Raw genomic sequence first — 144,179 nt, forward strand, 5'->3', positions numbered from 1 at the left:
TTTGTTCTAAGTGTATCAGCCAAATGTAGTCAACTTATTGTATTAGTACGTGTAGCCTGTGTTATTGGACATAGTGTACAGCTAAGGGTTGAAAACATTAAAAATGACGAAGATTTATCATCACGAGTTGTATAGGTTGAAGAGCTTCTTGCAGCCAAAAATTTATCCCACAGTGTTGCTTCAGCACTGAAACTATGCGATAAATTATATTTTTCAAACATATTTTTACACGTTTTTTTTGATGTCTTAGAAAATTGTTTATATTTTTAGTGGGTTCATAAAAAGGAGATGTAGTCATTGAAGTTTGAGACCGCTGCTAAACTGCTACTATATGCATATTATTTTACCGCCCTCTAAAAACAGATTTACAGTAAACCAACAAATTTACGTACTGCAAGAAACTTGGTAGTATGCCATTTGTTAGTGCATTTAATTTGTTTGATGCAATCATTGTGCCAGCTATTTCTTATGGTAGCGATATGGGGGTACCACAATTTTGAAATCGAGAGGGTACAGACAACAGTTTGCAGATATCTATTTAGCGTTAATAGTTGTACTAACAATGTAGCGATGTTGAACGAATGTGGAAGGCTGTCATTATGCTGTGGTTATTCCAAGCGTTGTATCTTATAGTGGTTAAAATTAAATAATAGCTGGAACCCCAAAACATGTTATATCATGCTTAAACGATTAGACAAGACCGGCAGACTTACTTGGGAAACCCACATAAAAATCTTCTGTTCAAATATGGTTTCGGCATTGTCTGGTTTGAAAAACAAGTTGCAGATACTGCAAATTTCTTAGGAATATTTACTCAAAGAATAAAAGAATTGTTGTCAGCAAGAATGGCATGCCTCAATTTCACAATCATCCAGGCTGTGTACTTTCGAAAAAATCAAAGTAGTATTATAACCTGGGAGATTAACTGGCAAGCAATTATAGACTAAAATTTATACCGACGAGTTTTCGCTGTTTTGGCCATAAACTTAATGTTGAATTAGGCAGACACACAAAAATACAGTTAGATCAATACATTTTTAGTTTTTGCAGTGATACGTTTGAATTTAGCATGATAGAAAATGAAATTCACTTTTTTTTACATGTTCATTTTATAATGATCCAAGGGCTGATCTTTTGTCAATAATGTTATGCAATTATGCAAATACTGACAGTCTGGGCTTACTTCGTCGCTACACAAACTGCCACACCATATATCAACTAGCTCTGTATATTTTAAAAGTTTTCAAGCGACGAGATAAATATGAATCCAGCTTAACTTAGTACCATATCTTTACATGGATGTTGTATTGTTTTTAAAACGTGCTATGCACTTTTCTACCCATTACATTTTGTACGATGTGGTGAGGCTCTGTGCAGAAATAAAATTACATAATTGACTAATACTAAAATGAATAATTGTAGACAGATTTCGACATGAAATTGTATCACTTTTATGTGCGCCAACATCTGTGAAGAGCGAAAAAGCTCGTGAGTAGCATTCTACCTTAAAATGCTTGGACAATAATGCTAAGATACGTACAGTCTTGTCTTTTTTTGTACAACATTTTGCCGTAATGGATCAACGGTGTGGGTGTGTTTGGGTGGGGAATGGCCTAGGACCCCTTCTCTAAAATGGTAAAATAGTTCAAAAATGTTATGTGGAATAACTTACCAACGTAACACAAAGTAAACCAATTGAATTTAAAACCGGGAATATAAAAATGTATGTAACAGAGCTCAAACACACTTTTTGAATATTATAAAATTCACACGTTTCACATCAAGTATATCATTTATTGTTGTTTTCGAACCCCCTATTCAAAAGGGCTGGCTATGGGCCTGTTCATTGTGTCAGCATCTGTCAATATTAAGCAAGGGTAATTTGCAATTTTATGTCAACATCACGAGGAAGCTGACACGTATATCTGGCAGTTTCTTTGCCTGCATTTCATACATTCACAGGGGTATATAATACTGGAAGTTCTTGTACATAGGCAAAGCAACATGGCTCCAGTTATATCTCACAGGTAATGATGGAATTATCAAGTCCTTGTAGATGCTTTGTGTTGAGGCTGAAATTACTGAAGATAAAATTTCTCATTTGTCAACATTTGTATGTGCAGCTAACTGTCCAAAGTGCATTGAATTTCAGAGAATGCCGAAAGTGACAAAAATCCACCCAGTCTATTAGGTGTTACTGGACCCACTACAGAAAGGCTTTCATAAAGATGAAGAGGCTCTCTATTTATCATCATCAAAATATACAACTACATCAAAAGAGATACGTTTCCATTGTAAGTAGCTCTCCGTCGATTTAACCGTTTCAATTGTCAATTAAAGGTTGCAGCAATTTCATGAGAAAACAGCTATTTGGGTTATCATTGTACCATAAATATGGCCTCCACAAATATCAATAGTAATTGTCACATTTTAGTGGCGGCATTTCTTATGCTGGATTAAATAGCACCTAGAGGAGTAGTAATGTAATGTGCCGAGCAGTAGCCACCTGGGTTCCAACATCGAGACTGGAAAGAGATTTTTGGCTGGTCACTTGCCAGGAAACCAGCGACGAGAGAACACATTACTGTGTGCTGAGAGTGGTAGTTGCAATTTTAACCATCTGTTGCAGGCAGTCATCAAAACAAGTTATGAACTGAAGCCTGTGCAAGTCATATGAAAAGCATTGTGTTATAATTGACAAGTAATTAATCTAAATTAATCATAATTACACGTTGAAAAATCGACGGGTTCCTGCGGTGTCGATAGAGAGCTATGCAGAATAAACCAGTCGGGGGTGATTTCGCAGTTACAGGGGATTTCGCGCTAACACCTCCATTTTCGCGAATTTTTTTATTTTATTTAAACTACAAAAACAAATTAATCGCCCGACTGCGCCAGTCTATATATACGTGTACTTTGGATGGTTCTTTAATAGATTAGTTCCTTCGTGATATTTCAACCATTGTTTCTTGCTGGAGCGAGTTCTACGTGCGAATTATTGCGTTCAAAAAATCACAAACAGTAATTTTTCGAAACGCATACTAATTAGGTAACTTGTCATTAGTAAAAGTTATTGAAAACACTTTGAACCAAAGTACTAGAACGGCGCACCTTCATGAAAAGGGTTTGAAATGACCAGTTTTGATCACTTGGCGATATTGAGATGTGCGTAAAACCAGTCAGCAACTTAGCTGGCAATGTTGCCGTTTCGCTATGGAGTCGACAGTTAATACAACTTTGTTGTGTGTCCCAAATTTAGAGCATTTTTAATTTAACAAACTATAAACGAAGTTTACACTACTGTAATTTGTAATAATAGAAATGCATACAAGTTGATCTGAATGCAAAACAGTTCAATTTTAATCAAAACAGACTTGTCAACATTTTGATCAATCCTATCGTTCCAAGATTTGCTGAGCGATATCACGAGAAATGTTTTTGTCCATCACATAGTGTTCCATTCTTTCTCGCCATTGCATCCACTGTTTCAAATACCCTGATAAGTCAGGGAAAGAATGGAATACGTTTGGCTATTTAAGCCAGAGATTTAATCGAGAAAAAAAATGTGGTAGAATATCAAGGAAGCAAAACACAGTCACAACAAAAAAGCTTTATTCACAAAATTATAACCAACACGATTAACTGTTCAATGACTGGTTGTGTTTCGATGTAACACACGGAGAGGTTACCCATCGTATAATCTCTCTTCGGTTTAGTTCAAGTAATACTTTGTTTTCATTTGGCATAGTTTGCTTCTTTTTTGTGTATCGACTTCGTTGATCGTAGTAGTGGTGGCTCACCGGGTTACCCTGTGGCCCTATATGAAATGGCCAGAAGCCGTACAGATCGATCTTATCGCAGAATAATGTTGCTAAAGTGAATACGATATACCCTTCACTAGTACCTTGCGAAGTGTTCCATGCACTAAAGTGAAAATGAAAAAAAAATGTTAGATCGAATATACTCAGGAAGCAATCATTTGAGCACGTTATTTTCAAGAATACTATGTAATGTTTCGTTATTGATCACCCGAAATGATCAATTAAACGATGATGTCCCATTTCAACTTTTGATTACATGGACAGAGGCGCAATTGCGCAGACGCAGTTACTCATACATAGTACATAAATTAACAGTCACAGTGAATCCTTGCGGGGGAAAATATTAAATAGCATAAATAGAACAATGAAAGTATTAACGATGAACTTTGTTTTAATATTATTTGGTGTGTAAAAGTTCAATGTTCGTAATTGTGCGACATTATCGACGGGGTCGTTCCACTGACTAGTTAAGTGTTCATAGAGTTGGGGGGAGGGTCATCAGGAATTCGATTGACATTCCAATGAAACTAGGTCAGCGGAAAACAAGTTGGAGTAAAATCCCCTCGCAAGGTGGCAGACTTGATTACGCAGTTTAGTGGTGGCACTGTCCACACGATGAAGCTGGGTCATGACTTTATTAACACCCTTTACGCTTTTCGATGTCAAAGGCATTCGGTGCATCTCTTAAGTTTAGTTTTTTGTGCCGCGACTTATTAGCCACCCCTTTAGTTTCTGTTTTAACTATGTTTTCTAATAGAAACCTTCTTAGCGTTCAGTTCTTATTGAGGATTACCATTAGCATTGTCACAAAGTCGTTCGATATTTTCAATATCTTCACACAATGTATCTTTCACCCGCTTGTAATTGCTTGTCAGTTTCGCAGTGTATTGTGTTTATACTTCTCTGATTTTTAATTTTCCAATGTTCCACCAAGTTTGTAGACTGTCATGTTGTGATTTCACTTTCCGTCACAACCATGAATGATTTCACATTACTCTTAGTCATGCAAAAGACATTAATTATAACACCAAATGGGATTGCTGTTATTAACCTGTTTAAAAGTAAGTCACGAAAGAACAAGATGGTGATCAGACAAAGTGTGGCTGAATAGATGTGTATTTAATTCTGGGTGAAATACTTGTATTTGTAACATTCTCTGCAATACGTGATTTACTCTCGCGTCTTTTCCATGTTGTACAGAGCTTGTATTAAAGTGACGTCAGGCGTCAATGAGTTTGTTCTGATATTTCATCACGATTCAATGTTAGCAGATGAAGGGTGTGGTTCAGTGCTGTTGACCTTATCCACGTCCGGGTTTGTCGTATAGTTAAAACCCCCGTCAATGTCGGTGGGATCTGAACTAAGGTCATTCAACAAATGCTTGAAAACTGAAAAATTCCAGTTGTTCCAACCCGTTTGGTGGAGTATATCAAAATCGACGTGGACATGAAGTATGTCGACCGGGAAGAACATTGTGGACGCTCAATACTTTAATGTTTTTCTTTGGGTTTGAAAGAATTGCAACACCTGATGAGTGCGAAGTATCATGGGGAAAAGAGATGCGGCCTCTACATGATTCGACTATACATTAGTTTTTCTGCCTTGTTTTGCAGAAAAAAAACGCGTTTAATATTAACGTTTCATCTGATGGCTTTTCCTGGGAATCATATTTTTGAAATGACTTGTATCAGCATTTTTTGCTTAAATTTGCTCAGTGAGCGGGTAAGAACTACGGGAAAAGTGGTCGGAACTATTTCCACATTGTGTCAACACAGGTGGCGCTATTCGGTTGGTTTGCGGCGATCCGAGTGTCAATGCAATATTGTGCTAAATAGCGCCACCTGTGTTGACACAATGGGAAAATATACATCTACATTGGTTCAGTGGGTCATTTCCATTTCTTTCAGTTTATTTTCATCAGTTGTTCTGTTTTCGGTAATATTACCAGTTACTATGGGTTTAGTCGATTAATCAGTCTTACAGTGCATGTCATCGTTAGCTGGAGTTTTACTTCATTATCAGGTGTTTTGTTTCTGCTCAGTGCTTGTGTCGTTTCAATGTCAACAAGTGACGCTGTACTTATGTGTTGACCGTCTTGCTTGGAGAATGATTGTAAACCCTGCAGTTATGTTGAATATGTCCTTTCTTTTGTCATTTATACCAGTTAATTTCGTAAATAGATACTGTAAAACATGTTTTTTGTTTAGCTAGCATGTTAGCTAATTTAGCTAATCCACAATTTCACTAAATTAAGATGTTTCTAATTAGAATCGAGTACATTCTCACAATGAGATTATTGGCACTTTAGATAATTAAGATTCAGTTAATTCGTGCTTTGAGTCAAATTCGCTAAAATAGTAGATACATTCGGTACGCTCTCCCTGTTGGGTATAAAACAGAGGAAACCAGACAACTTTCGTAGCAGGTTTGACTAGAGGTTCACTGTAAATATAACGATCGGCAACAGTATTGAGTCTACTCATACAGACCTCCTCGGCCGAATTCACAGAATTCACAGCCTCTAAAGGCACTCAAATAAAAACAAAAAACACACCAAAAAAAAAAAAAAAACGTTAAACAGAAGAACCTCTGAACAGTTGAACTGAAAATAGAATTCACTTTGGTACAGAAAGGGTAGAAAAACGGAGCCCAGCCGAAAGACGTGCGTATTTATGTAAATTATATATATAAATACATACAATCACATACAAGTACAAGAGGCGATCGTTCTGATTGGTCAATGGTTTTCAGATTTATAAATGTTCGAATAAAATCATTGGACAGTGTTCGAGAGACGCTGACAAATTACACCATTGCACATCTTATTAAATTGAATATCGTCGTAATATATTCCATTCCATCGAAAGTGACGCACTGTGTTAAACTGCAAATCTGATGCCCGTTCCTTATTGCAGTGCGCCACTAACGAAGGAATGGGTCACAGACCCAGATTACGTCATATGAAGGATGCTTGAAACGGAACGGTAATACTATACATGTCCCAGGGGAGGAAGGAAAGTGTGGAGATGAGGTTGAGAGACACTGAACTTACCGGCTTATAATAGTTGGCCATACTGGAACAATAGAATATGCCAATTGATACTTCATCTTACTTGGGTTCATTTTCGTCGTTCTAAGAATAGTCTGCATCTTGTTATTAGCATTTCCCATTGCAGGTACTTTTGCAGACTTGTTGTATCCAAACCACAGAATCGAATCCTTCAAGTCTTTTAACTGATTAACGTATCTGTGCATTTTCTGGTTTCTTTTCTGTATATTTTCATAGAAACGATGAATAATAACGTTATTGACTGCAGTAAAATTAGTTTTTCCGCCGACGTCTTTCTCGTAACCACTCACGGGAGCCAGGTTCAATCGCATCACAAAATCGTGTTGGTCTATTTCAGAACCACATCCACTGTGTGTCAAAATACCGCCATTCCCCACAATAGCACAGCTTTTTTGTTGTTCGATGGTATAAAAATCCTTTACCATTTCCATATACGTTTCAGATTCAGTCCCAAAGTTTAATTTTTGGGGACAACAACGCCTGTCGAGCTTGTTTTGGTCTTTATATATTGCGATTGTTTTTTTCAGATCTATATACTGCGAAAAATAGTTCCTAATGAGAAAAAAAAGTGATAAATTAATAGGTGATTATCCGTACACTGCGAGATTTCGTGTGAAATGCGAGTACCAAACGTCTGACGAAAATCCAATGATATAATTTTGAATTTTGTTTTTATTGCTCAATGTCGAAACGTATATCGTTCACTGTGTACTATGGCGTTAAGATACCTTTACTTCACCAGGATTGGCCATAATTGTGTATAGCCTCTAATTAACCTTGAAAATAAAACTGCTTTTGCGTTCGTCCAATCCTACGAGATGTTTTGACGCTATTGCGACGCTGAGACCTTTCATTTCGAGCAAAACGCGGGATCTCGCAGTGAACGGAAGAATAGTCTATTGTACGGTTTTGAATGGTTCGTACATGTTAGCATTTTGGCAGTCCCATTGAGGTAAGATTACTGCGTTTATCTCAACTTCTCAATCTTTCAAAATCAAAAATTCAGAAATTATAAAATGTCGTGAAAATTTTAAAAATACAAAATAAAGAGAAAATATCTCAAAAAACCAAAAGTTGTTCTTGATTTTCTGCCCAAGACGTGTCAAGAACGCCTAGGTTAAGCCAATCAGAAACGTCGTATTTTGCATATTTAATATACATATTCTGCAATTTCACCTTCTGGGAACACTGCACTTAATATTTGTATTACGGTTTTTATTACCTTGAACCTTGTCTATGTTATAATCTTACAAACTGTCTCTGCTGTCAGCCGTTACGTACCTCAAGTCTGCTAGACTCTCACAATTCCTCAAGCCTGTTGGACATCTTGTGCACGGCGGTAAGTGTCTCTTCATTTTAAAACACGACATGTCTTGGCTGATAGACAAAATATCGTTATAATATTGAAAAATAATATCGAGACTACAATATATATATATATATATATATATATATATATATATATATATATATATATATATATATATATATACACAACATGAATATGTTCGAACTATGTCTGAATTATAATTTAACAGTATTGTTAAGATTGTAATATTGTTTTCAGCAAACATTCATAGAGCATTATTTGGGTATTGCGACTAATATAGAAATAGACTACATATTACAGATGAAAAGTTGAATATCTAGATAGTATGACAATGATTGTTTGATAATCTTAAGCAGAACATATATGATTTTTCGTAAAATAAAAAAATATATTTGGCATAGAACCATAGAATTAATCGTTGGGTGGAATAGTGTACGATTTGCATGCGTATGTGTCCTGGATCTACCTACATGTACAGCACAATGTAATTCAAAGTACAATTGCGTTTTAAATAAGGTTAATTAAATAAAAGTTGAATATCGCGAGACTGAACATAGAAATGTTTGCGTAGCTTAGGTTTCGTAAAGGGGGAAGGTATGGTACAATTATATTAATAGTGATATAAACTGCGCCATACTTCCCCACTTTATTAAACCTAATTAGCTACGCAAAACGTATTAATAGTCGAATTCACTATTAACATATAAATTAAGTTTTCCGAAGATTATGAAAAAGGTCCTCGGAAGTTTGTATATATATGTATTTTTGTCCTCGCTACATTAGTAATGCAAGTACACACACACTAACTTACAAGTAAAACATCTTTGATTTAAAAATTTTATTGTTCAAAGTTGTAACCATGTACACAATAAGCAGGTTATAAGTTGATTGAAAATTAACATTGCCACACAAATGTTCCTAGATATTAATGAAATTATAACGAGATATGCATGAAGAAGTACAACGACCATATGCATCGGCCAATGCGACCCCGTACTGCCTTTGGGCGGACTTTGCTGTATTCTGGTAATAACCTCGACTTAATATACATTACATTACATTAACAAGAAATAGTTTTGTAAAAGGAACAATGGAATTGACAGCAAACCACGATGATACAATATGGCGTTGTTATGACTTACTCGGACACAGAACATCACGTGACGATGTCACTTACCATGTCTGTGCATTAGTCATATATCTTGCTTGATAGTAATACATCATCACAACTGCGGTTGTCAACAGGAAGAAAAATATTCTCTGTGCGAGAACGTTCATACCGTCAGTCTGAAATGCAATACGTTTGAATAGTCATATTTAGTAAAACGCATTAGGCAGTGTTGATCGCTGCTGTTACAACCGCTAACGTAAATATTTCCTATCTCTATTCAATAATTGATTTTAACCAATAATTCAATGAACTGATAATGTAATAACAAATTCACCGATATTGTAATATGTCAATATAATGATCTTATCGGTATTCTGATAATTTATAATATTTGTGTTATCGTTGATGACACGATAGCTCGTTTTAAAATACACAAAAATAAAGTTGCCGCAGATTGAGTTTAAAACACATTTTTTCACTTAAAAAAATAATTCATGCTTAGAAACATAAAAAAATAATATGTATGTATCAATGGATAATTTTAGGCGTGAAAATAGCAGCCATTTCACAGGCACTTTAAGTGGCCACAAATATAAGCTATTATTTCAGCAATTAATTCTCCTGTTGTAAACATGTAACTATGGCAACGAATCGAGACTTTAACAAAATAGGATGCAACGAAATTCCATTTTTGTGTTCTCACATGTCCACTTACATTTTATAAATGATAATCACCATAATTTGTAATAATTATCACCTAGAAATTTCAAGACCAGTTTAGAAAAAGACATCATAAAATTAAAATTGATCTCACAACATGGCATTTCAAAATGTGTCAGGCAATACTTCCTAGATACAATCTAGTTGCCGTCCAGTTAGAAATAAACAGTTATAGCAAAATAAATTTACATTATTAATATATGTGTCAAATCATAACTTTCTTTTTCCATCATATAAAAATGATTTATTTATTTATTTCTGTGTAGTAACCACACAAAACAATGTCTTGGGGAAACAAAATATTGCTTGGTTTCCCACGAACATGCGATTATAAATAATTATAAATTGTGTTATAGTAATGATTTAATAAATAAGAAAGTTTGGACTATTTTTAAGTGCAGCCATAGCATTATTCCCACACAGTTATGTAATGTATAGTGTATCCTGATGAGGTCGCGTGAGTTGCGCCCTCCGCGGTGCTCCAAACCCAACACACGCCTGACAGAACGATGTAGTTTTTCACTTCCCCTGACGATTTATTGTCGGTACCAATCAAATTGCAGAAATGTCAGATAGTAACGGCCATTAAAGAGTAACCATTCACAGCAGAGTTTATTTGTTTGTTGATATGTGTGATAAGGTGCTGGCAAACAGTCTGTGATTTTTGCTGACAATGCAAACATGGCTTTGATTGACGGTCATGACCACCAAAATGAATATTCATTGAACTCATTGCAAGAAGACGTGAACTTCACGAGTTTGCAGTATTGATCTTTCCGACGAGACGTGCACTATTCTGTCAGGCGTAAGTGAGGTCTGATGCCGCTCGGCCGGCGAGGGCCTACTCACGCCTACTTTTCAGGCTAAATACAGTATCCTAGGGGACGGACATCCGGGCATTTTCTACCGCCTGGCAACCCTCGCGGTGAAAACAAAGACCAAAAACTCGCAGAAAACGGTACTTTGCGATGGTTGATGAGGGTCCCCTGAACAGTGTAACAAGATTAGCCCTACGTGTGTAACATGTGAATTTGGTTGTTCAGGATTACTTCAAAGTTGAGTTTGTGTTGTTTTCTCGAATTTTCACCGGCTCCACCGGCGTTCCACAGCAGCGCGCACAGAGCCCATAGAAATACGTGGTACAGTGGTGCGCGTCTTAGCAACGTAGAACGTCTGTGACGTAGCTCCGCCCCCGAGGATTGTCATGATAACCCGGCCTTCCTTCAGCTGATGCAAATCAGAGATGTAACGTTACTAGAAATTTATTAGTTATAACTTTAATAACAGTAAAATTATTATTAGGTTATCTGTTCAACAATGCATTTCGTTATCGGTAAAAAGTTATTATTGGTTGTTATTTTGTTATCAGATAATTATTGCATTTACAGTGAAAGTACATCGTGTGTGTTCATTTAAAAAAAAATGTATATTGACAAACAGTCGGATAAACCATTGACCCTCCAGTAGGGTATATACATAAACCACAAACCTGCTAACACGTCATTTTATTCAGAATATGTATATGCAAAAATAATGGATTCGTCGATTCGAACATTTTACTGTCTATGATTGGCATTCAGTATGGACTAATAATTTAGAAATAACATTCGAAATGATAATCACATACATCAAACTTTAAAACTAATTAACTCTTATAAAATAAAATGTAAAGGTGTTTACAAAAAAATAAATGACTTACCATAGCTTATGCCACGTGTTACTAGTACAGAACGGGATCAGTCCAACAAATTGGCAAATACTTGCTTCACAATGGTCTTGGTGTCGGCAGTGGTATTGCCGATACGGGCCTAGCAATTGGTGAATATTCCAGTGATTCTAATGGTTTGCGTTGGATTACAGGTTAAATATCATTATTTATGTCGACACACATCAGTAGTGATAACCGACATGTCGTCGTTGGGCGCATGAACGTCAGACCAACTTCAGTCGAGAACCACGTGAACGTAGTATACTCGACTGCATCGCAAAACAACCAATCAAATGAACCGACTCATAATGCCGATTCTCCATCTGCCCAATTCGTGACATAGCTCTGTAATCACTGCATTCCAGCTGTTGTATTTCAGCGAATAAAACAGCAAACACAGACAGAATTGGTATTAGCTTTCTACCGGTAGTATTTATTTTGTGAGCTAAACAGAAATATTGTTTTAAATACATATTAAAGTCAAACACTGATATGTGTAGTCATGGTAATGCTTATGATTTGCACCTAGACGTTTATTTTCTGCCCGTTATTAATATGGATAATTAGGTAATTGGTAATTACAAGTTTATAAGAGTAGAAACCACGCGAGGTCAAATTACCGACTTATACCATGAACAAAGAAACAATTTGACAATTTTGAAATCAACACTGCTTCTTGGGAAAACTACAAATCGTTAACTATATCATCTTTATTTTAAATATGACTTTCCTAATATTATTGAGAATTTCAATGACGTCACAAATTTACATATTACAGAATTTGATGGGCGGAGACATATAAACTTGCTATGCCAAGGGAAATCTACAGCCCGTAGATCTGAACCCCGTCGCCGCTAATGTAGACAGCTTTGAGACCGCATTCCATAATTTTCTGTACTTTTCATAAGAGCTACTGGTGTATAACATTTGCGAGGGTCTCATACTGTTTCGCGATATAATCAACTTCTACTCAAATAACATTTTAATTTAATATGGAGTTTCCAGCAGTGAAATGTGCATATCCGTGCCCAGTTTTTTTGTGGAGAAACGATTTGTTTAAATGTACAGTCCATGCTACTTTTGTCTCGGATGTGAATAATAACAGTCCTTCTTTTAGCCTGTGAATCTGATGTATTAAATAACTCGTTGCCAAATGGATAGTAAGCGAACTAAATGACAATGTTGTCGTAAGATATCGCTTGTTCGCATGACACTAACCTCCTACACACACTCCTACAAGTAATGAAGGGTTACCGAGTGGGGTGGAAATTATCCTTTCACGCGCAGAAAATTACGTGTAAAAAGGCTTCTTTTCTTGATTCGCATAATATTTTATTCCATTACTACATCATGTAATAATGATTAAAAAAAATGGTTCACGTATTCGTATCATTATTTTTTCAACCCTGCTTGTGTCTGACAAACAACCGGCAGCGTACTAACGAAGCGTCCTGGCAATGAACCGATGCAGTGAAGTCGTAGAAGAGGGCAGAAAGTAGTAAATGATGTCATGAAACCACGAAGCCTTGTAAATTCGGATACGCCGCGCAAAAGAACACACGGGAAATATTATATCAAGCTAAACAAAAATGTGAACAAAAATATTAGAATTATGAACAATTTTCATTTTTTGTAATGTGATAAAAGTTTACAAATTGGAATTGAACATAATAAAACAGACGCGATTTGCAAAATTGTGCATTTACTTATATTCATATGCAAATTATTAAACCAATACGGTTACATTGATATTCAAATTTCATTATTTTGATGTTTTGAACAATTCCAATGGGTTTTAAGTTCAAGAAATTGGCAGGGAAATAATGAGTTCTGTTGTTTATTTACTTATAAATAAAAAGTAGCGAAATTAAAAACCAGCAAAAAAATAATGTGTTTATAGTATTTGTAGTTAAAAAATATTTCAATTGCTATATCAGTTAAAAATGGTGGCCGTCGACAAAGTTCGGATAGGTTGTGTTATCATTGGTGACTGACTATTTAGAAAAGTAAACTTAATATATAATACCGTTTTCACGAGTAGTTGAAATTTTCCGGAACCCATATTTGTTATATCCATACAAAATTTTAGCGCCTACAGCCACCAAAATGCAATTATGTAATCATATGCACAGCAATAAGTTTGGTGTCTGGCCATACAAATGAATCTGCCGAACCACAACGAGCTCATTCTGATGCTAATGAGATAGTTGTAGGTGTTTGTTTACAAAAAAATCAACAGACAGCAATGGCATTCATATAATGTAAGTGACGTCATAGTAAGGTCTTGTAAACAAGCACACATTGTAAGCAGACGCGTATTTAATAGTATTTAAAAATAAATATAATTGTATAATAATAATATTGAAACAATAAAAAAATAATCAGTACATAAGTATTAAAGCAGCAGGGTGGTCACCTGCACACGCGCGGGAATGGAGTCCCAAGCGACATAAGAACACACACTAAAACGCAAAGACTCATGGGTAGACACTTGTTTGTAAACAATGACACGCTATGGCCATCTGACGCATGCGCAGGTGACGACTCTCCGCTTTAAATATTGTAAATCTGGTAACCATAGGTGCATATAATATGTTTTGCAGTTCTGGGTAATCAATATTAATTGCTTCAACTTGTATCGCAATGGAACAAATTGGGTGCTCTGGTTAGGTTTGCGCTGGATGAAGGGAGGGCGTGATTCACATAAGCATTGTGTCGCAGTGGCTGTTAGTGAACACATCTACACCAACTGAGTGATACTAATGACAAACACTATTCCTTCATTGTTCTCTTGCATTGTGAGAATATGACAACAAATAATGCACAAAGCATGACAAAACACCATAGTTACTACAACATATTGCTTACCTTAACTTTCCGCATTGTCCGAGCTAATTTACTTATTTTTTTCATCACAGTTCAGTGTGATGTCAATTTCATTTCCTAATCAATTTGACTGATCAACTGATTGCGTTCATCGGGAAGTAAAAAACCCAGTATATATATCTTAGTATATATCTTATTATCATGCGTACTATATTCAAATTACAAATATTCAGTAGGATTTTTATGAGGGGGTGGGGTATTTTTCAGTACTTCACGCTTGTTTTCTGAATACCACATATACAATGAGTAATGAATTAGAGTTCACGTCATATTTACCCCAACATTGGCGTATATTATCCAAATAGTATCACCCGTCATCTTGGTTAATTACTACAGAATGTGCGAACGCTTTTAGATATCCCTGGACGGAATTCAATGATGTTCTGCGCTTAGAATACAAATCTGTCAAACACACTTTTTGATTTAATACAATAACAACAATTTATACTCACATATTTATGGGAAGCACAGTATTATTTTATGCGCATGCGCAAAGGCATCATTGTTTTGTTTAAACACTGCTCAAGGGTAAATACTCGGATCTTCGAATTGTGCAGATTTGGAAATACGAAATATTCCTAAGAGTACGAGAATAAAGTATCGATGAAGTGCAAACTGGCATATTCGAATATGAATGTGGCATTGCGTCACAAGTGATGCCATGGACTGTAGTATGACGATCGCGCATGATCGGGCAATATAACAGGTATTATTCATTTTTATTCAATGTAATGTGCCCGAGTCTCAACCAATCGCAGCGTGTGTAACAACAATAAGATGTGATAAATCGCATTAGTGCTGCACTCAGACTGCCGAGAGTTGGTATTTATAGTGTTTCATGTGCATGAGCCAGTCATGCGCAATGATTGATCTGTGTATTAAAAACGAACAACAATCAAATGAGCCCGAATATCCGCACATTTGTTGTTAATAGCACTCTTACTTCCCGGAAAAGAGCAGGACATCGCTCACCTTACGACTACAGACCATGCAATATCAATAGTTACCAGTCATGTAACTAAAAACAATTAAAGGGCAGTAGTCGTCACGCCACGCATGCGTGAGATATATGGGTCTCATATAAACAAAGATGGTTACTTTGGATGTTACGCAGATCAACGCAGAGTACAAACTGAGACTTTGCCTAGCTTTAATTAGACATTTTTAGGTGATTGGAAGGTATCGAAAGAGACACCGGCGGTAATAAGTGCAAGCTGCGTCCCGGTCGAATTTCATACTTGAGATTTCTATTAGAAGAGCGTATTAGATTGTGGGAAAATCAGTGTTTACAAGAGAACTGGTGATGGTTGTTCTACTTGATTCTGATCACAAATGTTGCACAATCTATTTGCAAGGGGTATTCCGTTGTGTCTGTCAGTCTCAATTTTCAAGTTATGGTCACTGAGGCGGAATTCAGTTAAATTTTCGCGCAAAATTGTTTTTTAATTCTCGGTATGTTCTTAATTTATTTTTCTCATTTTATTTTGATCGATTGTCGTTATGTAATTCACTTTTCCAATTTGATATAAATGATGTTTGTATATTTTTATTAATTTGTCCTAATTGCCTTGCTGTTAGAATTTCATTGTTTCGACCAGGTTTGACTGGTTGATGTTATCAAAAAGGAGTCTATATTAGTGTACCATTTTCTATTAATTTTTTTGTTTTCTTGGTAAGCATGTTTGAATAATGAATTTGACGAGTTCTGTACACGATTAAAATATGTCATCATTTGTTGCCGATAAAAGTCTCCAATGGGTGACGTCTAAGTTCACTGTATAAGTCCATTGTTGTGGTGTTATTGTTATTTGTTATTGGATGTTCCCAAGAGAAAACGAAAATAATTTATATGTACATCTTCAATTGGTGATTTTAGAGCAATTTCATCTCCCCCATACATCACTACCATATGTATATTGATAAATTATCAAGGCATGGCTCGGCTAGTACAAGACGTAAAGCCAGACACTCGAAAACATGGTAATGTTATTATTTCTTCACCAGGTAACACCTCTGAAAACCAACATCGATTTAGAATTACTGTGGCCAATGACATTGAACTTTGCTCTTCCATAAAGCAGCAGTTTTCCACTTCAAATAATCAAAAATACCCTTGATACCCCGGAGAAGTATATCCATTGTTTCACAACAACGACTGTCTCAAGGAATTTTCGTCTTCTCAATTTCTCAAGATAAACGTCTCAAGGTCGTTTTGTTTGCTAGAAGGAAATGTCCTTTGACAGCATTTCTTGTATTAATTTCCATTGCACAAAAAAGCAGCAAATACTGTTACTGAAGCACAGAACTTGCATGAATCTTTTTCCCCGGCCATTCACGCAAACTGCAAATCAAGTCTTTCACCTTATTCATAGTTGTTGACAGCCGTCATGATGGATGTATTGTGACGTATTTTGAACCCCGGATTCTGACCTTGCATTCTGGCCACATTTACTGCCCTTTCATACCCGTTCAATTTTCTTTCATTTCATTTACTGCAAATAATTATGAACAATAAAAACTGAAAATAAAAACTATGAACAATTAATAAGGAAAATATATGATTTGCTATGCAGTTTCCCAGAAGTGCATACGAGTCGTCAAAACGTACAGTTTGGTGACAAAACCCAAATGAGAAGTCTGGAGTCACGGCGAATACTTCTAGCGAGTCACCCCTCTAAAAACGTCATTACTGTGCTAATGACATGGAACTTTGCTCTTCCATAAAGCAGCAGTTTCCATCTTCAAATAAACAAAATAAACTTGATACCCTGGCGAAGCATGTCTATTGTTTCACAACGACTGTCCCAGGGGATTTTCGTCTTCTCAATTTCTCAAGATAAACGTCCCAGGGTTGTTTTGTGTACGAGAAGGACATGTTTATTGGCATCATTTCTTGTATTAATTTCCATTGCACAAAAAAAAGAAGAAGCAAATAATTACCAAAGCACAGAATTTCCATGAATTTTTCTCCCCGGCCATTCACGCAAACTGCAAACAAAGTCTTTTACCTCATTCCTCGGCTCCTGAGAGCGAGGTTATGTGTTGGCGATTGCCGCTGTATCTGCGGAAATACTATGGGAGATTGCATGATGGGAGTGAAAAGTCTTTTGATCAGTAAGATAATTTTAGAAAAGTGAAAACTAGAGTGACTGTGAAATAAAGGTTGGTTTTAAATATAAAATATCATGGAATCTGGATGAAATAATGAAAGGAAATTGAACGGGTATGAAAGGGCAGTAAACGTGACAAGAATGCAAGGTCAGGATCTGGGGGTCAAAATACGTCACAATACATTCATCATCATCCATCGGCTGTCAACAACTATGGATGCGGTAAAAGTCTTGATTTGCAGTTTGCGTGAATGGCCGGGGAAAAAATTCATGCCAATTCTGTGCTTCAGTAACAGTATTTGCTGCTTTTTTTGTGCAATGAAAATTAATACAAGAAATGCTGCCAAAGGACATTTCCTTCTAGTAAACAAAACAACCCTGGGACGTTTATCTTGAGAAATTGAGAAGACGAAAATCTCTTGGGACAGTCGTTGTTTTGAAACAATTGACATACTTCCCTAGGGTATCCAGGCTAGTTTTGATTATTAGAAGAGGGAAACTGCTGCTTTATGGAAGAGCAAATTTCAATGTCATTGGCCACAGTAATTCTAAATCGATGTTGGTTTTAATTGGTGTTACCTGGTGTAGAAGTAATAACATTACGATGTTTTCGAGTTTAATAGTAAATTATTAATATTAAGAAATTAATAGTAAATGGTAGACTCCCTTTTGAACAACATCAACCAGTCTAACCTGGTTGACAACAATGAAATTCTAACAGCAAGGCAATTAGGACAATATAATAAAAATATACAAACATCATTTATATCAACTTGGAAAAGTGAATTACAAAACGACAATCAATCAAAACAAAATGAAATATAAATAAATTAAGAACATACAGAGAATTAAAAAAAAAACAATTTTGCTTTTGAAACCTACCTTGTTACCCTGTAAAAAAATGAGATGCGCGAAAATTTAAATAATTCCGCCTCAGTGACCATAACTTGAAAACTGAGACTGACAGACACAGCGGCATACCCCCTTGCTAATAGATTATGTAACCTTTGTGATCAGAATAAAATAGAAGATGAGTATCACCTAATGATGTCATGCAAAAGTTATACCCCCGATAGAAATGTCTTATTTGAAATGGCAAAAAACAAAATTTGTCACCAAAGACACAATTCATAGTCTTGCTAAACAACAGTCGTCTAACACTCCCAGTAGCAAGGTACCTAAAGAAATGTTTTGAAATAAGACAGCAATCCCAGTGTCAATTTTCTTTCCCAGTTAAGTTTTGCATTTTTTCTATCTTTATATTGTATAATAATTTAGTCTTAATATTTTCTTTCTCTGTTACAGTAATGTATTAGCTTAGTTATTTGTATGTTTTTATTTAATTTTAATTTTTTTAACCTTTTATTCTTTCTTAAACATTTGTAGCCATTGCCAATCCCTCCGGGGAATGTGTTAATAAAATTAATATTATTAATATTATGACCCCGCACATTAGTGATCGGCCTTGGATAGTTGAAGAGATTTTTAAATGGCCTACTCAATAGAAGTATTTGCCGTGACTCAAGACTTTTCATTCGGGTTTATACAACGCTTACATGTTACTGTCAGGAAGGTTTAATGTCTTGTTTGTATTTGCACAATGTGAAAGAGGGGTTTATTGTCAAAATGTACTAGTGCATGGGTAGTTGTATGCATATTGAACTATACAAAATTTGAATTATGTCACCAAACTGTACGTTTTGACGACTCGTATGCAATTGTAAGATTATATTTCTGATATACTCAAAGTGAATCTCAGCACTGTGCTTTTTATAAATGTTATGGTTCGGTTAATAATGTCCTGGAAATTGTGCAGAAAATCACAGACTTTCATTATTTTTTGTTCATAGTTTTTCTAAATTTCAGTTTCTATTGTTCATAATTATTTACAGCAATAACACTTTTTTTCTGTTATGAAACCATTTCCAGTTATTATGATTGTGTACATGTGCGAGTATGTTTCATGGGTTAATAGGCCACTTCTTTATATACCACAATGTCTGGTAATTCTAACTAACTTGCTTCTACTCCCATATTGTCCTTAATAGTGAAGGTTAATGCAGATATATTGTAAATTACACAGAGGTAACACTACAATACATTTCCCTTTACATTCCCTGGTATTACACAACAGCCTTTGTGCTGAGGCAGTTATGGTTCACAACCATCACCAGTTCTCTTGTCCATAGTTGTTGACACTTTGCAACCGCTTTGATGGATGTATTGTGAAGTTCTGGCTACATGTACTGCCCTTTCATACCAGTTCAATTTCCTTTCATTATTACATCCAAATGCCGTGATATTTAATATTTAAAACCAACCTTTATTTCACAGTAATTTTAGTTTTCACTTTTCTAAAATTATTTTACTGATCAAAAGACTTTTCACTCCCATCATGCAATCTCCCATAGTACTTCCATAGACACAGCGGCGATCGCCAACATATCTACAAATAACCTCGCTCTCAGGAGCTGAGGAATAACCTCGCTCTCAGGAGCTGAGGAATCAACACAAATGTCCCTAGAGCCCTGCGCGACGAGTGCCGCCCTAGATAACCTATGACCTATAGTTTATATTGTATATGACCTCGACCGTTCTAGTTACCATTGCATTTATCAGTACGCTCGATTCGGCTGCTGCAACTTAAGAAAAAAAAAACACGTGTTAACATAGATATTAGAATGAATCCAGAGGAATTCCACTCTTTTTCAACATACAGAAAACCCCACGTCACAGGAGCCGTCAACGAAGTGGTGACACGAATGCCAATAAACAGTACAGACTGTTTACTAGATGTAGGATGTGGGTCAGGTGACTTTATCAAGGCCTTGGTAGACGAAAAACAGTTGAGGCAAGTAATTGGTAAGACAACATTTTCACTCTTTCTATCATTTTTAATAGTCTTGAGTTCGAACCCCGTGTGTGTTGTAATTTGTCATGTGACGGATTTCCAAGGTCGCTAGGGGCGACACAGGTATGTGAAGGGGCCGAATGTCAAATATTGCACTCTGTGAATGGGTCACGATGTCACTATGCGAAAAAGAACGTTTTCCATTGGTTGATTGGTCGAAAAGTGTGAATTCCAATGGTTGGTCGATGCCCATATTACTTCTTTATTTACAAATGTAAGGGCATGCCTTATATAAAAAATCGGAGTGTCTCGTGCCACGCCCGTGGCAGGAGACAATATGGCTACTGCCACGGGCGTGGCAGGAGACAATGTGGCTATTGCCACGTCCCGGAAGTAAACGTACCGAAGTTCTATGTGTAGTTTCGGCCGTCATATACAGATTTTTCACTTGTTTTACCATCGGTGTTTGAATAAAATACTTTCACAGTGGTGTCGTTGTCAGAAATAATTTCAATTCGCGCGTTTTATACGAAAATGTGAAGTCCAACCATTGACGGAACCTTTGTACGCCCTCCGGTGTTGGGGACTTGGAACACTACGTTTACCCAAAGCCAACTCCGGCGTTTATCAATCTAATAAAACTCGCGAATCACCGTCGGCGTTTTGATAAAATACTGTTACAATGGTTTCATTGTCGTGTACGGTAGAAATAATTTTAATTTGCGCATTTTTTACCAGCCATTGCCGGAACCTTTGTACGCCCTCCGGTGTTGGGAACTTGGAACACTACGTTTACCTGAAGCCAACCTTGGAGTTTATCAATCTAATAAAACTCGCAAATCACGGCGTCGTTATATAACGAAAATACACTATTAAAATAATTTTCTTCAGGAGATACGTTACTTGGTTTCTCTGGAAACTAGTAAATCAAATTACTTCAGAATGACTAGGTAGTGCCTGCATGAACATGTATTAAGAAATCATTACATAGCCTTATAATTTAACATGCACTGGTTTAATTTTCCCATTTAGGCGGGGACATTGAATTGTGTAATTGCGTCGATTAACGACTTGTATAACAGCGAAATAGTGTGAACGTACCTCACAGTCAGTTGTAAAAGTAAATGTGGAAATACTGTGGAAATTTACTATGCTAAGTTGCAAGGTTTTTTCTCTAAAAAAAAAAACAGGTCGCAATGACAATGAATATACTATTGATATTAGTCGTGCTACAAGTGTGTTCATGCTCTCTCTTATAAGCTCACTTTCAATTATAAAACCTGTTTTATTATTCGGATAAAATAACTTTTCATTCGTACAGTCGATGGTCTCGTCGTCATAATTCAAAGTATCACCTGTTGCATATTATTGAATATTGGTAATTCCCAGTTACATATAACATTAACCATATCTCTGACTGTAAAAAAGAGGAAATAATATATTATTGGTACTATATTGATTTTATTTAAAACTTTAAAAATACGGTAACGACGCCGTAATTTGCGAGTTTTATTAGATTGATAAACGCCGAGGTTGGCTTTAGGTAAACGTAGTGTTCCAAGTTCCCAACACCGGAGGGCGTACAAAGTTTCCGTCAATGGTTGGACCTCGCATTTTCGTATAAAATGCGCGAATTGAAATTATTTCTGACAACGACACCACTGTGAAAGTATTTTATTCAAACACCAATGGTAAAACAAGTGAAAAATCTGTATATGACGACCAAAACTACACATAGAACGTTGGTACGTTTACTTCCGGGACGTGGCAATAGCCACATTGTCTCCTGCCACGCCCGTGGCAGTAGCCATATTGTCTCCTGCCACGGGCGTGGCACGAGACTCGGCCATAAAAAATAAGTTGTTTCGCCGACTGCACGCGAACTACAGTAAACAAGCCGCAACATTACGTGGGAAATTGGCTTCAACTGCTCACTCGATCGCCGATGTTGTCCGTCGGCACACAAGGTCGTTCGCTTTCTGATCTTTCTTCCGAGACTTTGACTCGAATATTCGGGTTTTGTTGCTTTTTTAATGACAGTGATGACTATATATCACAGTTCGATAAAGTTAAAACGATGTGCTCACTTCGAATGGTTTGTAGGCGATTTTATGCTATCGCGTCGAATGATTTGTTCGTTATGGGAATGACGGCAAGCTTTATTGCCAGCCGTGCTTTTCACAGATTTAAGCTGATGAAGGCGAGATCGCTCGTTGCTAATGAAATAGGGCAACTTTCCGATTTGATCATTCAAAAAGGGCCATCTCAAGTAAGACAAGTGGTGAGAAATTTGCTGGAAAATTTAAAGGGTCACGAATGGGATGATTCAAAGAAATATTTGGAAGTCTCTCTTGCAGTTCTATTTAGCACGAAAAGATCAGCAATTTCTAAGAAAGCCACTGGGAGTCGAGCCTACATCAGTAAAATCTTAAATCAGCTCCAGGCAGTAGGTGAAAAGTTGTCTGGATTTGATGAGAGTGCCCTTTGGCAATTACGATTAAATAAAGATAGAACATTTGCCAAATCAGTATTATCTGTATCATTTTTCAAGGAAGCCATTACTTCAGATATTCTGCCTCCTTCTGTTAAATTGGCTTTATTAGCAGCACCATCTTCCCAGAAATTAGATCAGACTACAAATGACACTAAATTATGGAATGATTCTGAAGCAGAACACATATTTATCCATCTAGGGGGAGGTCTATCTGAATCTGACAATGATGGTTTAGAGAAATCTCTGAGAACACAAGAAAATGTTTCAAGAATTCTCAAATTAACCACTTTGTGAAATAATTTGAAATGGTGTCAGAAACTGCCTCTCAAAATAAAAAGGGCTGGTTTGTTCATGATATTGAAGGCCTGGTTTGGAGAAGTGTCCTCAACATATTGACTGAAAAGAAATTGGATTATGACCTTGATGATGAAAATGAGAGACAGAAGTTAGAAATAGTTGTAGGTGAGGGTGGCCACACTTTCCAAGATTTCAAGGGAGTGTCCCAACATTTCAAAGTATTTGCCATCAGTGGTGCTATACGTCTGATAATATATAATGGTAATGAAGTATGGAGAAATCCAAATCCAGTCTTCTGATGCAAGCCGCATTCCATTTGCCATTATAAATGCCCCAGAGAGTGATGCACTGATAGAAGTTGATATTCTTCCTGTTCTGGCATGCACTGAAAAATTTGCCAAACATGGTATAAAGGGGATGAAATACTGTAGAAAACTGGAACGAGATGAAAAGTATAAAAGTTTGGTCTTGCAGAGAAAGAATACCAGTTTTTTCTGCAATTTATGTTTGGCTACAGTTCATAAATGTCACAATCCAAATCATGAATGGGATATGTCTATCACTCTTGCGGATATGAATTCATGGGCAGAAGAAAAAAGTAATGGTCAGAGTAATCATCCTCTTATAAAGTATGACCCCATAAATGAATACACTATGGATCACCTTCATGCTAAATTGAGAAACGTGGGTAAACTAATTGACAAGCTCTTCAACGAGGCTCAAAAGATCGACCAACAACTGGAATTTATACAAAAGTTTGCAAAGTTATCTGAAGATCAAAAACATGATGTGAAGCAATATGAAACAAAACTGGTCGACCAATTTGATACCAAGGTTGAAATTAATGAAGCAAATCATTCAGCAAAGTTACTTCAAGTTACTAATCAAAGAAAGCTTAGAAAGAACTCCCATGTGCTGAGAGTATTGGAGACACATGAAATATAATTCGAAATTACTTAGCTGAAAACTAATTATGCAAATCAGAAAATTAATATGACCAGATTTGAGTGTAAAACTAATGAGGTCTGCGCAATGTAACAGAAAATCTATGTCTCCAAGTTTAATTGAAATGTGATTAGAATCAAAAAATTATGAATTATTATGCTTATTAGGGAATTAATATGAACAGATTTTTACCCCAAACTAATTAGGTTTGTACATTGTCCTAGAGCATCTTTGTACTAAGTTTCATTGAAATGAGATAATTAGTACCGTGAAAACTCCAAAATTTCGACCCCTCTAAAAATTCGGTCGCCAATTTATTTGCCGGGTTTCGGTGTTTTATTTACCTCCAAATTTTCGACTCCACTAAAAATTGCCGACTCATTCTTATTCGAAAATTGCGACCAGTTTTAGTTTTCCCCCAAACGAAAAAAAAAAACGATGTGAGCGTTCAAACGGGACCTTCCTCGAAGGCATGAATCCGGGTTTCTGATTGACTGAGAGATTTTTATTTTATTGGTAACGAAAATATATTCTAAATAAACGAAGTTTCAAATAAAAACGAACACAAAAATCTCGGCATGCTGCGTTTCTGAATTGTTGATTATTACTGTACTCAGTAGTGATTATAATAATGTACACAAAATAAATTTGTTGAATGGTTATGAAATACAAATAAAAGTCAACTTATTTTCATCGTAAGCGAATGATTCCGGTCTCGTATAAACGTTTGATGCTGTAGGATATCCGCCATGTTCTCTTAGGTCAAATAGGTCAAATCGCTAATTAACCAATCAAAAAGCTGGATGATGCCAACATGTTCAAATTACCATAGCTTATTTAAATATGTTAATGTTATTGAACGCAATGCGGAAGAGATTGATGTTGTAGTACGATATTTTGGCTTGGATTTTGATGCGAAAACGGCATGATTTTTTTTAAATAAAAAAATTAGTTGTTTTTAAAAAATAAACTGGTCATCTGAAGAATAATTTAACATTGTTCACAGTGATAACAGCTCATTCTCGAAAGGAAGCTTACCCGCTCACGCTAGTCACGATAAAAATCATACACGTGTACTCTTGAATAGACAGACGTCAATGACTACGGTAAAACTTACTCTATTTTAGCCGGCAGGATTGATTGAAATGTCCGAAAAATGACGCCAAAATACACCTTAAAAGTCCCATTTTATTTTCTTAAATCCCATTTTATTTTTTAATCCAAGGGCGAATTTACGGCAGAATTTGGTCCCTCAAATAAGGGACACGTGAGCTTTGATTCTAACCGGATACATTGCACTGGGTCGGGGAGATAGTTTGCTAAACTTCCATGTATCTTTTGTCCAATGGGTACCTGTACTTCGAACATTCGCAAGTTTTCCTAGGTAGTGCGAGACAGCTTTGTCTTTTGACCTATTAGTTTTGTGCTGACCTCTTCTCCGCGACTTGATGTTTTGTTTTGCTTGTCATAATACTCACTGATTGATGACTTTGTTTAGATTTTGAGTTACAACTCGGCCACGACCTTTGCTTTTACCGTGAAACATGAGGAAGTTTACGTCAATTGACGGACATTGCATTGTTTAAAAACTAATGAAGCACACTGTCTATCATCCCCATTTTTTCATTTGCTGATTTCTATTCTGAAAAATTCGACCGTCCGAAAATGCACCTTAATTTTGACTCTAAAAACACGTCACATTTCTAACACCAATTATTTAAAACCGGTCGAAAATTTGGAGTTTTTACGGTCCTTTATATATCAGTGTGAAAGCTTAAAATTGGTTAATTATGCAAATTAGGTAATTAATATGTACAGATTGTAACCCACAATTATTCAGGTCTGTCTATTGTCCTACAGGATCCATGTACATTCATTGATATGTGATGTATAGTACCTGAGATATCAGTGTGAAAGTTGGTTAATTATGCAAATTAGGTGATTAATATGCACAAATATTTACCGGAAACTAATTGGGTCTGCATAATTCTAGATTCATTGAAATGTGATTAGTACTTTAGATATCAGTAGAAAAGCTGAAAATTAATTATGCAAATTAGGTAATTAATATGCACAATTATTTACCCTAAAACTAATCAGGTCTCTGCATAGTCCTAAAGGATCTATGTACCAAGGTTCATTGAAATGCGATGATTAGTACTTGAGATACCCATGGAAAAGCTGGAAATTAACTAATTATGCAAATTAGGTGATTAATATGCACAAATATTTATCGAAAACAATCAATCTCTGCATAGTCCTTGAGTATGTAAGTACCAAGTTTCATTGAAATGTAATGCTAACTACTTATATCAAATGCTGAAAATTAATTAATTATGCAAATTAGGTAATTAATATGTACTGATATTACCATAAAAACTATCAGGTCTGTGCAGTGTCGTATGACATCTATGTACCAAGTTTCATTGAAATGTGATGATTAGTACTTGAGATATCAGTGGAAAAACCGAAAATTGACTAATCATTATGCAAATTAGGTAATTAGTATCCACGGATTATTACCAAAAACTAATCAAAACCTAGCATTAGTTTAGAGCATCTATGTACCAAGTTTCATCAAAATCCAATGAGTGGTTGTTTAGATATCAGTGGAACAGTCATGGAACCACTAAAAAATAGCTAATTATCATGCAAATTAGGTAATTAATATGCACGGATTTTTACCAAAAATTAATCAAATTTGCGCATATGTTCAGAGCATCTATGTACCAAGTTTCATCAAAATCCAATGAGTGGTTCTTTAGATATCAGTGGAACAGTCATAGAACAGCTAAAAATTAGCTAATTATCATGCAAATTAGGTAATTAACGAGCATGGATTTTTACCAAAACCTAATCAAATCTGCGCATTGGCCCAGAGCATCTATGCACCAAGTTTCATCAAAAACCGATGTATGGTTCTTGAGATAGCAGTGGAACAGTCGGACACACATACACACACACATACACACATACACACATACAGACACACTAACTGCAAAGACTCCCATTTTGTGCTTCGCACATCTTAACAAACTTGATAAGAAACTTGAAGCAGCTTCACTAGCATTTGAAATTAAATACACTGAACACATTGAAGTGAATTTGTTGGATTCTGCTGAATCACATTTTGAAATTTTATTTGGCACACACAAGGAATACAAAACACTATGTGCATCACATCTCCATGTTGTATATAAAATCAAGCCATGTATCACTCGTCACATGCAAACTGTCCATGGTAAGTTCAGCACAAAAGATCTGAAACAAAACACAAGATGCATTACTAATCTCAATATTTAATATCAAAAATCTGTCATAATAATAAATTATTATTTACACTTGGTAAAACTATTCCAAAGTCAGCCTAAATTGTCAAATTAATTTGTAATGACACTATTTTCTATGAAGTCTTTGACTGTAAAAAATGGGGCATGTGGAGGGGGCCTGGCACATTTTCTTTGAAAATCATTTGTTATTAAACTAATCTCAATATTTAATATAAAAAATCTGTCATAATAATAAATTATTATTTACACTTGGTAAAACTATTCTAAAGTCAGCCTAAATTGTCAAATTTGTAATGACACTATTTTCTAGGTATTAATTTTTTAACTTCAAACACATCAATGTGTGTCACGTTTACTGGAGAAATGGGGCAAGTGGAGGGGGCGTGGCACATTTTTTTTGAAAATCATTTGTTATTAACTATATTTAGTATATTCTCACTTTAATATTACATAATTTATTATGAATAATATGTCAGAAAATAATATTGAGAGAAACGAATGAAATGCATTGGTATCAAAAACAGATACATGGAAAATGTTCATTTTATCCCTATACCCATAGTATCTCAATAGTGTATATATTATCTCAATAGTGAATATATGGTATGCAAATTAATGACAAAATACATTATGACACTTTATTCACTACTCCTATGAGGGACATAACGTGTATATGGTCGATCTACATATCGTTGTAAAGCTCTCAAAATCCCCAACAAAATTACGTTTTTCATTTTCACGACCAGCATTATTGCAACAAAAAAGGCGCCAACAATTGAAGAAATCGAACGTTATTTTCTAAAAATTGCTTTTTTTGTGTGTAAAACGTAAAAAAAAAGGACTTACCGAACGTAACTTTGTGAGCCGCCATGTTGACAATCCATAGGAGGCACTCTCGCGGTAATTCTAACATAACAGTGAGAGGAGTAGGCCAAAAACCACCAAAAATGCAGTAATTTCGCATAATCAATTATAGTCTATAGTCTATAACTATTTATTGAAATGGTTAAAACGATCCGGGTAAAAAACTTTAAATACATCAAAAAATGAGAATTCCAGTATCAAGTTGGGAATGAGGCTGGTGGGTCAATTGAGGTCATAGAATGGTAATAGCGTGTATGCTAGTTTTTCTTTCAATTTGAAATTGCGCCCTCGTGCGGAGATAAAGTGTATATTGGATGGTACAAAACGCATTGAACTCTGGGATATCACATTTGCCGTGTGCTCGGTAAGCACGTGGAAGGCAAGTGATGGGACCAAACAAATGTCACATGGTTTTCGGTGATTAGACGCATCAAACCGCTACGTAGAAAAGTGAAATTATATAACATGCACGTTGGTGTTGACTGCTTATTTACGGCGTAACTTTAACGAGTTGTTAAATTGTTCGAGTTACGAAAACATCGAGTTACAGAAATGACCACGCCCATATTTTGGGAAACAGCAACCACATTTCTGAAAGCACGCCCAAATTGTAACTCGATGTTTAATTAACAGTTAACAGAACTTCAAGCTACGGGCAACATACATTTGGGTTTTCGTTGAACGTCCACATTTAATAACTCGAACTTTAAAGAACAGTTAACCAAACTTCGAGTTACGGGCAACATATATTTTTTGTTTTGTTTAACTTTCAAATTTTGTAATTGGAAATTTAATTTAATTTATGTACATCATATAATTTGTTGTTGTTTAATGTTCCACATTCTGTAATGCAAATTTTAATTAACAGTTAACATAACGAATTCCCTGGTTAATGTCGACCAAGTGAATTTCTAATAATTTCTGGAATCTAACATTTTGGTTTTTGGCATAGTTTCAACTGATGAATTGGCGGTGAGAAATCAATGAAGAAATATATAAATTTAATTAATTTATTATTAATTTAAATCAAGAAATTTAAAGTTTAGCTGTAGTTTTCAAAGTTATGCTTTTGGTGGCAACATCGCCCTTTCGAAAACACTGAGATTGGCGTATTGTTCCCGGGGATATTGTTTGGGCCTTTTTTATAGATGGGCGTTACCTTTGCCATTATACTAATGCATTTGGAAAATGTCCCTGTAAAAACGATAAATTAAACATAAAACAAGTAACCTGTAGAATGCTGTGTGGGTAATATTTTTAGGCTTTCAAGTCCCTTCAGGCTTGAAAGCCTATTGTTTTTGTTATGTTTATTATTAGGCTTTCAAGTCCCTTCAGGCTTGAAAGCCTATTGTTTTTGTTATGTTTATTATTATTATTATTATTATTATTATTATTAGGGTTTCGAGCCCATTTGGTCGAAACCCTTTTGTAATTGTTCCGTTTATTATTATTATTAGGGTTTCGAGCCCATTTGGTCGAAACCCTATTGTAATTGTTCCGTTTATTATTATTATTAGGGTTTCGAGCCCATTTGGTCGAAACCCTTTTGTAATTGTTCCGTTTATTATTATTAGGGTTTCGAGCCCATTTGGTCGAAACCCTTTTGTAATTGTTCCGTTTATTATTATTAGGGTTTCGAGCCCATTTGGTCGAAACCCTATTGAAATTGTTCCGTTTATTATTATTATTATTATGATTCCGCCTAAATTTTTGGTCACGCTTTATGTGAACACCGTTGGACCGATCAGTTCCATACTTGCCACAATAGTAAAGCTGTATGAGATCTGGTGCATATCCTAAGTTCAGACACATAGGTCACACGACCAGGCCGCCATCTTGGATTAAAGGCGAAATTTTCAATGCCGAATTGCGCACCTTTCTGAGGGTCTGAGTGCTCCAATTTTTTTATGATAGTAGCAGTGCGACAAGGGCTACAAATTTCATCAAAAAAAACTTTAGCGGTCACGTGACTTTTTTTTTTAGAATTTTTTTAAATTTTGTTTTGCATCTCATTTGCATAATTTTCGACAAATCAACTAACCCTGAATAACTTTGAAAGATCATATGACATAGTATTTAATTCCAAAATATTGAGTCCAGGCGATAAGCCGTTTTTTATAAGAAGATTTTAGAATGTTTTTCCATATTTTTTTGTTCTTTTACATGGTCACGTGACCTCATTTTTTAGACATAATTGCAATATCTCAAGCACTGTTACAGATAGGAACATGCAACCAGTGCAATATTGAAGTGATGGTACATGAAATTCTACTAACAAACAAGATGACCATATATGGTCATGTGATCTCATTAAATATGCATAAATGTAATATATCAAGCACTGTTACAGATAGGGACATGCAACCTGTGCAATATCGAAGCTATAAGACACGAGATGTGACTAACTAATGTGATGACCATATATGGTCATGTGACTTCATCAAATATGCATAAATGTAATAACTCAAGCACAGTTACAGACGGGAACATGCAACCAGTGCAATATTGAAGTGATGGTACATGAAATTTTACTAACAAACAAGATGACCATATATGGTCATGTGACCTCATTGAATATGCATAAATGTAATATATCAAGCACTGCAAGAGTTAGGGACATGCAACCTGTGCAATATCGAAGGTATGGGTCAAGAGATGTGGCTAACTAATGTGATGACCATATATGGTCATGTGACTTCATTAAATATGCATAATTGAATTATCTCAAGCACTGTTACATACATGAACATGCAACCTGTGCAAAATCGAAGCTGTGGGACATGAGATGTGAGTAACTAATGTGATGACAGTATATGGTCATGTGACGTCATTAAATATGCATAATAGTAATATATCAAGCAGAATCACAGATAGAGACATGCAACCTATGCAATATCGAAGCTATGAGACAAGAGATGTGGCTAACTAATGTGATGACCATATATGGTCATATAATTTCATCAAATATGCATAAATGTAATAACTCAAGCACTGTTACAGATAGGAACATGCAACCAGTGCAATATTGAAGCTATTGCACAACAGAATTGACTAACACATCCGATGACCATATATGGTCATGTGACCTCATCAAATATGCATAAATGTTATATCTCAAGCACTGTTACAGATAGGAACATGCAACCAGTGCAATATTGAAGCTATTGCACAACAGAAGTGACTAACACATCCGATGACCATATATGGTCATGTGACCTCAATTAAATATGCATAAATGTTATTACTCAAGCACTGTTACAGATAGGAACATGCAACCAGTGCAATATTGAAGCTATTGCACAACAGAAGTGACTAACATATCCGTTGACCATATATGGTCATGTGACCTCATCAAATAAGCATAAATGTAATAACTCAAGCACTATTACAGACGGGAATATGCAACCTGTGCAATATCGAATCTATGGAACAAGAGATGTGACTAACTAATGTGATGACCATATATGGTCAGGTGACCTCATCAAATATGCACAAATGTTATATCTCAAGCACTGTTACAGATAGGACCATGCAACCAATGCAATATTGAAGTTATTGCACAACAGAGCTGAAAAAAACATCCGATGACCGTATATGATCATGGGACATTATTAAATATGCAAGATTGTAATACCTTAAGCACTGTTACAGACAGGAACATGTAACATGTTTAGTATGAAGGCCATGCAATTTCCTTTAATATATTATTGTCAATGATGCTGATTTTGGAACGATGCTAATATGTCAGTGGGCTCGAAACCCGACATTGCTGCAACGCAGCTATATTTATTATTATTATTATTATTATTATTCTTCCGCCTAAATTTTTGGTCACACTTTATGTCAACGCCGTTGGACCGATCAATTCAATACTTGCCACAATGGTAAAGCTATATGAGATCTGGTGCATATCCTAAGTTCAGACACATAGGTCACATGACCAGGCCGCCATCTTGGATTAAAGGCGAAATTTTCAATGCCGAATTGCGCACCTTTCTGAGGGTCTGAGTGCTCCAATTTTTTTATGATAGTAGCAGTGCGACAAGGGCTACAAATCTCATCAAAAAAAACTTTAGCGGTCACGTGACTTTTTTTTTTAGAATTTTTTTAAATTTTGTTTTACATCTCATTTGCATAATTTTCGACAAATTAACTAACCCTGAATAACTTTGAAAGAGCATATGACATAGTATTTAATTCCAAAATATTGAGTCCAGGCGATAAGCCGTTTTTTATAAGAAGATTTTAGAATGTATTTTCATATTTTTTTGTTCTTTTATATGGTCACGTGACCTCATTTTATAGACATAATTGCAATATATCAAGCACTGTTACAGATAGGGACATGCAACCTGTGCAATATCGAAGCTATAAGACACGAGATGTGACTAACTAATGTGATGACCATATATGGTCATGTGACTTCATCAAATACGCATAAATGTTGTATCTCTAGCACTGTTACATATAGGAACATGCAACCAGTCCAATATTGAAGTTGTTGCACAACAGAGGTGACGAACATATCCGATGACCATATATGGTCATGTGACCTCATCAAATATGCATAAATGTAATAACTCAAGCACTGTTGCAGACAGGAACATGCAACTAGTGCAGTATTGAAGGTATTGCACCAGAAAGGTGACTAACATATCCGATGACCATGTATGATCATGTGACATCATTAAATATGCATTAATGTAATAACACAAGCACTGTTACAGATAGGGACATGCAACCTGTGCAATATCGAAGCTATGAGACACGAGATGTGACTAACTAATGTGATGAAAATATATCTGGTCATGTGACTTCATCAAATATGCATAAATGTAATAACTCAAGCACTGTTACAGACGGGAACATGCAGCCAATGCAATACTGAAGTGATGGTACAAGAAATTTTACTAACAAACAAGATGACCATATATGGTCATGTGACGTCATTAAATATGCATAAATGTAATATATCAAGCACTGTTACAGACGGGAACATGCAACCTGTGCAATATCGAAGCTATGAGACAAGAGATGTGACTAACTAATGTGATGACCATATATGGTCATGTGACCTTATCAAATATGCATAAAATGCAATAACTCAAGCACTGTTACAGATAGGAACACGCAACCAGTGCAATATTGAAGTTATTGCACAACAGAGGTGACTAAAATATCCGATGACCATATATGGTCATGTGACCTCATCACATATACATAAATGCAATAACTCAAGCACTGTTACAGACAGAAACATGCAACCAGTGCAATATTGAAAGTATAGGACAAGAGAGGTGACTCACACATCGGATGACCATATATGGTCATGTGACCTAATCAAATATGCATAAATGTAATAACTCAAGCTCTGTTACAGATAGGAACATGCAACCAGTGCAATATCGAAGCTATGGGATAAGACATGTGACTAACGTATCCGATGACTATATATGGTTATGTGACCTCATCAAATATGCATAATTGTGATATCTCAAACACTGCTACGGATAGGGACATGCAACCTGTGCAATATCAAAGCTATGTGATAAGATTTGTGACTAACGTATCCGATGACCATATATGGTCATGTGACATCATTAAATATGCAAGATTGTAATACCTTAAGCACTGTTACAGACAGGAACATGTAACATGTTTAGTATGAAGGTCATGCAAATCCTTTAATATATTCTTGTCAATGATGCTGATTTTGGAACGCTGCTAATAAGTCAGTGGGCTCGAAACCCGACATTGCTGCAACGCAGCTATATTTATTATTATTATTATTATTATTATTCTTCCGCCTAAATTTTTGGTCACGCTTTATGTCAACACCGTTGGACCGATTAGTTCCATACTTGCCACAATGGTAAAGCTGTATGAGATCTGGTGCATATCCTAAGTTCAGACACATAGGTCACATGACCAGGCCGCCATCTTGGATTAAAGGCGAAATTTTCAATGCCGAATTGCGCACCTTTCTGAGGGTCTGAGTGCTCCAATTTTTTTATGATAGTAGCAGTGCGACAAGGGCTACAAATTTCATCAAAAAAAACTTTAGCGGTCACGTGACTTTTTTTTTTAGAATTTTTTTAAATTTTGTTTTGCATCTCATTTGCATAATTTTCGACAAATCAACTAACCCTGAATAACTTTGAAAGATCATATGACATAGTATTTAATTCCAAAATAAGGAAGTCCAGGCGAAAAGCCGTTTTTTATAAGAAGATTTTAGAATGTTTTTTCATATTTTTTTGTTCTTTTATATGGTCACGTGACCACATTTTATAGACATAATTGCAATATCTCAAGCACTGTTACAGATAGGAACATGCAACCAGTGCAATATTGAAGTGATGGTACATGACATTCTACTAACAAACAAGATGACCATGTATGGTCATGTGATCTCATTAAATATGCATAAATGTAATATATCAAGCACTGTTACAGATAGGGACATGCAACCTATGCATTATCGAAGTTATAAGACACGAGATGTGACTAACTAATGTGATGACCATATATGGTCATGTGACTTCATCAAATATGCATAAATGTAATAACTCAAGCACAGTTACAGACGGGAACATGCAACCAGTGCAATATTGAAGTGATGGTACATAAAATTTGACTAACAAACAAGATGACCATATATGGTCATGTGACCTCATTAAATATGCATAAATGTAATATATCAAGCACTGCAAGAGTTAGGGACATGCAAACTGTGCAATATCGAAGGTATGGGTCAAGAGATGTGACTAACTAATGTGATGACCATATATGGTCATGTGACTTCATTAAATATGCATAATTGAATTATCTCAAGCACTGTTACAGACATGAACATGCAACCTGTGGAAAATCGAAGCTGTGGGACATGAGATGTGAGTAACTAATGTGATGACCGTATATGGTCATGTGACGTCATTAAATATGCATAATTGTAATATCTCAAGCAGAATCACAGATAGAGACATGCAACCTATGCAATATCGAAGCTATGAGACAAGAGATGTGGCTAACTAATGTGATGACCATATATGGTCATGTAATTTCATCAAATATGCATAAATGTAATAACTCAAGCACTGTTACAGATAGGAACATGCAACCAGTGCAATATTGAAGCTATTGCACAACAGAAGTCACTAACATATCCGATGACCATATATGGTCATGTGACCTCATCAAATAAGCATAAATGTAATAACTCAAGTACTATTACAGACGGGAACATGCAACCTGTGCAATATCGAATCTATGGAACAAGAGATGTGACTAACTAATGTGATGACCATATATGGTCATGTGACCTCATCAAATATGCATAAATGTTATATTTGAAACACAGTAACAGATAGAAACACACAACCTGTGCAATATCGAAGCTATGAGACAAGATATGTGACTAACACATCTGATGCCCATACACGGTCATGTGACATCATTAAATATGCATAAATGTAATAACTCAAGCACTTTTGCAGACGGGAACATGCAACCTGTGCAATATCGAATCTATGGAACAAGAGATGTGACTAACTAATGTGATGACCACATATGGTCATGTGACCTCATCAAATATGCATAAATGTTATATCTCAAGCACTGTTACAGATAGGAAAATGCAACCAATGCAATATTGAAGTTATTGCACAACAGAGCTGACAAAAACATCCAATGACCATATATGGTCATGGGACATCATTATATATATACAAGATTGTAATACCTTAAGCACTGTTACAGACAGGAATATGCAGCATGTTTAGTATGAAGGCCATGCAATTTCCTTTAATATATTATTGTCAATGATGCTGATTTTGGAACGCTGCTAATAAGTCAGTGGGCTCGAAACCCGACATTGCTGCAACGCAGCTATATTTATTATTATTATTATTATTATTCTTCCGCCTAAATTTTTGGTCACGCTTTATGTCAACACCGTTGGACCGATCAGTTTCATACTTGCCACAATGGTAAAGCTGTATGAGATCTGGTGCATATCCTAAGTTCAGACACATAGGTCACATGACCAGGCCGCCATCTTGGATTAAAGGCGAAATTTTCAATGCCGAATTGCGCACCTTTCTGAGGGTCTGAGTGCTCCAATTTTTTTATGATAGTAGCAGTGCGACAAGGGCTACAAATTTCATCAAAAAAAACTTTAGCGGTCACGTGACTTTTTTTTTAGAATTTTTTGAAATTTTGTTTTGCATCTCATTTGCATAATTTTCGACAAATCAACTAACCCTGAATAACTTTGAAAGATCATATGACATAGTATTTAATTCCAAAATATTGAGTCCAGGCGATAAGCCGTTTTTTATAAGAAGATTTTAGAATGTTTTTCCATATTTTTTTGTTCTTTTACATGGTCACGTGACCTCATTTTTTAGACATAATTGCAATATCTCAAGCACTGTTACAAATAGGAACATGCAACCAGTGCAATATTGAAGTGATGGTACATGAAATTCTACTAACAAACAAGATGACCATATATGGTCATGTGATCTCATTAAATATGCATAAATGTAATATATCAAGCACTGTTACAGATAGCGACATGCAACCTGTGCAATATCGAAGCTATAAGACACGAGATGTGACTAACTAATGTGATGACCATATATGGTCATGTGACTTCATCAAATATGCATAAATGTAATAACTCAAGCACAGTTACAGACGGGAACATGCAACCAGTGCAATATTGAAGTGATGGTACATGAAATTTTACTAACAAACAAGATGACTATATATGGTCATGTGACCTCATTGAATATGCATAAATGTAATATATCAAGCACTGCAAGAGTTAGTTACATGCAACCTGTGCAATATCGGAGGTATGGTCAAGAGATGTGACAAACTAATGTGATGACCATATATGGTCATGTGACTTCATTAAATATGCATAATTGAATTATCTCAAGCACTGCTGGCCATATAAGGTCATGTGACCTCATCAAATATGCATAAATGTTATATCTCAAGCACTGTTACAGATAGGAACATGCAACCAATGCAATATTGAAGTTATTGCACAACAGAGCTGAAAAAAACATCCGATGACCGTATATGGTCATGGGACCTCATTAAATATGCAAGATTGTAATACCTTAAGCACTGTTACAGACAGGAACATGTAACATGTTTAGTATGAAGGCCATGCAATTATCTTTAATATATTATTGTCAATGATGCTGATTTTGGAACGCTGCTAATATGTCAGTGGGCTCGAAACCCGACATTGCTGCAACGCAGCTATATTTAGGGTTTCGAGCCCATTTGGTCGAAACCCTATTGTAATTGTTCCGTTTATTATTATTATTATTATTATTATTATTATTATTCTTCCGCCTAAATTTTTGGTCACGCTTTATGTCAACACCGTTGGACCGATCAGTTCCATACTTGCCACAATGGTAAAGCTGTATGAGATCTGGTGCATATCCTAAGTTCAGACACATAGGTCACATGACCAGGGTGCCATCTTGGATTAAAGGCGAAATTTTCAATGCCGAATTGCGCACCTTTCTGAGGGTCTGAGTGCTCCAATTTTTTTATGATAGTAGCAGTGCGACAAGGGCAACAAATTTCATCAAAAAAAACTTTAGCGGTCACGTGACTTTTTTTTTTAGAATTTTTTGAAATTTTGTTTTGCATCTCATTTGCATAATTTTCGACAAATCAACTAACCCTGAATAACTTTGAAAGATCATATGACATAGTATTTAATTACAAAATATGGAAGTCCAGGCGAAAAGCCGTTTTTTATAAGAAGATTTTAGAATGTTTTTTCATATTTTTTTGTTCTTTTATATGGTCACGTGACCTCATTTTATAGACATAATTGCAATATCTCAAGCACTGTTACAGATAGGAACATGCAACCAGTGCAATATTGAAGTGATGGTACATGAAATTCTACTAACAAACAAGATGACCATATATGGTCATGTGATCTCATTAAATATGCATATATGTAATATATCAAGCACTGTTACAGATAGGGACATGCAACCTGTGCAATATCGAAGCTATAAGACATGAGATGTGACTAACTAATGTGATGACCATATATGGTCATGTGACTTCATCAAATGTGCATAAATGTCATAACTCAAGCACAGTTACAGACGGGAACATGCAACCAGTGCAATATTGAAGGGAGGGTACATGAAATTTTACTAACAAACAAGATGACCATATATGGTCATGTGACCTCATTGAATATGCATAAATGTAATATATCAAGCACTGCAAGAGTTAAGGACATGCAACCTGTGCAATATCGAAGGTATGGGTCAAGAGATGTGACTAACTAATGTGATGACCATATATGGTCATGTGACTTCATTAAATATGCATAATTGAATTATCTCAAGCACTGTTACAGACATGAACATGCAACCTGTGCAAAATCGAAGCTGTGGGACATGAGATGTGAGTAACTAATGTGATAACCATATATGGTCATGTGACGTCATTCAATATGCATAATTGTAATATCTCAAGCAGAATCACAGATAGAGACATGCAACCTATGCAATATCGAAGCTATGAGACAAGAGATGTGGCTAACTAATGTGATGACCATATATGGTCACGTAATTTCATCAAATATGCATAAATGTAATAACTCAAGCACTGTTACAGATAGGAACATGCAACCAGTGCAATATTGAAGCTATTGCACGACAGAAGTGACTAACATATCCGATGACCATCTATGGTCATGTGACCTCATCAAATAAGCATAAATGTAATAAATCAAGCACTATTACAGATGGGAACATGCAATCTGTGCAATATCGAATCTATGGAACAAGAGATGTGACTAACTAATGTGATGACCATATATGGTCATGTGACCTCATCAAATATGCATAAATGTTATATCTCAAGCACTGTTGCAGATAGGAACATGCAATCAATGCAATATTGAAGTTATTGCACAACAGAGCTGACAAAAACATCAGATGACCATATATGGTCATTGGACATCATTAAATATGTGAGATTGTAATACCTTAAGCGCTGTTACAGACAGGAACATGTAACATGTTTAGTATGAAGGCCATGCAATTTCCTTTAATATATTATTGTCAATGATGCTGATTTTGGAACGCTGCTAATAAGTCAGTGGGCTCGAAACCCGACATTGCTGCAACGCAGCTATATTTATTATTATTATTATTATTATTCTTCCGCCTAAATTTTTGGTCACGCTTTATGTCAACACCGTTGGACCGATCAGTTCCATACTTGCCACAATGGTAAAGCTTTATGAGATCTGGTGCATATCCTAAGTTCAGACACATAGGTCACATGACCAGGCCGCCATCTTGGATTAAAGGCGAAATTTTCAATGCCGAATTGCGCACCTTTCTGAGGGTCTGAGTGCTCCAATTTTTTTATGATAGTAGCAGTGCGACAAGGGCTACAAATCTCATCAAAAAAAACTTTAGCGGTCACGTGACTTTTTTTTTTAGAATTTTTTTAAATTTTGTTTTGCATCTCATTTGCATAATTTTCGACAAATCAACTAACCCTGAATAACTTTGAAAGATCATATGACATAGTATTTAATTCCAAAATATGGAAGTCCAGGCGAAAAGCCGTTTTTTATAAGAAGATTTTAGAATGTTTTTTCATATTTTTTTGTTCTTTTATATGGTCACGTGACCTCATTTTATAGACATAATTGCAATATCTCAAGCACTGTTACAGATAGGAACATGCAACCAGTGCAATATTGAAGTGATGATACATGAAATTCTACTAACAAACAAGATGACCATATATGGTCATGTGATCTCATTAAATATGCATAAATGTAATATATCAAGCACTGTTACAGATAGGGACATGCAACCTGTGCATTATCGAAGCTATAAGACACGAGATGTGACTAACTAATGTGATGACCATATATGGTCATGTGACTTCATCAAATATGCATAAATGTAATATCTCAAACACTGTTACAGATAGAAACATGCAACCAGTGCAATATTGAAATTATGGTACATGAAATTTTACTAACAAACAAGATGACCATATATGGTCATGTGACCTCATTGAGTATGCATAAATGTAATAAATCAAGCACTGCAAGAGTTAGGGACATGCAACCTGTACAATATCGAAGCTGTGGGACATGAGATGTGAGTAACTAATGTGATGACCGTATATGGTCATGTGACGTCATTAAATATGCATAATTGTAATATCTAAAGCAGAATCACAGATAGAGACATGCAACCTATGCAATATCGAAGCTATGAGACAAGAGATGTGGCTAACTAATGCGATGACCATATATGGTCATGTAATTTCATCAAATATGCATAAATGTAATAACTCAAGCACTGTTACAGATAGGAACATGCAACCAGTGCAATATTGAAGCTATTGCACAACAGAAGTGACTAACACATCCGATGACCATATATGGTCATGTGACTTCATCAAATATGCATATATGTTATATCTCAAGCACTGTTACAGATAGGAACATGCAACCAGTGCAATATTGAAGCTATTGCACAACAGAAGTCACTAACATATCCGATGACCATATATGGTCATGTGACCTCATCAAATAAGCATAAATGTAATAACTCAAGCACTATTACAGACGGGAACATGCAACCTGTGCAATATCGAATCTATGGAACAAGAGATGTGACTAACTAATGTGATGACCATATATCGTCATGTGACCTCATCAAATATGCATAAATGTTATATTTGAAACACAGTAACAGAAAGAAACACACAACCTGTGCAATATCGAAGCTATGAGACAAGATATGTGACTAACACATCTGATGCCCATACACGGTCATGTGACATCATTAAATATGCATAAATGTAATAACTGAAGCATTGTTACAGACGGGAACATGCAACCTGTGCAATATCGAATCTATGGAACAAGAGATGTGACTAACTAATGTGATGACCATATATGGTCAGGTGACCTCATCAAATATGCATAAATGTTATATCTCAAGCACTGTTACAGATAGGAAAATGCAACCAATGCAATATTGAAGTTATTGCACAACAGAGCTGACAAAAACATCCGATGACCATATATAGTCATGGGACATCATTAAATATGCAAGATTGTAATACCTTAAGCACTGTTACAGACAGGAACATGCAACATGTTTAGTATGAAGGCCATGCAATTTCCTATAATATATTATTGTCAATGATGCTGATTTTGGAACGCTGCTAATAAGTCAGTGGGCTCGAAACCCGACATTGCTGCAACGCAGCTATATTTATTATTATTAGGGTTTCGAGCCCATTTGGTCGAAACCCTTTTGTAATTGTTCCGTTTATTATTATTATTATTATTATTAGGGTTTCGAGCCCATTTGGTCGAAACCCTTTTGTAATTGTTCCGTTTATTATTATTATTATTATTATTATTATTATTATTCTTCCGCCTAAATTTTTGGTCACGCTTTATGTCAACGCCGTTGGACCGATCAATTCAATACTTGCCACAATGGTAAAGCTATATGAGATCTGGTGCATATCCTAAGTTCAGACACGTAGGTCACATGACCAGGCCGCCATCTTGGATTAAAGGCGAAATTTTCAATGACGAATTGCGCACCTTTCTGAGGGTCTGAGTGCTCCAATTTTTTTATGATAGTAGCAGTGCGACAAGGGCTACAAATCTCATCAAAAAAAACTTTAGCGGTCACGTGACTTTTTTTTTTAGAATTTTTTTAAATTTTGTTTTGCATCTCATTTGCATAATTTTCGACAAATCAACTAACCCTGAATAACTTTGAAAGATCATATGACATAGTATTTAATTCCAAAATATCGAGTCCAGGCGATAAGCCGTTTTTTATAAGAAGATTTTAGAATGTTTTTTCATATTTTTTTGTTCTTTTATATGGTCATGTGACCTCATTTTATAGACATAATTGCAATATCTCAAGCACTGTTACAGATAGGAACATGCAACCAGTGCAATATTGAAGTGATGGTACATGAAATTCTACTAACAAACAAGATGACCATATATGGTCATGTGATCTCATTAAATATGCATAAATGTAATATATCAAGCACTGTTACAGATAGGGACATGCAACCTGTGCAATATCGAAGCTATAAGACACGAGATGTGACTAACTAATGTGATGACCATATATGGTCATGTGACTTCATCAAATATGCATAAATGTAATAACTCAAGCACAGTTACAGACGGGAACATGCAACCAGTGCAATATTGAAGTGATGGTACATGAAATTTTACTAACAAACAAGATGACCATATATGGTCATGCGACCTCATTGAATATGCATAAATATAATATATCAAGCACTGCAAGAGTTAGGGACATGCAACCTGTGCAATATCGAAGGTATGGGTCAACAGATGTGGCTAACTAATGTGATGACCATATATGGTCATGTGACTTCATTAAATATGCATAATTGAATTCTCTCAAGAACTGTTACAGACATAAACATGCAACCTGTGCAAAATCGAAGCTGTGGGACATGAGATGTGAGTAACTAATGTGATGACCGTATATGGTCATGTGACGTCATTAAATATGCATAATTGTAATATCTCAAGCAGAATCACAGATAGAGTCATGCAACCTATGCAATATCGAAGCTATGAGACAAGAGATGTGGCTAACTAATGTGATGACCATATATGGTCATGTAATTTCATCAAATATGCATAAATGTAATAACTCAAGTACTGTTACAGATAGGAACATGCAACCAGTGCAATATTGAAGCTATTGCACAACAGATGTGACTAACACATCCGATGACCATATATGGTCATGTGACCTCATCAAATATGCATAAATGTTATATCTGAAGCACTGTTACAGATAGGAACATGCAACCAGTGCAATATTGAAGCTATTGCACAACAGAAGTCACTAACATATCCGATGACCATATATGGTCATGTGACCTCGTCAAATAAGCATAAATGTAATAACTCAAGCACTATTACAGACGGGAACATGCAACCTGTACAATATCGAATCTATGGAACAAGAGATGTGACTAACTAATGTGATGACCATATATGGTCATGTGACCTCATCAAATATGCATAAATGTTATATTTGAAACACAGTAACAGATAGAAACACACAACCTGTGCAATATCGAAGCTATGAGACAAGATATGTAACTAACACATCTGATGCCCAAACACGGTCATGTGACATCATTAAATATGCATAAATGTAATAACTCAAGCACTGTTACAGACGGGAACATGCAACCTGTGCAATATCGAATCTATGGAACAAGAGATGTGACTAACTAATGTGATGACCACATATGGTCATGTGACCTCATCAAATATGCATAAATGTTATATCTCAAGCACTGTTACAGATAGGAAAATGCAACCAATGCAATATTGAAGTTATTGCACAACAGAGCTGACAAAAACATCCGATGACCATATATGGTCATGGGACATCATTAAATATGCAAGATTGTAATACCTTAAGCACTGTAACAGACAGGAACATGCAACATGTTTAGTATGAAGGCCATGCAATTTCCTTTAATATATTATTGTCGATGATGCTGATTTTGGAACGCTGCTAATAAGTCAGTGGGCTCGAAACCCGACATTGCTGCAACGCAGCTATATTTATTATTATTATTCTTCCGCCTAAATTTTTGGTCACGCTTTATGTCAACGCCGTTGGACCGATCAATTCAATACTTGCCACAATGGTAAAGCTATATGAGATCTGGTGCATATCCTAAGTTCAGACACGTAGGTCACATGACCAGGCCGCCATCTTGGATTAAAGGCGAAATTTTCAATGCCGAATTGCGCACCTTTCTGAGGGTCTGAGTGCTCCAATTTTTTTATGATAGTAGCAGTGCGACAAGGGCTACAAATATCATCAAAAACAACTTTAGCGGTCACGTGACTTTTTTTTTTAGAATTTTTTTAAATTTTGTTTTGCATCTCATTTGCATAATTTTCGACAAATCAACTAACCCTGAATAACTTTGAAAGATCATATGACATAGTATTTAATTCCAAAATATCGAGTCCAGGCGATAAGCCGTTTTTTATAAGAAGATTTTAGAATGTTTTTTCATATTTTTTTTTCTTTTATATGGTCACGTGACCTCATTTTATAGACATAATTGCAATATCTCAAGCACTGTTACAGATAGGAACATGCAACCAGTGCAATATTGAAGTGATGATACATGAAATTCTACTAACAAACAAGATGACCATATATGGTCATGTGATCTCATTAAATATGCATAAATGTAATATATCAAGCACTGTTACAGATAGGGACATGCAACCTGTGCAATATCGAAGCTATAAGACACGAGATGTGACTAACTAATGTGATGACCATATATGGTCATGTGACTTCATCAAATATGCATAAATGTAATAACTCAAGCACAGTTACAGACGGGAACATGCAACCAGTGCAATATTGAAGGGATGGTACATGAAATTTTACTAACAAACAAGATGACTATATATGGTCATGTGACCTCATTGAATATGCATAAATGTAATATATCAAGCACTGCAAGAGTTAGTTACATGAAACCTGTGCAATATCGGAGGTATGGGTCAAGAGATGTGACTAACTAATGTGATGAACATATATGGTCATGTGACATCATTAAATATGCATAATTGAATTATCTCAAGCACTGTTACAGATAGAAACATGCAACCTGTGCAAAATTGAAGCTATGGGACATGAGATGTGAGTAACTAATGTGATGACTGTATATGGTCATGTGCCGTCATTAAATATGCATAATTGTAATATCTCAAGCAGAATCACAGATAGAGACATGCAACCTATGCAATATCGGAGCCATGTGACAAGAGATATGACTAACTAATGTGATGACCATATATGGTCATGTAACTTCATCAAATATGCATAAATGTAATAACTCAAGCACTGTTACAGATAGGAACATGCAACCAGTGCAATATTGAAGCTATTGCACAACAGAAGTGACTAACATATCCGTTGACCATATATGGTCATGTGACCTCATCAAATAAGCATAAATGTAATAACTCAAGCACTATTACAGACGGGAATATGCAACCTGTGCAATATCGAATCTATGGAACAAGAGATGTGACTAACTAATGTGATAACCATATATGGTCAGGTGACCTCATCAAATATGCACAAATGTTATATCTCAAGCACTGTTACAGATAGGAACATGCAACCAATGCAATATTGAAGTTATTGCACAACAGAGCTGAAACAAACATCTGATGACCGTATATGGTCATGGGACATTATTAAATATGCAAGATTGTAATACCTTAAGCACTGTTACAGACAGGAACATGTAACATGTTTAGTATGAAGGCCATGCAATTTCCATTAATATATTATTGTCAATGATGCTGATTTTGGAACGCTGCTAATATGGCAGTGGGCTCGAAACCCGACATTGCTGCAACGCAGCTATATTTATTATTATTATTATTATTCCGCCAAATTCAAACGACTTCTTCTCTGAAACGGCTGGACCGTTTTGCCTGAAAATTTGTATATACCTTCTACATGTCATGCCATTAAAAGTGACTGAAACAGATTTTCGATTAGTCACGTGGTTCGGCCGCCATCTTGAAACTCATTAAATATGCATGTCTCTTGTATCTCTTAAACTATTGCATGTACAAACATGGAACTAACGGTATATTGAAGGCAACGGACAAGAGAATTGGCCAAAATATTCGTTGACCATATATGGTCATAGAACTCATTAAATATGCATGTCTCTTATATCTCAAGTACTATTGCATGTACAAACGTGAAACTGACGCTATATTGAAGGAAATGGTCAAGAGAATGAGCCAACATATTCGTTGACCATATAAGGTCATATACCTCATTAAATATGCATACCTATAATATCTCAGGCACTATTGCACATACAGACATGGAACCATTGCTATATTGAAGGCTTTGGACAAGAGAAATTGTCAACGTGTTTCATGACCAAATATGGTCATATAACTCATTAAATATGCATGTCTCCAATATCTCAAGCACTATTGCATGTACAAACATGGAACTAACAGTATACCGAAGGCAATGGACAAAAAAATTGACCAACATATTCGTTGACCATATATGGTCACAGAACTCATTAAATATGCATGTCTCCAGTGTCTCAAGCACCATTGCAAGTATAAACATGGTACCAATGATATATTGAAGGCAATGGACAAGAAAATTGGCCAACATATCCGTTGACCATATATGGTCATAGAACTCATTAAATATGCATATATATAATATCGCGAGCACTATTGAAGTTAGAGACATAGAAATAGCGCTATAATGAAGGCATTGGGCCAGAACGTCATGTAACCTACACATATATACATTGCACAAATCAAATCTTCAAACTTTTTTTTCAAATTTAATAGTGTTATGGTCCTTTTTCTTGAAAGCCGTTAATAGCTGCTCTGCAGCTATATTTAGGCTTTCAAGTCCCTTCAGGCTTGAAAGCCTATTGTTTTTGTTAAGTTTATTAGGCTTTCAAGTCCCTTCAGGCTTGAAAGCCTATTGTTTTTGTTATGTTTATTATTATTATTATTATTATTATTATTATTATTATTATTATTATTATTATTATTATTCTTCCGCCAAGTTCAAACGACTTCTTCTCTGAAACGGCTGGACCGTTTTGCCTGAAAATTTGTATATACCTTCTACATGTCATGCCATTAAAAGTGACTGAAACAGATTTTCGATTAGTCACGTGGTTCGGCCGCCATCTTGGAACTCATTAAATATGCATGTCTCTTGTATCTCAAAAACTATTGCATGTACAAACATGGAACTAATGGTATATTGAAGGCAACGGACAAGAGAATTGGCCAAAATATTCGTTGACCATATATGGTCATAGAACTCATTTAATATGCATGTCTCTAATATCTCAAGCGCTATTCCATGTACAAACATGGAACAAACACTATATTGAAGACAATTGAAAAGAGAATTGGCCAACATATCCGTTGACCATATAAGGTCATATACCTCATTAAATATGCATACCTATAATATCTCAGGCACTATTTCACATACAGACATGGAACCATTGCTATATTGAAGGCTTTGGACAAGAGAAATTGTCAACATCTTCAATGACCATATATGGTCATATAACTCATTAAATATGCATGTCTCCAATATCTCAACCACTAATGCATATATAAACATGGTACCAATGCTATTTTGAAGGCACTGGGAAAGGAAATTGGCCAACATATCCGTTGACCATATATGGTCATAGAACTCATTTAATATGCATGTCTCTAATATTGCAAGCAGTATTGAAGTTAGAGACATGGAAATAGCGCTATAATGAAGGCATTGGGCCAGAACGTCATGTAAGCTACACTTATATACATTGCACAAATCAAATCTTCAAACTTTTTTTTCCAAATTTAATGGTGTTATGGCCCTTTTTTCTTGAAAGCCGTTAATAGCTGCTCTGCAGCTATATTTATTATTATTATTATTATTATTATTATTATTATTATTATTATTATTATTATTATTATTATTATTCTTCCGCCAACTTCAAACGACTTCTTCTCTGAAACGGCTGGACCGTTTTGCCTGAAAATTTGTATATACCTTCTACATGTCATGCCATTAAAAGTGACTGAAACAGATTTTCGATTAGTCACGTGGTTCGGCCGCCATCTTGAAACTCATTAAATATGCATGTCTCTTGTATTTCAAAAACTATTGCATGTACCAACATGGAACTAACGGTATATTAAAGGCAACGGACAAGAGAATTGGCCAAAATATTCGTTGACCATATATGGTCATAGAACTCATTAAATATGCATGTCTCTTATATCTCAAGCACTATTGCATGTACAAACGTGAAACTAAGGCTATATTGAAGGTAATGGTCAAGAGAATGAGCCAACATATTCGTTGACCATATAAGGTCATATACCTCATTAAATATGCATATCTATAATATCTCAGGCACTATTGCACATGCAGACATGGAACAATAGCTATATTGAAGGCTTTGGACAAGAGAAATTGTCAACATGTTCCATGACCATATATGGTCATATAACTCATTAAATATGCATGTCTCCAATATCTCAAGCACTATTGCATGTATAAACATGGTACCAATGCTATATTGAAGGAACTGAGAAAGAAAATTGGCCAACATATCCGTTGACCATATATGGTCATAGAACTCATTTAATATGCATGTCTCTAATATCTCAAGCGCTATTTCATGTACAAACATGGAACTAACACTATATTGAAGGCAATAGCAAAGAGAATTGGCCAACATATTCGTTGACCATATATGGTCATATAACTCATTAAATATGCATGTCTCCAATATCTCAAGCACTGTTGCATGTATAAACATGGTACCAATGCTATATTGAAGGAACTGGGAAAGAAAATTGGCCAACATATCCGTTGACCATATATGGTCATAGAACTCATTTAATATGCATGTCTCTAATATCTGAAGCACTATTCCATGTACAAACATGGAACAAACACTATATTGAAGGAAATAGAAAAGAGAATTGGCCAACATATCCGTTGACCATATATGGTCATAGAACTCATTAAATATGCATGTCTCCAATATCTCGAGCGCTATTCCATGTACAAACATGGAACAAACACTATATTGAAGGAAATAGAAAAGAAAATTGGCCAACATATCTGTTGACCATATATGGTCATAGATCTCATTAAATATGCATGTCTCTAATATTTCAAGCAGTATTGCATGTACAGACAGGGTATCAACGCTATATTGAAGGCAATGGAAAAGAGAATTGGCCAACATATCCGTTGACCATATATGGCCATAGAACTCATTAGTTATGCATATATATAATATATCGAGCACTTTTGAGGTTAGAGACATGGAAATAGCGCTATAATGAAGGCATTGAGTCAGAACGTCGTGTAACCTACACGTATATACATTGCACAAATCAAATCTTCAAACTTTTTTTTCCAAATTTAATGGTGTTATGGCCCTTTTTTCTTGAAAGCCGTTAATAGCTGCTCTGCAGCTATATTTAGGCTTTCAAGTCCCTTCAGGCTTGAAAGCCTATTGTTTTTGTTATGTTTATTATTATTATTATTATTCTTCCGCCAACTTCAAACGACTTCTTCTCTGAAACGGCTGGACCATTTTGCCTGAAAATTTGTATATACCTTCTACATGTCATGCCATTAAAAGTGACTGAAACAGATTTTCGATTAGTCACGTGGTTCGGCCGCCATCTTGGAACTCATTAAATATGCATGTCTCTTGTATCTCAAAAACTATTGCATGTACAAACATGGAACTAACGGTATATTGAAGGCAACGCACAAGAGAATAAATTGACTAAAATATTCCTTGACCATATATGGTCATAGAACTCATTAAATATGCATATCTATAATATCTCAGGCACTATTGCACATACAGACATGGAACCAATGCTATATTGAAGGCTTTGGACAAGAGAAATTGTCAACATCTTCAATAACCATATATGGTCATATAACTCATTAAATATGCATGTCTCCAATATCTCAAGCATCATTGCAAGTATAAACATGTTACCAATGCTATATTGAAGGCACTGGGAAAGAAAATTGGCCAAAATATTTGTTGACCATATATGGTTATAGAACTCATTAAATATGCATGTCTCTTATATCTCAAGCACTATTGCATGTACAAACGTGAAACTAACGCTATATTGAAGGTAATGGTCAAGAGAATGAGCCAACATATTCGTTGACCATATAAGGTCATATACCTCATTAAATATGCATATCTATAATATCTCAAGCACTATTGCACATACAGACATGGAACCATGTCTGTACATGGAACCATTGCTATATTGAAGGCTTTGGACAAAAGAAATTGTCAACATCTTCAATGACCATATATGGTCATATAACTCATTAAATATGCATGTCTCCAATATCTCAAGCACCATTGCAAGTATAAACATGGTACCAATGATATATTGAAGGCAATGGACAAGCAAATTGGCCAACATATCTGTTGACCATATATGGTCATAGAACTCATTTAATATGCATGTCTCTAATATCTCAAGCGCTATTCCATGTACAAACATGGAACAAACACTATATTGAAGGCAATAGAAAAGAGAATTGGCCAACATATCCGTTGACCATATATGGTCATAGAACTCATTAAATATGCATGTCTCTAATATTTCAAGCAGTATTGCATGTACAGACAGGGTACCAACGCTATAATGAAGGCAATGGAAAAGAGAATTGGCCAACATATCCGTTGACCATATATGGTCATAGAACTCATTAAATATGCATATATATATAATATCTCGAGCACTATTGAAGTTAGAGACATGGAAATAGCGCTATAATGAAGACATTGGGCCAGAACGTCGTGTAACCTACACGTATATACATTGCACAAATCAAATCTTCAAACTTTTTTTTCCAAATTTAATGGTGTTATGGCCATTCAGGCTTGAAAGCCGTTAATAGCTGCTCTGCAGCTATATTTATTATTATTATTCTTCCGCCAACTTCAAACGACTTCTTCTCTGAAACGGCTGCACCATTTTGCCTGAAAATTTGTATATACCTTGTACATGTCATGCCAAAAAAAGTGACTGAAACAGATTTTCGATTAGTCACGTGGTTCGTCCGCCATCTTGGAACTCATTAAATATGCATGTCTCTTGTATCTCAAAAACTATTGCATGTACAAACATGGAACTAACGGTATATTGAAGGCAACGCACAAGAGAATTGGCCAAAATATTCGTTGACCATATATGGTCATAGAACTCATTAAATATGCATGTCTCTTATATCTCAAGCACTATTGCATGTACAAACGTGAAACTAACGGTATATTAAAGGCAATGGACAAGAGAATTGGCCAAAATATTCGTTGACCATATATGGTCATAGAACTCATTAAATATGCATGTCTCTTATATCTCAAGCACTATTGCATGTACAAACGTGAAACTTACGCTATATTGAAGGTAATGGTCAAGAGAATGAGGCACCATATTCGTTGACCATATAAGGTCATATACCTCATTAAATATGCATATCTATAATATCTCAGACTCTATTGCACATACAGGCATGGAACCATTGCTATATTGAAGGCTTTGGACAAGAGAAATTGTCAACATGTTCAATGACTATATATGGTCATATAACTCATTAAATATGCATGTCTCCAATATCTCATGTACCATTGCATGTACAAACATGGAACTAACGGTATACTGAAGGCTTTGGACAAGAGAAATTGTCAACATATTCGTTGACCATATATGGTTATAGAACACATTAAATATGCATGTCTCCAATATTTCAAGCACCATTGCAAGTGTAAACATGGTACCAATGCTATATTGAAGGCACTGGGAAAGAAAATTGGCCAACATATCCGTTGACCATATATGGTCATAGAACTCATTTAATATGCATGTCTCTAATATCTCAAGCGCTATTCCATGTACAAACATGGAACAAACACTATATTGAAGGCAATAGAAAAGAGAATTGGCCAACATATCCGTTGACTATATATGGTCATAGAGCTCATTAAATATGCATATAATATCTCGAGCACTATTGAAGTTAGAGACATGGAAATAGCGCTACAATGAAGGCATTGGGCCAGAACTTCGTGTAACCTACACGTATATACATTGCACAAATCAAATCTTCAATCTTTTTTTCCCCAAATTTAATGGTGTTATGGCTCCTTTTTCTTGAAAGCCGTTAATAGCTGCTCTGCAGCTATATTTTTATATTGATTTTTGTTGCATTTGCAGCAAATAGTTACCAAACAATGAGAAATCTATAGGATTGAATATACCCCACAGCTGGCTTCACATGCATAGTTCAAGCCTGTCTAACCGGTGCTTACACCAGGATTTAGTTACAGCACCTAGGCGGTATGTGGTTACAGCTTAATGTTCGAGTAATCGCAAGAAATTGACATGACAATAGAAATTCATTAAAGACTGGCACTCCCATGCAATTAACAGCTAGTGAAATTCCTGGGATTGAAACATATATTTTGAAGTCACTGATGTAGGCAACGAATAACAGCAAGTTGACATAAAGACGAGGTAGTTTATTTAATCAGTGCTCAACTAGAGGCTGAAATTATAATTAATTTGTTTATTTCAATTTCTCCTGACGTCAAATAGAATACACTGGTGAAACACGGTAGTAACTGTGGGTGAAAGGATGTTTTGGGGTGTAGTTTACATTGTATATGGAGTGGTAGGGTCGGGGGTAATTTGTTCATTTCCAACTATTATGAAGACACGTAGAAATTCACTTAATTTATTTTTGCTGACATGTTTTCAAGCATTACATGTGAATCTAATTTTCACTGCGCTGTGTCTCAATAGAGTATGAGGGGAAATGGCATTTTCACTGGAATTTATTTATCAGGGGAAAAATGTTTTCAGTGATAATGAAGTATTATGACAGATACCCTCCCCGTGGCTTTCATTGCGTATGGAAGTTATTTTCACGAGTGATGCGGTGTATCCTGCTGCCGTACTTTCACGAGCGAAGCCACGGGGAGGGTGTGGGGTTCTGTTATTATACATAGGTCCCATATTTGATTATTCCATATTAAAAAAAAGAACGTGCAACAAACCGGGATAGAAATTTAGGTCGGGGAACCCAATTGCCCATTAATATGCTCCAAGACAGTGCTGCGACCTAGCAACGCTTGTCAGTGTAGAACGCGTGTCGCTGTACGTGTGAAAATAAAATAATCAGACGTCTAATTTGAGTCATTGTCCGAATAAATAACTCGTGGATGTTTAAGCGCGGTGGTCTTAGCGCAGCGCGTGTTCGAATTTCATGTAAATAAACAATGTATTTTACACGCGTTACATACGTCGCTATGAGTCCCATATCGAACAGGGCGCGACACGACGACTGTCGCCCTTTAGTTGGGACCACCACAGAACCAGAACTTAAACTGGGCGACTACGATACACGGTTTATGTTGAAGTTAAAAGTTCCTCCACAGATCTGTGCATTGGCAAACATGCCGTGCAACTGCGGCACTCCACTGACGGAATGACTTTCGTTGACATCGGTCGTCGCTGACTCGTGAGCTGCACACTACAACTTCGTTTGTGATGTTGCTTGCTGGTCGTGGATAGACTGAGTCTTGGTTACCGGTTAAATGTTGCTCATTTGGCGTTGGTAATCTATATTTGGAACTGAGTAACGCCGCAAAGTCGCCAGCAGAAACCTCATGGTATATCGATGTTGATGGTTGCGGCTGCATATTAACCGGAGATTTTACTGCGGGTCCAGGCTGCGGGTGGATCTTCCGAGAGCCCTTCAAGATTTATAAAACCCAGTTTCCAGGTGGTCAACAAACATTAAGTTCTCCCAATCCTAGTATTCTATGTGATGTACATCTAACATGCCAAAAATGCTGGTGAACGATTTGAACCCGACAAAAATAGCAGACGGAAATGTGTTTACAAAATAAAAATAGTGATTACTTGAAATAGATACCAGGAAGGGGAGGGGGTAAAAGAAAAGTTATATAACATTTTATTATTCAATAATTTATTAAAATACATAAGTTTGTCCAACTCCCTGTGATACAACACCTCAGACATAACTCATTGTACTCGGCTTGAGTGTGGGCAAAAAGTTACTATTTGGACTTTTGATATCTTTTTTCATTAATGAGAAAGTTGACCCCGAAGTTAGAGTAACTGTTCAGCAGGAATGGCTTTTTAACTCTTCTGTGATTTTTTTTGGCTTGGCTGATTTTGTTCATACTTGACAGGCAGGTCGTACAATCACTAATTGGAAAAACAATTCTGACCTACCGCTACCATAGCAACAGCCAAAATCTGTTTTTTGAATACTTTCGCCCCAAATTTATTACCTCCTACCAGTCTTGTAATAGCAGTGTCTAAATGAGCATGTCTTTTATTTTGGCTACGTTGCGCACTGGTAAGAGATCACCGGCGCCGACATTGTTACCACTGTCAACGTAATCCCAACGCAGCTTTGAACTTTGAATAAAATGTAAATGCTGCCACCAATCTAGAAAATACTATCACAAAACGGTTGGAAATAATACATTTAACGGCTGAATACGTCCTAACAATAAAATAAAGTGACTTCTAAAGACTGAATGTTATTTTGCGAACCTCGTATAAGGTGCCCGGTTTTAGTTATAAACAGACGTTAGGTTCACATTCATGTCCTACCATGATAACAGCCGAAAACATATTGCTTTTTTTTTTACCGGTTTGTTTTCATTGGCAATCGAAGTATTTTTATTTTGTAAACAAATTTTTGTCTAGTATTTTTATCCAGTTCAAATCGTTCAGCAACATTTTTGGCATATTAGGTGTACATCACATGGAGTACTACGATTGAGAGAACATGATGTATGTTGACTGATTTTTATCATAGTACGAAGTACCAGGAGGTTACTCAGTTCCAAATAAAGATTACCAACGTCAAATGAGCAACATTTGACTGGTAATCAAGATTCATTTAATCCACGGCTAACAAGCAACATCACAAGCGAAGTTGTAGCATGCAGTACTAGTAAGTCATCCCGTCAGTGGAGTACCGCAGTAGCACGGCATGTTTGCCATCAGCATTGTATTCAAACGAATCACGTGGTGTGCCGTTCTCGTTCAAACCCGGGATTCGATCAATAGGGGAGTTCCAGTAAAAAAACACACATTGCAAATCATGCAAGTTCAACATTTTCAAACCAATATACTAAAACAGAAATGCTCAGAGATGCAAAAGAAGGATAGATGTTACTTTTCACTATACACATCTCTGTTGATACTATCCCTCACATATTCTACTCCCAATTACTCCTGCGTAAAATGGACTAGCCTCTTTTCATGTTGACATTCAGAGTAAAATCATGTGACAGGCTGTTAAAATTGGCTGTTGCATACTCTTTCGCCGGTATGGAAAATGTGTTTAATTAGCTCTCATTCAAGCAACAATGCAGATTTCCCAGTGGGAGTGAAACTATTCGACTCTGCCACTAAAAAATAGGGGTGTTTTCAGCAAAAAACGAATAACCCTGGAATGCACACAACATACTGAATTTCGGAACAAATCGTGCATTACTTACAGCAGCAGAATACCACAGAAATATCAGACGAAACATGAAAACACTATATATTGTATTTCAGCCTGAACCCTCTATATTGCAATTCAAGGAATTAACCCCATATGTGCATCCATTTCCCACCTTGGTATTACCCACTCCTGAAAACAAACTCTTAATACCACGCTGAAGCGTTTGGTAACAAAGTGGTCTACAAATGATATCAGCTCCATCTACAAGAAGTCGTACCGGTAAAAAGTCATAGCCTGATGATTTTTTCTGATCAAGATGGCTTAATGACAAAACTACCTCCTGTTCTGTGGTTGGTACAGGGAAGAAGGAATTCATACTAGGGTCATTAAGATAGTGATCAATTTTTTTTGGTGGGGGGTGGTAGTATTTGAGGCAAGGTTGGGTCTAATATTAACAAAGTAGTTATTGAAGGCTTCTGCAATGTCTGTGGGATTGGATAGTATTTTATCGGCGTTATCAACATGAATTTTTAGTTCTTTGGGTAAAGTTTGATTTGTTAATTATCGATTTGACCTATCAGGTAACATTTGCTACTAAGCAATGCTGTTGTGTTGTTTTTCATTAAAACTTTACCTTGTTACCCAATAATATTTTTCGACAATCCGCGAAAAAGCTTGGATAGGTCAAAACCGCGAAAATTAAACACACGCGAAATTAAATAAATTCAGAAAAGAGATGGTTTTCAAAATTTTGAGAATTTTTATCAACACGAAACACTACACGAATATCGCATTTCCGTGTGATTACACTGTGACAAATGGTCTTCAAAAAATCAAAGTATGGCCAGTGTGACACTGCTACCCTTTCACAGACTGCAATAGTCGAAATTCGGCGAGTTACACAATCGCTACGCAGAGTCATATAATTATTATTGACAAGAATCATTATATGAATAAATGGGATATTTCTGGGATTATAGAAACCAGTCAAAACAGTATAGTAATATCACACAGTAAGGTCATCCACGGCAAGCATATAACGTCCCCATCAGACAATGTGCAGAGGTTTAGCGTGACACTTAGAGTCGAGTTTGTGAATTGTATCACAATAACGATAGAGAAATCCTCACTACTCGTAAACATTGCATAGATATGACGTTAGAAGTGCAGATATAGTTATATACACGATAGAATTGTTGTGAGTGCTTTATTTCCCTGAGTATTGCAACTTGGAATTATGAAATTTGACTATTAAAGGGCGGTGGTCGTCGAGCCACGCACGCGCAAGATATGGGTCTCGTATAAACTTAGATGGCGATTTCCAGCTGGGATTATGAGTGTTCACACTTACAATAGCCGGCGGGCATAGAGTTTGTAGTTGTTACATTTTCAACGGGACTAGCTCGAGGAATGAGACACATGTTACGGGTTTCTTCTAGCAACATTTGGTAAATCTAAATTCCCTTGCACATAGGCACTGTAACACGCTTAGTATTACAAAATTCGTATTCGGTTCGGAGTGTCTTAACCCCTATGTTTGTTGCCAAGTATATGTAAAAGTACATATGGCTTACATGATTAGGTTAATTTAATGTTTACAGAGCTCATCCAAGTAAAATCATTTTTCAGCACTGGACATTAACCAGGGAATGATTGACACTGCTAAAGAGATGAACAGCGACCCGAAGATTCAATATATTGTAGCTGATGCTGGAAATGCAGACGGTTTTAAAGAAAGCTGGAATAATAACTTTCATAAAGTGGTGTGTTACTATGTTCTGCCGTACATCAAGAATTGGAAATCAGTTACACTGAGAGGGATTTGTGACTGCTTGAAACCAGGTGGACGTGCTTTTATCAATGTTGTACTCAAGTCATCACATGGGATTCAAGCGATAATTAGTGGTATGGATATTCCAAAATGGAAACACTACTTTCATGTAAGTTAATCAAGTTGTGTTAACACAAAGACACTAGAATCGTTGGTTATCGTTGGCTCATATCTTCAATAGTGTACTAAGAGATAGCACGTTAACTATAAATAAAGCAATATTTCTCGCAGTTTCTCGGGGAGTAGTATGATAAGATACCACCAGTCGAGGTTGTTATGGGTTTTATTGTCCGACTAATTGTATTACGTACGCCTTGCGATTATTATCTTGTTCACACAGGTTACAATTACTTCGCTGCAGGATGTGTTTTGACAGAACTAAAAACGCCTGTGTAATTTAATTTAGGTCTAGGTAGCACGCCATCTGTAGTTCGGTTTTGATATACACAAACTATTGTTGATTTCTTCATGGATTCAAAATGGCGTCGACGATATAAACGTGACATTCATTCACATGGCAGGAAATACTTGTAACTGAGGGAATTTTATTTTCAATATTTTATACAGTAAAAATAACAGTTACTACTGTCGACAAAGTCGGGCAGAGCTATATGTATTACTGATTTTCTATTTCGTATCACTGAGTTTAGTGAAAAATCTTGAGGTAGATTGATCTGATATATAATTTTGTTTTCATTATTCATTTGAAATAGTGTAGCCATATCAGCCGACAGGCTGCTTGTTATTTAAAAGGAGATTCCGACAAAGGGATATATCGTCTTATTTCACCCAGTGCGAACAAGGTTTATGGTAGAGAATGGAACACTATTTAAGAAAAGCGTTCAAGTCGCTTAGTTCTATAAGGCCATCTATGATTGAATATGGAAATATTGCTTGGCTTGTCGCCCAGCTGCTAACGTGGATTCCCACAACTGTATAACCATTCATAGTGATTTAGACATTGCTTGAAACTTAAATTTAAACTATGACATTTTTCTACGACATGTAAAAAGCCAGTTATTCCTTCATGAAACAAATTCTTGTCTAATGAGTTGTACCGGGTGAAAAAGTTGTCTTTTTTCTGTTGTATTTTCAGGATTATACGTATCCACTTTATATAGAAGGTGTTAATAAAGATGATTTTGCTAACATACTGAAAAATATTGGATTCAAGGTTATTTTCTGTGAGTCAGAAGGTCGGGATTTAATTGCTAACAATGAAGTGCACGCAAGAGGTAACTATATAGCTTATGTATTTGTGTATAGATTCAACTCCCTTTCCGGTTGCGACTTTTTACTTTTTCGACTTCTTCTTGAAAACCACGTACAAGTCTGATCGCTTTGATAATCAGTGCATATGTATCTTGAGTAGACCTCACTTAGATTTTTTCATTTCATTCATTAAAATGAATAGTTTTGTAATTTTTGATAAAATATTATATTTTCGACTTCTTATCAAAAAAAACAAGTACGATTGCTTAGTTGTTATACATGTAGATACCGCCCGTAGAACTCTCTCTGATTTGTTTATTTCGTGATAATTATTTTAATTTTCCAATTTTGATGAATATTTTAGTATTTTTGGCAATAGATGATATTTTTGACTTCTTGTTAAAGTTCTGCAATATTGTTTTGATATCATACATAAATGTGCTACAGGTGGACTTCTTCATTTTGTGACACCTTCAATATCCAAATTAAAATGTGCATTGCTACAGCAGAGCTATCTCAGCCATCGTGGTTCCTTCACCCATCACTTGTTCAGCTCAGTTGGTAGAGTGGCTACTTTACAGATTGTTTTATCTGCAGGAACGTTGTTCAAGTTTGAAGGCTTGCCACTAGAAAACAGTTCAATTCAAATATTAGTGATTATTTTGCACACTCACGTACATTCATTATAAATAAATAAGTAACGAGTAAACACAGACAGTTTGCAACCAACAAACTAGACGATTTATGGGTAAAGCCGGACAGTTGCCTATGAAAACACTGACCAGTTCTTTAGAAGTGTTGGTTACAGGACAAAGCAAGACATGGTTAAAATATTACTGATAACACTCAGCCTATGAAACATTTTTGAAACTCCAGGATGCATGTCTATGTATGGTACACGTAAATTTGAGCTACCGATGCGGCAGTGGCTGTTGCTGTGTGATGATAATGTTTTGAACTGTTGTGTCTTCAATTTTTGGTCCTAATTGTCTTTGACATCAAACATGGTAAATTAACTCAGGGAGTGCAATACATTCCTACATATCTAAGCACAACATTGCTACTAAAACTTCAGACGTAATTTGACAAAGTTCTTTGCTGCCAAGTTTCTACCAGTAACCTCGACCATGCTACAGCCTTCCCCATTGACCAGAACTATATCTTATATCTGCGGATTGACTATCAACTTTATTTTTGTAATAGTGAGTGACACCCCATCTACTCGGCCCTGAAATTAACTACCCTTGGTCATGTCACATTGACATTGAGTGCTAGTTACTGGGTGTTACCCGCATAGTCTGTACCCAACATCACAAAGTTGAATGCTGGATCAGCTCAGAGGTATTATAATAGCAATGACAATCATGGGCCTCCTAAAGTAGTGTTGGGCTCATGTCATGGTGTAGCCTATGGTGAAACCTAGATGACACCACCGTGGTAATCAGCCTTATTCAGTGTAGTCAAGACATATGCCTCCCAGTATGTTCCTGCATATAACTGAACCAGCTTATATCACACTTGGCTGGCCCCTCTTTAGGTCAACCCTTTGATTTCCTGGATAGCACCACCCAAACTCATTCATCAAAGTAGACTGCCAGTTCTGTTACTGTTATTGTAACGTGATCCAAACTAGCATCATTTGGCAGTTTTTGAAAACAATTTTAATTCACTCTACTATCAATATTTATGTCTATCAGGAGGTGGGGTCATGCCAGGACAGAGAATCACATCCTCGTCTTACACACCGTGGTCTGATTTACGTGCTATGTTCACATTTAATTGTGTTGACAAATTGTTAGTATTGTGGTCATTGCCTCTATTCTTGTTCTAGCTTGCATTGTACACACTATGTTCCAATTTGATTATGGTGTCTGACCAATATAACATCTCATTTCAGCAGTCGTGCCCTTGTGTAAGCTTGGACAGCTGTACTATAGACCCCACCCCATAATAATAGGCCCTGCATGATTCATTTCCTTACCCAGTATGTACAGTTAGGTAAACCAAATATATAGTATATTATGGCTGAATGTTATAAATTATGTTAGATTTCCAATGTTATATTTCTTTTAGGCAGAAGGCACTTGCTTCCACTTCCGGTATTAGTAGTATACACAATCCATACTTCGAAATGGATTTGATTCTAGATGATAAAGTCATAATTGCTGGAGTAAGGCGAAGCTCTCACAGACATATTATTAAGATTGAATTAATACAAATTTAAGTTTTTCGCAAGTATTGATATGCATTTATTATGATATAAAGGTTTGTCAATTGTCTTCACACAACAAAACACTGTATATGTGTACTATATTCTTCTAAGAGGACTCGCTAAATTATTAATTACGTACATTTGTTTTAGCTATCTGTCGGCAGATGACACATCACATGGAGTGCATACCAGCAGAGAAACGTGAAGATTATTTTGAAGATTTATTTCAACACTGTAAAAATGAAGCAAAGAAAACTGAAGATGGCCGTATAAAGTGGCTCTTAGATATGATTACAGTTGTTGTAGAAAAATAGCCGGCAAAAGAAAATATTTGTCAATATGTTCAAAAATATAAAGATGCAAAAACTTACGTTCACCATTTTGTGTGGGTTCTGGTTACCAGGCAAACAGCATATCTTCAATAGATTCATGGGAGGCTAACAATGTACAAAATGAATGTTATGAAAGATTATCATAGAGACCAGTTCATATACAGGTGTGGAGGTCATGTTCAAATAACTTATATAAGAAGTTGTATAATGATGCAAAAAATACGCAAAATAATATAGAGAAATTTATAACTATGCTGGCTAAAAATAGATGGTCTATTTAATTATAGAAAGTAATACAAATTTGTTAAAATAACTAACTACTGAATACCCGTTGATATAGGTGCCATATCACGTTCACTAGGTGTTCACCAGACTTTCTACTATTCATCTTTCATGATCCACGTCTCATTCAATCAGTGGCCTTCACCAATGAATATTCTGATTTAATAATTTGATGATAATTTTTATTAGTAATAGTAATATTACATATCACTTTGTATTCTTGTTGGGTTTTTTGAGCTTTGCAAAGCTATCCATTTTCTGAAAGTTTATGAATTACAGATAAAAAAAATCAATAAACATTTTTTTGTAAACTGCCTAGATACAGGATTTCTATCTACAAATTTATATTCTTAAGACTGAAACTTTGAATGAAAACACTCTATATATTTAATTACTGTAAGCCCAACCACTCGACAAATGACAAAAATACAAAATTAGCATGTTTCTTCTAACACGCAGTTATATGTATGACTGTATGTCACCATGTATGTAATATTGTATACAATTATGAGATTATTCTGTATTACTGATATTTGTGGCGGACATATATATGGTACAACGGTTACCCAAATGACGTAGTTGTATATATTGATGATGATAATACACAGAGCCTCTTTATCTTTATAAAAGCCTTTCTGTAGTGGGTCCAGGAAAATATGATGTACAATGCTGGCTTGGCCCAATGGATATACGCTCATTGAATGTGTTGTGTCAGTGCAACACACTGTGGGTGGAAGTTTGTCACTTTCAGCCATATGTTTGCAGAAGAAATACCTCACTGCACTGAATATGAATGCGCTTTGGATGATAAGCGATACATACAAATTTAGCCAAACGAGAAATTTTATAACAGTCATTTCAGTCTCATCACAAAGCATCTGCAAAGATGATAACGCCATCGTTAGTTGGGAGGTATTACGGAAGCCATGTATTGCATGATATATCATCAATTTGTCAGCTTCCTCGTGGTTGCAAATTATCATTTCTTAGTATTACCAGATGCTGATACAATCAGCTTAGATTTGTGTTAGTTGTATTCAAGAGTTTTGGTTGCTAGATACTCTGCTTGTCAAATCTGCCTGTTTGATCATGAGAAAGGAATCGACTATTGTAAATGTGCATAATGATTATATCATCCCTGATTTGATATTGGACCACAGTTTTGCCATGAGGTATTTTTCCCTGGTTGAAATCCTCAGAGAACCCACTGTGTATGTGTCAAGCACAAGAGTAATCTCATCACAAACTGTCATTAAAAGATATGCTCATATCTTCAGCTGTTTCTACTGTCACTGCTTTTTGGCTAGTTTCTTAACAATGACCGCTCCATCCACTCTTGCGATTTTTGGTTTGATTGTCAACATCTGATATCATTAGATTCGTTGGGATTAGGAACCATCTCTGTATCATCTGCATGTGATTCTTTTCTTCCCAATTGCTGAAGGGCATAGATCATCTTAGATTTATCCATGTATGGGATCCCTGATTCACTTGTTTCAAACAGTGCTCTTAGTATTAGGATGAACACATAAATACTGATTGCTTGTTTTTTTATTAATATCTGTGCTTGACCTGGCAAGATCCACAAAGATCATTCCCTTTGATCTGCTCTGATACATACATTTCATGTAACTTTTGTCAAATGTCGTCAATATTCAGGATCTGAGGTATAAACTCTTGTGGAACACATGCATGGGTTATGAAGTTACATAGTTTTTCACCTTTAATTGCATATTGCATATTACTATGACTCATTTTAGCTTTCTTGATCCTATCAATTGCACTACGCTCTCGGTTGACACTTCTAGATGAAAGATTATGATACTCTCTATTGGCCACCAGGGGGATTCTTGAACTCACTAGATAAATCGATATAAAAATGTCTGACATTAGCATTATTTGAGATACCAATCAGACCAGTGTGAACTTTCATTAGTCTATCCAGTTGTTCACACACATGATCGAATCCAATGGACACAAATGAAATGTGATTCTTTGGGACTGATATGTTTACATTTTCAAGCTTCTCTCAATTCCCAGGTTTGTCTTGATATCACACGCAACGTAATATTACCATAATTGGTATAGTACAGGTGTGATGGTTCAAATACCAAAATGGCAACAGTAACAGAAAGACTTCCCTGGCGGCGATGATAAAATACGAACACGGAGCCAACAGATGAGGTTTCAACTGGTACTGGTATTATTATACTCTGCAAACATCAAGTACAATAACGCGGTAAAACTCCATTACTCCAATGACTAGATACTTAAACTCCAATACAATTCAACGAGATCTCTGATCTGATCTCAGTGCTGAACAACTCCCCTATATATACCCACACTGTCTATAAATAGACCATTACATCAGCATACATAATGAGTCTGGAACTTACTACAAATTTCTAGAATGTTCCATTACCTTCTATTGCCTCCTACAGTGTTCTATTACCTATTCAATCAGTTTCTAAAAATTCCACCCAGTACGGTTCTAGAATATTCTCAGTCACACGGAAGTGGTAAACAAGTCGTATGCGACACTTGAGTTATGTATGAGGTATGTATCTTGGCCAACGTCACATGTATTTGATTCAGACCAACAGTTTACTCAGTGCTTCTCCAGCTTTGAAGTGAAGTGTCTGCATTGGCAGTTGTTGTGATGAATCATCTTTATGAACTTGACCAACGTTTACAGTACTTACTTTGAACTATTGGTCATCGCTACTACATAGGTCTTTGTGTAAATGAGATGTTGATGATCGCATAAATGGCGATGGAGTGTCGAAAGATGTTTCTTTCACCTCACATTTCTTTCTTTTCCGCCCACACTCTTTAATCGAGGTATTAGTGCAAGTTACTTTCGGTCTCTGGCATGTTGTATCTTATTTTTGCCATACTGCCTGTTGTGACTTCAATGTGCTTCCTTTATATAACGGCGGTACTAACAACATATTTATCGAAGCCGCCGCGTGTATGGCACAGGTGGCCATAGTGTGTCATTTTTTTTTTACAAAGAAGCGTTTACCCATGAGCCTTTGCATTCTTAGCGTGTGTTTTTATCATCACTTGGGATTCAATTCCCGCGCGTGCGCAGATGACGACACCCCCGCTTTAATAATAACAGAAAAGAAGACGTGATAGGGAGGATATACGTGACTAGGTTAGTTTCTGGGAATATATTTTCAATACATCAATTCCACTCTAATTTGAATAATTATGCTTTCGACAAGTCAGAAATAGATGTATTTCAAACACAGATTTAATTGATGAATTATATTACCAAGTCTCAATTGATCTTAAAATCATATTTTAAATACATTCATTTGGTTGTTAAAGCGTTCCCTATTTTACTTTTTGAAGTTGCATGGTGGATGTTCGGTGAAGCATTATTTAAGATAACTGCAGTTTTTATATATATTTGGTTTGAAAGTTGGAACAAGAAGTTTCGGTGGAATGGTGTGTTTCTGTTTTCAGTGCAATTTGAACGAACAAATGATTGTAATGTGATAAAATTTTGCAAATTGAAACATAGTAGGCGTGATTTGCACGAAACAATTGATGTTAGTTTTAACATATCAGTGATGCTTCCATTCTGTATTTGTTCTAAATAAATATATTTAAAAAAACATTAGTTTTGATATGTTTTAAGTATATTTTATAAATGTTTGAAATTATTTTTGGCCTTTTAATTGTGCAAGAATTTAAAATCCTCTGTAGTATCTGTGGAAGGGTTTCTTTACATATTGGATGAGTGCTACACTGCCCGGAGTCGGTTTTTATAATGCTCCGCGTACATGAGCCAATCCTTTCTGCTTGATTTCCCATGATTCAATCCGCACTGACCGTTCACCCAGGCATGCACAATGTATGATTGAACAACAATCGAGTCCAACTACCCGTACATTGGCTATTAATAACACTTTCACTCCACGACTACAGAAATGGATAACCTGTAACTCGTTGTCTATACTGTATGTGACTCCCAGCGGGAATTCTAGTTAACATTGCATTTATCAGTACGCATAACTCGATTCTACTGCTGCTACTTGAGCAAACAAACACTTGCATAGGTATTAAGATGAATCCAGAGGAATTCCGCTCTTTTTCTACATACAGGAAACCGTACGTCACAGAAGCCGTCAACGAAGTGGTGACGAGAATGCCAATAAACAGTACAGACTGTTTACTAGATGTAGGATGTGGGTCAGGCGACTTTATAAAGGCCTTGGTAGGCGAACAACAGTTGAGGCAAGTAATTGGTAAGACAACATTCTCACTCAACATTCTATCATTTTTGAACTGTCCGAAACGCTTATTGTGATCGCCAGTAGTAATTCGTTATGTGACGTATTTCCAAGGTTGTCAGATGCGGCATTGCATACATAATTAATGTATGAACTATTCGTACTTCGCTTTGAATTTACAGCTTGGAAATAATATATAATAAAGAAGAGACTTCTATTCGAATATATAAAATTTCTGACTTGAACTACAAGGGTGTTTTTAGTTACCGAAATCACAGAGGCCTATCTTACAATAATTATAATAAAGGTTAGATAAATGGTACTTTGTGGTTCCATTACTGTGAGTCAATGGCTACCTTCAAATTTTGTTTAATCAACAATATTATTATATTATAACCTGCTTGAATTGATTGTAAATCATTTGCTGAAACTTGTAATAAATTAAATTGTGGTCAACATGTGATGGCAACATTGGCATTTTTAAAGTGGATTTTATGGCGACATCAGTAGACAAGTTAACTGTAAAACGAAAAATAATAAAAAAAAAATCAGGATGAATGAGTAGAAATCAGATACACTTACCGGTCACTACGGTCCTACAGTTAAACAGCTTGCAGAAAAAAACAGTAAAAATTCTAAAAAAATCTTCAAAACAATCTTCCAAGTAAAATTAATGGAAAGTCCAAGAATGTAACCCTATTGTTTTTTAAAAAACGTACACCTTGACTGGAAACTGGAATTGTAAACAACTGCTTTGAACGTAGGGTTCTGTCATGAATTTGTTTTTGCGTATCTGTTGACCGACTTAATTAGCTGATTATTAGCGAATTGCTGTGTTATGTCTGTCATCGTTTAGGCCTATTTGAAGTTTTGGACGGAACTTGGCTCAGTGATTTGGAACTAATTACAAGATAACCGTCGCGATTCTGACAGTTGGTATCCATAGTTATTAATGTAGTGAACGATTAATCAAAAGATATGACGTATTCAGTACTTAGTGTGATTGGCTTTATGATTGAAGGTTACGCCTTAGAGTCTTTTTACTGCTTTGTGATTGGTTAGAGTTTTGAAAATGAATAAAGAGAGTTTGAGTTGGTCTTGGGGAACACAGCACGATAGACGCAGTCCTGGGCAGTCGAGTCCAGTCCCGGAGAGTCGAGAGAGAGCAGTCCTGGAGAGCCTTGGGGCGAGTGTTGACGCAGTCTAAAAGAGTCTTGGGTCAGCCTTGCTATAGTCTTGGGGATTATTTCCCCAGGGCGCTGTGTCTTATAGAGTGCTCGATTGACCGACTAAGACGAGAGCTGAAACGTATTTCGTTGTGTGTGTCTTATTTGACTGTAAAGCTTAACTGGCTTTCCCGATCCCGCACATCAAGGGGACGCGATAGAGAGACGAGACGAGATTTTCCCCCTGATAGTTCTATGCTAATGATGCCCCCCACCAAACCCGTCTAAAGTTCATTTTTCTATCCCATATTCTTTTGCAAAATTCAATATAGAGTTAAAACGTCTCTTCCCAATAAACAGAGATTGCAGTTTCAAGATGGGTTCAAGAGATTAGCTTTAATTTAATGTTTACAGAGCTCATCCAAGTGAAATTATCTTTCAGCACTGGACATTAACCAGGGAATGATTGACACTGCTAAAGAGATGAACAGCGACCCGAAGATTCAATATATTGTAGCTGATGCTGGAAATGCAGACGGTTTTAAAGAAAGCTGGAATAATACCTTTGACAAAGTGGTGTGTTACTATGTTCTGCCGTACATCAAGAATTGGAAATCAGTTACACTGAGAGGGATTTATGACTGCTTGAAACCAGGTGGACGTGCTTTTATCAATGCTGTACTCAAGTCATCACACGGGATTCAAGCAGTAATTAGTGGTATGGATATCCCAAAATGGAAACACTACTTTTGTGTAAGTTAATCAAGTTGTGTTGACACGCTCATATATTCAAACCGATGTTGTAATAGGTGACCAGTTTACTTAGCCTACGGTTAGCAACTGCAAATAAAGGAAAATTAAACACGGTTCATCTTGGAATATTATGATAAAAAACTACCATCGATGTTGTTATTTGTTTTATCGCCCAACTAATTGCATTATAATGTATGCATTCACGAATATGTCTTGCGCTTAATACCTTGTTCGTATAGTGTACAATCACGTCGCGGCAGGCTTTAACAGAAATAAAACGCCGGCGTAATTTAATTCAGGCCTGTGTAGCACGCCCTCTGTAGGTCAGTTTTGAATATACGCAAACTATTGCTGATATCTTTGTGAATTCAAAATGGCGTAGACGATATATTGACATTTATTCACATGGCAGAACATACTTTTAAAATAGAGATTATTTTTAATATTCTATTCAGTAAGAACAACACATTATAGTAACTTAATTAATTTGAAACAGAATACTATTCACAATGTGTTTCCACGTTGGTGTATAAGTGTAAAGATTATTTGCCAATCAACACCTGGTCCTGAAATTGACATAAATCAGCTGTTACAGGTTGAGATTACAAATGTACTATAAACATTGGTATCAAATCTACTCTTCCATGCGCAGAATAGCTCAAACCTAGTTAACTTCATTTTCGACAAAGTCGGACAGAGCTATTCGTATTACTGATTGCCCGCCGTTTGTCAGTTGTCGTTGTGTGGTTTTACCAGTGTTCCCTCTAAGCCTTATTTTCGCTCAATGTTCTCAGATGCAATAGTAGTTTCTCAGTGAAATTTTGTCTTTTGATTCATAAAAAAATAAGGGAACAGTGCTCATTACAAATGTATCGCGCATGATTCTTACTCAGATATGTTCATATTGTGACAATATTTAAATTCTCTAATGAAAGTCTGTAAAATATAAGTTTGACTTTTGGATTGATATTATATATGTGGTTATCATTGGTGGACTTCAGTAAGATTTGTTGGTTTTGTGATGAGAACTTCAATTCTCCAATTTATTTTATTTTCTGTAATTTTATTTTATTTTCAACTTATTTTAAGAAAAGCTTTTAAGTCGCGTGGCTTTCTCCCTATCAAGTTATATAAGGCCATACATTTTGTTATTCCCACGACTGTATATATACATTCTTAGTAATTTATATTCATTTCAGACGTTGAGTGAAACCAAAAACTATTTATTTATTTTTCTAATTATGATGAGTTATTACTACACGTAAACAGCCATTCATGCTTCCATCAAAAAAGGTCTTGTGTAAAGAGTTGTATCGGGTGAAAAGGTTGTCTTTCTTCTGTTGTATTTTCAGAATTATACGTATCCATTCTATATAGAAGGTGTTAATAAAGATGATTTTGCTAACATACTGAAAAATATTGGATTCAAGGTTGTTTTTTGTGAGTCAGAAGATCGGGATATAATTGCCAACGATGAAGTGCACGCAAGAGGTATGTATATAACTTTGTAGATTATTTATCAAATTAAACTACTATCATACATTTGTGTATATAATTGCCTAATTTGTATAATAATTCATTTGGGTCATTGAGGTAATCCACAGACATGATTAGTTTAATGTTGATAAACATACATATTCATTATATATTATAAGTCCATTTCTGATATCTAAAAAATAGATTTAAATTGAATTCATTGCAGATGTGCTCTGGAACTAATTAGAATATAAAACATGGAAGAAAAATCAAATGTATTTCCTGTATGTATTATAAATGATATGATAATGTAAATCACATTTTTTTCATGTTATACATCTCAAATAGCAGACAAAAATTAGTGCCAAGCTTCTTGTTTGAAAAGCATATCTTAAATGTTGAATTAATTTTAATGTGTCCCCGATACTCTCAGCACACGAAAGTTCTTTCTAAGCTTTCTTTGATTGTTGATTATTATACGAAGTTCATCATGGTTTCTTCATCGATTGCTTGTTCAGCTCAGTTGGTGGATACTTTACAGCTTGGTTGATCAGAAGGAACGTTGTTCAAGTCCAAAGGCTTATCACTGGAAAACAAACAAGCTGACCGATTTATGGGTAAACCCGTAAAAACTGACTAATCTTGTAGAAGTGTCGTTGCAGGACAAAGAAGCAAAATAGTGATATAATTTTCGTTTTGTCTAGCTGTGTTTTGTTGGTGAACATTTTATACAACATACTTGCGTAGAGGTAGTTTCATAATGCAGACTAGACTGTCAAATGAAGTGGGTGCCCATCAGATCCTTAGATCGAGGGTGTCTTTGTGTTGTTTGTGAAGGTTGGTGGGTGATTGTTCCATGTTCTAACCACGTGCACATTTGACTATAATCCCAAACTTTCGATATGTTGCAGAGTTTGCCCACTCAATCGACCGCATTCCAAAAATACAATAGTTATTCTTTTCCCATTATTGGATGATCTGTTGGTTGGAAATATCTATGACCAAAACTAACTAGACCTGCTTAAGAGGCACATCAATGATGCTTCCTATCCCTACAGTGGGAAGCATTTTTCCAGTTCAAGCATTTGAACACCTTGCCTGATTACACTTTTCAAAACACCTGACACTGGTTTTCGTAGACCGTGGTTACCATTCTCTTAATGATTTGAATACGTATTGTAGTGTATATTTCAGTTGTGTGGTATTGTACTTGTGGATTGTTATGTCATCTGTTGTGAGGCATTTATGTTCTTAGACTTTGTCAATATGAATTATATTCAAGGATCTATATTTCCGCGTTTCTTGTCACTATGACAAATACACTTCTTTAACATTGCCTTGTACCAAATACGTATAGCAGAGAGTGGTGCCCCTACTACTCAGCCCTGGATTTGACCCTCCTTTGCCATGTCTCTAGAAGCATGCACATGTCATTAAGTGCTATTTTCTGCAACTAGTGGCAACCCGCATATTCTGTTCAGTCACAGTTGAGCACTTTTCATCTCGTTCCCGTACCTCCTTGGACCACAAGTCAGTAATATAAAACAATTTTACAACTTTAACAATGCTACATGACAGAGCTATGGGACTTTGCCCAACGTAAGGTTCCCTGCCATGACAAAGTTGAATGCTGGCTAATTGTATCCGCCCAGAGGTAATACCCTCGCAACCACAATCATGGGCCTCCTAAAGTAGTGTTATGCTCTTCTAAGGAACACCCATATCAACTCTGTCTATCAACTCTGTAAACTCACCAATAAAGCCTGGTCATAAGATGTTACCACATTGACAGTCTTTATTCGACAGCTTAGAACTGAACTAGCTTGCATCACAAGTATTATGATTGAATTAATATAATGTAAAAGACTATTATTGTTTTTTGCAAGTGTTGGTATGTCATTTATTATGTTATAAAGCTACAAAACACTGTATGTGTACTACATTATGCACAATATACAAAAAGACATGCTGAATTATTATTTGTTTTCTATTTGTTTCAGCTATCTGTCGGCAGATGACACATCACATGAAGTGCATACCAGTTGAGAAACGTGAAGATTATTTTGAAGATTTCTTTCAACACTGTAAAAATGAATCAAAGCAAACTGGAGATGGCCGTATAAAGTGGCACTTAGATGTGCTTACAGTTGTTGTAGAAAAATAGCAAAAACAATTATTGGCAAGAGGTTCCATATATATAAAGACGCCAAAACCTGCATTCCCCTCTTGTCTGGGTTCTGGTTACCAAATGATCAAGCAGGCAGCAGAACTTCAATTTATTCGTGGGTTGCTCACATATGTACAAATGAGTTTTACGGGGGTCATGTTTAAATAAACTTCATAAGCAGTTATTATGCTCAAACATAATGTATATTATTATACATCTGTCACCGTAACACCATAAGTATTTTGCAGGTTATTTTCATCCTATCATATTAGGAAATGCGAATTCCAAATATGGAATGATTACGCGCGTAAGCTCCTCTAATAATAAAAACGAACATGGATGTCACGAAAGTAGTTTAAGATAGACTATAGGTACCACCATAAGGGCGCTGTTCACATTTGGATGGGAAGACGTAATACGTGGAGGGATCCGTTCATAAATTAGCATAAATGATCGTACATGGCCGTGAAAGGGGTAATTTGAATGATGATGGATACTGTGAATACATTTGCATACATAAAATATATTTCAATACTAATTCGTAACGAGGTCATCGTGAATAAATTTGCATAAGTTACCATATTTTTTTTTAATTAGTATTTTTTTTAATTATTTTTTAATCGGACGAGCATGAACGTCACGAAAGATTTTTTCAGAATGTATCGTATCGGTTAGCCTCGCTCAACTGGTTCGTAACCAGTCATGTGATTGGTTGTTGACAAATTCTGAACAAGCCACACCTCCAACTGTGCCGTGCGTTCGGGCAAACCGTTAAGTATTCATAAATGGAGTCAATTTGTGTAGTTTTCTTGATTTATTCTGCAGATATCGGTAACATATAGGTAAGGCTTTGGCGAAATTTGAAAGAGCAACCAATATTCTTCAAGCCGGTAGAGCCTTCATCCCTTGTCTATTTCTTACACTAGATACCAGCCGATACCCCCCCCCCCCCCGCTCATAGAGACTGCGTACGGTTGATTATAGTTCCTAGGCTCCCTATGATGTTATCATGTTGTGGACGCCAACATTATTGAGTAAAACAACCATCGTTTCTCCGAGAGCGCAAGTTTCGGGATCTAAGTTTATCTAAGAAAGTGTGTATGGTTTCCGCGGTCTCAGTTGATATGTTAATTAGCTTGTCTTCTGTTTGGTTGAAACATATTAGACATGTCAATCATTACAAGCCCGAATCTGGCCAGTAATGTTAGGGCACTTACACTGATGGCAAGTCTGTTGGGATTTCGCGGTCACATGACTTTCGCGTTCACCCCTAGTTTACGCAATTTTTCATCGGAATCGCAACAGACTTCAAGCAAGTCTATGTAAGCGTTTAAAACACTAATTTGAGCAGCGTCTTTCAGAAATTTTGATCTTTTGAAAAACTGGTATGATTATCGAGGTCTGAAGTAACCGTTTTATCAATTTTTGAAAAATCTAAAAAAAAAATTCCCTTCTCGCTGCCATAACAATTCAGTGTTATAAATAAACACATCATTTATTGTCGAGCTAGAATAGAGATTACTGAAATAATCAACCCATTGATTTGGTTGAATATTAGATAAAATGGTGCTATTTTTATTACCTATAAACTGTTTACTTCTCTTTGTAAAAGACATTATGTTTGCTTTCTGTCTATCAATGTAAGATTGCTTTCTTTCACGGCAAGTGTATTTATATGTGTTGCACGCACTCTGATAGACTCTCAAATGGTCAGGGTGGTTTGTACGCCGAAATCTCCGTAACAATTAATATTTTCCCTCTTTGAGCATTTTACATGTGGTGTCAAACCATATCGGTTGATTACGCTTACACCCAAAATGACTTTCTCCAGCTGTCTTCAGCACCCCTGTGAAAATATTTATACATAAATATTTATATTTAAACGTGTTTTTTTTTTCATTGGAAAAGTCTGCTGCTCCCATTTCGGTAAGATCGTACTTTTTACCAAACTAATTATACACCATTATATGACTATTTTACGGTAGAAAACTACACAGACGTAAAAGTATTGCCATTTTCTGTAATTTTTACATATTTGATATTTCGTGTTACGAGAATGACGAAAATGAAATAAAATTATAGAGGTCACCGTTCTCGGTTCGGAGAAAATCGATGTGGAAAACTAAGTGAAAATGTTTTAGGGCATTTTAGTTACCATGGTTTCCTGTAGAACAAATTCATCTCAATATCTCAAAGTTTTACTCGGCAACCTATGGTGAAAAAAGATATAGTGTCTCTCACATGATGTCTAGACGTATAAAAACATTTACAATATTTTTAGTGGATTTTATCGAGGAAATGTGTTTTTACTGTAGCCTATGGAAACCGCAATCTGATTAAAATAAGATCATAGTTTTGGTTATGGGGAAAGCCTACAAAGGCATGTGGCGATAGTTAAAAAAATACCGATTCACTAGTACATAAAACATAAATATATTTGTACCGCCCCTTTTTTTAGGCCGAGGCTTATAAATTACTTTGTTTTTATAAGTTTCATTAGTTCTAATCTATTGTAGCTTTCGTTTCTCAATCGCTACTTAGTATCCTCGCAATAGTCTTGAAAACTAAAACCTTTGTAATGCAGTGTACATTCCTCAATGTGTAGACCTCCCTCAATAGTCATATAAGCTAATTACTTTGTTTTTATAAGTTTCATTAGTTCTAATCTATCGATGATTACGTTTTCACAATCAACGTGAAAGGCGCCCTCGATAGTCCCATAAGCTATTTTCTTTCGTTTTTGCATGTTTTATTGATACTATTAGTAATCCATAAGAGTTTACGTTTATAAATTGATTGGTATGGCCTCTTCAGTAGTCTATAAATTAATCACTTTCTTTTTTTAAAGTTTGATTCTAGTCCATCTCTCAATTAATTTATTCAAGATGAACAAACATTTTCAAACATCTGTTTAAAATGAGAATTGTTGTTATTCGTAATTTACTTCATTAACCTCTATATAGATATATAAAAAGGACAATTTCTTTATAGCACCATTGGTGGTCGCTTTATACACGCGTGACTTTCCTAAATAATATAATGCATTGGTCCCTGGATGCCTATCAAATATACAGTACAGCAGGTCAAGTGACTTGAAAGAAACAAATACAAATGCTGTCTCTCTTTTAATCAGAAACAGGTTTAATCTTAAATTCAACATGTATCCATGAACCATATGTGTAGAATTTATTACAAATGCTGACCTCAGAATTAGTCTAATCGAGTTTAGAATCTTATCACATGCATTGCTAAAATCCCAAAATAATAACAGAGGATGAAAGTAATGATAGGTTAAAGCGGTAGCAAAAAAGATTCGTATGAAATGTTAGCAAACTCCGTAGCAAATTCCTATGAATATTGCATTATAGCGAGGGACTTTCTCATTGCCGCTATCTAATGATCTAATGTTATGAAAAACGTTTCACTACATTTCGTGACTCCCTTCCTCTGGTGCCACTTGATTTTGGACTAAATGATGGCTGAGTTGTTTTTATAATGCAACATTGTATACTGAGAAAGTTATCAATTCTCCGCACGAATGTCATTTGCGGTCACTTAACTGTTGGGGGGAAATTGATGGAGTTATTGGAACGTTTTCAGGGAAGTCGAATGTTAATGGTGCAGATCTTGTACTTGAGTCAAGTACATTATATGCAAGATCAGAGGTGATGACACCAACAATTTTGCGTGGGGGGGGGTCTTCATAAACTACTCTCTTTAAAAATTTTGAAATCTAGACCCTCTAAAATAATATATCCTGCACAAATGGTTTCAGCTTGATTTGGGGGGGGGGGGGCGAATCCCCATATGTGGGTGGATTCCTTGTCCATAGCAGTTACGTCTAGGTGGTGGTCTCAAAAACCTTTTTAAACCCTTTTTGCGCTAAGTAAAGAAACTCATCAAAAATAAATAAATATATCAAGTAATTTGTAGAATTTTTAACAAGTATACACACATAAAAAATAGGATTATATTCATCATCAAAAGTACAAACCAAATATCAAAAATATTTCGCAAGTGGTTTTCAAGACTAGCTTAACTACCTAGCTACAAAATGGACACTTTACAGTCACCAATATGATGAGCTCTACATAGACATATTTCATTTAGAAAAAAAAGCTGATATTTATTCCAATTCCAGTACAATAAGACTGTAACATCACACTTCACAACAAAAACATGATTTATTACAATTTATTAGCTTCCAAATTATGAAGCCACTCATATTTATTTTGAATACTTTTCATGAAAACACAATACAAATATTTACATAAAATTATCTTACAAAGCATTAATTGAAAATAATCGCTGGAAAAATATAGCCTGGCAGTTATAGAGGTCAGCTTTTGTTTATTGGTGAAATCGTATGATTTAACAGTTATTTGACATTTTTTAAAAATCTACATTTTCTTCACTAATTATTACATGGTGTTGACAGTGACTCAATTCCATAAAAGAAGCTGCTTGTCTTTAACACCTCAGAACAAATTTTCCCTGCTATGAAATGATTTGAATTTCCCAAACTCCCAAATATTGTCTGTCCTGAAATTTAAGCAATGCACAAAAATACAAGGTTACTGTGGATATCAAAAGGTACAATGGATGTACAAATATATGACTACATCAACAAAGTCGTAGCAAAGTTGTCTGAGTGAATATCTTGGTAATTCATGTAATAACTTCCTCACTGAATATCTTTAAACTGATACAAATGACATTTGAGGATTGAATTTTTTTTTCTTTTACCCTGAATATGTTGACCTAATATCTTATACAAGGAAACATCCTATGGCATTGACAAAACAGTAGAACACATTAAAGGGCGGCAGTCGTCGTGCCGTGTCCTGTTCGATATGGGACTCATAGCGACGTACACAACGCGTGTAAAGTACATTGTTTATTTACATGAAATTCGAACACTGCGCAACGACCACCGCGCTTTAAAATAGCTGCATGACATTTTAGTGAATTTGACATAATGTATGAATTAACAGAATCTTAATTTAGCTAAAATTGCCAGCAATCTTATTGTGACAATACATTTTAATTTAATTTAAATTAGTCATCTTGGATTTACGAAATTACAGATTGGCTAAAATTAGTGAAAATAACATGCTAGCTACAATGACGCATATTACAATACCCACACTTATAACTATACACAGCACTATATTAATAAATATTGACTGTTTAATTAAACTTTCTTATATTTGAGGCAGATTGCAGTGAGTAATATTGTATGGACATAAACATGCCTCTTGTAAGTATTTTAACAGCTGCAAAGAACACTGAGGTGGATATTTGATACAAATACTTCATAACTACAAATATGCACTGTCAAGTTTGGTATGGTAATGAGATATTACTAGCATTGTATCTAGGCACTAGTGGAGTGATGTATAGTGGCTGGAACATTGTATAGATTCAAATATGTTTTAGAAAGAACCTTGTGTCTATTATGTAAACTGTGACACAATTTTACATGAACACATCAGTTTGCATTAATCTGATATAGTAATGAGACATGAAACATGAGATATTACTAGCATTGTACCTAGGCACTAGTGGAGTGAGGCTTTAGAAAAATTAGAAAAAACAGTGTATATACCTTAAAAACATTTTTCTCTATAACAACATCATCCACATATAACAATGGGTTTTAAGTTTAAAATTTTTTCCTCAAAGTGAAAATTTACAACCAGAAAAGGTTCAATAACTTTATGAATGCCAAGGTCAAATTTTGTCATCTTATACAAAATAAACTAGTAAAAATTTGGAGAAATTTTGATCAGAACTGTTGGAAAATATACCCATTTTTGTCCAAAATTGACAAATAATTTAAAGAAATATTGCACCAATATTTAGGCATAGGAAAATGATTGTGTTCAAAAGGTTGAGTGGAAATAACATACAATCATACATACAATAATTTAATTCGTAATATTGAATAATATATAGTTAACATCAAATTTGACAGTATACAACACTGTTTGAATTGAGCAGCTGGATGTATTTCATGGAAACTGTCAGTGCTGTGGGAGTCAGCATAATAATGCTTTATTTTTTTTCAACTTTTGTCAAAAATTTTGAACCAGATTTTGTATCCAATGGAAAATTATGCCCATTTGGTCTAAAATTCACGAAAAAATATAATAGATAATTTTCTGATCACTTGATGATTTTGTGTTATAAAATTGAACATAAACAAACAAAGGTCAAAGTTGCATGGGATTCAACAAACGAGAGTGACAATAGATTAGAATTAATGAAACTTATAAAAACAAAGTATTTTAGAGATATTTCCACACTAAGGTTTAGTAATATGCTATACACACATTTGATGATGATCAATTTCGATGAAGTAAGGGTATCTCAACATCATTTTTGCTTCTGAAGAATCAGAATTTTGACATTGAACCATAAAAAAAAAACCAAATCATTCAAGTTGTGTGCCACATATTTGGTCTGTGATTTTCACGTATTACAAAACATCTTGCAGTGGATGGAAAATCACCTATTAACGTTTTCACCAGCATATTTTGCCCAAATTTTTCAGCACTTTTTTTTAGAATTCTTCAATATTTTTGGAAATGAATCCTAATTTTGGAGCCAACAGACTGAATTCGAGTAAATTTCCAGTTTTCACCCCAAAAAATTGGCTATTTTTGAATCAATCTTCTGAAAGAAAATGTAGGCTATACACTATTTTGTGAATTTGTAATGAAAAGGGGTAACTGGTGGCGAAAAAATTAAAATGTGCAAGATCAACTTTGTTGGTAGAAATGATGGCACTATAGAATTAAACTTTAATTTTATGAGACAAATTTTGGGGAATTTTATGAATCAGTCAGTGAAATTAGTTAAATTTTCAGGGATTCTACGACGAGGATAGAAGTACAAAAAAAATTTGTCTTTACAAATTAAATTATAAAAAAGTGCTTTATAGTATTCACAAAATCATGGATCTTTTCAATTGAGTTTCAATTATGGCATATAAACATTATTAACATTACATTATTATGTTCTCTTATATGGATGTCGCATACATGATGTGGCCTGAGTCTTGAAAAGTCTGCGTCTGTGTCTCCATCTTAGCAAGTAGAAAATCGTAACATACATAGAACTGTGTAAGAGAACAGCCGTGGCATCCACTCTCCAGGAATGGTGCCATCAAGTCATACATCATATGGATCTGTGGCAGAAGTAATGTAACGTCTTTTGGGTCGCAGTGAATGAGAAGTACCAGTAACATTGTTGGCATGTCGTCTCCTGTTAAAGCTTTTATTTCACAACGACCTGTAATGTGAAAATAAATTCCTGATTATTAGATATCATATTTGATATTTTCATGGAGTCTTATTTCTTTTGCATATTGTTTTTTTTATCTGTATTTTTTTCTTTTACAATAATTTTATTTTTTTATTTATTTACTGTTACTTTATTTTCGCTTGGAATTAATTTTCGCTATTTTCGCTGTAAGAATGATTCAGTGAAAATAAAATCCAGCGAATATACTGTTCTTCCTATATTTTACATTCAAATCTTCAAAAATCAGTGAAAATAAAATCCACACAAAACACCCAAAAAGTTTTTTCAGCGAAAATTAATTCCAGCCAAAATAAAGTATTTCACAGTATGAGAAATTAAAACTACTAATCCTTTAGTTCATATCTACATCAATCAAACATATTTACCCGCAGATTGTTGAGAAAGCAGCTCCGTCACCAGCGAGTTCATCTGCTGAAGGCATTTTGTGAGACTCTGTAGTTTTCTCATTAATGAGGAATGGTGCAAAATACCTGTGATGCAGTCAACACATGACCTGACATTTTCAAGAAAAGTCACATTTTGCCGGCGAAGTTCGTTCGCTGGCATCACCTGCATAGCTTTTTCTTCTATGCTGCCACAGCTCATGTACTTCCAGTGCTCATGCCCAGAAGTCTGGGGAATGGGCATGGCGCAACAGTGCTCCGATGTCATGCTTTCATCATCATCATCATCATCATCATCATCTTCGTCGTCGTCGTCATGGCAACTAACATCCGATTCATGAGAATACAAAGAACTTGTGTCACACTGAGAAATCTCTTCGTCAGTTTTACTCTCACTATCTTTTGTGTCGTGAAACACTTCAGCAGTGCCCCAATCTGTACAATGTTCATTCCCACTATCGACAGTATTTTTAACAGTTACAGTTTCTAGCATCTTTTTATTGAAACACACTGAATCAGTTTGTGGTTCTGACAACACCAAAGATAATTGTTTTTGACCGTTCTTCTGTCTATCCAAGGTGTCCTCCTTTCTTTGAACTATCGTGGCCGGCAGACTAGAATCTGACACAGGTACGGCAGTTCGCGATCTTAACTGGTGCGAAGACGAAGCACTATCTGACGAAGTACCACTAATATTGTCAAAACATGCTAATGCAAACTGCACATGCTCACTGTTTTCATTTATATTGGTTGAAACTTGCACATGCTCAGTGAGTGTATCCACATGATTGGTTGGTGTCTGCATTCTCTGCACCTGTTCAGTAGGGTTACTTGATCCCAGTGAGCCATCTATAAATCCAGGATCTTCAAGCACCAAGGGATGACACAACAAATCCAGAATCCAGTCTTCTTGTATCTCCAATTTTTTCATAGTTATTGTTGGTAAGTTGTGCTGCAGCTGATTTTGCTCATTTATGTAGGCTCTCTGAAAACATAAAAAAATAATTCAACTATTAAATAAACTTAATTTGAATTCATAATATATTAATAATATATATATATATTAAATTTCAGACAAAAATCAAATTATCAAATTTTCTCATTATCATTCATATTTTTTTAAACAATGCCAATTTTTTCCAAGTAATTTTTAATTGTGAAAAAGATTCCTTGAATGCTCAGAAAGGTGTTTTGAATTCTGAGAATATTTTGAATTCTGCAAAAGAAGTTTTGAACTCTGAGAATATTTTGAATTCTGAGAAAGATGTTTTAAATCATGAAAGGATGTTTTGAATTTGAGCACGAAGCCTTGAATTCTGAGAAAGATTTTTGAATACTGAGAAAGAAGTCTTGAATTCTAAGATGGATGTTTTGAAATCTGAGAAAGATGTTTTGAATTCTAAACTATCATTAAATTGCATGAATAATCCAAACATGAGCTCTGTACAAACCTCATATAGATGTGCTAAGTTTTGCATAGTTCGTTCATAAAAACATTGCTCATAGCACCGCCACAACTTTCGAAAAAACATTGGATCTTGGTTGTCTTCAGCCTGCTGTAATAGTCCTATAACCTGTAAGCAAATAATTACATGCATTAAAATCATTGTTCATGCTAACACAACAACACAGCAATAATTGTCCACAATCATGTAGCACCCTGGGAAAATCTCATAATAGTTTTTTTTTATTTGAGTCACTTTCTGTCCATTACAAAACATGTAGTACCGGTATCTATATTTCTTGTATATGGGAGAAAACAGATGAAAACATTTTTAACTTTGTTTGCATAATGGAAACTATTTGTAACTAGCGGGAACAGGTGACATTTTCTTGCAGTTACGCTCTATGTTCTATTTTAATATCAGTGAGAATTGTTATACTCCCACAATTCAATAGTGAGAATCCAATTTTTTAGCAATTTATTGGCAAGACTTTGAATACACACAAATACATTGATGAAAATTTTGATTCTCACTATTAAATGAAACAAATTTGTGAAAAATATTCAAGAAGTGATAACAATTTGAATTATCATTAAACAGTGTGAATGAATGTTTATCAATAGATATATTTGTGAGAATATTTTTAAGTCTCGCTGAACTTCAAGGAAGTGTTCATTTCTTGCTATTTCTCTCCCTTTTTAGCAATACATGTAGTTGTAATATGCAAAAAATCAATGGTGAAACACAAATTATTCCACTGTCTTTCTGTTTTGTAAGATTGACTGCAACTTAGGCATCTCATCACTACACTTTCTGCTCATGACTTCACTCACATCAACCTGCGCTTATAAACATGTGATATTGAGTGATAACTTCATTACAAGGTCTATCACATACATACAGGATGAACTCACATCCACTGTTATATCTACCTTAGTAAAGTGTTTCTTGATTTCTGCCGTGATTTGGTTCACTTTGTCCTTATATGGGTTCATGAGAGGAAAGTCTAATTCTACAAAATCGTCATCTGTCAGGGTCGTTTTCCTTCCATTTACATTCTCTGTATGGTTTGATGATGTGCTCCAGTTGTTAGACTGCTGTAACTGTCACAAAAAGAAATGACTGTCAATTTGTGTTTTTGCCAACACCTCCCTTTTTTTTTCAAAATTCCAAATGAACCAAATTACCCAACCCCATGAACACTTTAATCTCTTTCATTGTTCATATTTGAAAAAAAAATGATCAACAATTTTTAAAAAAAAGAAAAAAAATTCAACTGTACACAAATTTTCCACCAAAATTTTGACAAAAGAACTCCAAAAATCAAATTTGTCAATAATTGAATCGTCATAATTTTTGACAAAAATGATTTCATGGCAATGACTGTAATCAATAAAGAATTCTGATTGACTGACTGATGAAAATAAGTCAAACTTGATAAATGAGGGATGGCATGAAATGATTGTGAATCTACAAATGTAAACTTGCCGGGTAAACCAGAACATTGCTGAAACACCTGTTTCATCATAAAGCTTTACTAAATCAGCTTCCAAGCCTCATTACAATATTTATTGTCACATGGTAAAAGGTAATACAGTAAACTAACCTGTAATACTGTGGAGATATCTAGTGAGGAATTATTTGAGATGAGATCTTCTTCCATTGCATTTCTACAGTATTTATTAACATGATTACAGAAATCATGGTGCATCCTTCCAATAGGGTGGCTCTTTGAGTTCACTAACTACAAATGAAAATAATAAATTTTGAAAATATAATAAAATACTCTTTTTGAAATCAAAGAAGAATGTAGCTGTGTTAATTACTGTATACTTAAAGTTGTTGAAAACTGGAGGTATTGGTATTCTAAGACCCCAAAAATGATGGAGTTTATTTAAATTTTGACCTGAAGATGTACCAGTAAAAGTAATAGCTGATAGCTGGCAAATGAGACATCGATGCTATTTCCACATTCTGTATATTGTGGGCCAGTGTTAGAAAAACAAACTTCAAGAATAAGTATTTCCAAGCTAAAAATACTTAATTTACAAGGCAATTGACGTTTTTGTTATTCAGATTTTTTCACTAAAATGTCATTACTTTTCAAATATGTATGTTAATTGCTCTGAGCAATGCCTTCAACCTTCATGTTTCTGACCAATTTTATATTGTATGATTTACCTGTATATTATATACCAGTACTACAGGCCGTAGTCTAGTACTGAAATGAACGATACTGAACACAGCTCAAAAGCTCTCACTGTGCTGAAAAATAAAACAAATATACTCACCATTGTTATCCTCTCAGACAGGGACTGCCACATAGTCGGCCAACTGCCCCTTTTGAGAACTAGCGAAAAAATGTAAAGTTATCTAGGTGAGAGGTATACCTATTTCACACATGTTAATGTCACTTTCTGGGACTGCACAAAGGGAGATCAATAGCGTACTTTGACTGATGGATGTGGTCAATTAGCTTTGATTCCATATACAATGGTATCCACTCAATATAAACTTCTAGTGTTCAACTAAAACAATTATATAACAATTAGGTTAACTTTCTTTAGAGTTGCAAGGTCTTCCCTCGTGTTGAAGGCTGGATAAAGTCAGGTCAAAGTCCTTTGCTTTGTTTAATTTTGAAATGGGTGTGTTTTTAGTACACTATAGAGAACCTCAAAATTCTGTTTCATTTACTATCTGGATTATGCACCTATGAAATAATGGAGGTGTGTCTATCGTTATGGTCGAAATAAGTCATTATTTTATGATTCAAGATATAATAAATGAAATTTTTAGTGAAAACCTGGTAGGGTCAAATTAAATATTGTAAAATATCAAAATAACTCATCCTGTCTGATGTCTAATTTATACCGCATAATATGCAAATGATATTTAAAGCGAGTGAGTCGTTACCTGCGCATGCGTCAGATGGCCATAGCGTGTCGTTGTTTACAAACAAGCATCTACCCATGAGCATTTGCGTTTTTAGCGTGTGTTGTTATCGTCGCTTGAGACTCAATTCCCGCGCGTGCGCAGGTGACGACCCTTCCACTTTAATATACTGAAATAATTGTTTGAATTTAGCGTTAATTATGAAAATGTTAACATTTCTTTTCAAAAATATATACATTTGCTACATGCATGAAATGTTAAATAATTATACGTTCTTTGCATTTTTAGCTACTCACCATCGGTAGCACTTTCTCCACTCAGTAGGCTTATATCAACCCCAGTTGTCTCCTTGCCAAGCTTCAAATCCTGGATGGCATGGTTTAGCGCCTCCCTAACACTAATGGCTCGTTTCTTTTTGTCCATAATGTGCATAGCCTCAGTTTTTAACTCTTCTATCCAGTCAGTATTATGGATGAATTCTTCTTCGGAACTCTTGAGCTGTGAAGAAATAAAGTGATTGGTTCAGCTGCATAAACCCTAAGGGTCACAGGTCAAACATCCTGGTTCTTTTGGGATGTGGTGCTATACTGACAAAATTTGACTGTTTTACATTACAGAACATATTTTTCAAGCCGAAGAATTGATTTTCTACGCAATGCGATCAAGTTTCAGGTCTTCTAGTTGCTAGGTTACCATGCATGCAAATGGCAGTTGCTATACTTCCAGTTAACACATTGCCTGGTGACTCCATTTTTTCTCATTCATATTGCCTAACCGCGGAGGCAATGTGTAGAATATGGAGTTTTATGCAGATGTGTTCTGGCTCCAGATTTTAACCCAAAATGTTGTATTGCTTTGTACAGGTTGATTTTTAAAAGTTTACTAAATGTTCAAAACTAAGAGAAATATAATTTTAGTCATATAAACTGATGAAACAAAATAAAATGTAATCTTGATATCTATATCAACATTCAAAGCCTGATCTGAGGTTATCTAACATTTGTAAAAAAAAAAAATTGCAGCAAATGATCTTATGAACAGTGGTTAAAGGAATCAATTCGTCTTTTTATCACTGAATCAACACTGCACATGCTCAGTAACTTGCAACCGAAAAACTAGCTAAGAATCAGGACATTCATGAACTCGAAAACAATTAAAAAACAAGGGTCTTACCTCATACCACTCGTCAATATCAAACAGTATCAAATTATTAATGTTTTCCCGTAATGACAGAATTTCTTCCAAATGATGATGAGACATGTCTCTATCGTGCCGAGCACTGAACAAAATACAAATTAAAACACATTAAATAAAATTTCCACAAAAAATATGTCCTGCCAATTCAACTGTTGCAGTACATACATATTTATTTTATGTGATTTTAAACTCACATGGTTGTGACACATGTTTTATAGTACTGTGGAATACTTTATTTTCGCTAGAATTAATTTTCGCTGAAAAGGCTTTTTGGGCGTTTTGTATGGAATTTATTTTCACTGATTTTTGATGAGTTTAATGTGAAATATAGGAAAAAAAGTATATTCGCTGGATTTTATTTTCACGGAATCATCCCTTCAGCGAAAATAGCGAAAATAAATTCCAAGCGAAAATAAAGTATTCTACAGTAACTTTTTTAAGTGTTGCATGTAAATAGGCACATGTGTTTTCAAAGGCCACTGTAGACTGCTTTAATAATTTCATGAATTTCATTAAAATTCTGAATATTTAACTGGGTTCCTTTCAAAATTTTGTCATCATGAACATCAATAAATCATCAAATCATGAACTTTTGAAATGTTTACAGAAAACATTATAGAAAAGAAGACGAAAAATGTGAGACAAGAAATACATAGCTACCATTACCAGTATTCAACATGTTGCATGAGACCCATACTGAACATTTTTATTTACATATTACACACATGTACTAAAATATCGTATATATTTTTGATCAGCGAAGATAAAGATGTCCTTCTGGTTAACCTTTTCACCACCAGACTTCTTTGCTCAAATTTGTCTGCACTTTTTTCTTATATTCTTCAATATTTTAGGAAACCTTATTTTAGAGCCAACAGACAAAATTTTTATTAATTTTCAGTTTTTCCTCCAAAAATTTGGCTATATTTGTCCCAATCTTCTGAAGGAAATTGCAAACTATTATCAGGACTATTTTGCAAATTTGTGACGAAACTATGGAACTGGTAGTGAAAAGGTTAAAGATCTTCATTAACAATTTGTTAAAAAAAAACTAAGGCAAGTTTTTGTGGAAAAGTTGATTCAGTACGTTGTGAGGATATACGTCATAATTAATGTTTTCTTCTCACCAATCTAATTGCACTGTGGCCTCCTCACTACAGTTGGATACTTCCAGCTTAGCATTCTGTACTCTTTCTTGGCAACTATTCAACTATGGATAAAGTAGAAAAAAACAAATTTGTTGTTATAGGTTTGTTTTTTTATTGTAACCAGATACAGGTGTAAGGTATGCAGACAACTACTATAAAATTGTTTCAAAGCTTTGCACTGTCAACCAATCAGTATGCAAAGTTGTGAGAAAAATATCATGCAAATTTTGACCCTTTCACCACCAGACTTTCCCGCCTAAATTTGTCTGCACTTTTTTCTTATATTCTTCAATATTTCTGGAAATGAATCCTAATTTTGGAGCCAACAGACAAAATTAGTCACTTTTAGTTCTTACTCAACAAATTTTGCTATTTTAGTCCCAATCTTCTGAAGAAAAGTGCAGACTATAAAAGGAACTATTTTATGAATTTGTGATGAAAAGAAGGAACTGGTGGTGAAAAGGTTAAAGAAAATTAAATATAATTTGCATATTCACCAAATCAACCAATCAAGGTGTAGCATCTTGGATTTAGCATGCACATTTAAACAAAAATAATAATATAATTTGCATATTCATCAAATCTTAACTAATCAATATGTATTAAGTTGGGTTCAGTATTCAAATTTCATATATAACAGATTTTGTTAAACACTAACCTCACTCCGTTTTTCTTCTTCAATTGTTGGTAAAAAACTCAATAATGCTTTTAAAAACTCTCGATTGCTTTTATGTACTATTTCATCCCTCTGTTGGAAAAAAAAATAGAAATTGGAATACTATCATATCTGAAATTTACACTGTGGGTCTTCATGTGGGGTCTACAACAGGAGCTTATCCATAAGTTGGTGAAGATAAACATGCACCATAAAAACTAGTAATGCATTGTTCTGTATTATGATGAGTTGATATAAACATGCCATATAGTTTGATAGTAAGTCTAAAAGTTGATCAACAATTTTATCTGTATTTTCCTCTTCTCCAGTAGGGTAATTCATTACATTAAAGCTAAGACATAGAGGGTAGGGCAGCTATGGACACTGTTAAAACATGTACACAGCAAATCCATGTATTTATTTAGGGAAGACAGGAGGTGGGAGTTGAAAATGATTTCAATTACTATTAGCAAAAATCACACTTTTTTGTTTTTATTTATAGTTTGTTACATTGATATCATGCATGCAAGGGGAAAGGCAAATGTTGAACGAAGAGATTGCGTTTTGAATGCCTGTTTGTGATAACCGAATACATCTACAATAAAGTTGGTTGACAAGAAAGACAAGACACATTACACAGTGGTACAGTTTAAGCAGGCATCCGGTACACACAGGATAAAGTTTTGGTAGGTGTATATAAATACATATATTTAACAGAATTCCACCAACATGACTCATAATATTTCAAACTGATTACTTAGGGTGGTAATTCTCATTTGTTTGCCTACACTTTTATGGCCCATTACTCTTACATGTAGGTATGGTACTGTTATTCACATGATAGTAAAAAGCTATGACTGATACACGGTAATGAATAGTTTAAAAAGAAATTAAAGTGGCTGGGAGCCAACTATCTGGTTTTCTGTAATGAGATTGACTTGTTATAAAGAAGGAGCTTTCTTTTAACTAAGTAAAAGAAACTCAGCAGACAAACTTATCTATTGGAAATGTACACACTACCTGGTAAATGTTATGTATACAGACAGTTTACCTGTTGCCTGGATACACAATGTGGTGGGCTTGTTTATAACTCCCTAGTTTATGTTTTACTTTCTAGTTTGTAAGTTTTATATATGAAATCCCTAGTTAAAATTTTGATATATATACTCCCTAGTTTTATGTATATTAACTGCCTAGTTTATCAGTTTTATGTATATTAACTCCCTAGCTTATCAGTTTTATGTATATATACTCCCTAGTTTATTAGTTTTACATATATTAACTCCCTAGTTTATCAGTTTTATGTATATTAACTCCCTAGCTTATCAGTTTTATGTATATTATCTCCCTAGCTTATCAGTTTTATGTATATTATCTCCCTAGCTTATCAGTTTTATGTATATAAACTCTCTAGTTTATTAGTTTTATGTATACAACTCTTAAGTGTAAATTTTAACTCATTGAATGCTAGTTTTTCAAGCCAAAACTTTGATGTAATATTTTCTGAATTTTTCAGTAATTTTCTGTAATTTATTTTGTTAATTTTGTATCAAATGGACATTACTACCTATTTACTACAAGTCTTTATCAGATTTTGTGAAAAAATATATAAAAAATAAAATTATAGAGGTTTTTATGCAAAAGGTTATCTTTGCATTATAATCATACAGAAAAATTAGATTATGGTTTGAGGCAATGAATAAATAGATTTATACAATATTAGTCTGAAAACAGTATCTTTGAAGGTTTTTAATATTTTCTTCAATCTGCCGAATGCACAAGTGAAAGAACATGTACAAAGACAGTACATCAGCTGACAGGTAGCAGAGGTCTTTGCAACCCCATACTACCTGAGCACAATCTTTGCAGTATTCTCATCATAAAAATGTAATGAAAGGTAACAGCCTGAAATGGCAACGAAGAACAATTTGTGGTGTGTAAACGCTTAGTAACAAGATTCTATTTCCATCACACGCTGATAACGCTTCTGCGTTTGATGTAAACAAAGGAAAATATTCATCAATAATCCTAAACGAGTCAATCTTGGTGACGTAGTTTATCTCGAATAAAGAATAGTATCAACATTCGACCAAGCGCAGATACGTTTTGCAATGAATGCAGATACAGCTTTTTGTTTTCGATGTTTCATGTTCAGTAACATAATTTTAAGTTTCTTGTTTTCACTCATGGGACTGCATGACTTTGTCAACGAATGACCAGCATAAATATTGTCAGTTACAGTCAGTTGCACACGTCAGAGCTACTGTTTATATAAGAAACACGAAAAACACCACATAGAAGAAAACAGCAAAATGACAATGGAAAAACAAAGTCAGAAATCGAATGTCACTGGATAACAGTATATTAACAAAGTAATTGTCACCTGTTAACAAAACATCCATTGAAAGCAGCTGTAGAGAGTCAAGAAAAAAAAGAGAAAAATATAATATCTTATATGCATGAACGAACAAACATTTTAAGAGATGTCACGTATTGTACGCTGTAGTCTAACAGAAGTAAACAGGGTGATCCTTCCAACAATGACTGAAGATGGTAAACAAGTACCTAGGCAGGGGGCATACTTGTGGGAATGAGGTTATAATGAGATGGGTCAGTGACTTCCATCGGGTGCACTACATAGTATATCAGGGTTGAACTTAAAGCGGGAGTGTCGTCACCTGCGCACGCACAGGAATTTAGTCCTAAATGAGGATAACAACACATGCTAATAACGCAAATGCTCATGGGTAGATGCTTGTTTGTAAACGATGACATGCTATGGCCATCTGACGCATGGCAGGTGACGACTCCCCCTTATTAACATTGGTGACCAAAATTTTAAACCAATGCCAATGGAAAGTTATTATTGAAAGTTTTTAAAAAAATTCATAAAAAAAATAACTCATAAATGTGCATTAAAAATATGAGAGTAGATTATCCTACCAAAAACCAAAATTCTCAACCATTTTTGCTAAATGGACAGGTTTCTCGTGATTTAAGTTCCAGAAATGATTTGTTAACACTGTTCATGTACAAGACTGCCTACAGTTTTAAATTACACTGTAACCTCAATATAATGAACACCTTTATAATGAATTTCCTGATATAATGTCTCCCGCTTACAACAAACCCAATGTATTATGTGCTTCAATATAGTGAACATTTCACTATAACAAACTAATTGTATGTCCCCCAAAGAGTTCGTTATAACCAGGCTACAGTGTACAAGTTTAATTATTTTCATGGGACTATTCCACAAACACTGCCAAAGCACAAACACGATCACACAGAATATTTTTATTAAAATTAACGCTTTTTGTTTCCCCCAATATTAACACACATATCCTTAGACACAATATATACTAAACAATTTCCCCCCACACTAATACTCAAATTGTTCGACACCATCTTATTTCCTATTATATCCTTCCTTAGAACGAGTGACAATACCTCACATATATTTGTTATTGATTGTCATGAGTGTCAACATGACAACATGACAACAAAGGCGATAAACAAACAACAGATTCTAGAAACCATTATGCTATGATAAACTCTCTATAAATTACTGTAAAATACTTTATTTTCACTTGGAACTTATTTTCGCTGAAGATGATTCAGTGAAAATACAATCCAGAGAATATTTCAAATTTCAATCAGTGAAAATAAATTTAATACCAAACATTCTTTTCAGCGAAAATTAATTCTGGCTAAAAATAAAAGTATTTTACTGTACCTATCAACATGGAGTTTGTCTCACACAACTGATATCCCCCAAAATCATGTGAATTCAATCCTTTAATTCAAGTGGTAGACAGACTGTTTATTTTCATGCTATTACCAGCACCCCTACATCCTCTAGCCTTCAACTCTTTAGATGCATAGTAATTACCTGTCAAAGCTGGTGGGTGATTTTAATTAAAAAGGACCTTGCACCATTGTTTCTTTTTATGTAATCGCATGGAAGCTGGGAAATGTTCAGTAGCATAAATGTGAAAATTGAACTTGTCTGTACACTGTAAAATACTTTATTTTAGCTGGAATTAATTTTTGCTGAAAAGGTCTTTCGGGTGTTTTATACGGAATTTATTTTCGCTGATTTTTGATGAGTTGCATGTGAAATATAGGAAAAACAGTATATTCACTGGATGTTTTTTTCACTGAAGCAGCGAAAATAAATTCCAACCAAAAATAAAGTATTCCACAGTACGTCACAAAAAGTATAAACATTTATTGTACTTCTTTATTGCTGTAACAGCAACAAAACTCTTTCGAATAAAGCTTTGAGTTGTTTTCAAGCTTTGTCCTTCATTTTACACCTGTTACTGACATATTGAAATTGTGTAATGTTCCCACTCAGAACATTTTTGATGTGGTTAATTGTGGACGGTTTGCCAATTTAAATTGTATCAATGATCAAATTTTAACTGCTATTAAATTTTCTTGGTATTTCCTAAAGTCACAAAATTGAAGCAGTTCAAATTCAAATTAAATTGAATACTGAAATAATAACAATTTTTTTCATTTGTTCTACTTATCATAATGCTTCCTGTCAAAATGTTTGTGCCACATTTTTATGACTATTTTTATAATTTCTTGTTAATTTTGAATCAGACATTCAGGATTTTATTTTAGCTACATAGGTTTAGATCAAAACTCCTCAAACAAATTCAAAAAAAAAAATGTTCAGTTTTTTTTATTTGTGAAATGTGTAAAACTGTTTCTAATGGCTGGATTTTAATGTGATTATAGTGTATATTTCAAATAAAAAAAAAAAGTTGAATATAAAATAAATAAATATATAAAATATCTGCCCTACCTGTAGTGAAATCAATATACATGTACCGGTACATTAAATTGACAGGTATAATGAAAATGCACAGTAATATACCTAATATGGTAATTACAAAGACTTTTACTGTACTCCTAGAGGGTCTAGATTACTTCATAGGTATACACGGAATGACATTTTTCTATGCACCTAAAGGGTCTAAATTTTAGCAGACGTGGGAAGATGGAGATGAGTTAACAAGCAGAATCGAAATTATTATAGAATGACAATGTAATTTGTAACAATGGGGGTAGGGTCTACGCCTAGTATTACGCACACATACAAATATAATCATGACATACCCACCCTCCAATAAAACATAATGGCTTAACCCTAAATTCATGACAGTGGTCTCAGACATACAGTAAGTATATTTGCATAACAAAGGAGTTGTTTGTTCTGTGAAAGTGGAGTAGAGTAGACATTCCGTATGCGGAGTAGCACATGTTACAGCCAGCATAGGCTTAGACAAAGGCAAATCCCTTTCAGAGATCACATACCACGAACACTCATTCATTGAGTGAGAAAAATCCCAAAGACTTCTGTAAGGTTAAAATTGGGTTACCAATACTTTTAAAATTGAAATACCTGATACACGGAAGAAGAATTCTCCATTTCTCCCATAATACAATTGACAAATTCTTAGAATAGTAAAAAGGCAGCAAGAAAACAGAAATTGACAAAAAACAAATCTGTCTTTACACCTTGTGATTTTTACTGTTCCACTTCAATTGTCAGCAATATATTCCAAAAAAAATCACAAAATATTGGTTATATATTTAAACCCAGAGGGTTTTCAAGAAAAACAATGAGATCTATTTTTCATTTTGACAAGAAAATATTCCATAACTATGACAATAATCATAATATAATAGTTTTGTTGTAATTTAATAATTAAGGAAGTCATGGGGTGTCTATTTCAAACCAAGCGAAAAGTGATGTGAAAAAAACAAAAAGAGTCTGGACCAAGTTGTTTTGAAAGCTGTGCGTTTGGTCCAGTGGTGAGCTTGTCTGGTTTCCTAGTCATATTTTAATTATGCGATTGCTTTCCTTTCATGTGCTAAATTTTTAAATTTCTGTTGAGTTTTCAGTCAGCTTGTCATCTTCTGAAAATTAATTGAATTTTGTATGAACAGTCACTAATTTATTTAGCAGAAAAAAATTACCATATTTTTTAACCACATTTGGTGCCACATTTTGAAAATTTAAAAAAATATTTCCATAATTTCTTGTTATTTTTGAATCAGATAGTCATGATTTCTTCTTTAGCTATAGTCGAAACCAAAACTTTTGAGAAAATATTAAAACAATTATGCAGTTTCAGTTTGTTAAAGGTGACGAAAGTTGAGCTCAAAGAATTTAAAAAAAAGAATTTAAAAAAAAAAATAAAAATTACCACTGACCCAAAATATATATTTTTTAATGTTCACCAATTGTAATTATGACTATCGGTAGAAAGAAAGAAATTGGATGCTATTATAAACAAATAAATAAAATGCATCATATTTATTTTTAATTTCCAGTAGAAGAAAAACTGTTGAGTTGAGTCACACTTGCACTCACAACAATTAGTAACCAAATCTGGACACCAGTCAGTAAAAAGTCTAGTTTAGGAATTAATTCCAAATACAGATAATTCAAATAAAAATTCAATAAAAATACAGAGTTATATGTGAACAAGTTTAACAAGAGAGTGAAAATTTAAACTTTAACCGCGAAAATTTAAACTTTAACTGTTGCTGACTTTGAAAGCTGAGATGAAACGTTTGACTTACCCCTTGCAGAAAAGCTGCTAATTCCCTTGCTTTTTGGAGCAGAAATTCTTTGATTTTCGTCATCTCGCCAGTTTTCTTGTTGAGCTCATGATCCAGTTGATGAATTGAGTGTATCTGTTAAAATAGTCAACAATCACAGTTACTTTATATATATATATATGTACCGGCTAGAAATTGCATCATAGGATGGGATGTCCCACTAATTGAAGGGGTGATGGGTCTTACCTGTGAGGGTCATGTTTACTAAGAAACATAAGTGCGGTTATTAACAATTACATAAAAATTTGTCATGCATTACTAGATTTAATAAGCAGAATTTTTCAATAAATGTCACTGTATAACATAATTAAGCTGAAAATAATTTTTTTTTTAAAATTACGTTCAACAATTAAAATGGAATGATCTGACTTGGGATTGTTGTTCACAATGATTGTAACCAGATACCAAGGAATGCCCCATGCTTACCATGTTACCAAAGTACAGTGGGAAAATATGCACAGGTGTAGCATGGCAAAGTTCCGTTTTTTTTTTTCTTTTAAATAAACAACCCTCATAGGTTGTGGTTAATTAAACAAATACTTTCCCTCCCAGGCTCTATATTCTTCACAGAAATTGTTCAATTACGACGGATGGCGTCACCTTTATACCATTAAGGGAAGGGCACTTTTTTTTTCGAAAACAGAATTGACTATTTTTGGTATGAATGCATTCTAGGTGCAATACCCATTATGTAAAACAAACAAAGGGATGAACCAATTATTTTTCGGGGTTGGTGGCCAAGAATGAATTGAAAGATGTGGCTCAGAGGTCATGGCTATAATTTGCCAATTGGCATAAGGTGAATAGGAATAGAAACATGTTGACTTCGAAACAGAACAGATAGACAAGTTGTTTACTTGTAGAGGGGCATTTCTGAAAATATTTGAGCGAGAAGAAACCACTTGGGAAATGATGTACATAAGATGGAATGAAAATAAAATATTTAAAATTATCAGATATTAAATCAAAAGAAAACATTGTTTTGTTTTTATCTTAGTTGGCATGACGACATCAATTTGTTGATGGTTTATTCAGGCTTTACTGAGTTGCGGTTCATTTTGCTGAGTGGTCTTCCATGGCAACAACAGTAACAGTCACAATTGTAGTCTCATGACATTTTTTTGAACGTCAACACATTATATTTATGTTCAGAAATAACAAGAATCAAATTAAAACAAAGAAAGCGAAATACAATTAGAACTACAAAAACAGTTTAATTGAAATAAAGTCAATAATTTATGGTCCTAGGAAACTTTAAAAACAAAATAATGTTAAACAAAAACATACACGCTACAATACCTCTGGTGACGACAGACAACATACCATGATAACATGTTGTTACTGCCCTCTTATGTCAAAAATAGCTGTGTGTAAAAACAATTAGAGATTGATGAATGAATGAATGAATGAATGAATGAATGAATGAATGAATGAATGAATGAATGAATGAATGAATGAATGAATGAATGAATGAATGAAAAAAAGAATGAATGAACAAACGAACGAACGAACGAACAAATGAATGAATGAAGGAAGGAAGGAAGGAAGGAAGGAAGGAAGGAAGGAAGGAACAAATAATTAAATGAAAAAGAAAAGATGAATGAACAGATTAATGAATAAATAATTTGACATTACAAATACACATCATAGTAAGCTGTGGTAACGGCAGTATGAGGAATAGAAAAGTTATTTTGAAGCAAACAAAGTAGACGTGACGTAAACAAAGTACTTAAAATTGAACCTCTTAGCTGGCCAAACAGTTTGTTATCACAAATGATATACCAAAACATGTGTATCCTTAACAAGAATATTGTAAGTCTCCTTGAAAAAAACCATGGAAACCACTCAACATAGATCACTAAGCTCACAACAAAAACACATTCTTAGATCACTCAACTTTTATCGACTGCCCTCACCTTGACCAAATGAAGAGTTGCAAATAATCCCTCCACAAAATTGATTAAATTTAATGCATTTCAAGAGATGTGTTGTTTCAGTTAGGAATAGAAGTGTTTTCGTAGCAATCGAAAAAAAAAATGACCCTGAAAATTGTACCCCACCCCCGCCCACCTCTGTGATAACAAATAAAAACACAAGTGAGAAAAGTACAAAAATAAGAATTTTGAAGAGCCACTTTTTACAATACTGTAAATGTATTAATTATTCACTGGGTTTTAATTTTGCTGATAAGTAAAAGCCGCTAAATTAAATCTATGTGAAAATGTAAAATAAAAATAAAACTCATTGTTTCCTTGGCAAATTCGTTAATTAAAACAAACTGAATATGATCAAAAAATCAAAATCCTGTGATCAAATGTCAGTGAAAATAAATGGTTTTACAATAATAAACCCAAAGTAAAACTTGTTTATGTTTTTTAATGCACAATTTTTTGATGATTAAACTGATTTATACCTATACAAAGATGCATTTTAATGAATACTGAAAAGGATGCTGTATTGGTTTTTGGTATTAATTGTCTAAACCAATTTTTTCATATAAAATATTCACTGAACCATACAAAGCTATATATTGATGGGAAGCATATTTCACACTGGATGTGAAATCAACAAGATATTGCGAGTAAATAATGCTGGGAATCATGAAACGATGATAGATAAAAACAACGTGTATGAACAGCAGCAGCTATCTTCACTTCAAACCTATTATCAGTGGAGTAAAGTACTATAAGGTTATTACGAGAATACCTCAAAGTATGCACAAAGACAGTACAGCTGGAGTATTGACCGACACGCAGCGAAGGTCGATGCATGGCGTACTGTCTGAGTGCATACTTTGAGGTATTCTCGTAATAACCTTACTATTATACATTTTTTCCTTCCAAGGATACATCATGGGAATGCCAAAATCCAAAAAGTTCAGAACAGAATCAGCGAACTTCTTTGTGTGGAGTTTGGTCAAACCCTAATGGCAGCCATGTTTGTTTTTATTATTAGAGAACGCTTACACACGTAATCATTCCATATTTGGAATTCACATTTCCTTATATGGTAGGATGAAAATACCCCGTAAAATATCGCAAAATGACACGTTGTAACTTAAGGCGTTACAGTGACAGATGTATAATAATACAAGGTAATACACACTGTGTAAGTGAATAATTTACCGTGAATCCAAACCACATAAGAATTTTAATACATTCAATTTAAATATAATTTTAGTTATATTTTGCATCATTATTTTAATGAAAACAAACCATTTACTCTACATAAACTAAATTAAAAATGTATTGATTGTAATTTTCTATTCACACATGTACTGTATTTGTGTTAGGGGTATGTTCATTCCAATTTGCTGACATCAAGATTGAAATAGATGGAATATGATTTTTAAAGGCAAAAATGTCAAATACTGATGATATATATGTAGCAGGATGTGCTCATACACTATATTCAAATCACCTGACATCACTTATCCCATACCAAGGGTTCTCTTACTGATTTGACTATGTAGAGTTGTGTACTTGTCAGTTGTTTTGTTCTTGTGGCTTATTTTGTAGATAGATAGTTTCCCTATATGATTTTTGTTCAATGATTTATGGTTGGGTAGATTATTTTGATTTTTCTGCCTGCATACTACATGTACCTGTATATGTATTTATGCAACAGAGCATACAGTCAACTTTTAACTTGGAGGATGTGGGGAATAATAATAGACCTCATTGTTTCCTTGCCAAGTTCGTGAACTTAAATAAAACCAAGTGAAATTTCTCAAAACAATGAAATTAATTGCTAGTGAAAATGATTTTATAGTACAACAGACTAATGTGAAATAATTATAATGGTTTTATTTATTTGTTTTAAAACAGGGTACTGAGACAACTAGAAGACGTTCAAAGTATGGCCATATATCGCAGTGGGTAAACAGTTCATAGTTCCAGGATCAGGATTTCCATTAATCAAAATAATCAATAATAAATAAACATTAAGAATTTTTTTTAAACGATTCATCATGATGTTATTATGGTGCACATGTAGAGATACAAGTGATATATTAAAGCGAGGGAGTCGTCACCTGCGCATGCGTCAGGCGGCCATAGTGTGTCATTGTTTACAAACAAGTGTCTACCCATGAGCCTTTGCGTTTTTAGCGTGTGTTGTTATCGTCGCTTGAGACTCAATTCACGCGCGTGCGCAGGTGACGACCCTCTCGCTTGAAGTAACTTTAATAGCATAGCATCGCATCAGACGCTGTAACTAAGTTGTAACTAAGTTGTAACTAAGCCTTGGTAACCAGTGAGTTTTGGTAATATTATAATGGGAAAACAGTGACAAGGTCCAGTACATATCTACAAACATTTCTCTAGATGGCAACACATGTAGAGTTTCCAAACATCAATCAGCAAAAGAGATGTGTTTCCTGATTACCTCGTGTTCATGTCAGGTGATAGGGTTTAATGCAACCAATGAGCATAAGTTTTGATGTAATTGCACACATGTGCACACTAAATAACAGCTGTGTTTTTCCCAGATAGATTACACAATTGTGTTCAGGCTACATTCTTGTGAAGGCTAAAATTAAAGTTAATGCGATATGTTTGTATATCGACTAGATCAAGTAGCGTTCACGCATAAAAGGAACCTACATTTAGTACAGTCTAAGGGACAACCAAACTCAAGCCGTTTTAACATTCAGTGTATACCAGTGTACAGAGTCCTTTCGTCAGTACTTTTGTGCCCTGAGAAGAGTGTCTTTGGATAACGTCAACATTGTTTATCATGGCAGAAATGAAATACTGTAAGATACAGGTACATTATTTTCGCTTGGGATGTTTTTTTGTTATTTTCACTGAAGGAATGATTCAGTTAAAATAAAACACAGCGAATATACCTTTTTTCCTATATTTTACATTCAACTCGTCAAAAATCAGTAATAGTAAATTCCATACAAAACATCCAAAAAGTATTTTCGGCGAAAATTAATTCAAGCTAAAATAAAGTATTTTACAGTAGTAAAATAAATAATTATGAATATAACAGAAGTATGCAATTGTTAGTATAATGCCTTTCATTCTCTGAATAACAAAATAGTGTTTTTTTTATTAAAGGATATCATTAGCTATGTCGTGTTTGATCGCTATTATTGAAAACACTGATTATTGTATTATCAAAGTTTCTTAAATACTGTACTTTATATATTTGATTACATGTACCATTTTTGCTTTAAACCACGTCTATAAATAGACATGTTTGTGACACAAATGCGAACATGATAGAAAACATATAATGTTAATTTTCGACCAATCAGGGACATTCCCGCCTAGGGTTCAGAATCCCACCGAGCCTAAACGTTCGCTTACATATTTCTTTATGGTAAATTCTCCGGTGTATCAGTGGATATACTGTACTGACGTAATAAACTACTCTTACGCGTTTATTACTTACATATTCGTTTCCTGTGATTGATTTGTTTGCATAGCCTGGCATTTCTTACTTATTTAGATATAACTCAGTCACGAATCATAACCCCACAAGATATTACATCAGGTGATTATAAGTATTTAAAAAGACATTCATTTGTGAATGAAAATATGACCTTAACAGAGACTGGGAACAAATAAAATATTCTTTTTTTATTACTAAACACAGATTTGACAAATTTGTCCCCTAGGCAGCTGACAAACTGGATTCAGGGTAGTAGGCACTAAAGGAAGCAGGATACCAGTACAGGATTTCTTTGGAAGGAGGGATATCCTTACAGTGGTACGATTACATTTGATGAGATTCACAGAACAAGTAGATCAGGACAGCACATGTGTTGAATTATAACAGGCATTGTGTTTATTCTAATGCTTAACAGTTCATGTACATTAACCTTTAAAACTCTGTCATTTTTTTTCACTAATGTATTTCCATGGGAGTTATTTTTTTAATTTTTAACCAAAACTACAGTTTTTTAAGAACATTTCAGTGAAATAGTTTCTTTTTCAACACATAATCCTAACTCTAACTCTAATAATCACCCCAGTCCCCAATTGTATATGCCCCTTCTAGAGAAATATACAGGAGAGGGGAGTGCTGTAGGGTGGGGTTCAAATCAAGGTCACTAATTTGGTGCAAAACAAACTTTTTCGCATTTTAGTAAAAATGTGGAAGGAAAAAGGAAATAACATTTAAATAAATTAGTTTTGAAAATTATGTTGAAATCTCGACTAGTTGAGTCAAAATCAGTGATTACAAAAATGTTTTTTGATGACATACATGATTTATGGATGGTGAACTCTTGTCGAAATAAACATAGCGGATCTCAGCTTTGTACAAAATCAATCAAATAGTGTAAAAACATTTGCTTATAATATCAAGCAGCCTATTGGCTGAATAATTCAAAATAGCATTTTTTTGAAAAAATAACGAAAATATTCACTGAAATTAGAAGTACTAATCAAGGCATCTACATATAATAAAGAAGCTGGAAATTTTACTACAAATGACAAAATTATTCCCAAAAAATAAAAAATTTGAAATATTGTTAGGGAATGAACAAATCTGATTCAAAGTCAACTTAAGGTATACACCTATACAATATTGGAGCAATTGGGCTTTGATGAGTGCAAAAAGCATTTTTTACTCCAAATGACAAAAATAAGTTTTGGAGAATTAAAGGTAATGTATCATAACGATATGAACAAATCTGACAGGTCCACCCAAGGTAACTACATGTACATACCAAGTATCAAAGCAAATGATCTGGTAGTTTTTAAGAAGAAGTTGAAAATGTGAAGTTAACAGTGATGGATAATCAGTACAGTAACATGAACCACTCCGCTCTGTCAAAATGAATTATTGAAAAATCATGATTACATTATACACTGAGTAATAATAAAATTTATAAATCACCTAAAAACAAATATTTTTAGCACATCATCAATTTTCCTCATGTCAAGAGAATTATTATGGGAAAAGCGCCCTCGTTACATTTTAAATTCAATATGGCTACCTAGGACTAAACAGCGCAATTTCTGGCAAAATCTTACCTGTTGCTGAAGGGCTTCTTTGCTTACATTCAAATCTTCTACATTGAGAGTTATCATTGGTAGTATATAGCAATGCAATAATCGTAATAACGACATCATATCTGGCATATCATTCAACAAACACGTAGCCAAATCAAAGATATCATCTAAGTCAGCGTCATAGTCGTAACATTCCCCAGATGTGTGGTAAACTGGTTTTATGAAAAATAAAAAATAAGTACATGTAGAAACAAATTTCCAAACAGAGAAATCACAGGAAATCTTAATAAAAATATTTTTGTGGTGTCATTTTCTAATATTTTTGTCAACCAGCATGCGAAATTGATTACAAACGTCGCTTACTGATCACCACTGGTTCATGATCCGCAGTGATGACGATGTTGGCCATGAAATCTTTTATTAACAAGGACACATACATCTAGATTTAATAATAATAACAGCAGCGAACAATGCCACTTTTATATTTTTGAGTTCCAACTACATTCACTCACACAGACATGCTTGCAAAATTTAAACAAGTGTGACAGCTTAGATATCACAAAATAAAATGATTACAAATGAAGCAGTTGTACTGTTTTTTTGAGTTTCATTACCATTTATAAAAAAAATTTTTCTTTTTTTTTCTTAATTTTGATCAAGACCTGTCAATCAATTAAAATTAAGAGATTATAGAGAAAATGAAAAAAATTGTGAAAAATGTAAAAAAAATATATATAACATTCAACATTTAAATTAACTGCTCGTTAATTATCCTTTTATTTTGTGGAAGTATTTTTGATGGTTGGAAAATTTCATCACCAAAAACTGATAAGTGACAGTGCCCTCTATAGTTTAAATAAATCATTCACTTCGTTTTTACTTACGTTCTTTGACATGAGCACAATAGACAAAACCCCATCCTCTGTCCTGTCCTGTTAGACGACACTGTGAACATGTTGTCCATAATACTTTTCTTTTGGCACAGTCAATGCTGACAGAATCCAAGATAAGAACCTTATGTAACAATGGGAGAAAAAATCAAATAAATGAGGGAATAGGGTAAAAAAACAATAGTTTAGGGGGTTTAGAGCTCACAATAGTATTTGTTTTTCAGGAGGTACTGAATCAGCTTCCTCTCCCAAGAGAAGCATGTTCAATAGTCTGACAAGGTCGCGTGAGTTGCGACCTCTGCAGTACTCCAAACCCAACACACGCCTGGTGAAACGATGTAGTTTTTTGCACTTCCCACAACGATTTTTGTCGGTAACAATCAAATTGCAGGAACGACAGATAGTGACAGGGATCAAAGAGTGACCATTCACGGCAGAGTTTATTTGTTTGTTGACATAGTGTGTGATAAGATGCTGGCAAATTTCTGCTCAATGTTAATCATCTTATTGAAAACAGTCTGTGATATTTGGTGTTACCATGACCACCAAAATGAATATTCATTGAAACTAATGGCAAGAAGGCATGAACTTTGCGAATTCGCAGTATTGATCTTGCCGACGAGACATACACTATTCGGTCAGGCGTTAGAGTGAGATCTTATGCCGTTCGGCCGTCGCGGGCCTTCTCACTTCTACATGAGAGGCTTTCATGCAAATTTGCTGTATGTCATTCTAGCTTAACAATTACCCAAATAAAAAGAATACACTAACTACATTTCCCATATTAAAGTACCAATACACGCATATATCAATTATATATACAATATCAATCAAAATTATAGCATCCAGTATACAGTATTTGCTCTATTAGAATCGCATCAACAATAGAAGAACATGTGAATTAAAAATAACATGTGTTGTATACAATTAATAAAATATTATCTATTTGGAAATATCTGTAATATATGACATATCTGCAATTGGTTAATTAAGCATATATTAAAAAATTATATAATATTATAAAACAGTGCTCTGTTGTACACCAAAATGGTGCATTCTAATTGTTTTGAACAGGTCAATGCATTCTGCCAGGTAATCGAATCAAAACAACAGTTTGAACAAAAATTGGTTAATAACAATATCTCATATTGTTTTCCCACATTTAGATGGTTGTCTAAACAATAAACTCACCATGACTCATGCCATTTTCATCAAAAAATAAACAAATTTTCTCATGCTATTTACTCGTAAAAAGTTTTCGCAAAACTGACATACAGTAGAACACCTCCAAGGTTAAAAAAGGCCATCTTTGCATTTATATTCAATTTTTCAAAAATTTGGGGTATAAAAGTACTGCACATTATTGCCTGATAACAGATGAAAGTGTTTACTACGTATTGTCTATGTTTGATCCAATATGACACAATGGGCATTATATTGCCCTTTATTCTCTGAATAACACAATAATGTTTTTTTTCCAAAGAATATCATTAAGCATTACATCAGGTGATTAAGATGTTTAATTTGGAAAATCAAATGAGGAAGCAAAAATGAAAATAGCAACAGACATACCGGTACATTTATTTATAACTGTTACAGTAGTGTTTAAATAATTATTCAAGGGCTTTGTTCCAGTTATATACTGCCTTGTGATTCACAATCAATCACAGAAAAGTCACAGCAAAGTGACACATTCCGGGTTGAAAATGTCCTAATTATCAAGTTGTTTCTCGTGACTGTGACAAAAACTATACTCTGGAACCATGAGTGCACATGTAACTCACTTGACAACTTTGAACGTCACATGATATTTAAACAAAAAGGTTGTGACCCCTGACAATCCACATCATAATAGAACTCTCCTGACATAAAATTAGCAGAAAAAAATTATTAATGACAAGTCACTGTGCTTTGTGCTCGTCATATTAAAGCGGAGGGGTTGTCGCGAGCGTGTCCTTGAAACTTGAGTTCCAAGTGGCGTATACAACAGATTGTTTATTTACATCAAAACATGTGTTCCGTGTAGTAGTAATATGGCCAAAAATAAAAACCGCTGTTATTCGGCCATCTTTGATCTGATTATGAAACACACTGATATGTATGATGTATGTGCCAAATACGAATGAAAATGGTACATAAATTGTGAAAATATAGTAGTAAGGCCAAAAAGTCAGATGGCTGTCAATCGACCATCCTTGACCAGATTTTGAAACAAATTGTCATGGACATGCATCTTAACATGTATAAAGTACATGTATGTGCCAAATTTGAATTAAAACTGACAGAGCACGTCCAAGATACCGCATAAAAAAGAAACAAGATGCCTGCCAGTCGTCCATCTTTGATCCAATTGCGAAATAAATCATCATGGACATGTATCCTAACATGTATAATCTATGTACCAAGTTTGACTGACAACTGACAAAGCATGTCCAAAATACAACATTTTCAAAAAACAAGATGGCTGCCAGTCGGCCATTTTGAATCAAATCGCTAAACCACTGCATGTGCATATGTCCCACATAAAGTACTAGGCACATGCAAAGAAAGAACAGAATCGGTCCAAGGGATTCTGAGATATGACTTTGAATGGTCGTACAGACGCACAGACGCACAGAGACCGAATTATAAGTCCCCGTTTTCGGACTTCGTCCGAACGGAGACTAAAAAACCCCATTAGTATGACCGAGTAAGTTTTATCATTCTTCTTATCAAAATCTTCAGGAAAGTGGTCAGTAATTTATTTGAAATGGTTGGCACCTACCGGTACATGTATTTAATCACATACAAAAATAAAGCGACATTATCAATACCTACATTTGTACCATCTAGTCACATGCTTGGTTTAACACAATGAGAGGCACAATGATTTGACTCCATATGTTTTGAGTTGCATTCAGCTGTAATGATGCAATTGTGTTATTGACAAAACACTTCATTTAAATGTGCGGTAATATTTCCACGACAACTACAACAAGGGTGACCTCAAGCACTTTGAAATTTCTTGAAAGCTGCTAAATTTTCAGGTTTTATTCAAAAAATTTGGCTATTTTTGTCTCAATCTTCTGAAGGAAAGGGCAGACTATAAACAGGACTATTTGGTGAATTTGTGACGAAAAGTAGGATCTGGTAGTGAAAAGGTTTAGGTTGAATAGCCAGTCAGGCACAATATTGTATTGAAGTAGCTTTCCATTGAATCACATACACTTATGTGTAAATGATAACACGCATGTCTAAGTGATTACAATATGAGGTTATTACGAGGATACCTCAAAGTATGCACAAAGACAGTACAGTGGGAGTATCGACCAACGTGCAGCGGAAGTCAATGCAATGGCGTACTGTCTGAGTGCGTACTTTGAGGTATCCTCGTAATAACCTCATAATGACCTTGTAATGACCTTGTAATGACCTTATTATTATATATCTTTTCCTTCTAAGGATACATCATGGGAATGCCGAAATTAGAAAAGTTTAGAACAGAATCAGCAAACTTCTTTGTGTGCAGTCTGGTCAAACCCTGGTGGCAGCAGCCATGTTTGTTTTTATTATTAGAGGACACTTATGCACATAATCAGTCCATATTTGGAATTTACATATTCTTATTTTTCTTATACAGTAGGGTGAAAATTCCCTGTAAAATACTGTAAACTTACAACACGTTGTAACTTATGGCATTACGGTGACAGATGTATAATAATAAGTTGTATTTTAATAACTCGGTATGCAATACATTTAAATGCAATTTTAATATGGTATGGTATACATGTAGCAAATCTCTCTAAATTGGTATTTTCAATGATAGATGACTCAACATGATAAGATTGATGTAAAAAATTGAATTTTAAAATATGAAACATGATTTTTTTTTTTGAAATATGAATGCTTTACATAACAACTTGCCTATAGACATAGTTTTATAGCAGGCTTGTACTGGCATTTTCAATCTATTATTTCACTGTTAAATTACATACTGATACAAACACAGTGTGCGTCCCTAGTGTACATACCAGTTTTCATTAAATCAAAAATAGAATAAACAAAATATTTTATGGAAGGGGCAGTTGCCGGTTGTATTCTATTTGGCCTTAGTGAGATACATACAGTAAAATACTTTATTTTAGCTGAATTTATTTTCACTGATTTTTGACAAGTTGAATGTAAAATATAGGAAAAAAGGTATATTCGCTGGATTTTATTTTCACTGAATCATTTCTTCAGCAAAAATAGCAAAAATTTATTCCAAGCGAAAATAAAGTATTCTACAGTATATGTACATTATGTGTACACAAATTACTGAAAACGTTTGATCTCATTCTCATATGCATAATAATTCGAATAAAAATGTAATATCATGACTACAGATGTAACAAAATCTATGCCTGAAAGCTCCTAATAGATAATAACAAACTTGGATAAATTTCAATAAATTAAAATCTACGTCATAAGTTACAAACTTAAAGCAAAAGCAGCCGAAGATTGTTTATGGGTATTTGTACTATTGAGAGCAGGATGTGATCTTTAGACTCAATAATTTCGCAACGACATGGTCCGATAAATTGAGAACCAGTCCAATAAATTCACATTCATTCCAAACAATGTCTCAAGAGACAATAAATTATGTCATTTGATTGTACTGTCAACTGCAAAAGGCTCAGATCATGTTTTTTTTTTTATTTAAGTTTTCATAACAAACAATACTCATATTAGCCTGGAATCCATGCAGCCATTTAATATATTCTTCCCAGTGCTTGACTATTGGCTATGTAAATACGTAGACGACACAGAATTCTGTGTCATCACTGATTGGCTCTCTTCATGACTACAGTACATTACCATGAGAACTCACATGTGCAGACTGACCCTTAAGTAAGGTATGTCCACCAGACTGATTCACTATTCTATTATTTGTAGATTTCACGATAATAAAGAGCATCTAATCTAACTTTTAAATAAATAGAAGCAACAGTCACATCTAAATGACAGTGTGACTATAATTCCTGATGTATATACAGTAATAAAAAGTTATGATGTAAGAATCAAAATTCATGACTTATTGTAAAAGATATGCAAATGAGCCCAAAATTATTTATTGTTATGTAAATTACATATTAGCTATTATTTGAAATTTGTTGTTTCATTGATAATCCTTCTATGTAGGAAATCTAAAGGAAGGAAGGAAGAAATCTATGTTGGAAGTATAACGGAAATCCACATGAAATGTATTCTGGAAATAAACTTAATGTCACCCCCCCTCCTCCAGTTGTCACATCTATAGTTAAACCGTGATAATATTCTAGTAATAACCTTAGAATTATGCTTATTGGGAAAAATAAAATATAAAAAAATACACATAAAAAAACATCCTGTTACAAAAACACCACATTTGTTTTTCATTGGCCATAGGTATAAGTCAGAATCTTAAAAAAATATACCAATATACACAAGACCAATATACACAAATTTCATGAAATTTTTGTTGTAGTGAAATCTACTTTGTAGTATTTTATGACACAGAGTCAGTGACTTTTGTTGCAAAATTCTCACAAAACCCACAAAAAGCCTAAATTAAAAAACAAAAATTCCGCAGTGAAAATTAAACAGTTTACCGGTAATACTATATTGCAGATTACCGGTATATTTACTTATTTTCCTTGGAAAATCATCGAAAAATATAGTTTATGCATTGCGCAACATTTCCTGCTGACTTCTGTGATATGTTATTTGTTGATGCTACTTAAGGTAGTTCACTAACTACCATTAAAAAAACATACTTATCGGTAGAAATTTTTGAAATCTAGCAAGAGGTGTTGGATTACTGTAATATTCAAAATTCTAATTAAAAATAGATGATCATTGAACAAATTTTCCACAAAATGACCTTGAAAATTGATCAAAAATGTGTGTTTTAGTTTACAATTGGTTTCTATGGCAGAAAAATTTAAACATATCTCAAAATTGTGTTCTGTTACCTACATGTACATGTGTATGCAAAAAAATGATATGGCTGTCATAAAAAAATTGAGAATATTGAATACTAGTTATCCATGGAATTAATAATGTGTTTACATGGATTCCTATAGAAAATGTTCCAAAATTGCTGCTTTTGAAGTGGATGTTGCCAAAGAAACAATATTTCAAATTAGGGACAGCATTGTGTGACTATCTTCCTATCATAACGACATCATCTTAGCATCAACCAGGATATGTCAACGTAGATATTAATCATGAGAATAATGCAACAACATCTCTTGTATCAAAAAATTGATAATGTATGGGAGCAAAAAAAATAAAAACTAGCAAATTACTGTTACATTTGTCATTCAAAATATAACAATTTGATAATTCGCTAAAAAAAAAATTAACCAGCCTTGCTGTAATTTCGTAACTATGAGGAAAAATACAATCTTCGTATCCAAGTAAATGAAGTCTAACTAGTAGGCTATTTACAAAACTGAAACTTTATTTGTATGCATATCCATTCACCGCTGCATTAAGAGCCTTACAACATATTTGAAAGAAGATAACCTGGACAATAGCTGTATAACATGAGAACATTTTGAATTTAAAGAAATATGAAAGTCCTGGAACAAATTCGCTTTCTGCTCAACTGCATTTGAGAGTGAGCACTCAAGATATTTACACTGTGGAGACGAACATTCCACAACCTCGAAGAAAACATGTCTGATCATGTTTATATATTGTGTATAACATAAAAAAGTTAAAATTTGCACAGCGTATAACAATCAGGTACTCTAAATGCATTTACTAAATGTAACTGGGTTTTAACTTTGCTGATGAGTAAAATCTGCTAAATTAAATCCATGTGAATGTGTACATTATTTAATTATTTGAAAAGACCAACGGGCACAGGTCCCATTTACAAGCTCCTCACTCACACATACATCAAAATACAATAAATAACATACAAAAATATACGATAAAAAACATTTGAACAAATTACTAAAAACGTTTGCTCTCATTCTCATATGCATAATAATTCGAATAAAAATGTAATCTTATCATGATTACAGATGTAACAAAATCAATGCCTGAAAACTCCTAATTTGAAATATCTGAATTTAACTTTCAAGAATTATTTGATGTACCTAAATTATTTGATTTAAAATGGCTGAAATTACTAAAAACCATTCCACAATAAATTATTGAAATTGTTCATGCATCTCACAAGTGAAGAATATTTAAAAATATCAATATGACAGTGCGGTGGACAAAACAGAGGGGTAAAACGTAAACTACAATTTTGAACATAAAAATTAAAAATAGAACACATTAACAATAGAACACATTGCTTCACATGTACAGTAAATTCAGAAATTTAAAACTCAGTAAATATGTTATGAGAATAGGCTTAAAACTTCAAAATAGTGAAATAAATGGCTAGGGAAAATAAATAGTTTTACAGTAAACAAACACCATATTATGTCATGTGGGAATCATAGTAGGCTATGCTGTACCCATGTCGCATACGTGGAACCTATATTTTGTTGTGTGGGACCCAAACGGAACATGATATGGTACAAAGACGACAAAGCTTTAAAGTGCCTGTGCAATGCCCACCCTCACGTTTCCCATTTTAGATCTGTGTCCCACTGAAATGGGCAGTTATTGATTTTTTGCTGAAAATGATTACTCGTATCCAAGTAAATTTCGGATATTTCTTGTGTTGTAGCCACGCCCACCTATCCTGAAACGATCGACTGTTTCCGGATTTCCGACTCTCGCCGAAAGTGCGCCACCAAATGCCAAAATGTGAGAGGAAGTCATACCCCTGAGCCGTAATAACACCGGTCATTCAGTATACTTTTAAACGATATACGTTTTTCAGTCGGAGTTTTTTTTCTTTTTTTTGTCTATTTTCTTTTTTTTTTGAGAGAGAGAGAGAGTATTTAGATGTTGTGTTGTGGGCAGTTGCAGTGAAACGTATAGTCATAGTGTAAGTATTCACACGTTTCTAATCGATCCGAAGGTGCGACATCAGTGGACGAAAGCCACTTAACCTCAAATTCCTTTTTTTTGGAAAAACTGTCCTCGTCCATGAAAAAACGACTAGGTTTAAAGAGAAACGCTGACAACATAAACCTGGCGCAACACTTTTGAAAGGAAAAATATATTCCGGACTATGATCACCGAGGCGGCTTTCAGAAGAGAGAGAGACGTCCGGCAAGTGTTTCAAATGAGTTGACTTTTTTTGCGATCGTGATTATCGTTTTATAGAGACCATTTAGTCCCTGTTAAGTAAAAGGTAGCAATAATTTTGACAGTGACACGAAAACGAAGCGTCGGACAAACAGGAAATTACACAGCCCTTACACACTGCTAATTGTTTTCATTTTCGAAGGCCAAAAATTTTCTGAATTGTTTGATGATTGGTGTTGAATGTCAAATTCACACCTCTGTTCTTTTAACCTCCATGCTTGCAGCTTGATCTACGTAATAATTTATGAAATAAGAATCCGGGCTTGGTCAATGTGTTTCCACCAAATAAAGTTTCAATATGATGTTATAATTATGACAATCACGTCATGGATCACGCTAACTCGAATCCACTCTGAATTTGTCTGTATGTGTGTCGATCTCGATTATTTTTGTTATCCAATTAAACGCCGCTTTTAACGCACTTGCCTTTGTCGGGACCCGACGCGTTCACCTATTTCAACAAAATTTCAATTTATTTCCACCCGGCTGTCATTTATTTAGTAACTGTGATTTGTCGTTTGTTTTAATTATTTTATAGTGATCACTATAGTCTAATGTTTAGAATGTCAAAATATGTTCTCTTTTATTTTAATTTTGAAAGTTTTACTCAGACGATCGATGAAATAAAACAGTGTAGTGACGTGCCTAGTAACCTGCTAAATAACGAGATAATTCCGACATCAAATTCTATTTTGTCCAGCGACTGTGTACAAACGTGCGCCGCTGACGATCACGGTGACCAGCTACACCAGAACGGACATATTTTGCATCTAACTCAAGCCCATGCAACAAAAATTGAAACTATGTGTTCATTATGGTCCATTCCTCCTCGACGAACAAGTACATAAGTGAAAATTTAGTCAAAGACTAGAAAACTGCAGAAGAAATTTGCCTTATTGACATGTATCGGCAATGCAAGCTGCCATGCGACTTCCCCTTCTGACGTCACAAGGGGAATTTCTGTATGTAAATAAGAAGCTAATGAGGAGCCTCGTTTTAAAATACACAAAAATAAGGTTGCCGTAGATTGAGTTTAAAACACGATTTTTCACTTTTAAAAAATAATTCATGCTTAGAAACATAAAAATTAATAATATATATGTATCAATGGATAATTAATGGCGTGAAAATAGCAGCCATTTCACAGGCACTTTAAATAACAGACCATTCCACACTACTGTGGAATACTTTATTTTCACTTTGAATTAATTTTCGCCAATTTACTGAAGGCATGAAAATAAAATCCAGCGAATATACCTTTTTCCCTGTATTTTACATACTCATTAAAAATCACTGAAAAATAAAATACCTCCAAAACACCTGAAACGACTGTTCAGCGAAAATTAATTCCAGCGAAAATAAAGTATTTAACAGTATGTGAGAAATCAAACTTAAATACATGTACAGGACAAAGCAAGATCATAAGGGTCATCATAATATTATGTGGGATTCAACATGCAAGTATTTTTGTGTAAGTCCACAATTAATAATGTACTACCATTTGATGTACATTGAATGATGGTCAATTTTGATGAAGTAAGGGTATCTCACCGCATATTCCCCTCTAAAAGATCAGCATTGCAATATTGAAATATAAAAACAGAAATTGAAGTTCAAAAACAAACTTTTGTTCGCGTCTTGTATGCAGTATGCAAGATAATATTATTATCATCTGCATACCATTGTCACAATGTATCGTCCTTCTTTGTTGAATCAAATATAATGCTATTGAGGAGTCATTATTGTGAATCACCACCATCAGAATTAAACAAATTTAAAGGCTTTTTGTTGAAATGTATTTACTTTCGAATAGAAGTTTTCATGTAATATTGAATAAAATATCATAAAAAGATATCATAAAAAAATTCTGAAAAAAACTGAAAATTTATAATATGCAATAATGTCAAGTGATTGTTTTCATTTGTTTATATATATATTTATACAAATCGATAACCATTCATCAACACGTTAACTTTGTTAATAAATATAAATATACTTTATTAACCGGCCAGATCCTGCAATGCACCAAATGAGGTAATCGTAAAAATCACACAAAACTTCCGCTTTCTTGTGAATTATAAGTTACTAAAAAGAACAAATCTGTACTAGACTCACCTTAAACCAGATAGCAGGCTCCACCAACATCTCAATTCCTTCTAAGTCTTTCGTTATTTCTTTCTCGAGCTTTCTGACACCGAATTCCGGTACACAGCCATCTCGCAGCGTCACATCGGGGAAGCATTGGATTCTGTTACAATAATCTTTGATGTACACAAACATTGCGATTCCGATCGTCGGCCGACAATGTCTTCAGTCAACTGGGCTGTCCTAGTCCAAACATCATACACTAGAAAGCGGAAACTTTCCGCAAAACCCAAGAAAGTGGTATCTGTTTACACCGGTTTCCCATTTCCGAAAATAGAAACGTCTCTTTTTGTCACCTCTTGGGGGCAGGTCAAAGGAAGCATGGGCTGTACCATTTATTATACGGGTTGATTTACGCTTGCGCGTAAATCCTTGAGAGGTATCGCAAGAAGAATAGAATAGAATAGAATAGAATAGAATAGAATAGAATAGAATAGAATAGAATAGAAGTGTGTGTTTGTGTCCATTTTTGTTTAACTAGTTGTAGCTGTAAAATGTCGTCTACAGTGTAGGCATCCCCATTAATAATATTATCGCCGTAGGGAAGCCGTTAGTGAAACTGATCAAACTGAGGGATTGTTAACTGTCTTGTAAACATCAAATAGAGAAACAATTACACCCGTCATAACCAGCGAATGAGAGTAATACAGTAATATCAACATATACATACATTTATTTCAAATTAAGTGAAGAAAAAAACTGAAAAACTAATTGTCAAGAATTCTACATGTTGCTTTATAATTTCCTGAAACCCAAGCGTATGATGTAAGTGAATTGTTTGGATTTTCTTGACTTCTTTATTTTACAAATTTATCAAGATATATCAATGATACGATTCAATAACAATTGTTATTATCAATAACCAGGGGCATAAGCGTATGTGGTCGAAGCCAAGAGTTGGCGATACAATCTTGCAATATATATTATATAGGTGTACATATAGTAAAAGCATGACAGTCTGAGGAAGATGGACATTTTGTGTCTCGGGTTTTGTAATCAGGGGTACCGCACAAAAGTGTCCATGTCCAATGCCCCCTTCTCAAATCCCCTTATTTTTAAAATGGAGTCTCAAATTGGTCTTTTGCCCGAAATACTAGGACAATCCGAAACCCAGAGGGGCAGCAAGCTGAATCAATGAGTGCCATTCAATCTCTTTTCAAAATGTGGCCATGAACTACAATTCGGTAACTAAAGTAGAGTGTTTAGGCACACCCACAGGCTCCCAGCAGGAGGTCAAACGTATAACATAACTTGACATATGTTTAGAGTTTTTATCCTTTGAAATTGAAGAAAATCGATGCAAAGGTGGTACAAGGACGTCGTGATGAGTGAATGCCGCGGTATTCAGGTGAAGTTGGTGCACTCCTCGCCAATGCGTAGCTGTGCTTAGTGTTAGAGGGCTTCCCTGTGATCTTTACCGCCAACACTGTTCTAACAAGTGCGCGAGGACAGCAGGGAAGCCCCAATCCTGAACTGGGTGGGGTGGAAGTGGATGGTGAATGGTGAGCACATGCTGGTAAGTAAAATTGACCTTAAAATTAATCGAACAGAACCTGAAAATCCAGGCTGAAAATTCTATTTTAGAGAAACGTGCCCAATAAAAGTCGCAACAATACATGGTATATACATGTCAGTAGTGTGTCGAGGAGAATGGGGTAATATTGACAAAAAAGGATTTGAACTTATTGCAATTACGGTATCGTAAATTATATCCATACCAAACTTGTTTTAGTTGCGGCCCTATCGAAATTAGAGAAAATAACATGAAAAAGCCCCAATTCCCATCCAAATAAACCACAATATTAATATCGAGGCATATCTGCAAGTATTTTTTTTCTGTTATCATCATCATGTTTACGTTATTATTTTTCATCCTCACTTTATTGTAATTTAACTCAAGATCCTATGAAAGATACGATACCAATAAACTGTATTATTACTATACCGTGACGCTGAATAACTCATGAAATCATAAAAACGAATACGACTCTATTCCGAGTTTAATAAAGATAGAGGGCAACGTGATGAGAGTGAACAAATTGTAAATGGCGAGAAATTATTCCCACATTCTGACTTTGGGTTGCGAGAATAGACCCGTTTATACTACAACCCGTGGGGAAACAAAAGAGTAAATCATAAAAATTTCAAACTATCTTAGATGTGACGTAATATGTATAATATGTAATATGTATAATAACGGACACGCGGGTGGGTGAACAAAATCAATTAGCGCACTCGAATTTAGTGTAAGTTTTAAACTATGTGTTTGAATAAAAAAGTACTTGAAATGTTTTAACAATTGTCATAGCGACATTACGATGTCCTTTTTATTGTTGCCGTTAGAACAAATACTTCATGGTTCAGCAACCAATAATGCTTTAAAAATACTACTAAAGATTAACTACGCTGCCTCGATTTCCCTTTCTTTAATCCACATACATGATTTCTTCTAGAGTCTATGTTTAAACCTAAGAACTGTTTTAATTGTTGACAGCCCACTAACCGTGGACAGCACTATAAGTTGTAGTAATTGATAATGTATAATGATTTGTCACTGTGCGTTTGTTGTTGTTATGACCACATCATAAATTCCGAGTGGAACGCGAACTTGTTTTTAATCAATTTAGAAAAGACAACACCAACTACTAGTATTCATACATTATTACTATTGATGAGGATATTTAAAAATTCGACACGACTTTTAGGCGTACTTATTAAAAATACTACCAGATGACAATCGATCGACTGAACGGGTATTCCACTGAAACACTCGTGCGATTTTCGCGCCACCTTTTTTTCGACGCGTTGCATGACGGGAACTACACGTGTGTTCAAGATGGCGGACAGTGGAGATGAAGAACCTACGATCTCTTCGGATATTGTGGTGACAAAATACAAAATGGTTGGCGAAATCGTCAACAGTACGTATGCTTGTTTTAATTATACACCCACATGCTCATACACGTAGATTGGAGAATTTTACACGCGGAAACGTCAGAAGTTCACTCGGACTGTTTCTAACCGCATGTTTGTGTACGTCGCGTCATTTGAAGTCATTGTGCAACTGATTGGCAACGAACCATTAATTTCGAGACCGGTTTGTGGTATATTCCTACACATTCACACCAGATGTTTGAAATATACCGACCGCCATCTTTTACGTTTCCCGTCCAATCAAGAAATCTGTTGACAAAAAACGAAAGGCGTCATTCAGTTTTAACACAACACGTGTGTCCGTGAAGGAATACTTACTTGACAATCAGCCATATGGTCAGGTACATTACTGAGTTTAATATCAGGGATTTTTATTTATTGCCTACAATCAGAAAAATTTAAATTTACTAACCAAGTGTCTTCTCTCATATTTGTTCCATCATAGTTTTTTAAAAATCTGCTAAAATTATAATTAATATAATTAAAAACAATGGCGTCTGCACCCTGCAAATTGAAAAACTGGGGGGCTAGAAAAATGTAATTTTTAAGGAAGCAATGGAATCCAGTTGAAATTGTGTTTACAGTTTGATATGAGGTCATTGTAGGACACTAAGTAATTGCCCAATGGTAAGCAATAGGTTGATGCATGTGTGTGCTGCTGGATTGGTTAACTTCCTATTATTTCATGGGGACCGCTGAATTCGGGCAGATTTGGGCATTTTTCCCCCGGCCAAGTTAGAATCTGGCTAAGTTCGGTTGTATTATATTTCATGATGCATCTGTGGGTCCTCTTACAATAGTTTGGAAATGTTGCCTTTATTTTGCTCATTAACCATTTACCTTTTTTCTCAATGATATGAAAAATGAGGCAGTCACACTTTTCGATATTATGTAAATATGCACACTCCAGTATTTGTGGAATACTGTAGTGGGGATGGTGGTGGCTGGAAGCGTGACCAAGGATTTTTTGCTGTGTCGTATTTGTGAATTTTTATTTTTCATAATTGCACCAATAGTGAAACATCTTGCTATTGTTTTTCCTACGTCTATCTTGCAAATATTCCACTCCTGTAGTTTCAAATGGTTAATCCCTAACACCATCTATTATCAAATTCGCATCAGATTCATGAACAGTAGACCCAAGTTCAAATCCTACATTAAGGGTCAACCCCTACCCTTGGTGAATGTGTCACAGACTCAATAATAGGAAGGCAAATTCCACTGGCTGAGATTCATTCTTTAACAAATGTGACTTTGGGAAACCTTGGTTAAGGTCCGCAGGTGCTAATGTTTGACTGAGCCTGGTTGACACCAGGATAGTGCATTAAATTGCCATTGGATAGAGAAATAGCTACAAAGCCCTTGTCATGTAGTCAAAAACATAATTATGGCTTCTGTGGCAAAAATGCTCTGTGTCAGCACTAACACTTGCAATTGGCACAAAAAAAAAATGTTATGAATATGAAACTTCAGCAATAATACAGTATTTAAAAGAGAATAATTTACTTTCATATTTAATTCTACTATACCAACATTTCTCTCACAGTGAGTGTCAATCATGAGTGACAAGTTGTTACTGCTCTCATGTAATGTGAGCATTTAATAAACTATACTTTATTTTTTTTCTATTTTAGGAATTGTTCGCAAGCTTGTTGAGAAAGCGAAAGATGGAGAATCAAGTCTTGGCTTGTGCGAATTTGGAGACACCATGATCTTGGAGGAAACTACTAAAGTATATAAAAAAGAAAAAGAAATGAAAAAAGGTATGAACTACACTCTCATGTGATATGGCTTCCTGTTTGTGTTTAATCAAGGAGATCAAATTCAATAAATGGATAAGTTCACACAGTAATGGTGTCATCTTTGATGTGTAGATTAATATGTCACTAAAGGGACAATCAATGAAAACACTGCGTGTGAATGAATAACTAATCTCCTAGAATATAAAACTTGAAAAATTAAAAAATGTGCAATAAATTTTCCAACAGAGTAATTTGGAACAATATCAATTCTTGGTATAATAAGAGATAGCTTTATCTACACCATGGGAGTGACCAAATTTTTGTAGGGCTTCATTTAATAAAATAGGGTTAGCTTCAGATGCACCATGGGAGTGACCAATTTTTTGTAGGGCTTCATTTAATAAAATAGGGTTAGCTTCAGATACACCCTGGGAATGATGACATTTTTGTAGGACTTTAATTAGTAAAATAGGGATAGCTTCAGATGCACCCTGGGAATGATGACATTTTTGTAGGACTTCATTTAGTAAAATAGGGATAGCTTCAGATGCACCATGGGAGTGATGACATTTTTGTAGGGCTTCATTTAATAAAATAGAGATAGCTTCAGATGCACCCTGGGAATGATGACATTTTTGTAGGACTTCATTTAGTAAAATAGGGATAGCTTCAGATGCACCATGGGAGTGATGACATTTTTGTAGGGCTTCATTTAATAAAATAGAGATAGCTTCAGATGCACCCTGGGAATGATGACATTTTTGTAGGACTTCATTTAGTAAAATAGGGTTAGCTTCAGGTGCACCATGGAAGTGGTGAAATTTTTGTACGACTTCATTTAATAAAATAGGGTTAGCTTCAGATGCACCATGGGAGTGGTGAAATTTTTGTACGACTTCAATTAATAAAATGGGGATAGCTTCAGATGCACCCTGGGAATGATGGCATTTTTGTACGACTTCAATTATTAAAATAGGCATAGCTTCAGATGCACCATGGGAGTGATGGCATTTTTGTACGACTTCAATTATTAAAGTAGGCATAGCTTCAGATGCACCATGGGAGTGATGGCATTTTTGTACGACTTCAATTATTAAAATAGGCATAGCTTCAGATGCACCATGGGAGTGATGGCATTTTTGTACGACTTCAATTATTAAAATAGGCATAGCTTCAGATGCACCATGGGAGTGATGGCATTTTTGTACGACTTCAATTATTAAAATAGGGATAGCTTCAGATGCACCATGGGAGTGATGGCATTTTTGTACGACTTCAATTATTAAAATAGGGATAGATTTAGATGCACCATGGGAGTGATGGCATTTTTGTACGACTTCAATTATTAAAATAAGGATAGCTTCAGATGCACCCTGGGAGTGATGACATTTTTGTACGACTTCAATTATTAAAATAAGGATAGCTTCAGATGCACCCTGGGAGTGATGACATTTTTGTACGACTTCAATTAATAAAATGGGGATAGCTTCAGATGCACCCCGGGAGTGATGGCATTTTTGTAGGACTTCAATTATTAAAATAGGCATAGCTTCAGATGCACCATGGGAGTGATGACATTTATGTAGGGCTTCAATTAATAAAATAGAGATAGCTTCAGATGCACCATGGGAGTGATGACATTTGTGTAGGGCTTCAATTATTAAAATAGGCATAGCTTCAGATGCACCATGGGAGTGATGACATTTATGTAGGGCTTCAATTAATAAAATAGAGATAGCTTCAGATGCACCATGGGAGTGATGACATTTGTGTAGGGCTTCAATTAATAAAATAGAGATAGCTTCAGATGCACCATGGGAGTGAAGACATTTTTGTACGACTTCATTTAATAAAATGGGGATAGCTTCAGATGCACCCTGGGAGTGATGGCATTTTTGTAGGACTTCAATTATTAAAATAGGCATAGCTTCAGATGCACCATGGGAGTGATGACATTTATGTAGGGCTTCAATTAATAAAATAGAGATAGCTTCAGATGCACCATGGGAGTGATGACATTTGTGTAGGGCTTCAATTAATAAAATAGAGATAGCTTCAGATGCACCATGGGAGTGATGACATTTTTGTAGGGCTTCATCTAATAAAATAGAGATAGCTTCAGATGCACCATGGGAGTGGTGACATTTGTGTAGGGCTTCATTTAATAAAATAGAGATAGCTTCAGATGCACCATGGGAGTGATGACATTTTTGTAGGGCTTCATTTAATAAAATAGGGGTTGTTTCAGATGCACCATGGGAGTGGTGAAATTTTTGTAGGGCTTCATTTAATAAAATAGGGATAGCTTCAGATGTACCCTGGGAGTGATGACATTTTTGTACGACTTCAATTAATAAAATAGGGATAGCTTCAGATTCACCCTGGGAGTTATGACATTTTTGTAGGACTTCATTTAATAAAATAGAGATAGCTTCAGATGCACCCTGGGAGTGGTGACATTTTTGTAGGACTTCAATTAATGAAATAGGGATAGCTTCAGATGCACCCTGGGAGTTATGACATTTTTGTAGGACTTCAATTAATAAAATAGGGATAACTTCAGATGCACCATGGGAGTCATGAAATTTATGTAGGACTTCATTTAATAAAATAGGGATAGCTTCAGATGCACCATGGGAATACCCACATTTGTGTAGGGCTTCATTTAATAGAAATAGCTTGAGATGCACCATGGGAGTAATCAACTTTTTGTAGGACTTCATTTAATAAAATAGGGATAGCTTCAGATGCACCCTGGGAGTGATGACATTTTTGTATAAATGAATTCTCAACTTCTTCTTCCCTATAAATTATACACAAGATAATGTAGATTTTCATGAGTCAGTGAAAAATGACGAAACTTTGTAGCAGTGTAAACTTACACTATATTTATCAGCAACTTTGGCAAAAATATATTTATAAGAATTAAATAATAATAAAATAATAATTTATGGCAGTAAAAGTTAAACAACTTTTGCTGCAATGTTTCTTTAAAGTGATTTCACTTTATAAACATTCAGAATTGTATAATTCAGTGCTACTGTCACAATGACAGAACTAGGCACTAAGTTATTGTTTTGGTGAAAACAGCTGAACTGTGTGTTTCTTTCTTCTTTGCAGGCATTGCATTTCCAACGTGTGTTTCCATTAATAACGGTGTATGTCATTTCTCACCACTTAAAAGTGATCCAGATGTGCTATTAAAAGATGGTGATGTGGTCAAAATGTAAGTAAATTGAACAAGACAACTTGCCTTAATTAAATCCATGTAGTGATTGCAATGGACACGTGTGATATAATTATATTCACATTGAGCATGCACAATATTCAATGCATTTCACTACCACCCATGCTTACCTTGCATCCAATCAATAGTGATATTCAGGGTTCTCCCCAGAAAAAATGCATAGCGCCGGGGCTAATTTGCATAATAATTTGCATATCATTTACATATCTTTCCTTCATTGATTAACAGAACTTATTTACAATTATGAATATTAGTGAGCTCAGTCACAGGGCAAATATTTTTTTTAATGGAATCAACACATTATGTTTCACAATTTAGAAGAGTTTGAAACATTCTCGAAATACAAATGCTACAGACTAAAAACAAACACAAATACATTATTGTTGCAATTTAATTGGTTTGTAAAACGTTGAAGGAAACGCATTCAAAACGTTAAGCCAGATTTATGTTCACGAATCTCATAATTTTATTCACTCCAAAAACATTCTCCTTCAAAAAATCGATCACGTAATTAATTGACGTATTGTTGTAATTTATTATTCGTACCATCAACTTCTAAAACGTTTACAATTACAGTAATGAGCGAACAAATAAGGCTTCAAAACGATCATCAAAGTTACTACGTGACATAACTTACTTGGCCATGTTATACACCAGTTATAGCAATAATTCCTCAACAAATTTTACTTCTTTTTTTTTTTGATATGAAATGTAAGTAAAATCCGACTTATTTTTATCGGGAGCGATTATTTTTGATCACTTGATCGCTTCGGTAAAAAAAAACAGACCCGCCATGTTGTTTATGAAACATTAGCATGTGTCCTTTGACCCGATGGGTCAAGAATTTCTATTAACCAATCAAAATGCCGCATGGTAATGCCGGTAGAACCCGAAGTTTTCCGAATGGTAGTGATCATAAAAATTACATTGCGGAAGTAAAGCGATGTCGTAGCACGATGTGTCGGCATTGATTTCAATTGAAAACTGCATGACAGCTTTCGAAAGAGGTGATTTGCAATTTTTAAAAGGTAAATTAGGCCTTGAAAGAAGAGTTTTTACATGATTCGTAATGATAACAGTTCAAATGTATTTTACCAAATCACGCAATAAACATGTTTTTTCTTGAGTAGCGTGAACTGATCGTGAACTCCGATTTGACCATGTTATATCGAGGTGGAATTGAATTGATTTCAATCTAAAGACTGTGTCTATCGCAGAAAGTATTTACTTACAAACAAAGAGGTGCTAATTCCACAAATTTGACTAGCCGCTACGTATCGTGCGACTAGGTCTATATTGTTTATAAATTATAATCCACGACTGGCAGGATGCATGTCGGTCGGTACGTAATTATACCAACAATCAGACAATAGTCCTCGTCGGAAGCATTTCCGTGATGGTCACTAATTTTGAGTGACGGTCGGGGCCGACCGGCGTGGCGAACAAAGCTTTTCCACATCTGATATTGGCATGTCAAATATGAAATCAAGCGCCGAGGTGGGAACACATAGCGCCAAGGTCCCTAGTGAAAAAAGCCAAAAAGCCCTGGGGAGAACCCTGATATTAATTGCAATTCTTTGGCATCACTTAATCTCTCTCTCAATCTATATGTTCCTTTCTTTGAGGTACATTATACTGTAGCCAAATCCACACACACTGAACTCTAAAAATTTTAAATTATTATACATCTGTCACCGTAACATCATAAGTTACAGCATGCCGTAATTTTGCTATATTTTATGGGTTATTTTCTTCCTACCATATAAGGAAATGCGAATTACAAATATAAGCGTCATCTAATAGTAAAAACAAATATGGCTGCCACCAGGGTTTGACCAGACTCCATATAAAGAAGTTCGCTGATTCTGTTCTAAACATTTTGAATTTCGGCATTCCCATGATGTATCCTTGGAAGGAAAAGATGTATAATAATAAGGTTATTACTAGAATACCTCAAAGTATGCACTCGACAGTACGCCGTCGCATTGACCTCCTGTGCGCATCCGTTGATACTCCCACCTGTACTGTCTTTGTGCATGCTTTGAGGTATCTTTGTAATAATCTCATAGTATTCATTAGTACACTTTTACAGCCTGTACACAGGTTATAGAGACAAAGAAAAAATGACTTTCACAGAGAAATTAGTTAGACAGTGTCACCACAGTATGAATTTCATTAGGAGGAAATTATCATTTAAAATATATTATGAATCTCCAAATGGACATCAGGAGAGGAAGCTTCAATTGTCTTATTCTGGTCTCAGGCTTTATTTAGCCTTAAATGCGTGTGCCCTCAGAATACTGAAGTTTAAGCACTGCATTTTGTTTCCTAAGTGACAGTAACTATCAATATTTCGCTGAAAAACAAATCAGATAAAGTTTGTGAATTACATGTCCTACGGTTGTTTTCTTTACAGTGATCTTGGTGCCCATATTGATGGTTTTATAGCGGTCGTGGCCCATACCTTTGTAGTAGGAGCGTCAAAAGATAATAAAGTTAGCGGACGTAAAGCGGATGTTATTGTGGCTGCCCATCAAGCAGCAGAAGCTGCGCTTAGGTTGGTTAAACCAGGCAATGAGGTGGGTGTGTCTCAAGTTAGTTTTGTATTCTGATGTGACATGAGATGGGTGTGTCTCAAGTTAGTTTCATATTCTGATGTGACATGAGATGGGTGTGTCTCAAGTTAATTTTGTATTCTGATGTGACATGAGATAGGTGTGTCTCAAGTTAGTTTCGTATTCTGATATGACATGAGATGGGTGCGTCTCAAGTTTTTGTATTTTGATGTGACATGAGATGGATGTGTCTCAAGTTTGTTTTGTATTCTGATGTGACATGAGATGGGTGTGTCCAAAGTTAGTTTCATGTTGTGATTTAAATAGTAATAAAATTAATTTCCTATCATCTCTAATTGGCTTGCGTTGTGAATTGATGCCATTGCTGCTGACATATTTTGCATAAATTTTATGGAATTTATTTTTGCTATTATTGCTTGGAGGGCTGAATTAGTGAAAATAAAATCCAGTATACGTTTTCCCTATATATTACATTCAACTTTTGTACAAAACAACTGAAATATCTCAACAAAAATTTATTTCAGCAAAAATAATTAAGTGTTTTTTAGTACGTCATGTTATTTATGTTTGAAAAGCTTTTTTTGCAACTACATTATGGTTGTAGGATTTACTCGCAAATAATCTTTCATGAAAACAATAATGATTTACAATATTGGTAACCTGTAACCATTGTAACACATGACTATCTTATTTCTGGTTTTAAGCTTGCAGTCATTATGTATGTTATAATTTCTCTTTCTGTGTTATGGTAGTTGGGCTTTATTTATTTACAATTGGTATTCCAGGAACCGTTACTAAAATACTGAGTCAGAATTCAACTGAAGCGCAGACAACAAGCAGATTGATATTCAAAACTAATTTTGTGTATCATCTGATACCACCATGTGAATCTAATATTGAATCTGATTCTAAAACCAACTGTATTCTACTTGATTATGATTGACTGAGATATTAAATTCATTGAAATTTTTTCCCAGAACTCTTTAGTTACTGATACTATTCAAAAAGTTGCTGAAGCTTACAACTGCCAGCCGGTCGAAGGAATGTTGTCACATCAACTGAAAAGAAATGTTATAGACGGTGAAAAATCTATTATTCAACATCCTAATGAAGCGCAAAGGTGAGTGTGAATATCAATGTCACACAGTGCCCTCTAGAAGTGGAGATTGAACAATCTTTTGTTTTTGTTTGCTCAACAACTTACTCACAAAGCCGACATATTACTGGTGCTATGGCTGTAGGCACCATTAAAACATCACCATAATTCCTTGACTTTATTTTATGTCGTTTGCTGACAAAATCCAGATAAAGTAATGGCGCCGAACAACATTTGCACATAAATAAGTGAAACACAGTATGATAAAACAGATTAGTTGACAAGTTTGGAGAAAAGTTTGTTCAACCTAGAGGGGTTCCTGAATCTGAATAACTATGAAAATCAACACCTAACAGTCTGACCAATCACATAACAGCTTGTTTTTCCAACATATCAAATTTTGTCTTGTATATACTGTAAAACATTTTGAAAAAGCAACATACAATTTTAGCGAATGGTTGTAAAATGATGTAATAGATAAATGTTAATTTAGCGAATCTCTTGTCTTTATTTCCTGTTTTCACAATACTTGTCTGTCACCTGCCAAAACAAATGCGCAGTTATCACCTCCTTAAAAACAAAGAAAAACTGTCAAATGTAATAAGGAAGCGCTCCAGATTATTACGTTTTCTGTGTTTACAAAGTGTGTGTGTGGAGAAAAAGACGTTGTTTGGCCGCCATTTTGAATTTATAATGAAGTCATTAGCGACAACTTAATTTAGCGAATTAGTTCTCACGCTGAATTCGTTAAAAAGACATGCTCGAGAAAAAGACACGTTTTATAGTATGCTTTGCCACAACTTATTTTTTTAAACTATTTATATGTTGTGAATTTCAGAAAAGAGCATGACAAATGTGATTTTGATGTTCATGAGGTGTATGCCATTGACATGCTTGTTAGCACTGGTGAAGGTAAAGCAAGGGAAAAAGACGCTCGTACTACAGTTTTCAAACGAAAAGACGCGATATACCAGTTGAAGATGAAAGCATCTAGAATGTTCTTTAGTGAAATGGAACGTAGATTTAATCTTATGCCTTTCACTCTCAGGTAAGTTGCAAATGGTATCTGTCTGTTGCAATTCTGTAGTGTTCCATGTGTGTTATTTTAACACCATCAGATCAATAGCATAGCTGTAGTAGCTGCATTTTTCTAATCAATAACTGGTAATAAAAATGTCCTTCCAGTACTTCAATAGGTGTACTTTAGACTAAATGCACTTGTGAGAATTAGCTCAGTAATCTTTTTGTATTGTTTGGTGGCAATGCAAAAGAAAGTTACGCAAAATGTATTTGAAGATTGATAGACTTACCGTTCCTTGTTCGATATGGGAATCATAGCGATGTATACAACGCATGTGAAATGCATTGTTTTTTACATGAAATTCGAACACGTTCTGCGTGATAACCGCCACCATTTAAAAAAGAAAACTGTGTATATCAGCGCACATGTGCACATTATTATAAACAATGGAAAGACTAACAGAAAAACCTAAGATCCAGTCATCTAAGTGTAATATAGTGAATAATTTACCAATGTTTACTATTACGGGCTGCTATTTTGAGAAAAGCACAATTGTCTTTACAAAACAATGACAAAATTAGGATCCATTAGATTGGGAAACCTTAATCAAAAAATGCTGAAACATGTGCATTTTCAAGAAAAATCATCTATACGTCATGCCGATTGGCATAGAATGCCAGATAATTTTTTAATTTTCACACACTTGCAAAATCAGCAAATATTTATCTAGTGACTGTAAATCGGCATATACTAAAATATTAATGATTCGCTAATTTTTTTTTCTCCCAACCATTTAGGGCTTTTGAAGATGAGAAGAAAGCACGCATGGGAGTGGTGGAATGTGTAAAGCATGGTTTAGTTGATCCATTTCCTGTATTATATGAAAAAGATGGTGAGTTCTGCATTAATTTGCCTATCACAATAGGAAAAGGCACTTGATTGTTTGTTTTTGATATTAGTGATGGTTCTAAGGGATTGAAAATAGCTGATAATCTATAACACAATTACCATAGCAAAACGGATGTGGTCATGGATGGTTTATAGTGTTTACTAATGATTGATATTAGGTAATATTAGTTGATAGGTGATATCAATACTGTAAAATTTGTTTTCATTGGCATTTAATTTCACTATTTTGGTGTTTTGAGGCCGAAAATTCATGAACATTTCTTTGTAGTGAAATTAAAGCAGTCTACAGTACATGCGTATATATTCAAATTCGGTTCTTGCAAATATACCAGAAATTATGTACAAAGGCAGTACTCAACTGGTGGTAGCAGTGGTCAATCTTATACTCCCATAGTGAATATACTTTGTGATATTCTCTTCAAAATTCTTATTATATTGTTATGCACCTAATCCTGCTTGTATTCATGTAGTGACGTATAACCACAAAAATTATTTGTGCCAGCATGGTTGTTAACATTCAGTCTTGCACTACATGGTTGTGTTTGAATATTGCATACATTTTGACACGGATTTTCCAAATAAGCAAGTCATTTAAACACTTTTGAACATGTGTGAACGTGATTTACGGTCGTATGAATTTTCTTGGTTACCCTGCCAGATGTATACTAATGAATAAAACTACCAGCTCAGAAAAACTGATCTTTGATTTCAAATTTCAGGTGAATTTGTAGCTCAGTTCAAGTTCACTGTTCTCTTGATGCCTAATGGCCCACAAAAGATTACCGATGGTCCATTTGATCCAGAAATATATGACACAGAGTATAAAATAGAAGATAGCCAACTTAAGGTAAGTGCTTATTAGCTATTCTTGGAGCTACGTCACAGAACACACTACATTGCTAAGACGTGCACCACTGTACCATGTGTTTCTATGGGCTCTGCGCGAGCTGCTGTGGAACGCCAGTCGAAGAACCGATGAAAACAGCTAAAATCAAGTTAACAGCGCAAGCTCAACTATGAGCCAATCCTGAACAACCAAATTTATATATGTTGCACATGTGGGGGTAATCTTGTTACACTGTTCAGGGGAGTCTCGACAACCACCCAAAAGTACAGTTTCTCAGAATTGTTGGCCTTTGTTTTCATCGTGATGGTTGCCTGGCGGTGAAATTGCCTGAATGTCCACCCGAGGATGAGTGTATTATTCAAATTATTCAATTCTGTAAGAATTTATATATACATGCTCAGACATCAGTATTTTGATATTAATTTTTATATTTTGAAAGCTGTGGAATGAACACTGTGGATATTATAACAGGTTATTAAATTGACAACCATCCACAAAATGATAATTACCTTGCTCATTCATTTATGACGCAGACGCAATAGATTTATAGTCTTAGAAATATTTATTGCCAATAAGGGGGAAGCACCTGAATAGAAATTCAAATGAGGGATTAGTAAATTAAAAAAGAAAACATAAAGTTATAACGTCATCAGAATAACTTGAGGTAAATGAGCCATGCCCAATAGTGAAGCTCCCCCCCCCTCCCCCCTCCCCCACCATACTGGAGAATGGGGAAGGTAGAGGACAAAGTCTCTTTAAGAATTTGAAGACTAGACAGTAAGACAACGATTCCAAATAACTTCATTCACACAAACCACTGTATGCATAATGAAGGCACTCTATAATCCTGCGTACCAGGGATAATGCGAGATATTAGAACCATGCGAGATGATATATATCTACGTCATAAATACTAGCATTAATGTGATGTATTAAAATCAATTGTGGGATATCCTTTATCTCGTCTCAATTCACCTCAATACACCCCCTGCTCAAAATTTACCCCTCACAACATACTTGTTCATCTATTTTGCAGACTCTTCTTACTGCTTCAGCGAATCCAAAAACAGCAAAGAAAAAGAAAAAGAAGGTAAATTATATCATTGAAAGTTGTGTGCAGTAAATTAAAGACTTGAAAGAGCAATCATTGTACTCTTTAACACTACTATGAAGTAATTTATTGTCACTAGAATTAATTTTCGCTAAAAAGACTTTTTGGGTATTTTGTATGGAATTTATTTTGTCTGATTTTTGGTAGGTTGAATGTAAAATATAGGAAAAAAGGTATATTCACTGGATTTTATTTTCACTGAATCACTCCTTCAGCGAAAATAGCGAAAATAAATTTCAAGTGAAAATAAAGTATTTTACAGTATTTCAACAGACATTGCTATTGTTTATGATCAACATAAGTTGCATTTCTTCTTCGCAAATCTGTGTGTTGCCATCCCATGAGGTACCATCCCAATGATAATAATATGTAAAATGTTGAGTTGCGGCGTAAAACAAAATAAGAGACTTTAGTTTTATGCCGCATTCAAGATGGCGGCCCCCATAAAGTAAATATAGTTATTTTATTATCACGTGTGCACCAGCTGACTGTGGTAACTCGTCGTCCACACATATTCCATGTATGTAAATGTGTCAAAATGGGCGTAGTGCGAGTGGTTAGTGCTAGTAGCACTAATCCGAAAAAGTACTAGATCTAGTGCTAAAATGGCACTAGATCTAGCGCTAAAATGGCACTAGATCTAGTGCTAAAATGTGCACAGTGCGAGTGGCATTGTTATCGCATTGTCATCACATTGTCAACGACGTCGAATAATAGACATCAACAAACACTTTCATATGCAAACTACAAACAGTATAAAACATCGGCAATATATGCGCGAGATGTCCATAATAATACTTTCTTTATATAATACCGGATTCTGCCGTAAATTGATGGGTTTCAAAATTTAAAAAAATATTTATCAAATATTTTGGGGGACATTTTCATTGTATCCAACTACACAGACTTTCTACGCCGTCAGTTGGGCCACCCAAGACGAAAGAAACTATTGCAGAATTAACAATAATTAATAATTCTTGCTGAATTAAAAAGTAGACCACCTGAAATGTCAATACAGTGTCACCCAGTGTAATTTTTCAAATACATTTGTTTTTATTTTATTTGTAACAAAAGTATATTTTGTTACAACGTTTCTAATTAAAACGAACACAACTGCATTGCGTAGCAGCATGGATCATGGCAGCAAGCGATCCCGGCAAGCGATCACAGATGCTCAATCCGGACATGCTACGTTTCACAAACGTTGATTATTACTCAGTAGTGATTATAATAATGGACACAAAATAAATTCGTTGATTGCCATGAAATTTAAATAAAATTCAATTTAGTTTCATTGTAAGCAAATGATTCCGATCGCATAAAAACGCTTGATGCGGTAGGGTATCCGCCATGTTTCTCTTGCATGAGTTGAGCTAATAGGTCAAATCTCTAATTAACCAATCAAAATGCTGGATGATGCCGACGAGTTCAAATCACCATATCCATTTAAATATGTTAATGTTATTGAAGGCAACGCGGAAGAGATTTGCCGATGTTGTACGCTCCTTTGGCTTGGATTTTGATGGGAAAATAAAAAAATAGTTGTTTTCAAAGATGAACTTAACATTGTTTACAGTCTTTGTCCAAACGGAGCTTACGCTAGTCACAATAAACACGCTCTTGAATAAAAACTTAAATAGACTGATTTAGGCGTCAGGAACAATTGAAATGTCGGATAAATTACGACAACATATTTTAAAAAATAAATTTAAAAACTGCTGAAAATTTTTTTAACGCGACCAAACACTGGGTTTGTTTAGCCGTGAAGGGTTAAAATACGTATTTCACAACCGGAAATTCAACAGACTAACTTTAATTATTAGCAACTGTAACAAGAACAAGATTTCGAGAGTCTACAACAAAAAATCCTAAGGGCTCCTAAAAATATTATTGCAGAGAAAGTGTCTAGACATATATAATATGGTCGCGTTAAAAAATCAAAAAATCGACGAGGTTACTTCATATTCCGTTAGTTCCTCTATGATACAATGTAACAACAGGATTGCATGAATATGTATATGCCCATTCACAGGTCGCAGTACACACAAAATCCACTGAGCTTTACAGGGACCCGGGACTTAGACTAAGAGTATACAATTTTTTTATTTAGTTCACATATGGCATCATAATTTCATTTTCGAAGATCTATTTTCATTAAGTGTGGCGCCGACCAGAAATAAAACTGCACATCAGCGATTTAAAAAAATTCAACGCTGAATTCCACCATTTACATGAAGTTTCCATTCGCCAAAGTTGAAAACACAAACTTCCCCCACAATACCATTTCATACAGTATATCTATTCACAATTTGTAAAAATTGCGAAGTTCGACCTGCAGTTCACTGTTTTCAGCTAGTTTCCCGGCCGATTGCGTTGTTCCAAAGGTCTATTACCACAAACGTAGACAATGACATTCTCAATTTTCCCACTGTAGCACATTTCCAATGAATGAAAGATACAACAATTTTACGTAAATATTAATTTATTTTCAGAGAATTACGGGATATCTTGACGTCGTTGACAACGTGATATCAACGTCACTCGCACTATGTGCATTTCAGCACTAGATCTAGTGCCGTTTTAGCACTAGATCTAGTGCCATTTTAGCACTAGATCTAGTAGTTTTTCGGATTAGTGCTACTAGCACTAACCACTCGCACTATGTCCATTTCGACACATTTACATACCTCCATATTCACATCCTTTACGGTTACATTTAGCACTAATGGTATAAACAAAAAACATCATCACTCGTGTCTCTTTATTTTATTACGCTCCAAACCAAACACATGCCTGACAGAGCGAGAGGGCAGAATATCTACTTTTAATATACGGCTGCCGGTGTACTTCCCAGCTTACTGTTCTGCTAATTGGTTGAGGGCACCTGTCATATAAGAAGATTTGTCAACCAATTAGAAAATGTTTTAAAACTATATTGTACTAGAAACAGTTTATAACACATATTCTGATTGGTTGCTAATTTGGTACTTGCTCATGTCTACTATGGTGGCACTTATAATAAAAGTAACTAAAGCTTCTATCTACATCTGACACTACTGTGGAATACTTTATTTTCGCTTGGAATTTATTTTCGCTATTTTCGTTAAAGGGATGATTCCGTGAAAATAAAATCCAGCGAATATACTTTTTTTCCTATATTTCACATTAAACTCATCAAAAATCAGTGAAAATAAATTCCATACAAAACGCCCAAAATACCGAAAATTAATTCCAGCGAAAATAAAGTATTCCACAGTATTTCCAGAACTGTGTGCTCGCATTTATTGATTCTATTATTCTGCTTCTGTTCTATAGTTGATCTTGACCTATATTGCACATACTACTCGCTATGCGCAAGGGTTCACAACCATAACAGTACTTCATCCTTTTCTTCACCAGACCTTCTCACCCAAATTTTTTCCCACTTTTTTGCTCCACTGTCATCGCAGATGACCCAGCGGAGCTGTTGGTATGGGGGTCTCTTCAGGGTCGTCCGTCCTGCGTGAATTTTCCTTTAAAGGACTTTTTCTTCAAAAGTACTTGACCACTTACATTCATGGTTGTACCAAAGGTACTTGGGGTGGTCCTCTGTCAGATTTGTTAAATTTGTGTCAAAATATGCAAATTTGGATTTTTAGTGAATATTTTTGTCATTTTTGGTAAATTCTTTTATTTTCGACAACTAGTCCGAAACCGTAAGTCCAAATGCTTTGATATTTGCAGCAATGTTACTTGAGGTGGTTCTCTGTCAGATGTGTCAAAATATTCCAATTTGGATTTTTAGTGAATATTTTTGTCATTTTTGGTAAAAAATGTTATTTTCGACAACTAGTCCGAAACCGCAAGTCCAAATGCTTTGATATTTGCAGCAATGGTACTTGGGGTGGTACTCTGTCAGATGTGTGCCAAAATATGCCAATTTGGATTTTTAGTGAATATTTTTGTCATTTTCAAAACCGTCAGCCACAATGCCACTTTATTGATTATTGTTCGTAATAATGAAGACTGCGAAGCTATTTCGACCGCCAGGTCGCTTGTTTCTTGTATTCTTAAATTTTTCTGGAAATGAACACTAATTTTGAAGCCAACTGACAAAATTTGAGTCGATCAATTTAAGTTTCAGTTTTTGGCTATTTTTGACCTAGTTCTGAAAGGAAGTGCAGACTATAAACGGGACTATTTTGTGAATTTGTGATGAAAAGAGGAAACTAGTGGTGAAAAGGTTATTTACACAAAAGCCACTAACTATGATAAAGCACAATGCACAATATGGACAGTTTTCTGAATTTACTAGTTTAGCTTGCCTGTAAATGCTTAAAACTGAATATCAATATAAAACTTTCATTATGAAACTCATCTAAGCATATGTGCACTTCTGGCATCAGTGCCGCTTTATTAATCAGTTTGGGTATAAATTTTGATAATCTTGAAAAAATCAACATTTCTGATTGATTTAGTTTTTTTAGAAAATTTAACTTAACCTTTTCACTAGACTGGCGCAGTCGGGGCGATTAATTTGTTTTTGTAGTTCAAATAAAATACAAAAAATCGAGAAATGGAGGTGTTAGCGCGAAATCCCCTGTAACTGTGAAATCACCCTGACTGGTCTATTCTGCATGACCCTCTATCGACACTGCAGTAACCCGTCGATTTTTCAACCGGTTATTATGTTAATGATGTTCTAATTGACAATCATCTAAGCCAATCACAACGTCTCTTCAACTGATCTCTGACCGAGAAGACGTCGGCTTGTTGTAGCAGCCGATTTTTTTTTATTCTACGACTAGTACGGTTACCTTTTTACAAATTGTGATGAATTAGGAACGACGACTACGATAAACTCAAATTTCAACGTGCCGCCATGTTATGTCTGCAGTGTGACCTTTACCATGTTCACCTCATTTTGCAGGTGTTTCCGCGCTCACCTGTGGGCATTCATGAATATTTAATAGCAATGAATTTCCTGCAGAATAAACCAATCGGGGTGATTTCGCAATTTGTTTTATTTTATTTAAACTACAAAAAACAAATTTATCGCCCGACTGCGCCAGTCTACCTTTTCACCACCAGTTCCTGGTAAATCGTGAGCACTAGACAGCCCACTGTATCCCTGTATATATATATTACATGAGATGATTGGGCTGTGTATGTCTTAATAATGCCCAGTAAAAAACACAAACCTCAAATTCTGCCTTTTTCTGTCAGGAAGCTGGGGGACAACAGGAACAATCAATAGCGAAATAGTGGTGAAAAAAGATGTGTTCAGGTTTATGTATATGGTTTGTACTGATTTATCAAATATTATCTGTTTTTGACAGGCTGCTACTAAGGCAAAAGAGGCAGCTTCAGATGCAGCTACAGAACCAGCAGGAGGTGCAGAAGGTGGACGCAAATAAGACTGGATTAATGTTCTATCCTGGCTAGAAGAGAAATTGTAATGACCATTTGTAGCTCTTATGTTTGTTTTTTTTCGGTAAAATTTTATTTGGGCAGGGAGGGGTTTATTCACACATGCATTGCAATTATTTTCATAGACCACAATTCACAATGCAGTGGTTGTTTTGTTACCCAGGATGCATTACCTTATTCTTCATCACCATGTTATGTTCTGTCATGGTCAAATGCTGCCACTAGAGGGAGCTGGTTTAGATACTGATTGGAGGGCCATGATTATTATACATCAAACTGTATTTGACATCACAAGAAAATAAATTGTACGTGACTCGCAGGCTGTTGCCCTTTCTGATAAATCAAAGTTTGTGTCATTTTCACATCAAATATTAATCTTCTGAATGACATCACTCAAATGTTCCTCTGAAATCACCAAAATTTATAATATTTTATTTTTCTTCTGTGTGTACAAATAAAAACCATAAATTCGATCGTTATGGTTTATGTGTGGGTTTGTACATCAGTGATGTCTCTCAGAGTTTTCTTCATTTGTTGAAATTTTTAATATTTAGAAAAACTAAAAATGCACAAATTGAATTATCCTGTCACTGAATTATGCTTGAATACCAAAATAAATTTAATACTTGAATGTAATATTTTTCATAAATTTTATTACTCTATAAAATTAATAATACACTTATTATCCGGGTCGCAAGACCAATCACAAATCAGCGTATAGCTAATCTAGTAATGTTGTTATTTTATTTTTAATTCTGAGTTCTGAATCAACTGTCAAAAACTAAAAATTTTCGGAAATTTTGAGCAGGAGAATGAACACATAAATATGCTAAGTGTTTCACCAAAATTTATAATGCTCAAAGAATTAGATAGCAGTATGCGTCTCTTGATAGAAATTATCACTTTTTATGTTAAAAGTTTCCACTGAGTTTCAAGGACATGTCTATTTTATATAGAACATAATTAATGTGATTGGAATGTTGATGCACAAAGCATCTTTTCTTTGTTGGGTGAAAATAGTCCATTTAAGCTAGCAATTAAAGCAATCACACCTGTTTCAATTCGTACATTTTAATTATTCCCAGCTCAAGACAGAATCATGAATAATTTTGGTAATATTGCAATTTGTTGTGTCTGTACGAAAACGAATATTGTGAGTAACAAATTGTTAGTTGTCTAAAGATCAATTACAGGGTATTTAACATTTAGCAGCATAGGGCCAACTTCTCTGCCAATATTTACTGCAAAACCCTGAAAACTAATCTATCAATGTTCAAAATATACTATACTCTTCATACCTCTGTTGTATTTACTGGGACCAGATTCAAAAATTGTTTAAACTAATCCTTTGATGGTGAACACTTACTTTTTGGGAGAAACTTTTCATTTCTAAATTAATGAGCAAGATTCAGATTGTCAAAGGAAAATTTGCAGGTTTTGATTCTCCATTCATGTCATTAATGATTTTGGTTGTTTATTCTGTACGTGTCTTGATTTTATTTTGCAGCTTGTCTGTCAGTATCATGTAAGACATTAATACCGTTTTCGTTCATGCCTAAGCATGCAGGTTGGTTATTGTTGTTTGCCTATTGTAACTACTCGTTAATTTGAACTAAACTTGTTGTTTTCGTTAATCTCCCATTTTGCTAATTTGTGGAACATTACTCCCAGAACAAGATGGAACATAAAATGTGTGAAAATCATTTTGGTATTGCTAAGAGAAATATGATATATGTAAGTAAATATCCAGACAATTCATTTTGAAATTACTGGGGGTTTGTTTCTGTTATACAATCATACAACTCTTCAAGAACCGAAAAGAAACCTGTTCATGTTCTGCAGTTAATTTCACATTTACCCATCCACATTTTTTTTATCTTGGTCGGAAGATGGCATCTCTCAGATTTGTAAAGTGGGAACGCAACTCTAATGCTTAGGCAATTTCTGGGCATAATAAATCGGATGACAGGTGCAACTCTCTTAAAGGTGGGTTTATACATAACTTGTGCGAATCTACTGAATACAAACCTCTCAGTTTTCATATTACTGAACTTGCTACTCATTGTACACTGTCCAGACATGATACTTTCTGTCAATTTCAGATTAGTGAAAGTCCACTATTTGTTACAAAAAATAAAACCTTTCCATATCACTGGAAGTGTCCAGTAACCTATTATGTGTCTTTTGCTGTCCTTTTGCAGTCCCCAAAACAGACTTGTTTACTATGTGTGTTTACTGACCATTTATAATTTTCTAGGATACCCCCTTGGTTGATTTTCTACAAAGTAAGCATTGGCATTTATTTTTTGGAGTATATTTTTAGTTTAGTTAGAGAATCAGACCCAACGTTTTCTGGGAAGACTACTCTTAGAAGGCAGAATGTTGTGGAAGGCACATGAAAAAAAGTTTGAATGCCAGGCATGTTTGGAATGACTTCAAGTTTTCCATGAACATACAGTTGAATGGCATTATATCCTGTACGGTGAAGTTGACCTGAGAGCCGAACAATTTACTTACAGGCCAAGCATGTATATTGAAAAGGGCAAAGGAGTTTAAAGTTGTCCAAAATAAGGCAGGAATCTTTTTTATATGGTAAAATTAGGTGGAGCACAGGGTAGAAGGTTGTCTAAAACGTTTTTTTGAGATAAGACAATTGACAAGACAAGTAATTTGCAGATTGACATCTTTGCATGAACACACCAGTTTCCATAAATAGGTGATTTCCCGTTCAACTGCGAGATCTCGCGAGTTGCATGAAGACGTGCGTCGAACGTCTGCTGCAAAAATCGAACAATTTGATTTTGAACTCTAATTTTTTTATTTCGTAGCTCACATTGACCGGCCGATCTTCGACAGAAGATTGCTTTCGAATACCCTTAGGGACAACATCAAAAGTTCAATGTAGGATAAATAACTTAATTCCTTTAGTTTTTTCCCAAACCCCCCACTGAAACTTAATTGATAAATATTGATCATGGTGTCTTACTAACTCGCGCCCAGAAAAAACCCAGCCACCAAACCTTCAGCCGTTCAAGATGAAATAATGAAGGGAATATACGCGTGCGCAAACTACTTTTCTGGGTTCTGTGCATGTTCTAGGTCCATGCCTAGAAATTGACCTCATTTGATGCTCATATTTACACTCGGACCAAACTACAAATACTCCAAGATTTTGTTGACTTCATTAAAAAATAAAATCGTTTTTGTAGGATGGAAACTTTTTGAGGTCAAAACCCCCCCACCCCTAAACTAAAGCAAATAAGTATTTTTATTAGACATCAATCTTTGGGCTAATCTGCACTGGCTCGGAAGGTTGTAAATGATTAGCTAGTTTGAATTTGCATAACAATACTGACAATGAACGTGCATTCAACGCCACAAGTTTTTTTGTTTTTTTAGCCAATCAGAATTCATCTTCCGAGCCAGTGCAGATCAGCCGCAATCTTTTGACGTCGTCCCTTACTTCATCGAAATTACCTATCATCAATTGTGTACAGCACATTATTAAGCATGGAAATATCCCAAAAATACTTTCACGTTTGTGGAATCCCACGCGATGTTATGACCTTTGTTTGTCCTGTTTCTACATCCATTACACGCATAACGCGTGATTCTCGCAGTGAATGGAAAATGGTCAATTTATCCACGGTAGGGATATTATCCAGTATATTAAGGACACACTTCACATTCAATCCATGCTCTGCTATCCTACAATGAGTGAAATATTTTCAGGTTTGATCTGGATTGTTCCATTTAACAGGGTGCAAAAGTATCTGCTCATAAAATGTATACATTGAATTGTTTGCATCTAACATCGATGTATTTTGTAGAATGTCTCTTGCACTATTAGGGCCAGGCACGTGTGTTCTGTCATGTGATGCTGAAATGTCAATGATCAGTCATAGTTTCTTAAAATACTTTCCCCCAACCAAGCCAGTGGGTTAATGCAGAAAGTTGGTATTGGAGGTGAATCGTAAGGTCCAATTAAATCTCTTATCTCGCCCAGGTCTGCAACAAACTGGTCGTTCTTGTGAATATTTTCTGGCAGATAAATTGTTCTGGCATTCAAAGGCGACTGCGGGTACATTGTCTTGAACCTATGTTGGTAAAATATTTCTTCAACTTTAACACTCGTGCTCAGTGTAGACGTCGGGCATTTTGCTGTAACAGTATTATGAGTGTTGGATTTAGAAGCTCAAGCTGCATTTAGGTGATCGAGGAAAGCTGTATGTTAGATGCCTTGATTGCACAAATTAACCTTTTCAACGCCAGAATTTTTCTGCATTTTATTTTATTCTTCAATATTTCTGGAAATGAACCATAATTTTGGAGCCAACACAAAATTTGAGTAAATTTTCAGATTTTACTCAACAAATCTGGGTATATTTGTCCAAATCTTCTGAAGGAAAGTGCTGACCTATAAACGGGACTATTTTGTGCATTTGTGATGAAAAGAGGGAACTGGTGGTGAAAAGGTTAAAGGACAAGGATATACTATTTGCATTATAACACAATAGTTTACTTTTAGGGTTTGGGGCGTCCTCAAATGAAATTAGTAAAATTACCCCATTGTTGTTGGTTAGCCGTATTGTTTACGTGGACAAAAGTTACTCTGTATAATGTAAACTAGTCATTAATTAACACTTTATTAAGTCGAGATTTGGGAATACCATTCCGTTTTTTTAAACCCTCTTGTAGATGGTGCAAAATCCAAGGCATGATGGGGTCCATACTTTAGTCCGTTAACTGGCCCACCATTGATACGATCACATTTAGCTTTGGTTCATAGCTCTTTCCGTGTTTGTCGCCATTTTCGCTTTCACGAAACTGTAATAAACTTATCGATTGGCGTCAGTTTCCATACTGCGACGAACCATACCTCTCCTGTGCTGATAAATGAATAATACTTAACAAATAATTTAAAGACCAACACAAGAAGAGCCATGGTTGTAAATATTACCGGACGATTCTCAGGAAAAATTATGCAAATTAAAAACAATTGTTCGCTTTGGAATATATTATTATCTATTTTTTTTAGAAGGGCATGTACCAGTATTGCCACACAAATTGGGTTTTTCCATTGTCAATGCTATAATTTTTCCAGGCTATATACAACACCAAATTCAGGACAATGGGAAGTTTTACGAGAAGCCTTTTTGATGAAGGAAGCTGAAGTGTCTAAATAAGTCGTTTGGAAGTAGGCATGAATGCCGGACACGTTCTTGGAAATGATGAAGGTGTGTTGGGGAAACATGAGAGGAGGATATAAAAATAGTTGGATTATTCTGTTTAATTTCGATTATATGTCTACTTTATATAGTCAGTATCTCATACCTCGATATGCATTCTATACAGGTTCCAGCTTGGATCAGGCATCATTTGTTAACATTATATATTCTATAGAGGTTATGCGGATACACAAAATAAACTCGTATTTCAGATTTTACATATATTTATTGACTATACCTACATTCTCATAATGACAATTTACATAGATCTCAACAATTAGCGACATACAACATTTGCCCCGTCTCAGAAAATGTATAGTAAATCACACACGAAAAATGTTAAAAACACACTGATTGAATAATATTAATATAATAATTTTAAGGATTCCATCATTGTTAACCAGGTTAGAAACAAGATATTAGGGTCCTCAACTTTCTCTTACCGATCCAAATCCGGACTGGTTAACATGTGCACATATCGTGGGAATACAACAAGTCGATTAACTTCCGATTATCCCCACGCTCCTATATCAGTCATAATCAAATGAAAATTTTCATAAAATTGGCAGCCCAGGACGTAACAATATGGCGTAACCCAATCATGACAATACACTGCTGAATATTACACATAAATAAATGAATTTATAACTCAATCTAAACTATAATCATATATAATCATAATCATATCATGTGTAATTTTGTTTAAAACGTATACTGATTAGTAATCAATAATAAACAAGGAATTCAAACAATAGAACAAATCAAAATCATTGCCGATCGTAACAATATCAGGTAATTATTAAATAATTGGTCCTAATCAAATATTACAATCCATATCATCATTTTCAGTGTCAGCGTGTTGAAATCTGTTTGCCTAGAACAAATGAAAATATAAATAAATGAATAAGTTAATACGCATATCAAACAGTATCACTTGATGCTAATCAACGCGCGTACATAATTTTCCGATTCTAAATTGTCAGTTTACACTATAGAATTGCATTTTTTCACTTCATTAGCAATGTGAAGGCTACAATCAATTGTTGTCACAATTTACAATATATACTTATATTGTTTTATTTTTCAGAAATAGTTTTAAAATGCTGATGAACACACATAGCCATTGTGAAATTGTGATCATTAGGGGTGAAATGAAAGAAGTACTACTTAATTGATGAACATTGATATATTGCGTGATGTTGATAATTACATGTATAATGTTTTGAAGATCATGGTTTACAATGATGTAATCCTCGTAGCAAGTATTCATCAATAAAGTAACTATATATAATATATAATAAAGTGACTCATAACAATCTAGACACTATATTGTGGTATAGGTCAAACGATATAATCTTATTTATTTTACAGCAGAATAAATGCAATTTGTATAGTTTATGTAGTAATTTATTCCGAGCTCTCCTTGGAAATGTCATTACTGAATTGTATATAGGTCACTCTAGACTAAACACCACGTCGACTTAAACAAAGATGGGACTTCACGTTTCTAGTTTGACCTATTACTAGTACTACTAGGACAGTAATAGCATTAATGTGGATTCACTAATGTACAACTTATGCTTATAAAATTGCACACGACCGCGCCAATTCGTCATGTATCCATGCAAGCCATTTCAGTATATACCATAAACTCGTTCGTTAGACCGCCAAGTAATTCGTCAGTTACGAGTAACTTGTATTCTAGACATTCTGTTTTGTTTAAGTACGAATGACGGATGTGGCGACTAATTAATTTTTAATCCTGACATTGTATATTTATATGCCTAATTTATATACCTACATAGTTGTGAATAACTATGTGTTTCTAAATTTACACAGGTATTGTGAATATTAGTATTAATCGCGTTTACTCACATGTGTGAAGAGATCGACCACTCTATTGGATCGTTGTCTAGCTGCAAATAGTCTTTTTGTTTCAGCTTCCTGCTTTAAACGCAACAACTTCCTTGTACGTTGATTGTTTTCTTTACGAACAGCCAATCGCGATGCTTCTTTTCTCTGAAACTCTTGCCAAGCGAACTTATAATCAGCATCACCCATGAACCATTTGATGTTAATACCTTTCAATAACTGGAGATTGATAAAGACAATAAACTCTAACATATTGTTATTAAGAAAAACTATATATATATATATATATATATATATCGTTTCACATGGAACGTTTGTAAGTATCAGTATCTATTTGTAGAACAAACCTCGTTATTTATGGCAATGAAGCACAAAAACACCACTGATCCCTGCAAAATAATTACATAAAAATGTTTATAATATAAGAACAACAACACTCCACAACTCAACATTGTATTAACGAAGAGTTTTAATCAAACGTTTGCCACTCATTACACTCGTCGAAAAGAGTCATTATGTTTACCTCGACAAATATAGCTCCGGCAAACACATACTTAATTGCCAAGGTAGAAGATCCATTTCCCACGATGAAACCGGCCACGCGACAAACTGTGAAAGAAGCTGTTAGCAAAATAGTGGATCGGATTTCCTGCCTGGGAGAGATATTTCAAAAGAAAGTTTACTTCGACAAACATGTAATCAACAGATATCGAGCTATATATGGTAATTTTGTTTTGTGAATCTGAACTAATAATTTATAAACCTCACCATAACTTCTGTTCCTCAATTCCCCACTTATTCCCTGCAAACTCACTGAAGTTATAGTATACCAATGATAGTATTATTGATGCAATCTGCAAACAAAAATGTTCAAAACGTTACAGGTAACATATCATTTGGATTGCAGTATTACTTACTATCACGTTGAAATCTATGTTGTGCCAATTATTGCTTTATTGAGAGAATATTGATTGTGACTAACCAGCAAATGAATGAATTCCAAAATAAACTGTTAATATTTCCAGTTGTGTTTGTGTGTTAGTACCGACGTGTGTTTTGATTACAACACCTATTTCAGTATAGTTACATTGTATATATAATATGTTGATAACCTACAAACATCACTAAACTTGAATAATGGGTTGAAACCTTGTCCACATATATTTTACTTACTGTGATGATCATTGTTGCTATACCTTCCGATAACATTAAATGGCCAGTCTGTTTATTAATCCAACAACTATAAATATATATAACGAAATAATATCAGTGATAAATACTTCTGACGTGTTCTTTCTACTACTTTATACAGACTTTTCGCAAGAACCAATATATATACAAATAAAAATTATTGTAGGTAATAGGTCTGATATGAGCAATAACTGCTAAATTCTAACCTGTTTGCTTTTTCGTATGACGATACATTGCTATAGAAGCAAGCACACACAATGACTAATGGAACTGCCCATCCAGAAACGAAATAAACAACTCTGTAAACAATAATACACAAATAAAACAAGAATTTAGGTAATGCAACGATCATATGGTATTTCGAATATGACTCGTGAAGCTGTACCCCATTAATCAGACGATTCTACAGTAATGGATAACTGTCAATATTGTCATATGAGAAAAGAACGGGTATCGTACCTTGCAGCAGTCGACTGATAAACATACAGCTTCATTCTTGCTAACAGCTGGATACTCGTATTCAACATCCACATAGAATTGACCAGCAGCGTATAGTGCATCAAGAACGTCATAGTTCTACAATACAACTGTATTTAAAGAATCACGTGATTTTATATTGCAAAAATCCCCAATAAAACGTATAGTTCAGAATCAAAGGGAACAGAATACACATTCCAGCTGCAAAATAGGTAGTGTAACTTGTAAGATACATATATATGTTAGTATATACCACACACATCACTAGCAAAATTCGTATTTGCAATGATATATAACAATCAATCACTCACCTGGGAATACACAGCATGACAAACGTCATAAAAATCATTACAGCAGATAATACACCCGCAATTGTTGTGATTACATCGATACCGGACTCCAGAAAAGACTGAAATATGAAATTTACGTGGTAAAATAAGGTTTATCTCATGCTATATTTCGTCGTTTGTTACCAAAACCAGCGTGCGAATGTATGTCGCTCATCGATCAGCAATAGCTCGTAATCAACAACAACATACAATGCCGTTATTTTATATTCTGATGCGAACGACCGTTTTTTGCCAACAAGTGCGACGGCTTATACCAAGTAGTAATCATAGATACGGATAACTTTCAGTGTAATATTTCAACCAGGAAACAATTTGTTACATTACAATCATACCGTCTAACAATATACATACGGTGGAAGCTAACTAAATAATGTTTCAAAAGAGCTATTTAGTACAAGATATTGCAGATGGATGTATTTGTAAATAAATATCGGATTTGTAGAGGATGGCGACGAGAGTTCTTACATCAAATGTCGAAAAATAAAATAGTTGGAACACCTTGCCACAATGTATACAGACATGAGCATTGCAATTTTTTTCATTTACATACCACCAGTGGCTCTCCGATAGTCATGATAACAGCAAAGCTGCCAAACCGATTACACTGACAATCAGTATACTGCCACAGTTCATCTATTCCGTCATGAATCATGATGCAGCTCGACGATTCCCATATCCTTGAAAGAGAAATGAGGAGTGTATGAAAATGCAATAAAACGCACTGTCGGTTATTACTGTTTTCATATTGAAAATCTTAAATAACTAGGAAACATTATATTACGTCATTATATATTAGTTATAATTACCATCATATAACCTATAACTATTATATGTATCTGCTACATATATATATATATATATGCTTACCCATAACGTGCATCCAAATTCATGTATGAACAAATCGGATTGTATCCATCCTGTTGGAGATGCAATTTCATATACATTTACCTGGACTATAATATGACTTTACAGCGACACACGCCACCAATTTAGGGAGATTAGGTCCAGTATATGTCAATTATATTTTTGAAATTAATTCCTCACTGATTGTACTCTGCACATAACTTACATTATTCACATAAAAATAGAAGTCAATCATTAATGGAGCTTGTGTAGTAAAACGCTTATTCGTGTCACTAACCGTGAGCATATCAACAATATGTATGATATTGCTTACAAATAAATGACTAACCTTGATCTCATATAATTTCATTTTAACAACATCCTCCATACCAGGCAGAATATCACGGACGGATGTTGGATAAACAGATACTGATAGTACAGCGGTGTTTACTTCAATTACCTTCTTGACAGCTGTAATTGACTTGACCCACTCCCGCTTCTTCGGGCTAAAAATGAAGACAATTAAATTATGTTCCTTCACTGCGTAATTCATGATGATTACATTCATAAAAAAAAAACATTTCATTATTGGTGTGCAACAGTATGTACTCATCACCAACTCCTTGGTTGTTTATCACAGTGAGACATTTATATATGTTTAAAGCGGGAGGGTCGTCACTTGCGCACGCGTGGGAATTGAGTCCCAAGCTACGATAAAAACACACGCTAAAAACGCTCTTAGGTAGACGCTTGTTTGTAAATAATGACACGCTATGGCCATCTGACGCATGCGCAGGTGACGACTCCCCGCTTTAATTTGATTTACACACAAAAAATGAATTGTATACTACACACCGATTTGACGCAGTAATAGAAGGCAAGACGCCATTTGGGTACTTAAAGATATACGTCACTACTCCTAGTGGTGTTTCTATAATAGTAGAAATAGAAAAATTATACTAAGGATGTATTACTGAGATGGGATAAAAGACACAAGACACACATTATAATAAATAATTTTCTCTCTCTCCCTCCCCTCTTTCTTCCTCAACGCACAATAATATAAGATCTGTTAAATATTTGAATTCTTGTTAAAATACTGGTTTGTTAAATAAATTTGAATTTAGCAACTTTGTCTGTTTATTATAAATATAGTGCACCGAAAAGCCGCTGTCATACTGATGGGTAATTAGCATGACTTGGATTTCAGTCACATTGGTCATACTTAATGATGGACTTTGCAATATACAGTGTGCACTGCATTTAACATAGTCTACCATAAGTTATATATATTCAACAATTTCGAATATATGGAAAAACATCTACCTGGATTAGTGCTGTTCAAGCTTTGTATTGTATGTGCTGATATGCTCAGTGTTGGCATAGGAACAGACGAGTTTGGATGCAATGATCTTTCAGTTCTTCCAGGGAAAAAATCCATATCAACCTGACTACCATCTAGAACAAACCTACCAAACAGATCTAACAAAAGAGATTACAGTCAATACTGTAAAAAATAAAAAAATGCACAAAATAATATTTTGTAACTATTTTATTCTTACCAATATTTTCACCAGGGAGAGTGATATTTTCTCCAGTGAGCACCATGAAGTCATATACAGTATCGCCGAAACGTCCGAGAGTCTCCAAAAGAAGAGAGATTCCATTTCTTGGTCCATAGCGCTAGATATGTATAAACAGGTGTCTATAAGGTCTTCATTCAATTTGGGAACATATACACTAACATATTCGACCCATAGAGCACGGGTCATTGCTAGGGCGATTTTCAAACATATTGTTTTATTTTGATGCTTTAAAAAGTACACGATTTGTATTTAATTTGATCAATACATCAATCATTTAATTTGTTACTCAATTTATGAAGAAAAAACACACAAATTACAGCTTTAGCAGAGGCATATCACTTTGGTTTTGAGCTGTACATCACTCAACTATGAAAACGGCCCATTTACATAATTTGCCGTGAAAATACCGAAATTATTATTA

General features: G+C 34.9%; 6 protein-coding genes and 2 long non-coding RNA genes across 10 annotated transcripts; 3 read left to right on the forward strand and 5 right to left on the reverse strand.

The window, feature by feature from the left end:
- Window positions 1–3,595: 3,595 nt before the first annotated feature.
- On the reverse strand, window positions 3,596–12,014 carry LOC100369813 (CMP-N-acetylneuraminate-poly-alpha-2,8-sialyltransferase-like). Of its 2 annotated transcripts, XM_006815869.3 has the most exons (5): window positions 11,752–12,014; window positions 9,399–9,508; window positions 8,173–8,268; window positions 6,874–7,443; window positions 3,596–3,924 (listed from the first exon to the last, which is right to left on the reverse strand). In XM_006815869.3, exons 1-5 carry the CDS (start codon window positions 11,752–11,754, stop codon window positions 3,639–3,641), a joined length of 1,065 nt encoding a protein of 354 aa, XP_006815932.1. In that variant the 5' UTR covers window positions 11,755–12,014; the 3' UTR covers window positions 3,596–3,638. The 2 variants fall into 2 exon arrangements, with proteins under 2 accessions (XP_006815932.1, XP_006815933.1); XM_006815870.3 differs by lacking the exon at window positions 9,399–9,508 and having other exon boundaries at window positions 11,752–12,012.
- An 8,331-nt stretch (window positions 12,015–20,345) lies between these two features.
- Window positions 20,346–61,563, forward strand: LOC100369663 (uncharacterized). Its single transcript, XM_085496159.1, has 4 exons — window positions 20,346–20,618; window positions 57,354–57,664; window positions 58,652–58,790; window positions 61,130–61,563. Exons 1-4 carry the CDS (start codon window positions 20,438–20,440, stop codon window positions 61,291–61,293), a joined length of 795 nt encoding a protein of 264 aa, XP_085352285.1. The 5' UTR covers window positions 20,346–20,437; the 3' UTR covers window positions 61,294–61,563.
- On the reverse strand, window positions 25,530–26,081 carry LOC146729025 (uncharacterized). The gene is made up of 2 exons (XR_014928283.1): window positions 26,027–26,081; window positions 25,530–25,867 (listed from the first exon to the last, which is right to left on the reverse strand). It is a non-coding gene; the product is annotated as an uncharacterized LOC146729025 (long non-coding RNA).
- LOC146729026 (uncharacterized) lies at window positions 27,444–28,781 on the reverse strand. The gene is made up of 2 exons (XR_014928248.1): window positions 28,480–28,781; window positions 27,444–27,604 (listed from the first exon to the last, which is right to left on the reverse strand). It is a non-coding gene; the product is annotated as an uncharacterized LOC146729026 (long non-coding RNA).
- Window positions 61,564–65,529: 3,966 nt separating the features above from the next.
- On the forward strand, window positions 65,530–71,599 carry LOC100369514 (uncharacterized). Its single transcript, XM_002734264.4, has 4 exons — window positions 65,530–65,852; window positions 67,446–67,756; window positions 69,109–69,247; window positions 71,233–71,599. Exons 1-4 carry the CDS (start codon window positions 65,672–65,674, stop codon window positions 71,394–71,396), a joined length of 795 nt encoding a protein of 264 aa, XP_002734310.2. The 5' UTR covers window positions 65,530–65,671; the 3' UTR covers window positions 71,397–71,599.
- Window positions 71,600–75,499: 3,900 nt separating this feature from the next.
- LOC102808052 (uncharacterized) lies at window positions 75,500–111,613 on the reverse strand. Its single transcript, XM_078008835.2, has 14 exons — window positions 111,290–111,613; window positions 100,949–101,078; window positions 100,086–100,276; window positions 93,055–93,168; window positions 86,452–86,541; window positions 85,773–85,855; window positions 84,622–84,727; window positions 83,745–83,946; window positions 82,848–82,906; window positions 82,163–82,300; window positions 81,489–81,659; window positions 80,563–80,685; window positions 79,094–80,096; window positions 75,500–78,695 (listed from the first exon to the last, which is right to left on the reverse strand). The coding sequence occupies exons 1-14, from the start codon at window positions 111,452–111,454 to the stop codon at window positions 78,427–78,429; spliced, it is 2,844 nt and encodes a 947-aa protein (XP_077864961.2). The 5' UTR covers window positions 111,455–111,613; the 3' UTR covers window positions 75,500–78,426.
- A 1,053-nt stretch (window positions 111,614–112,666) lies between these two features.
- LOC100370552 (proliferation-associated protein 2G4-like) lies at window positions 112,667–132,684 on the forward strand. 2 transcript variants are annotated; one of them, XM_085496036.1, is made up of 10 exons: window positions 112,667–112,835; window positions 115,888–116,016; window positions 119,116–119,221; window positions 121,659–121,821; window positions 122,796–122,938; window positions 123,753–123,962; window positions 124,733–124,827; window positions 125,564–125,691; window positions 126,728–126,781; window positions 132,121–132,684. In XM_085496036.1, exons 2-10 carry the CDS (start codon window positions 115,962–115,964, stop codon window positions 132,196–132,198), a joined length of 1,032 nt encoding a protein of 343 aa, XP_085352162.1. In that variant the 5' UTR covers window positions 112,667–112,835; window positions 115,888–115,961; the 3' UTR covers window positions 132,199–132,684. The 2 variants fall into 2 exon arrangements, with proteins under 2 accessions (XP_085352162.1, XP_002734317.2); XM_002734271.4 differs by lacking the exon at window positions 112,667–112,835 and adding an exon at window positions 114,104–114,240.
- A 5,525-nt stretch (window positions 132,685–138,209) lies between these two features.
- LOC146729027 (adhesion G protein-coupled receptor D1-like) lies at window positions 138,210–142,560 on the reverse strand. The gene is made up of 12 exons (XM_085495761.1): window positions 142,522–142,560; window positions 142,197–142,246; window positions 141,880–142,006; window positions 141,291–141,388; window positions 140,962–141,078; window positions 140,709–140,801; window positions 140,485–140,551; window positions 140,080–140,165; window positions 139,835–139,964; window positions 139,659–139,700; window positions 139,315–139,530; window positions 138,210–138,313 (listed from the first exon to the last, which is right to left on the reverse strand). The coding sequence occupies exons 1-12, from the start codon at window positions 142,558–142,560 to the stop codon at window positions 138,257–138,259; spliced, it is 1,122 nt and encodes a 373-aa protein (XP_085351887.1). The 3' UTR covers window positions 138,210–138,256.
- Between the last annotated feature and the right edge of the window lie 1,619 nt (window positions 142,561–144,179).

Source organism: Saccoglossus kowalevskii, chromosome 22 (assembly GCF_978046115.1).
Source record: "Saccoglossus kowalevskii chromosome 22, keSacKowa6.1, whole genome shotgun sequence".
NCBI classification, from domain to species: domain Eukaryota; kingdom Metazoa; phylum Hemichordata; class Enteropneusta; family Harrimaniidae; genus Saccoglossus; species Saccoglossus kowalevskii.

What these genes read in the sequence shown, in the direction of transcription:
- LOC100369813 (XM_006815869.3), bottom strand. An exon ending in GAGAGTCTAGCAGACTTGAG is followed by an intron (nt 7,444 to 8,172) that starts GTACGTAACGGC and finishes TTTTCTCATTAG; the next exon opens with GAACTATTTTTCGCAGTATA. An exon ending in TGGCCAACTATTATAAGCCG is followed by an intron (nt 3,925 to 6,873) that starts GTAAGTTCAGTG and finishes TTTTCACTTTAG; the next exon opens with TGCATGGAACACTTCGCAAG.
- LOC100369663 (XM_085496159.1), top strand. Translation starts at nt 20,438, where the DNA reads ATGAATCCAGAGGAATTCCACTCTTTTTCAACATACAGAAAACCCCAC. An exon ending in AATGGAAACACTACTTTCAT is followed by an intron (nt 57,665 to 58,651) that starts GTAAGTTAATCA and finishes TTGTATTTTCAG; the next exon opens with GATTATACGTATCCACTTTA. An exon ending in CAATGAAGTGCACGCAAGAG is followed by an intron (nt 58,791 to 61,129) that starts GTAACTATATAG and finishes CATTTGTTTTAG; the next exon opens with CTATCTGTCGGCAGATGACA.
- LOC100369514 (XM_002734264.4), top strand. Translation starts at nt 65,672, where the DNA reads ATGAATCCAGAGGAATTCCGCTCTTTTTCTACATACAGGAAACCGTAC. An exon ending in AATGGAAACACTACTTTTGT is followed by an intron (nt 67,757 to 69,108) that starts GTAAGTTAATCA and finishes TTGTATTTTCAG; the next exon opens with AATTATACGTATCCATTCTA. An exon ending in CGATGAAGTGCACGCAAGAG is followed by an intron (nt 69,248 to 71,232) that starts GTATGTATATAA and finishes TATTTGTTTCAG; the next exon opens with CTATCTGTCGGCAGATGACA.
- LOC102808052 (XM_078008835.2), bottom strand. Translation starts at nt 111,454, where the DNA reads ATGTTTGTGTACATCAAAGATTATTGTAACAGAATCCAATGCTTCCCC. An exon ending in TGGAGAAAGTGCTACCGATG is followed by an intron (nt 82,907 to 83,744) that starts GTGAGTAGCTAA and finishes TTTTTTCGCTAG; the next exon opens with TTCTCAAAAGGGGCAGTTGG. An exon ending in ACTTAGCACATCTATATGAG is followed by an intron (nt 80,097 to 80,562) that starts GTTTGTACAGAG and finishes TTATGTTTTCAG; the next exon opens with AGAGCCTACATAAATGAGCA.
- LOC100370552 (XM_002734271.4), top strand. Translation starts at nt 114,129, where the DNA reads ATGACGGGAACTACACGTGTGTTCAAGATGGCGGACAGTGGAGATGAA. An exon ending in GGTTGGCGAAATCGTCAACA is followed by an intron (nt 114,241 to 115,887) that starts GTACGTATGCTT and finishes TTTCTATTTTAG; the next exon opens with GAATTGTTCGCAAGCTTGTT. An exon ending in CATCCTAATGAAGCGCAAAG is followed by an intron (nt 122,939 to 123,752) that starts GTGAGTGTGAAT and finishes TGTGAATTTCAG; the next exon opens with AAAAGAGCATGACAAATGTG.
- LOC146729027 (XM_085495761.1), bottom strand. Translation starts at nt 142,560, where the DNA reads ATGGAGGATGTTGTTAAAATGAAATTATATGAGATCAAG. An exon ending in TGAAATTATATGAGATCAAG is followed by an intron (nt 142,247 to 142,521) that starts GTTAGTCATTTA and finishes CATCTCCAACAG; the next exon opens with GATGGATACAATCCGATTTG. An exon ending in TGGTCGATCTCTTCACACAT is followed by an intron (nt 138,314 to 139,314) that starts GTGAGTAAACGC and finishes CATTTGTTCTAG; the next exon opens with GCAAACAGATTTCAACACGC.